The sequence below is a fragment of the Puma concolor genome, chromosome C1 (genome assembly GCF_028749965.1).
Source record: "Puma concolor isolate L17-30 chromosome C1, mPumCon1.1.hap2, whole genome shotgun sequence".
NCBI lineage: Eukaryota > Metazoa > Chordata > Mammalia > Carnivora > Felidae > Puma > Puma concolor.
The window spans coordinates 216,571,697-216,690,636 of record NC_141674.1 but is presented as its reverse complement, the minus strand read 5'-3'; the positions used below and the strand labels follow the sequence as shown (position 1 = coordinate 216,690,636).

General features: G+C 49.7%; 1 protein-coding gene and 2 long non-coding RNA genes across 10 annotated transcripts; 2 read left to right on the top strand and 1 right to left on the bottom strand.

Annotated features, from left to right (window-relative positions):
• Positions 1 to 2,730: 2,730 nt before the first annotated feature.
• On the bottom strand, positions 2,731 to 113,480 carry DGKD (diacylglycerol kinase delta). Of its 8 annotated transcripts, none has more exons than XM_086719965.1 (30): positions 113,295 to 113,480; positions 87,991 to 88,101; positions 86,285 to 86,365; positions 42,026 to 42,130; positions 41,594 to 41,726; positions 40,692 to 40,798; positions 40,240 to 40,365; positions 39,990 to 40,092; positions 39,206 to 39,368; positions 36,466 to 36,574; positions 32,833 to 32,972; positions 31,326 to 31,410; positions 30,090 to 30,184; positions 29,885 to 29,984; positions 29,535 to 29,808; positions 28,185 to 28,331; positions 27,197 to 27,325; positions 25,665 to 25,761; positions 22,616 to 22,726; positions 20,582 to 20,678; positions 20,246 to 20,353; positions 19,034 to 19,147; positions 17,861 to 17,995; positions 17,385 to 17,536; positions 15,800 to 15,911; positions 15,623 to 15,715; positions 14,293 to 14,412; positions 7,763 to 7,874; positions 6,262 to 6,392; positions 2,731 to 4,957 (listed from the first exon to the last, which is right to left on the bottom strand). In XM_086719965.1, exons 1-30 carry the CDS (start codon positions 113,448 to 113,450, stop codon positions 4,868 to 4,870), a joined length of 3,636 nt encoding a protein of 1,211 aa, XP_086576091.1. In that variant the 5' UTR covers positions 113,451 to 113,480; the 3' UTR covers positions 2,731 to 4,867. The 8 variants fall into 8 exon arrangements, with proteins under 8 accessions (XP_086576091.1, XP_086576094.1, XP_086576093.1 ...); XM_086719968.1 differs by lacking the exon at positions 113,295 to 113,480 and adding an exon at positions 108,472 to 109,962; XM_086719967.1 differs by lacking the exon at positions 113,295 to 113,480 and adding an exon at positions 89,470 to 90,471.
• Positions 64,078 to 70,231, top strand: LOC147578750 (uncharacterized). The gene is made up of 3 exons (XR_015255639.1): positions 64,078 to 64,307; positions 67,423 to 67,571; positions 69,266 to 70,231. It is a non-coding gene; the product is annotated as an uncharacterized LOC147578750 (long non-coding RNA).
• LOC147578749 (uncharacterized) lies at positions 70,434 to 83,181 on the top strand. Its single transcript, XR_015255640.1, has 2 exons — positions 70,434 to 71,270; positions 81,622 to 83,181. It is a non-coding gene; the product is annotated as an uncharacterized LOC147578749 (long non-coding RNA).
• Positions 113,481 to 118,940: the final 5,460 nt, after the last annotated feature.

The following is a 118,940-nucleotide window of genomic DNA, read 5'->3' as shown; positions in this document are numbered from 1 at the left end:
AGGCTTTTGCTGGCCAGCGAGGGACTTGGCGACACGATTTCTGAGAGTGCTCGGAAGGCTCGTGGTCGATCCGCTTCCATCAACAGCGTGAGCGACAGAGCCTCTGACTCCCAGCCAGCTGCTTTTCCTCTATGAGTTTTGCAAACCTGGTTCGCTTTTTGGGATGAAAACCGTGAATGGGCTGTGCCTCAGTTCCTGCCTGATACGGACACACCATCCAACACCGCGGCCCGGGCTGGTGGGGTCAGAGCGGCCTCCCCTGGTGTGAGCAGGCCCCCGTCCAGGCCACGCTCTCGGACCCCGGCTGCAGAGAGGCCTCCACGCCCCACAAACACCCGCCCTGCGTGCGCACCAGTCTGCCCCAAAGCTTTCTTCGTACCACTTCACCCATCCCCAGGGGTCCCCCTTCTCTGGCCTCACACCTGTATAATAGGTGTAACTCGTGTCTATATGCTTTCGCTTTGGCCTTCCAAATACAAAATCTTTATGGGAGGAACGCTACAGGAATTAGGTTCAACATAGAGACAAGACACATGCAGTTCTCACTGACATACAAGGAGTGTGGCAGGTACAGGGAGGGGGTTGTCCAGGAGCTTCGTGGAGACCACGGAGATGCGAGGAGTAGGCTTCCAACCTCGTGGCCCAGGCTGGCTGCTAGAGCTCCACCCATCAGGTCCACCCTCCAGGCCAGCAGCAGGAGGAAAAAGACAGGCATCCATGTTTTAAAGGAAACTTTCTGGAAACTTCAGTTAATATTTGTATGTCTTTCGCCCAAGCTTGGTCACATCACTAAGGTCAACTGCAGAGGAGGCTGGAGAATGTGGTCACACTTGCAGGGGCGCATTTGGGCACAACGCGTCACCCAGATGGCGCGGGGATTCTGTTAGTAGGGCAGGAGACAGGAAACTGATGTTTATAAGCATCAAGCAGTGGCTTCTACAAATGCCAAGAGAGTCTGAGGTCTAACGTTCAAGATTAGATTACACGACAGAAGGGTTGGGACTTGGGCAAGTGGAAGCCTCGGGCACAAAACTTGAAGGTGCCCAAAAAACTCAGTAATCAAGACAGAGCGGTACTTAATAACATTTTTAGAAATCAAAATTAATGCAGAAAAATCCATAATGAACAAAGTGTTAAAATTTTAAACCGGGATCAATACAAGTTAAAAGTCCTGCCAGCCTAGGTATTATCTTTAGAACAAACTCCGAGTCCTGCAAGCACATGCCCAACCCGCCGTGCCGGCTGCGTCCCCAGCGCCTTCCCTTAGCGGGGAGGACGAACTCAGTCGGGGTCAGAAGAAACCACAAGAATCCAAGTTCTTCATTCCATAAAGGATTGTCAGACACAGAAGGGGGGGGGGGCACAGAAGGGGGGGCGCAAGGTGCTTAGATGTGCCTCAATTTCCTCTCTAGCCCCCCTGCCCAAAGCTTAATTTCCCCCACGCCACCCTCCGCTATCACGGGGCGTAGACGTGGAGCTGGGAGCCAGCAGCGTGGCCCCGGTGCCTGTGCCAGAGGCCGGAGTTCAGGGGATCGAGGCCACCCGCCAACACAGAGCCACTGGAAACCAACCACCAGAAACAGTCCCTGGGGCCAAGGACAGCCCCCGGGTCACAGATGTCAACCTCCGGTACAAGGTCAGCATCCCGGGCAGCGGGTAAAGGCCACACCGGCCGACAGAACGGAACGCAGCCGACCGGGTGTTGCCAAGGGTCAGCTTGCGGCTGGAGGGCGCCCTTCCTCTCCCCTCAGGGACACGGGCCTCCCTCCTTCCGAACACCTGGAAACCACCTGAGGGAGGAAAGCAGGGCAAGGTACGTGCGTTAACGGAGGGGCCTTCAAGCAGAGCGGACCCAGAGCTGAGTCGGCTGGTGACAGCGGCCCGCGGCCCCTCCCCCCGCACACCTGGCGTGGCTGGGCCCCCAGCTGGGCTGCCGCTTCCAGGTGGGCTCAGGAAGCCTCAGGCGCACTCGTCCGCGCTCCCCCCACCCTGGCAGGAAGGTGACCGGAGCCACCGTGGCCACGTGGGCCAGACCCCCAAGTGACACGTGGAGGGGGCCGCGGCCGGGGTACCCGAGTGCCTGAAGCACAACCCCCCGTGACTGTTCTGGGAACCAGAAATACACTTGGTTTGAGCCACTGCACCCCAAGGCTTACTTGTTTAGGCAGCTCGCCAGCTCACCGGGAGAGATGGCATCAGCCAGACCGCGGAGAGCACGGGGGTCTTGGCGGACGAATTCCGAGCCGGGAGCCGCTCCGGTTTAGAACGACTGCTCTGCCTTCTGCACACACCGCGTCAGCAAAAGTCTTGCGATCGGATTATACTCGAGCCCTCCCCCTCGTTGCCCTCCGGGGAACCGGGAGAGGACAGAGTGATCTTGACCTTGGAGAGGCCACTCCCTTGGCATAAAGGTGCTGGGAGTAAACAGAAGAGCTTGTGGTCTAGTTTTATATGAAAGATTTAGGAGGATGAGACTATTTGCTTCAATGACCCTCCCTCAGTAGGCTGGGCCAGGCTGCCTGTGATGAAGTCTGAACCTCTGCCCTACCCGCGCCCCGCCTCCTGGCTGGGTTCTTCATTCCACAGATCCGAGTGGCCACACCCTAAGAGACACAGTGGCTTTCCATTTTGCTTTTCAGCCACGCCAACTTACTTCCAGAGTAGCTAAGATACAAAATCCTGAATCCAGTTTGGAAAGATCTGGGCGACGAGGAATGACGACAAGAAATCTGACAATGGCAGGTTTTATTTATACACAGAACAACCTATTTACAACCCCAGGTTGGGTCTGTACACAGCAATACAGGAGGCATTTGCTTCCACGGCGGGCACCGTATAAATTAAGATCATAAATATGAGGGGTAAGCCCCGCCCGAGGGCACAAAACCTTTTGTCCAAGACTCCCCAGGACCCTTCCTCCCTCCCTCCACGCTGACGGGACCGGGGTCCCCGCGGGACAGCGCCCAGCCTCGGCAGGGACGTCGGGGGGGCAGGCAGAGGAGCGGCCTCACGGGAACCAACACGGCCACTGCAGCAGATGCGGCACCGGCCGGACGCCAACACGCTTCCATGCAACACTCACGTTTACTCCATTCGCCTCTAACTTACTAGAATCAGAAAAACGGTTTTTTACGTAAACAGTGTTGTTTTAATCACTGACGACATACTAATTCTAAACGCCATGCTTCACCCAGCCCTCGGGCTTTCCCAAGGGAGGGCGCAGAGGGTACGAGACGGCCCCACAGCGTCAGCACCGGCCGCCGCTCCCCTCCTCACCGAGCACATGCCTGTCCCCGGCTCGCCCCGAGGACCTCAGAGCCCAGGGTCCGGCCAGAGGTGACAGAGCAGACGCCGTTCTGGTACCGCGGGCTCAGGACCCCACGGTCTCCTTTGTCAGCCTGCTCTACCTTGAAAGCCGGTGACTTCCAGTGGCCAGATGATCCCTCTCTGCCTTCCCGGGTCCAAAGCAGCCGTCTGATGGCACAGGGGGCATCGGGGTGGGGAAGGCCACGCACAACAGCTGAGCACGCTGCGGAGCACAGGTGTCCCCCCCCCCCCCAGCCCCACCCCGCCCTGTCGCCGCCACCACACCCTCAGGGACAGGAGCAGGCCAGGTGCCCGCCAGGGCCCCAGCAGGAGTGCCCCCAAACCGGCAGCAGAGGCCCGGCCGGGCTCACGGAGGGCGGGGGTGGAGGGGCCACCGTGCACCCCAGTGAGGGGGAGGGGCTTGCAGAGGGAGCAGCAGGCAGATGCTGTTCAGCGCCCCAAAGGTTCCCCCCCTTTGAGGTTCCCCCAAGGGTGACCGGATGACACCTGCAGCCCCCCACCCCGTCCCCTCACGAGGATGAGGGGTGAAGCGAGCTACAGGGTAGGGGCGCGGGGGCCCGGCTCGCAGCTGGGCCAGGTTACAGAGCCCTGCAGGGTGGGCTGTGGGGGCGACGGGGGAGACGGGGAGGGCCGGGGACGTGGGCGAGAGCGGCCCGAGGCAGACGGCCACCCACAGGGCCAGAGACGGGTCGGTGGGGACGGTCCCCCAGGGCGGGGCGAGGCATCGCCCCAGTGCCCGGGACGCACTCGCGCTCGCCAACACCGAGCTCACGCAAACACACCCTCTGTCTGAGGGGAGACGGGAGGCTACGGCATCTCGGGGACAGAGGGACCACGTGCCCACGCCAGCAGCTCAAGAGGAGGGCGCCACGCGGACTAGGCCAAAGGCAACCAGAGAGGGGATCTGTCAGCCCGAGATCGTCACCGTCCGTCCGCTCGGCTCGAGGAGGGCGAGCGCGCTTCGTCCTTCGTCTCCGCGCACCGAGAACACAGGCGGGACGGAGCGCGTCCAGGCCGCTTTCAAAGCAGGAGAGGCGGCGTCTCGGCCAAAGACTCCGCGATACCCGGGGGACATCAGGCGGGGGCCTTGCAAGGCTGCCGCGGAGAACCAGGGTGGCCCGCGGACATGGAACTTGCCGGCGCGGGAGGCTGCCGGCCAGGCCGGGGTCCGCACGCCCGGGGGAGGCCACGCGGCGCGCGGTCACGGGGCTCGCAGCGGGGACCCGCGGGATGAGCTCGCGTGGCCCAGGCGGGCCGCCTCCACGGGACAACCCGGCGCCCGGAGGCCGGGCCCGGCCCGGGTCCCGGGTCGGCAGGAGCGGAGAGGTGGTGGCGGTCCGCCCCACGCGGTGTCGGGGCCGGACGAGGTGTTGTTTCGAAGGTAGCTGTGTTGGTGTGCGCGAGACCCCGGGACGGTCATGGAACGGGCGTCCGCGAGGCTTCCCGTCCGGAGCAGGGGGAGTAGCACCATGAGAAGGGGCAGCGGGTCCCCGGCCTCAGTCGCGGGGCGAGCGGGGGACGCAGGCCGACAGGGCCACGGTTAGGCCTCGGTGGCAGGAGCGCTCCGGCTCAGCTCCTTGATGCCACACAGGATCCGCTTCACGTGGCCCACCTTGGTCACGCCGAGGTCCTGCAACGAGAGGACAGCACCCTGACGCCGGGCAGGGAGCCGGGCCCCCGCGGGCCTTCCCGCCCGACCTTCCGAACACAAACGCGGTGAGGACGAAGACGGTGACGCGAGGTGAAAACGACACACACAGCCGTGCAGACGCCCGCCACACCCCTCCCGCGAGCCACAGAGTCGCCGGCGCCTTCGTGCCAGACAGACACAGACCCCGCCCGGCAGCAGGTGAAGGCAGGTGACTCGAGAGCGCGGCCGTGAGGACGTCCCGGGGAGCCTTTCGCCCTCGCGGCCCTGCCCCCCCCTCCCCCGCTCAGGCGGGCCCCAGGGGACTCCGCCCGCAGTCCTGGCACCTGGTCCCCCCGGGGCTCAGCGGCCACAGGTGTGCGTCTCACTGCCCCCGCCGTGCCGTGCCCTGCACCTCAGGGTTCCTGGCGGCCTGCGTCCAGCAAGTACCCCCGGGGCCGTTTTCCCAACGGCGCGAGTCTCTGTCACGTGTTGGTAATTCTCCCAATACTTCAGACATTTTGGCCGTTAAATTTGTTACGGTCACCCATGACCAGTGATGATGGCTCACCGAAAGCTCAGATGACAGCATTTTGCAGCGAGCAAGTATTTTTAGGCTAACGTGTGCACGCTTTTCAGACCTAATGCCGCTGCACACGTAGGAGCCTACAGCGTGATAGAAACCTGACCCTCACGCGCACCGGGAAACCAAGGAGTTCACGGGACCCGCTTCCTCGCAGTGCTCTGCGGCAGCTCGGAGGTGTGCCCGTGTGTGGGCTCCAAAGGGAGAGGGACGCACGCACTGGGGGCCGTCATCACACACAGCCCTTCGCTGGCCAATTAGCACAGGGCTGTGTCCCACAACAGGCTGTTTTTTTTACTTTTAAGTAGCCCCCGCCCCCGATGTGGGGCTCGAACCCACGACCTTGAGATCAAGAGTCACATGCTCCACCTACCGAGCCAGCCAGCACCGAACCACCGCCACCGCCCCCCCCCCCCCCCCCCCCCCCCCCCCCCCCCCCCCCCGGCAACAGGGTTTTTAACGTTAAAATAGTTCATTGGTCCAAGCAGGTAAAGAAAAGCAAGGTCCCCTCCGTTACTTCTGCTCTGGCTTTGTTTGGCTGTGGCGGGTTGGAGACATCACTGCTAGGGGGCAGAGGTGGCCTCTCGGCCACTTCCATGTGTCACCCCGAGCCATGCATGAGGAGAGTCCGGCGACACCGGAGCATGGCCGGGTCAGAGGGAGGGACAGAGAAGGGAGTGCAGGGAAGCCCGGGACGGGTTCCCAGGAGCCGCTGTGGAAGTACCTTGAGGTCCCTCCGCTCCAGGTGCAGGAGCTCGGAGCCCCGGATGTCGTGCCGCGTGAAGATGTCCTTATACTCACAGAGACTGAGGTGCTCCAGCCAGGCAGCAACCTCCTCTGTCCCCCAGAGGTGAACTGTCGGAGATGGAAAAGCACGAATGCAGTGAGTGCCCAGAGCCCAGTGCGAGGCAGGTGGCAGCCGGCACCCGAGCCACCCCAGTAGCAGGCACCCAGATGCCCCGGCAGCCAGCGCCCAAAATGCCAGCAGCCGGCTGGATGCCCCAAGAGCGGACTCCCCAGACGCCCAGCACCCGGTACCTGAGACGCCCCATCACCCGGCACCCCAGACACCCCGGCAGCAGGCACCCACACGCCCCCAAAGCCGGCACCCAAGATGCGCAGCAGCCGGCTCCCCAGACACCCCGGCACCCGGCTCCCCAGATGCCCTGGCACCTGGCTCCTGAGACGTCCCAGCACCCAGCACGTGAGACACCCCAGCAGCCGGCTTCCAAGATGCCCCAGAACCTGGCTCCCCAGACGCCCCAGCAGCCGGCACCCGCCACTCAGCCACACACACCACCCAGAGCTCTGCAGGAAGAAGCAGGGGAGCCACCCGCATTCAGGGGACATGAGCCACAGCAGGAGCTGCTGTCTGTTCCTGCCAGGTTGGCCATCGGCCTTCTGGACATTTGCCATGTGTCCCAGGGGAGACTGGATGCCACCAAATAAGAGGAAAACGCCAATCTGACTGTGCAGCTGCAGTCAGCTTGCCCTCCTTTCTAGAGGGTTCACTTGGCTTCTGGTCCACAGCAGGAAGGGAAACAGGCAGAGATTTCACGCGGTCAGAGCGACCACTGTTACAGAGCCACTATCGTTAAAAGAAACCCAACTGCTGGGCAAACATTCAAAGAAGAAAAATCAAAGGGAGTGACCACCACCTACAAATCCAAACCTGGGCTGCCGGGCACCGGAGGGCACTGAAAACAGCCATGCTCGGAGCTGACCTTCCAGACAGAGATTTTAAGGCCCAATCTACTGACTCTCCCTCAAAACTGTCCTCGAGTGCCATGTTCTATTGACTTGGCCAACCACAGTCGCTGCTGGCCTGGGCTCCAGCCCGGGGCCCGGATCAATGACTCGTCAGCCGGGGAACGGCAGCCCCTCCCAAGAGGCGGGCCCGGTGGGCCCAGCACAAGACCCGAGCGTGAGCTCCGTGTCTCGGGTGTCCCGTCACCTCTGCTGCCCTCCTCCCACTCTGCAGCCCGATCCAGGGCGGGCGGGCAGCGCGGTGCCAGCCGCCAGAGGGATCTGCACGGGGAGCGGCTCCAGGCAGGAGCGACCGCCTGGCACGGGACTCAAGAAGGCGCAGTTCTCTAGCTACAGACGGGACGCCGCGGCGCAGGCGGGGACCCTGGGGAAGAGCCACAAGGCCACGGACAGAGCGGAGACCGGGAGGGCGCACGCAGCAGGCGCACACGGCCGGAGGACAGCGGGAGGGCAGGTACCCGGGGCTCCCAGGCTGCTGCGGGCTTCTCTGTTCTTGCTGTTTTTCTTAAACTTCGTCACCAGGCGGAATTTGCCACCGCGGCCGCGTTTGGAAAGCTCCAGCATCACATTCTGTGGGGAAAGCGGGAGACACGGAGAGTCAGACCCCGACCTGGTCGGGCCCACTTCTCAGACAGGCGGGGAGCTTGGCAAAGGGGCTGCGGTCCCTGCTTCATTTACTCGGTTTCCCTCAGTTCCTAGTCTTGGCCTTTATTGATCTGTGACGCCTTTTAAAAGCGGTTGCGCAGTGACTGCACAGTGTCTATTTTCACATTCGGCTTTCATTTTATAACGTGTTTCTCATACGATTAAAATGCTTCATAAATATCACCTAAATGTCAGCACGTTGTACAAAGATCATCCAGTAGGCTCCCAGCCGACCTAGTGCTACACTGGCAGGCGGGGACCATCGGTACTGGAGTATCTTTCTAAACAAAGCTTTTCCTGCCCTTGGCGCTCTTTCCTTGGGACCGACTCCCCGAAGCAGCGAGGAGGGAGGGGGCCAGAGGGACAGGGGCACTGGGTCCCCACTTGGCGGCCGCCTCCCCACAGAGCCGCCCAGGACACGGGTGGAGCTAACACTGCCCCTTCGCAGCTGGTCTGCGGACCTTCTCGGAGGATGTTCTCACGCCAGCTAGGAAGGGGGTCTCTGCAGCGAAGGATGTTTGCACACACAATGCACTTAACTGTATTTATAACCTGTGTACTCGTATCACCCCTGTATTCACAAATAAAGCATAATTTCCTCATTTTTCAGGTGTGCCTGTTTCTTCCTGCCCCAGAGCCCCGTCTACCGACGTCCCCACATCAACCCACACAGTCAGCCTTTCGGCTTTATGGCACTTCCAGATCTGAAAGGGATTTCCATTAGACTGACCAAACCTAGACAGGGTAATAATCCACAGCCTCACGTCTGGAAATGTGCTCTGTCGTACCTCCAGTTTTCCTTGTGCCCCTGATGGCCCCCTCATGGATCTCTTAATCAGAAGCATTTCATGTTTCAGGTTCTTAACTAACAAAAGAAACCTCTTACAATTTTCTAACCAATGACTGCAGCACTCAGGAACCATTTTCACAAACATCTTACATTTGGCAAAACTCTCAACTGTCAATTCTAACAGCTCCATTAGAGACCTTCAGCTCCCACGTGACCAGGCTGTTCTGTCCTGAGACTGGCTGGCGCCCACCTCGCTCCCCAACACTTTCCGTGGGGCCCGGCGACCGCAGGGACAGGCGGCTGTCCCGCGGCACGGCCCAAACAAAATCCTACTCCTAACTTCAAAATTTCTTCTTTTTTTTAACGCATACAGGAGTATTACATTTACTTCTAACTTTTAGTAGGAATATTTTCATCCATGCATAAAATGGGGAGACCAGCAGAACAAGCCTCATTATCAACACGTGATCTTACTTCGGCTCCTTTTTAAGACCTCAATGTGCTCCCCTCACAAATACTTCAACATGCCACCCATACAGATGGGAATACTCTCTTCTTAAAGCCTCTAACCACGACACCATCGCCACTCGTGACACCAGCAAGAATTCACTTACGGTTAATAACATCAACTCTCCCCGACCACTGCAAAGGTTTATCCTCATGGCTGGTTTGTCCGAATCAGGACCGTCATGAGAGCCACAAGTGACACTCAGCTGTTGTGGCCCTCCAAACCAGCTGTGTGTCCTGTAAGACAGCTCCTACTGTGACCTCTGACCACCTGCCGGCTCTGGGGAGCGGCCGCGCTGCCCCCTGTCCCTCCCGCCCACACACGGAGCTGCCGATTCCATCCGGCTTCCCACTCTCAGGCACGAGGAGGTCACCGGTGGTGTTGCCACTGCCCTCCTCCCCACAGGGGAGACATGCTGTCCTCTCTCGGCGGGGGGGACACCACAGGTAGAGCTACCCACCGAGGATCCCCTGGAAATCAAGCACTTCCCACTGCGGGCGTGGGGGGGATGGCCTTTCAATCCCTGTGCACGTCCCAGCCGGAAAGCTTTTATAAAGAACTGCTTTCAATTATTTGACTTAAAGAGATTATTCTTCCGAATCTCCTGATAATACTGAATTTTGAAATCAGATGTGCTAAGCTTTTAAAAAAATGAACTGTTTGAAAGTTTCAAAGATTTGCTTCACAACATTGTGAACATACTTAATGCTACTTAAACCATACACTTAAAAACAACAAATATGGAAAATCTTTTTTTTTTTAATTTTTTTTAATGTTTATTTATTCTTGAGGGAGGGAGAGAGAGAGAGAGAGAGAGAGACAGAGTGTGAGTGGAGGAGGGGCTGAGATAGAGGGAGACACAGAATCCGAAGCAGGCTCCAGGCTCTGAGCTGTCAGCACAGAGCCCGATGTGGGGCTTGAACTCATGAGCCGTGAGATCATGACCTGAGCTGAAGTCAGACGCTTAACCGACTCAGCCACCCAGGCACCCCCAGATATGGTAAATCTTACGTGTTTAAGAATTTAAAAAAAGAACTGGAACAATGTCCATCGTTTCCTAGCTTTGACACTCCTCCTTATATATAGAAATCACACATTCCTTGACATTTTTCTTTTGCAGATGATACTTATTTCAAGTTGTCCTGTGGCTATTCTTTTTAAAATGTCTTCAGATTTCAATCTGTATAGTTTAAATTTTTCCTGAAGACTCAACAGTTTTATCAAGATTTTTAAATTAGCATTTCTTTGAAGATAGTATAACTTGATTTATTTTATCTATTCTTACATGACCTTTATCACTTCATTTTTTCAAACTTTCCTTGATTATATTTGCCACAGGCTAATTAATTTCTTGCACTTTACGGGGAACCTCTGAACAACGTAGAAGTTACGGGAGCCAACCCCCACCCACGAAACTGAAACTCCAGTGTAACTTCTGACTCCCCAAAGAGTCTGAATGATCTGATTAACACATATTTTGCATGTATTATATACTGTTTTCTTACTAAAAAGCTACAGAAAAGAGAACGTTAGGAAAATCATAAGAGAAAATACATTTACAGTACTGCACTATGTAGTATGTATGTAAGTGGACCCACGCAGTTCAAACTGTGTTATTCAGGGGTCAGTACTTTCAAAGAACTAGCTCACAGAGTTATCAACTTTTTTTTGCTCTCAAATAAATAATTTTCCTATCTTTATGCCAGTAGAAATGTGGCACCGTGCCCTGCCCCTGCTTCTCTCTGCCCACTGAACGCCACCCCAGAGCCGGAGTCCCACAGGGCGGGAACGCGGAGCCAAACGGCAGCTGGCAAAGAAGGCCGGAGAAGGCAGGAGCCCTGGGAGGCCCAGAAGGCCCCAGGAGCAAGTGTAGTTTTCCTTTCTTTCCCAGGACACCTGGCTGCAGGTTCGGCCTTGGGCTCCACAAAATGAATGCCTGCAGGAACACTACCCCGGCCCTGCCTGCTCTGCCCTGGCCAGCTCCAGAGGGTTTCTGGTTTTGCAGCTAAACCTGCCCCTGGAGTCATCTATACAACTTCCTGCCCGTTACTCTGCACCGTCTCATGAGCTCACAACCAGGAACCCTAGAAACCAGGGCCCCTACAGACATGGCTTGAAGGATTCATTAGGTCAGACCTCTGGGGGGGGGGTGGGGGGGGGACGGGACTCACGCTGCTTTGTTTCTGCAGTGGCTGTACATTTGGTGATAATTTGTTTTGAAACATTTTTATGTTTGAAGCTTTGGAACCGCAGTTCGTGAAATAAGAGCTTTTAGTATTGAGACCCGAAAGTCCCCAAACAAACCAAGCTGACTGGTCACCCTGCAACCAGGCACTAGGCCACGAGCCTCCTGCTGCAGCACGAAGCAAGGAAAATCCTAGCCCTCTGCTGTCTTCCGAGGGAATCTGCACGGAGAGGGGGAGCTGCCCACCACGGGCAGGGTGTGGGAACACAGGGCCCACAGCTGACGGCTATGGTACCTGGGGTTTCCTGTGGCCCAGCACTGGGCTGCTGAAACCACTCTTGGAAAGGAACCAACTTTAACAATTTCCAGGGCACAGTGGACTGGTACTCCCATGAAATGCAATAAAATAAACTACTAAAAAAATGAAACCGAAAAAGGACATATAAAACATAAACCTCAATTTTTTATTATTTTCAACAGAAATATAATTCTGTTAATTGCCTAAAAGTTTCTAAACGCTCCCTCTCAATTTCTAGAATAACAAAGAGATTCCTACTGTCAGTACTTTTTAATGTCCTATGGGCAACAAGAAAAAATATATGCCCTCTTTACAGAGTATAAAGTTCTCTCTCTGTAGATACATGATATATATATGTTCTATACATACATATTTTTCCAAGTTTTTTTTGTTGTTGTTCATATGCTATAATTTATTTCATTAATCACGGACTGGTAGTGATGGTTCACACTACAGTTTGGTTTCTGTCCCTTTCTCTCATTTCAAGAAGTTTTTGCTTTACAGATTTTATATAAATTAAAATTTGGAAGGTAGTCACTAAAAGAATAGACAGTACATATTTCCAAACTACTAGAGGGGACAAAGAGAGTTGTGTAGGAGGAAGGAGAGACTTCTCAATCAAAAAGGAGAAATTAAAAGAAACAAAAAAAGAATACAGAACACAAAATATGGCAAAATACACATATAAATACATTAATAATCACAATAAATATAAATAGACCAAACATTCCAGTTAAAACAGAAAATAACAGATTGGATAAAAATCCAATATTTGACAATACACTAGTCATAAGAGAGGCACTACAAATAAAGCTTGAAAGTAAAAGTATAAAGATGAAAATACCAAACAAGTAAACTTAAAAACAAATACTAAGGGTCTTTACATAATGATAAAATCTATATGCAGCCAATAATATAGCCTCAAAACACAGAAAGCAAAAATAAGACCACAAGGGTAAACTGAGCTATCTACATTCATGGTCAGAGACTTTAGAAATAACTAATAGATCAAGAAGACAAAAATAAATTTTATTATTATAAAAATATATTTTGCCAATATAAAGTGATCGGTTTTTATCATTTATTGCAATTCTATTTTTATATTAATATTGTAACTTCAGATTTTATGTGTTTTCTTGAAATTGTTTTGATCTTTTTGTGTCTGAGTTTTTGCTGGGGGTAGGGAGAGAAAATTAGGCTCTTGTGATTGGTATATGGTTAGATTTCCTTTTTAACACAATCTTATGATAATTTGCTTTTCAGAGGAGAAGCTACACCATTTTTTATCTTTTACACTGTTAGCTACATCTTTATTGGTCTCTTATTTTTTCACAATGTAGATTATATTTTGGTTTTGTTTTTAGAAAACTGATTTGGAAAAACATACACCTTTTCAATTCTGTTAGAAACTACCTTGAAGTTTTTAAAGATATTACTAACTCTGCATTTCCCTAATTATCAAAGTCAAGAACTTTTTTTTAAACCTTCCACCTTAAAGGAATTTAACGGCCTTTATTCCTCTGTCCCTGTCTTCTTCCCAGCCTCCCATCTCACTGTCCACTTCACCGGCTTTGGTAACTTAGTCTGGAACTACAGGCTATGTTATCATTACATCTATTATTTTATATATTATTATTTGAGGAATTTTCTTTTAAATGAAAATTTTGTATTTATAATTCACAATTTAACTAATTTTGATGAGCTTGGCCTATCCCTTTAAACCAAAATGTCCTCTGCATTTGTCAACAAATGCCTGCATGTTCAGAGCAGAGCAGGACAGACTGTTGGAACTTTCCTTTGTACCATCACCTAACTGCTGCCAACAGGTTCTAACAAACAAAACTGGAGATAGGAGTGCCAGACGTGTAACGTCTAACAGTTACTTCTCTGGCAAGACTGCAGAACCCTAGCCTAGGATGAACTTTTCTCCAGGCCCACCTCTGCTCTACCCCTGAGAAGAAAGGCAATCCACGGTTCGTCTTTATCAGGATGCTGCCCACAAAACTGACCCTCCAACAAGCACCTCTCCGGGGCTCTTCCTGCCTATCCTCCTGCTGCAGGAGGCAACGACATCCCAGGCTGCCATATGCCTGGGGTCCTGTCTGTCCTGGCTACAGGACCTATGACAAGCTGGAGTCTCTAAATACGTGCAAAACAAAAACGTGATTGTGAGTGAAACACACCGACTCCATCCCTGACGACGACAAACTTAAGAAGCTGCCATTTATCCAACCGACGTGTCTTCACACCAGGGGCAAACAGTGGGGCCAGGCTCAGCCTTCTAGGGACTTCCTGGCCAGCCCTGCCATTCTGTTTCTGAGGATGACGAGTGCCCCAGTCATCAAGGATTATGCTCAGTACTAACTCCCAACCTTCTCGCTGCCAGTCTTTTTCCACGCCTCCACGGCGTTTTAATAGAGGAGTCTTGAGAAGCCTTATCAGGGGCTGCAAGATGGCCACCAACTTAATCTCAAAGCTGCACGGGTCACGGTGATTACAGGTACTGAAGGGAAAGCCACTGCATCCCGCGGTGCCCAAGCTGAAGCCCCAGGACCCCCTTACCTCCTCATCACCGGGCTCCACGGGCTGGCACAGCCAGGGGGTGTCCGCCAGCTTCCTGAGCTGCTGGTCCATCTCAGCAAGAGCGGCCCCGAGCCGCTCTTTTTGAGGGGGATCCAACTGCTGCTCCGGGCAGAAAAGAAACACAGCTGGTTATCGGCGGTGAGGAGCTGGGGCCACGGCAAAGCCCCCATGCAGGCGTGCAGGCTGCTCCAGCAGAAGTGGTCTGTTTGTCTCAGAGAGTCCTTCCAAGAACTCCTACAGAAAGTCAGTCACACGGCACTGGCTAAGGGGCCAAGCTCAGAAGCTCGCCTTCTAAGTAGGTTGAGATGCAGGAACTAAAACTCTCCTCTCGTAAAGAGCGGAATGAACCAAGCTTGTCTGAAAATTGCAATGGCAGAGCTGACGTCTCGCCTACTTTGGTTGACCTGGGGACCCCTGTGTCAGAAAGAGGACAGGCCCAGCGGGCCCATGTCAGAGTGCAGGGAATGCTAGCAGGCGGCAAAGGGGCGGCTGTCACACACAGAAAAGCAGAGTATTTGGGGATGAAGAGCAGAGGACGGGGTGGTTCTCCAGATGTGTGATCTTCAGCAGGTCGCCCCACCTCCTTGGCCTCCACGTCCTCATCTTTGAAGCAAGAAGGCTGGCCAGACCTTCCCTCAGGCCCTCCCTATTCTGGCTTCTGCGATTCAGTGAGACCCGACCTGCCTGCTCGCCCAGGGCGGACTCCTCGCCAGGTCTGCAGGGCTGAACGAGGAAGGGTGACAGTGCCGCGTGTCTCAGAACAAGGCCCACGTGCCTGGTCGCAGGCAGATGGCTCCACACCTGCAGATTTCTAAGGCAGAATTCTGAGCACAGCGACAAAGGTGGTCCTGTCCACAGAAGTCTAACACACCAGAGATGATGTGGTTGAGATGTGGCCAGAGAGTTTGTTTGAGAACCAACCATATAGCAGTCGGTTAAGCGTCCGACTTCAGCCAGGTCACGATCTCATGGTCCGTGAGTTCGAGCCCCGCGTCAGGCTCTGGGCTGATGGCTCAGAGCCTGGAGCCTGTTTCCGATTCTGTGTCTCCCTCTCTCTCTGCCCCTCCCCCGTTCATGCTCTGTCTCTCTCTGTCCCAAAAATAAATAAACGTTGAAAAAAAAAATTTAAAAAAAAAAAAAAAAAAAAAAAAGAGAACCAACCATATGGCCAGATCGGATGACCTCCAAGGCCCCTTCCTACACTGGGTCTAGAACTCCCCCGGCCAGGAGTTCTAGACTAAAACGTGCTGCCCTGGGTACCACAACGGTCACTGCACGCAAAGCGCGAGGCCAGCCTGCCCCAGCTTACCAGGGCCATCTTCCCAGCCAGCAGCAGTTCGGTCTCACTGCGCAGAGCTTTGATGTTATTCACCATTTCCAGGACAAAGCTGCAGTTCAGGCCCTGAGAGGAACCAGAACGACAACCATGTAGAAGGCCCCAGGGCTACAGGACTCCCAGGGAGCGAGACCTGAAAAGCACAGGCACCTCTGTGGCTCTGGGCTTGCCGTACACCCGGTCCATGGACTTGGAGCTGGCATTGACGGCGTGGGCAAGTTCCTGCTCCATGTCGTGATGGGACTGAGCTATCTCCCGGATACTAGAGAAAGACAGAGACATGGCACTCATCAGAGCAGGCGAAGGGGCAGCCTACGACGTCACCTCACTCGAACACAGACCCAGGTTCAGCCCAGAGGGCCAATGCAGACACAGGAATGCCATGAGAACGAGCACAGGATGACCCCGACCGGCATTCCCTCACCGATGGCAAACAGAGAAGGTCTTAAACGGGAACCATGACATAAAAATCCAAGTTTTTCCAGAAACTTGACCAGGGCGGAAAATCCCCAGAATGAGACTCACACCCTGTAAAATAGCAAGCTGGCAGCTGATCGTCTGTGAGAGGGGACTTGGCCTGCCCCACTCTGTAAATGGGAACGACAGGACCCTCCTCTGTGGGGACCATCCTGCTTCAAACGGCTCAGATCCCAGGAAGTAGCCACAGGCAGCAGCCTGTTGTCCAAGGGACCCAAACGGGCAGGGAGGGGGCGGTGACAGGGTCAGACACAGCCAGAGCACCAGGGACAGAAGGAGCATGAGAGTCAGGGAAGCTGGCCAGGGAACCACTCGTCCTGCCCTGGGGAAAACGAGGAGCAGCTGCCAGACTTCAAACAAGACAGTGAGATGCAGGGCCCTATCTGTGGGACTGCCACAGGCTTTGAGGGGACGAGAACAAAGACAGAAGGAAGCCAGAAGTGGGTGGCACACCAAGGAACCGAGAAAAAGTGTAAGAAGCAAAGCCATCAGGCCCGGATACTGATTGGGTCACGGGAACGGGGGCTGCAAAAGTGGCGCTGGCTGCTCCAGACAGAGAACTCAGCACAGGGCGTGCTCTCGGGGGACCCAGAAGGACCCCGAGAACCAGAAGTGCCCACAGCATTCCTGGGAGAGCTGCGGGTCAAGAGCCTGACGCCTGGGGAAAGGGCAGGGGAATGGCCCCAAAGGGCGCACAGAGCCCAGAGCCCGCAGGGCAGCGATACTCCCGGTGAGGACAGCGGAAGAGGAAGCCACAAATGGCACCACCGAAGATGGCAGGATGTGGCAGCCGAGAGACCCCTCTGGAGTGAGGCACGCCAGCAGCAGGCACACCGGGGAGGTGGGGAGGATGGAGAGGGGCGGAGGGACCTCTGTGCTCCAAGTCTCATGGTCCCAGGAGCCACTTCTCCAAGGCAGAGTAAGAGCAGGAAATGCCTCTGGCTGTTGTCTTTTTTTGTTTTTTAAATACCTACAAGGTGTTTTAATAACAAACCTGCTGTCTGGGATAAAGGAGAAGAGGCAGTAAGTGAGCGATTCTGAAGAATTCGGGATAGGTTTTAAAATCTGTGAGCTGGCTCTGAAAACGCCCGGGGGTTTTAGGCCTCCTCTACATACACCCCGAGCGATCTTGGAAAGTCACGCGAAATAAACCCCATCCGAGGGCCAGCGGAAACCCCAGCCGGGCCCTCGAGGTGGCGGTGGCGGCCCAAGGAAGACCCGGGGGGAGGCCCAGCACGCAGCGAAGGCGAGGGCCCACCTGTGGATGAGGGCTCCCGCCGCCTGCCCGAAGTGGTCCATCTGCGTGGCCTCTTCCTCAGACAGGATCTCCGGGTGCAGAGAGAAAGACGGGGGGCGAGGAAGTTCGCACTTCTGCTTGTCTTCCCAGGACTTGAGGGTGTTCTCAAACGCCTAGGGCACGGAAACCTGGTGTCACACCGTGCGACCCTCTCTCAAGAGGCGAGCACATGTTCAACCGCAAACGCCGCTGGGACACCAGCTGGACGACAGCCAGAAAAGGAGACACAGACTTCTTTTTTACACTGAGGAGGGCGAATCGTCCTGGAAATTACACCCCTGCTCACTTAATCTCTGCGTCTGAAAAAAGCAAATTCCCAGAACAAAACACTGGAAACTCCAGGTCTCCTGACAGGAGGTGCACAGGTGTGCCTGCAGGTGAGCCCCAGGACTCACACAGGTGAGTCCCTCTGGGTCTCCGCACGCAGCCCTTCTTACCCTATCTCTGGTGAGCGTCTGTGCCCGGTTCTTGTGGATGATCCGAATGTATCCTGGAGGCTGGACCCAGGCCTCTCCGTCCACTTGCACAGGTACGCCCTCATCCCCCAGGATGGAAATCTTCACCGTGCGACACTGAGAAAACACCACAGCTGTGACTCGTGCGCCACGCTGAACCAAGGAGCTAAGGTGCTAGATCTCAGCCCTGCAGGAGCCTTCCTGTCCCACACGCCCCTGCACAAGCCAGCTGACATCTGGGGTGACGCCGTGCCCACGGCCAACCACCGCTGCGGCCAGAGCATCCCTGTCCAGGGCACAGCTCATGAAGCCCAAGGATCTGTCCCTCCCCACCATCCCCTCACCCAGCACGGCATCTGTGACCGCAGTGAGACCTCGGTGGTCAGACACGAGCACCAGGCCCAGGGTGGGGACTCACGACCAGCAAGAGCCACGGGGCCCTGCTCAAGTGCAAACACTCCCAGAACAGGGTAAACCAGTCCCAACAAGTGGTTAGCGATGTACTGTTTCTCTTTTCAACAGAGAACACTGCCAAAGAGTTCGATCATAAAATTCAAACACCCTACGCTCCGCAGGGACAGACTGAGGCAGGAAGGGCCGTAACATCACAGCCTGGGACTTGGGTGGGCTAGGGAATCAGCCTCCCTGCTTCCTTGTGCCTAAGAACACTGCCCTCCCCAGCCCATCACCAGTAGCAGGGAAGCCCCTTCCCCTTCTCCCCTCTCCAGGTGGGCCTCAGACCAGCCAGGCGAGGCCACACTTTCTCCACCGCTCCCGTAGGCTCGGCCTCCATTCCCAAACTCAGGATGCAGCTCCTGAAAGCTGCAGCCACAAGCCGAGTTCAGTGGGGCCTGTCTCATCCCATCCCACCTCAACATCCCACCTCAATACGGCTGGCACCCGCAGAGAAAGTCACGGCAGGGGGGCTCAGGCAGGATTCAAGTTGGCCCCCGTTTTGTAAGAGTGTTTGTTAACTGTCAAATACAGCAGGTGGGGCCGTGGGAGGTCCTGGAAAAGCACCCCTTCTCCCGGGCTCTGCGCAGCAGGAGCCTGCTGACAGAGGAGACTGGTTCTGGGCCAGGCCCGGCCTCTCCAAACACGCGTGAGCCACGCTGCCTCCCACGTCCCTCCCACCTGCCAGCCCACGGCCGATACCTGGGCGATTCGGTGATGCTGCAGCCTAATGACGCGAGAGACGGCCATCTGCATACTGCCAAATACAGCGACCACCTCCAGAATCTTATCATCGAATGACGGAGCTGCAAAAGTCTGAAAGGGCCAGTGTTAGGAGCTGACCCCTGCTCCAAACCTCCCTGCACGGCCCTCTGTTGTTCACTCTCGGGGCTGCTGCTCTGGTTACAGATAGGCACACGACTCGGCTGGCGTGTCCTGAGAAGCAGCTGTGGTGTGACTGTGTCATTGAGGGGGTTTCTAGTGAGACCTTGACTAGAACCAGCTGCCTGGGACCAAATCTCTGATCTGCCACTTTCTAGCAGTGCGACCTTGAGCAAGGTACTTAATTTTCTCATCCTCGGTTTTGGGTAAAATTAGCGTGTTCCCCGAGAGGCTCTCAAGAGGACTGAGTTAATGCACGCACAGTGCTTAGAACGGCAACCGAACATCTTTCTCGTTGTTAATTTTCAGTAATCTCTACACCCAATGTAGGGCTCAAACTCACAGCCCCAAGATCAGAAGTTGCACACTCCACTCACTGAGCCAGCCCGGCACCCCGGCAACCAGAACATCCTGAGTGCGCAGTTCACGTTCATTATTTTGTTAGCTATTACGTACAATGGAAGCTGCATCCGTGGTTAAAAGCAAACACTTTCCAAAGTTAAGAGTAATCCCAGACTTCTTCCGTGGATTACACAACCCCACGTGGGCTCGGACTTGTCTGCACTCCGCCCACTACACGCCGTCAGAGAGCTTCCTCCACACCCGTCTCCCCGCTAAGCCTTCACATGTGCTGTTCCAGCAATTACCCGGAACAGCCTCTGCACCCTGCCCTGACCGGACCCGGCCAATCCTGCGTCTCCCTTCAGGTCTCAGTGCAGATGTCCCCTCCTCTGAGAAGTCTGCCCAGACCACCCCAAATCGGAGTCGGGCCTGGCTGCTGGCATCACACCTGAGCCCCTGACCACATCTGTCCTGCCCGGCCTCTCTTCTCACGAGCAGGGGACCATCTCTGTCTCGTTCTCCACTGTCCTCTGACCACCCGCACAAGGGAGGAGTTCTACCCACACCTCCGCACCACCCTCAGAGCCCCAAGAGCCAGAAGGCTCCATCAGGGCCTGAAGTGGTGGACACTCCTTGAAGGGATTACCCACACCCAGCTTGGGCCCGGCCACCCAGAACCCCCATACGTACATCATCTTCCTTGGTGCCCCCCCAGAAGTTGGTCCCTCCGGCATAGCTGGGAATGTTGAGGACAGCAATCCCCTGGAGACTGGGGAGTGGGATGGGTCGCCCATCACACTGTGCGGCAGAAATGCCGGAGAAGGAAACAAGGGAATGACAGCATCAACCTGGTCCTTCTTCACCAGCAACCCGCCCGCCCGCCCGCCCGGGGCGGAGAAGGCCACGACCACAGCTGGGCTCTCACTGAGGGACCTCAGGGCAGTGGGACCCCACACCCAGCGAGAAGAGGGGCTCACAGGAGACCAGGCGGGCCCTGGCCTGCCTGCAGGAGACCCTCTTGCTCACCTCCAGCAGGACCTTCTGCTCCAGGTTCCTGTAGGTTCTGTGCAGCAGCTCTTTGGTTCCAAGAACTCCGTACCACATCATGTTCTTGGTCCGGCTCCTGGAGGTGGAAAGCAAAGAAGTGACAGGACCCCCGCTCTCTTTATACAGCTAACGGCAGCCACTACCGCAGCCGCAGGAAGACGTCCCATCACACAGCAGTCAGACTCGGCAACCACTCACAGCCCCGACATCTCAATAAGGAAGGGCATTTCCTCACTATGTGCCGATGTAAGATGTGCATAAAGAGACACGTTTAGTGATAGAAAATTCTGCTGAAAAGGAACATTCCCAAGAAAGTAATTTTACCTAAAAAGGTAAAAAAGACATTACAGAACCTCACAAAAAACCGATAATGATTTTTTTCCAGCTAGAAAATTATGCTTAGCGTAGAAAATTTGGGAAGTGCAAAAAAGCACAAAGGAGAAAAAAAATCCTCCTAATCCCCACAGCTGTGCGTCCTGATGGTAAAAACTTTGGTGTATTTCTTCAGTCTTTTCTAAGTCTTTGACTCACGGGGGAAACAGCCAGTTTACAGTCTGCTGACCGACTCTGCTCACTTGGCCCTGCACCCTGCGTCCAGACGCTGGACTGATCACAGCGGGGCCTTTCCCTACGGGCCCTTGTCCACTTAATCCCTGTGACTGGACCCAGCCGGTTCCCAGTCCCAGGCTCCGTAAGTCACGTGGCAGTGGCCCCTTTGCACACACCTCTTGGCAAATGTTTTGTTACTTCTTAGGATAGACTCGTAGAAATGGAATTCCTCTTAGACCTTTTCAAAGCTCTTGATACAAACTCAGGGATTATCCTAGCAGGGGCCCACAGTTCTAAAAATGTATTGCACATGGCTTTGTCACTATCTTACTCTGTGAAATTGCATGCATTTTCATGCCTTTTCAGTTATTTTTGAACTAACGGGGGCCTTTTTAAAGGAGTCGGGCTCGCCATCATGTGCTGAACAACAGAGATGTCCCTGGGGGGCTTCTGAGACACTTTCCTCCACTCAAGAACCCCAGCATTCAAAAGTTTCTTGAATTCTTAAGCTTGATTTTGTTTTCTGAGAAATCTGCACCTACAGAGCACCTGGGTGATCACCAGGGCAACTCCTTAGGTGTGTGAGCCCCTCCCACCCAGCTCTCCCAGCGTCCCCTTCCAAATGACAACGGCACCAAGGAAGCAGGGGGCACATGGACGAGATGGGACGACGAACAAGTTTGTGGGCTCTCCAGCAAGGGGCCCCCGCCCCGACTCCTGCATCAGCGGCTGTCTCTGGCCAAACTGCACATCAGCTTCTCCTTTGCCAGTTCTAGAATGTCAAAGCCGAACGGTCTCCTCCTCCAGGTGATTACTGAAGGGTGGGGTGGGAGACGCTAACTCCCTGCTTCACTTCTCGTGTTTTCCCAGGGGAGACGGAATCTCCACCTCAACCCAGGAGAAAGCTGCCCATTTCTCTGCATCCCCTCCCAAGGCGGGGAGGGATGAGTAGACGTCATTTAGGGGGAAAAAAGGAACATCCCCAAGGACACCCCTCGGGCCTCTCACGTGGCTGTCTTCCTACAGAGGGGTGTCTCCTCATGGGCGTGGTGGGGAGGCAGCCGGGCCGCCCCCACTGCCGCCGGGGTCTCACGTACCTGGCACAGTACCCTCCTAGCACACTTTGTCACCTGTCCCTCTACAGCACCACCACGACTTATGACGCAGACCCTTCTGACTGACTGCAGTCACTCATGTTCTCATGTGGAATTTGTCCTGACCACACCAGCCCTGAGGGCTGGAACCCCCCTCCAGGCTGGCCTCCCAGACCCCCAGCCTGGTCCCACCCACATCTCGTGCAAGCACCTCTCTTTCCAACAACGAGGCACCTGGTTTTCACATCTGCCTTCTGCCTCCGCGCTCTGGATACCCACTGCCTCGCTGACTCTAGCGGTTCCCTCGCTACCCGGAAGGGGAAGCGAGGACGAAGAAGCAGTGTGCACACAAGCCCGCCACACCGCCTACCTGCACTTCTCCGGGTGCTCGTCACGCTTGTTGTTGAAGTCCAGGGATATCTTCGCATCCAGGCCGATGCCAAAATAATTGTTCATGACGCACTTCTCCGTGTAATACTCTCTGCAAAGGGGGTTTCGGACCCATGAGAACCGCAGGTGGCTTCACAGCCTCCCCCTCCAAGCATTTCTCCCTGAGGGCAAAACTCATGGCTTTTCCTTCAGGAGCAGCTTTACTGAGGCTCAACCTCACATACTGCCTGAGGCGCCCACTTAAAACTTAAGACTCTGATATTTGGTTGAAATTTTTTTTTTTAATGTTTATTTATTTTTGAGAGAGTGAGACAGAGCATGAACGAGGGAGAAACAGAGAGAGAGGGAGACACAGAATCCGAAGCAGGCTCCAGGCTCCGAGCTGTCGGCACAGAGCCCGACGCGGGGCTCGAACCACAAACCGTGAGAACATGACCTGAGCGGAAGTTGGATGTTAACCGACTGAGCCACCCGGGCGCCCCAGGACTCGGTGATTCTTAACATATTTGGTTGTGCACTACTATGCATTTTAGGGCATCTCATCACCCCAACAGCAAGTCCACAGCCCTTCGCCATCAGCTCCCAAACCCCCCCACCAGCCCTGGCAACTCAGATCTGCTGTCTCCATGGTGCGCCTACTCTGCCAGGTTCATATAAACGGAATCCACGAGCATAATGTTTTCAGAACGCATCCGTGCTCAGGACCTCATCCCTGTTGATGGCCAAACAGCACTCTGCCGTAGACGCGTGAGCACCGACACACACGCTGTCGTGGACATGTTCTCACTCCTCGGCCGTGGCCCCACAGGTGCTCTGAGCCGCGTGGAAACCGTACCGTGAGGAACTACCAGACTGGGTCCCAGAGCAGCCGCGCCATCTCGCGCTCCCACCAGCAGCATGAACCTGACCATATCTATGGCACACGCGCTCTGGCGTCTTCAACCCAAGGCCTCCCAACACGCCTTCCTTCCCGAGATCCGATCAGAGCAGCGCATCCCAGGCCCGGGGCCAGCACCGCACTTTCCCGAGTCCGCTGCCCACGAGACTCATTTCATTCCAGCTTCTCGGCCTCCCCCGCAATCACTGTGGCCACCAGGGCCACACCGGGGCTCCAGGGCCCTCCTTTCCTTCCAGGAGGCTGGCTGAAGGAAGGAGTCCCTGAGCCTCCACCCAGAGGAAGCAGCAAGGAGGAAAGTCCGTGCCTGGCGCTCCTGGGCTCTGCAGGGAACACGTCTGGGGTCAGAACTCGAGGTTTCAGCTTAATTTCAGGTTAACAGGCATGTGCAGCCTGATTTGGGAAGCCATCACCACATGGACGTGTTTTTAGGACACATCTAATCCGAGTGCCTACCAGCTTAGTGAGAACAAAGCTCAGGGAGAAACTGTTTTCTGAAAAGACGACCACGTGCTGACCAGTATCTACAGGTCCTGGGAAAACGGACAGATCCAACTCACAGAACCAGCATGGGGACAGGGGAAGGGGGATGAGGAGACCGGGCGCAGGGGCCTGGGAAGTGGGGGATGGCCAGGCCCCAGGGGCCACCACAGGCAAAGGCAGAATGACCACAAGTCTAGGGGCCCCAAGCTACAGCCCCAGCACACCGCCCGGCGCAGAGGGAGGAGAGCAGCTGGCCTCCCCGGGTTAGGCTCCCGCTTCCTGAAGCGGAGAGGAGGAAAAGACACCGACGCTGCCAGGTGTGGGACTTCTGGTCTCAGGGGAAGGGAACAAACGAAATACTTGGCTCAGGGGGCCCTGTGTGCGCTGCTCACGGAAGGCTGCGGCTCTGGCCTAAGGAACACGGCACCAGGGAGTGTCAGGACCAGAGCCCCGTGGGGCAGGCAGGAGGCAGTGTTGGGCCCGGGACAGGGACACGGAGGTGCCTGGGCAGGCCAGAGGCTGGCAGCAGGTAACTCCACTGAGGCCACCCTGGCAAATCGGGGCGGCAGAAACGGCCACTCTGCACACTTCCAGCTCTGCTCTCAGAACCCACGGAGTCCGTGCAAGCTGCGCATTTGTGTCCCCTCCCCCAGCATACCAGACACACGCGGCTGGGAACATGCAACCCACTGCCACCGGCCACACTGCCCAGAACTTGCCATCAACCAGCAGAAAGGGAAATCTAGAAGACCAGATTTTCAAAATACCGTTTGTCTCCATAACGGCCTCCATACACACAAGAACGAAGTCCACTAAACTGCCTTGTCAAAGTCCCCACCACCTGAGAAACAGGGCAGAGGACACAGCACCAGCCCACAGAGCAGCATCGAACCTTCTTCCCTGTGATGGCAAACCTGGGACGGTATCTCCCAGATTCAGCCCCAGAATCCAGGCCACTGCAGCACTAATAGGGCAGAGCGGGGGAAGGAAGGATGTCGGGACAAGATGCCAACGCAGCACTAGCTGGGTACGGGAGAGCGACAGTGAGAACAAGGACCAAGTCAGCTCCCAGCAGGAGTTTCTGAACCTGCCAAAAACCTCAGACCAGGAGAGATGTTCAGGAGCCATAGACGCGTGACCTCATGGGAAGCTGGGATGAGCCGGGACAGGCTATGCCCGTCACACATTTCCAACCAGACTCTTAGCCGAGGCATTTCTAGGTTTTCCTTATCAGCTAACCAAAGCTAGAAAAGGACAACCTAGTCATCTGTACACGAATTCCTCTGGCCAATGCCAAATCTATTTTCTGGGCTCCAATATTCTTTTTGTTGTTGTTGTTGTTGTTGTCTGTTTTTAACATTTATTTATTTTTGAGAGAGAGAGAGAGAGAGAGAGAGAGAGAGAGAGAGAGAGACGAACAGAGACAGAGGGTGAGGAAAGGAGGGGCAGAGAGCGAGGAAGACACAGAATCCGAAGCAGGCTCCAGGCTCTGATCTGTCAGCACAGAGCACGACGCAGGGCTCGAACTCAGGAACCATGAGATCATGACCTGAGCCAAAGTCGGACACTTAACCGACTGAACCACCCAGGTGCCTCATGGCCTCCAACATTCTTTTAACATCGTGCTCGCCTGGTTTACCCCCATACTCACAGGTTTTCTGATTCCGAGTTAAAGGGATCAGCATTAATTAACAGGCGACTGATGACTGAACCTCCAGGCAAGGAACCAGACATCCCAGCCCGAACGTCTGTAGAGGAGAGAACAGGAAGAGACAGCAGGTTGGGATTCGATGAATTAAGACAAGCTCATGTCTTCAAGGCTAAGGGACACATACTCTAAAACACTATTGTGACTAAATATTTCTAAACAACGTATAAACAGATCCAAATTTTGACATCTAAGTGTTTCAGGTCAAAAATCACCATCATAAAGCCATATTCATGGAGCAAAATCAAACACGGTAGATAGTAGAAACCATCACCTAAAAGTTCAAAAAACAGCTTAAAAAGACGGTTCTCATTACGTGTAAGAAGCTGCACCAAAATGATCTCTCAGTACAAGTAATCTTAGCGTTCAGTCCTACAGCTGCGCGAAACTAAATTCATGAGACAGAAACATCAAGGAACACCCCAACGAACCTGCACCCTTAAGTCACAGGGGTGCCTGAGTGGCTCAGTCGGTTAAGCGTTCGACTTCAGCTCAGGTCATAATCTCGCAGAGTTCATGGGTTTGAGGTCCGTGTCAGGCTCTGTGCTGACAGCTCAGAGCCTGGAGCCCCTGGAGCCTGCTTCGGATTCTGTCTCCCTCTCTCTCTCTCTCTCTCTCTGCCCCTCCCTTGCTCGTGCTCTTTCTCTCTCTCTCTGAAATAAACATTAAAAAAACTGTTTTTAAGTTTTAAAGGCAGAGATAGGACCCTGCTTTTAAACCTTCTGCCAATCCACCCCTTCCAGTAACATCTATGTCTCTGGTTAACCAACTATGTCTCGTTAGCCTCATCGCCCAAGGACTTCTGGAATTTTCTTTCTATTCAATCGAGATTCACCAAGAAACTGCTAAATCACTATGGGAGCAGATGGTATGGCATGGGCCCTGCCAGGCCCAGGAGGCCTCAGGAAGTCACGGGAAGCTGGCGAAGGGGCTCTTACTGGCAAATCTCAACCCCTTGTGCTACCCCTTCCTTCTGCACAAAGTATGGCAGCCTCAACCCTATGCCGGGAATGCTGGGAAAAATGAAGGCAAAGACGGAAAAGTGGACTGTGCCCAACTCCGCTGGTGGCCAGTTGTGCCCTCCCACCATCACGCTAGAAACGATGGGATGACTCGACTGGCTCCCCGTCACAACCCTCCCCTCCCCTTTTTCTCAGGAGAACTCCTACTCATCCTTCAGTACCCAGCTCAGGTACTGCCTCTCAACGACATCTTCCTGGGGCCCCAAGCAGCAATATGGGTGCTTGCTGCCCTTTACACTAAATAAGGGCACTTTTCACACCATGACATAACTTTGGAATCCTGTCTGTTTGCCACAGGCCTGTATGTAAACTCTTAGAGGACAGGGACCCGGTCACATTCATTCTCACAACTCAGTGCCAAAGCAACAGATCCTGGACCTCGCTAGTTGGCAGCTTATCGCCCCACGCGCACGGCCCACAGACACACTCAGCCAACCCACGGGGGACACTCACTCGAGAACAGGATCTTGGTGTTCAGTGCGGGCAGCCCATCCCGGTTTCCTGACTGGGGAGGAAGAGAGGCAGAACTGCCCAGTGTCAAACTTCCTTTGCTTATCAGCTTCTCACATGGGGATCTGGACACTATAAAATTATAAAACAGAACCAAAACCCATAAAACTGTCCAAAACAGAACATTACTCACGTACTGGAAATGGTCATTAGAGAAACGACCGTTCCGAGGGCTGAGGGGACTGGACAACAGCTGCCAGCCACTGGTCAGCCCCCTGCAGAGTGTGCAAGAGGAAAGAGGAGGGGAACGGGAAGGGGGACAGAGAGGCAAGTGGGCCTGGACGCCCTCTGGGGGGAACACAGGTGCAGCCGAGGCTGGGATGGGCGGGAGGGGCTCGCTCCCGGTCACAGGCGGGGCCCAGTGGAGCTCAGAGCAGATCAGAGCAAACCCCCCCTCCGGAAGACGCCTCCCAGCAGTTGGTACAGGCTATGAGGGAGGGGGCTGCACACAGAGGGGAGGCCGTGTCTCTCCACAGCGGCAGTCTGCGCTGGGGGCCGGTCCAGGAGGGATAAGCATCCCCAGGCAGAGCGCCCAAAGGGGTAGGTGGTGCCCCGGCCAAAATGCCTGGCAGCCTGGCCTGGAGCAAACTGCACAGGTGCACAGAGCTCGGAGGCTGCAGCCAGGAACGCCTGCGCCCCAGGTCGGGAGCTGCGGTGCGCAGAAAGGACCACAGGCCTGAGCCCTGCTGGGTCTGGGGTATACAAGCAGGTTCTGAGGAAAGCGCATGCCTTCCTACGGGGGTCCCACTGGGTCTCCCCCAGGCCAGGGAGGTGGTGCACGGAAACAGGCCATGTGTCTGCGACTTTTTATACTGCCCGTGGCCAAAGCAATTATGAGAAGGCACCCTAAAACTTCCGGGGCAGGCTTTCCCACTACTGCAAACCCAAGGGGCTGATTGATGACGGCACTGGGATCAAGACCGGCCGGTACCTTTGCGGAGGCTCCTGGCCTTGGCAACCCCACAGCTCTCCGTGGGACACATTCTGTCATCCTTCGGGTCTTTTCTCTCTTCCGACTCAGAGAGACCTAAGGTGAACCCCTCCTGTTCTTGGGTCTGGGCGTTCTGCTCATCGACAGCTGCAAGGAAAGAACGCCCACAGCTAAGCACGCAGCCACGGAGTGCGCAGACGACGACGTCTAGTGACACGGCGCCTGCTGTGCACAGGCTCCTCTTGGACTCGGTGAGCTTTCTTCCATATCCTCTCAGCGGAAGGCTCACAGCCCGACACTGCCACCCCGTCCCCACTGTTCTCCGAGTGCCCGTATGAGTGCCAGGCACCTGGGCATCCATGCGGACGGGCTGGGGAGAAGGGGGAGAGCCGAGGGCTGGAAGACGTGGAGAAGGGGAGTGGAGTGAGGGCACACAGTGCCCAGAGGGGACGTGACAAGGGGGCCTCCGCCTGAGGGTCACACCGGTGCGGGGTCACAACCCGTCATTCTCACTGGAGGACAAAGATGGAGTGAGTGGGAACGGGGTGGGATTTCCGAGGGTAACGTGAGCATACACAGACGGAGAAGGAGACAGTCCGAGTGCAGCTGGAGGCAAGGAAGCGCCCACGTCACCGTGCGCCTGCAGCGTTCCCTTCAAAGCTCAGAAACCAAGTCTAGGAAAGGAGTGACCAGCCGGCAAGTCTTTAATCTGACCCAGCCGGTCCCCACCCCCCCGCCACCACTCGAGGGCTTGTCGTAGAGTGAGCAGCCTGGCCGCCAGGCCCCGAGTACCATCGGCACCACAGCCTGGCGCCCACCACACATCAGCCCCCACGGTGCCGGTGCTCCCACGGCTCCCCCACTGCTCCCACCACCTCCGGCTAGCCGGCCTCCCACCCCCGCCCTCCACTTCCCAGCCTCTCTCTCCATCTCTCAGCTGACAGCCTCAGCCACGGCCCCGACCCCGCCCTCCTCCCACAGGGCCCGCCCCTCCACAAAGTCGCTGAACCGCTGGGGCCACCGCCTACCCGTTTCTGCCAAGCTGCGCCCAGGGTCGGGGCAATGACAGCAGGGCCAGGCCCCTTCCAGGGAGCGGACCCCCACCCAAGGACCGGTCTGCATCTTCCCCAGTTGGGGACGCTCTCTGCTCCCTCCAGTCCTTCCATCAGAAGCGAGTGCAGTGAAGAGGGAGAATGTTCCCCAGCAGGCTCTCGGATACAAGGTACTGCCAGTGACCCCTGGGCATCTGGTTTCGTCCTACACAGTGGGTTGTCTGTCACCGTGTTTGGGGGGAAAGAGAGTGCCAGTGCTTGCCTAAGAAAGTTACTTCATCATTAAGCGACCTACTACCTTTTTCTGTGTGTTCTATGATCTGCCGGATGGCTTTCTTCAGGCTATTGGCTCTGAGCATGAGCTGTTCCCGTGGACGGAATATCTGCGGCCGAGAGGGGCACGTCGACCCCACCGAGCGCTCCCCAGTGGAGCCGCAGCCGCTGCCCGCTCCGTCTCCATCTTCCACCTCCTCTGCGATGGTGGGGGGCGGGGTGGGCAGGGAGGACGAGGCCTGGGACTCATCGTCCAGGGTCTTGAGGAGAGAGTCCAGCTTCTCTTTCAGGACAGAGCACTGGCGGGAAACAAACGGAATGGGGCGGAGTGCTTCTCTGTCCTACACCCTCCCGCCCAGGAGCCCAGGGACAGACCTTCTTGGCCATGACCTCTGACTCCTCTGAGCTCTCTGTGGTCTTCTCGTAGGCCTTCCCCACCCGAGCCACAAAGTCCTTCACCGTCTCGCAGAGCACTCTGTGGGAGGAAACATGGAAAGACACTTTCAGAGAAAGTTCTGGCCGGGAACCAGGCACCCTGCGAGGTGGACCCCCGGCTCCCCCAAAGCCACCGGGCACTCACTTGGCTGAGGAAATCACCACCGAGTGCTGGTCTGAGGTCAGGATTTTAGAAAGGTGGGCCGCCACTGAGTCTTCATAGAAGAGGATTTGTTGCACCTGCAATTATCCCCAGACAGGGGGTGCGGTGACTGAATGCTCCCAGTGAGTTCCTCGCCCACTCTCCCTGCCAGCCCGGGGCCTCAGTCCACTTCACACGCCAACCTGAGATTCGCCAGTGCCGGCTCAAAGATTTCAAAAGCTTGCCCAAGCTGTGGACAGACAGATCTTAACAAAAAAGGCCACGCCAATAAAAGCCTGCAAACAGCTCGTGCTGCTTTTAGTCTGATTCCACACCACCAGCCTGTGCTGGTCACTGCAGGTTTTCATCGCAGCCCCTTACGGCAGCAAGGTGGACAGGCAAGGCCTCACTTACGGAGGTTCCATTCACAGCGGACAACACGTTTCTCGTTCTGGCTGGGAACTTGGGGCCCTGGCCCCTCTCCTTCTCTCGGTGTAAATTACCCCCTTCGCCACTGAGCACTGCCTGCTGAAGCGGGATTACTGTGCGACAAACAGGCCCTAGCCCGGGGCGAGCCAGACGGTAACTATTTTAGTCTTTGCACGCGCATCCTTCCTCTCTCAAAACCTACAAACCGTTCTCTGCTCATAGACCCTAGCCTAACGTCCCTAACCCTCCCGATGGGGAGACAAATCTTGGCAGAGTGTTCTCTCCGCTCAGCCAGCTCTTCCAGTGGGGAGGAGCACAGCCGAGGGCCCCGCGCTGCACCAGCCTGGGCAAAATCTAGGCCCTGAGGGGACTGTTAAATCCGTAAAATGAAGAGAAGAGTTGAACACTGAACGAGCATAGCCTAACTGCATGGGCTGCAGGAGGGAGGGTGGTCACAGAGGATGTGGGACTAGAGAGAGCGCCTGGGGCCCGCGGGGGACAATGGCAGTGGGGGCGCAGCCTAGGCAGTGTCCAGTGCAAGAGCAGTAAGTCCTAGGAGACTGTCATGAGGGCCCCCAAACCCTGGGGTAGCGCCAGGAAGCCTCCAAGCGACCCCGAAGCCCGCGAGGCAGTCAGGATTCACTCAGGTCCAGCGCACCCCTGGGCTGCCCCTGCCCCCCTGCGGGTCTGACCTAGGGCAGGACGTTTAAGGAGCGGCTCATCACCAAAGGGTGGGGGAGGCGGCGAGAACCGGCGAGCGGGCCGGTGAGATAGTGCCGGGGCGGGGGGTTAGGGCGCGACAGCAAATACCTCAGAGCCCTCGCTGAAGTCCTCAGTGCCGGTGGAAGAGGAGGCCGGCCGGGGCAGCTTGGTCTCGTAGGCCATGACGCTCCACCTGCACACATGAAGGCGGCTCTCAGCAGGTGGCCCGGCCCCCAGGCGAGCCCACGGCTGGAACTTCATCTGTAAGCCCTTCCTCTCAACTCTGCCTCCCTTCCCTTAGCTGACAACAACCTTCACGAACAAGGCCCCGCAGCATCCCTGAAGGAGGGGAAAGGGATCCCACAAACGACCATCTGCCTCTGTGAGGAACGGGCTCCCCTTCTGCAGGGTGTGAACGCCCCTCGGCCAGCGGCCAGCTCGCCGGGGTGTGAGCGCTCCACAGGCACCGAAGGCACACACACCTCCCTAAAGAGAGAGGACGTGGCAGGGGCAGCCAGAGCGTGTGCTCAGACTCACGCTGTGAATCGCAACTACCGGATCCTTCCTGAGACTTCGAAGTGTTTTCAGTGAAACCAATTTGCCACAGGCATGTAGTTAGCAGGCTTCCCCACAGCTAACTCAGAACTAAAAGTAGCTCGCTCAAAAAGGATGCCGGCTATTTTTAAACCCACACAGGACAGTCACCCAGAACTTCAGATTCTTCTGGGAACACAACACAGGAACGTGGGACCACTCAGCCATGCGACAAGGGCGACTCTGCCGACAGGTGTCCGAAGGGGGCAGAGCCGCCTTCTCCAAAGCCCTGAAGGCCTCTCGAGACCAGACCACTCACAAGCGCTCGGTTCCTAATCTGTTCTGTTGGCTTTTCCCTTCTGCTTAATCTGATGAAAAGTTAAAAACTATTAGAAAAAAAGAATTCCTACTCAGGCCCAATTTTTTCTCTTTCCAGCAACAAAAAAAAATATTAGAACTGACCAAATGAACAAACTCTAATCTCTCAACAAGAGCTGGGATTATTTTTCTTTTACTGACAAGAAGAGTAAACTGCTCAAGTTCATGCAACTCCCTGTGACAGGGCAAGGATTTACATCTCAGATCTGTTTGACTTTTTTATGTCTTTTACTGAAGTATAATTAGCATGCACTGTTATGATAGTTTCAGGTGTACAACATACTGATTCAACACTCCTCATTCAGGTCCAATTTCTACAAACAGTTGCACAGGACCCATATTCAAGCATCCGACTGGATGGCTCAGTCGGTTAAGCATCTGACTTTCACTCAGGTCATGATCTCACATTTCGTGAGTTCAAGCACCATGCTGAGTTCGCTGCTATCAGCATAGAGCCTGCTTCGGATCCTCTGTCCGCCCCCCACCCCACCCCCACCTCTGTCCTTTCTTTTTGCATGCGCTCTCTCCCTCTCTCAAAAATGAAAGAAAAGAAAAGAAAAGAAAAGAAAAGAAAAGAAAAGAAAAGACAAGACAAGACAAGACAAGACAAGACAAGACAAGACAAGACAAGACAAGACAAGACAAGACATACACCTGGTCAAGGTGGCCTGCCTTGTTCAGCACAAGTACGCCCTCCACTCACCGGTCCAGCATCTTGGTGCTGGCTCTTTCTAGCTTTTCCAAGATCTGCGGGAGCTGGGTGTCATCATCACAGGCTGAGCCCCAGCCTAGCACACGAGCCAGGTCGTTCCCTGTGCCGAGGGGCAGCACTCCCAGCTGACACTGACAAGACACAGAGGAGAAGACACAGCATTGAACACCCTCCTTCTCTGGTTACCTACAACGGTGGTTAAATCCAGCAAGAGGTCTCGTCTACAGTGGCATGGCGCTCAGGCTCTAGGCAGAGCCCGCTGGACAAGACAGGGGATCTTCTAACCTGAGAGATGATTCCAGAACCATCTGACCCACCCTCTCCCAAATTTCCAAAATCTCCTCCCTTCCCCTTTTCACTGTTCTGGCCACAGTCCTGTCCCTCCCTGTGAGTATCTGAACCCCACAGAGAATCATTCTCTGAGTCAACACCACCTCTCCATCCACTACATCTTACTAATGCCAAGTTCATCTTCCAAAAATATCACTAGTGTCCTTTCACCCCACTAAACACACCTTCAGTGCTTCTAAGTTCTACCAAAAACAAGTGCCAGAGCACCCACAGTCTGGTCGCCAAACCTGAACATGTGCCAGCGCCCTGCCTACAGCCTTCCGCCAGACCCTCCCCCTAGCAATGGTGGGTACTGCTCAGGCCCGACCTCCACCCGGAACTCTCATCAGGCCGGTTTGGTCTCAGGGAGCCCCCCAGACGCTGGATGCCCAGAATCTCCACCTCCAGCCCCACCACGCAGCCTGGAAAGAGCTATCGGTCCTCCCGAAGCACAGCCTGTGGCCACCCACCCTGACCACCCTGCCAGGGCCAGCAAGTCAGACAGAAGGCCCCGCATGCCCGAGAGTGAGAACAAGGAAGCCCAGCAAGCCACGAGGAGGGGACCTGGCACTGGAGCCTTAGAGAAAAGGAGCGGGCAGTGCAGTGAAGGCACAGCGGTGTTCTAGGTGGAGAGGTGACCCGCCTGCCAAGTCAGGAGACAGGAAGTCAGGGAAGTAGAGAAGGAAGAGGGAGCCACACCCAGGGGGCTCTGATAACCATGTTAAAGTCTAGACTTTATCCTCAAGCCAAGGAGGCGTCAAGGAATGCTGGAGGGGGGGTGGGGGTGGTGGTGAGTGGCACTGCCCCTGGGGGAGGTCCCCGTGGAGGAGCAGACGGACAGAGGCCCGGGGTCAGCTGAGGTGTACCCAGCAGCACACAGTGGGTGGCCTAGACACTCTGGGGTAGCAGATGATCCCAGTGATTCACTAGAAATGAGGGAGGGCGAGGGAAGAACCCAGAGCAACTGTCAGATTTCCGGCCTGAGTGCCTGGTGGATGAGATTTTCAGACTCCAAGGAAAGAAATGAGGGGTAGGTGGGGCTGTGTGGTAGGCTCGGTGCTGGAAATGCCAGGCTTGAGGCACTACGAGGCATCTAGGAAGGCAGGAGGGCAGCCAGGAAAAAGACAAGGGTGAGAGTGGGGTCTCAGGGAAGCCAGGAAAGTGAAGGACTGACCAAGTGCCACAGAGAAGCCGAAGGAGCTGAATGCTCACTGAACTCAGCATTCTGAATGGATGAAAACAAATGACTGGTCCCCCCCACCCCACCCCCCCCATCCTCTTGACTAGTGATAATGAACTTACAAATAATCCTAGAAGACACAAAACTTAAAATTGGGCCAAGTGTATTAGTCCAATTTCACCACTAGGGAGCAGTATGTGCTTGAGTTGAGCAATTCACCTGCACAGGCCTGGTTCAGACTGTCCACTTTCCAACATCATCCTGAGCCCAGGGCTAAATACAGACCACAAAAAGTTCAACCAGAGTCAGGAGAGAAAGCTAAGTCTCTGAAAAATATGCTCAAGTCAGGTAGAAGATCTGGGAAAAAATTATGCTGAAAGCAAATGACAAACTAGGAAAAATATGACCAACAAGGAGTTTATTATCTATAATATAACAATCCTTAGAAATCAATTTTTTAGGGCCACCTGGGTGGCTCAGTCATTGTGCGTCTGACTTCGGCTCAGGTCATGATCTAACGTTCAGTGAGTTTGAGCCCTGCATCAGGCTCTGTGTTGACAGCTCAGAGCCTGGAGCGTTCTTCAGATTCTGTGTCTCCCTCTCTCTCTGTCCTTACCCCGCTCACACTCTGTCTCTCTCTCTCAAAATAAATAAACATCTTTAAAAAAATAAATATTTAAAAAAGACAAATACCCAATAGGAAACTAGGCAAAAGGGGCACCTGGGTGGCTCAGTCAGTTAAGTGTCTAACTTCAGCTCAGGTCATGATCTCACAGGTTTGTGAGTTCAAGCCCTGCGTCAGGCTCTGTGTTAATAACTCAGAGCTTGGAGCCTGCTTCCAATTCTGTGTCTCCCTCTCTCTGCCCCTCCCCTACTCTCGTTTTCTCTCTCTCCCTCCCTCCCTCTCTCTCTCTCAAAAATAAATAAAAATTTTCAAAAAAGAAACTAGGCAAAAAACATGAACATGTGATTCATTTAAAAATCCATGTATTGGGGGCATCTGGGTGGCTCAATCGGTTGAGCATCCGACTTCAGCTCAGATCATGATCTCACGGTTCGTGGGTTCGAGCCCCACATTGGGTGGGCTCTGTGCTGACAGCTCAGAGCCTGGAGCCTGCTTGGGATTCTGTGTCTCCCTCTCTCTCTGCCCTTCCCCTGCTTGAAGGTGCACATGCTCGCTCTCTCTCTCTCAAAAATAAACATTTAAAAAAAGTTTTTTTTTAAATCCACATATTGACTTCAACAGTATTAAAGAAATAAAAATAAAACATATCTTTGCTTGTCTACTTAGGCAAAACTAAGAAGGTGAACAACACTGAAAGAGAAAGGCTGGTTTCTGTGGCACCAGGAGCGTGAAGGGGTGAGGCCCCGGTAGGGAGCAGCCTAAGGCACGGAGGAGGAGCCAGAGCCAGTAGGCGAGCTAACCCAGCCGCATGGCTCTGCCTGATGGAAAACCATCGCTGGGCTATTTACAGACGTGGATCACAAGGCAAAACACAGTAACAGAATAGCATGGGTAATGGGAGTGTGTTTACATTAAAACTACATCAACCTTCTACCCTATGTACACACATACATATGTGTATGTGTGTCGACAGGAGGTCTCAAAGACAGTTCTCAAGACGTTAGTGGCAGTGGTTAACTTTGGGGAGCGGGTTGAGGATGACAGAGCAGAGAGTGGAAAATCAATGAACACTTTTCCAATCAGGAAAATCTACTTTTAATTTAATAGCAAAACAACAACAACAACAAAAATCCTAAGTCCCGACTTGATGCCCAAGTCTACCTCCGCCCCCTCCCCCCTGGCAGGAGGCACGAGGCAGCAGATCTATCGCCATCCAACAAAAGCCAGCGGGGGCACCTCGGATGGCAGCCCCAGCCCCACCCAACTTGCTCCTGCCTGGGACCTCCGGGGACAGGAACACTCTCTGGTAGTTCCCTGTACTTCTAGCTGTGAAGTTCCCATCCCCACTTCACAGCTCCTGGGCCCTGCGAGGCCACCAAACTACCTGCCCTTCCCTCGGAGCCCTTGGCTGTGCCCTGCCGAGGGCCATGGGGCATCCTGTCACCGCAGCATCCCTCTCCCCTGGCTGGGCCCCTCCACGTCCATGCACCTGTTTGTGAAGATTGAGGCTGTCAATCTCAGAGAGCACCCAGCCAACGCTGCCATCCCCACCACAAACCAGAATCCGGAATGTGTCAAACTTCTGGAATAAGCGTAAGCTGCAGAGAAAAGAGAAAGTCAAAGAAATGAGGTGCGTTCTAAAGGACAAATGACGGCCAGTCAGTCCTGCCCCGAGAGGCCCCACCTGCACCCCTGCCGTGAATAAGCCTCTTGGAGCCCGTGCCCACATGTGCTGAGGCTCAGCCTGCAGGGCCGCCCACCCACACCTCTGCGCCCACTGCCCCTCACTCACATAGCTCAGGAGCCCCAGGCTGCAGGACTGTATGGGCCCCTCCGTCCTGGGCAGGAGGCCCGTCCCACTCCCCGCAAAGCTCATCTCCGTCTCCCTCCTGTGTTCATCTTGGTCGCCCCCCCCGCCCCGACGTGCATGGCCCTTCAGGACACCCCACAGCCTTCTGCTGACGCCCCACCCTCCTCCTGAGAGACCTTATCCATGTTTCGGCTTTCAGGGGCCACACAGATAGCGATGACCCTGAATGATGACCTCCAGGCTTTCTTGAAGGACAATACCGGCACCTGTGTACCAGAATGCACCAGCCAGTGTCCCATGGGCACCTCCTCATCCTAGGCTTCCTTCCTTGGGGAATGGCAGCACCATCGACCTCGGTTACAGGCCCAGACCCCATCGTCCCTTGGAGTGCAGCGCCTCTCTCATAGTCGCTACAAGAGCCTCCGACCTACCTCGTGTCTCCTTCGGGCACCTTCAATTCGTGCCACCAGCATGACCTTCCCAAAACAAGTCTCATCCAGTGTCTAGCTTTAGAAGTTGCCACTCGCTTCTAGGAAAGGTTCAAACCTCTCAGCCAGTGCCACCTGCCCCCACTCCACCAGCCACCCCACCACGTCCACACCCCCTACACACACAGCACCCTATGTCTAGTAGGTACCCTGCCTCCCTCTCTGCCATTAAAACACTAACTCTCCTCAAATGCCAGCTCAGCAGAGAAACTGAGACTCTCCAGTTTAATTTATATGCTTCTTTCCTGGGTTCTCAAAAAAGGTGCCCATCAGCCTGGCCAGGGACAGATCGCCCGGTCTTGTGACCTTGACTACCTGTATGTGTGCCGTGCACCGTGAAGACAGGGACCCCACCTCACTCAGCCTTGCGTCTGACAGAGAGTCCAAGCCAGAAGTCCCCCAGAAAACAAGCAGGGGTGAGTGACACTGCACAAAACGGGTATACACAACAGAGCTGAGGTTCTGAAGCAACAAGGCTGCATCTGACCTTCAAGCTAAATGGGCAGGGGGCGTTGCCTTGGGAACACTGGCCTCTCTCGGGCCTTCTTTCTCTGGAAAAGACTTGATACGCCCAGGTTGGGAATCAGAAAAATGAAGCCATATCTCCAAGTTTCATGGTGAGGAACAGGAGGTCAAGGCTGCTTCCCAGCAACCGGAACTTACTAAACCAACCCCCGCTGCACCTCTGCGGGGGTTTTCCGAAGCCACCTCGTCTCCAGCTGACTCCTGCGGGAGTTTGGGGGCTCGCCAAGACGAGCACACGGCCGTTCCCTGATTGTGCCGTACGGCTCACCATGTCCCTCGTCACCCCCCAGCACCCACCCAACAACCCTGGGGCCGTGCTGGGTAACAGCTGGCCCGTCTGGGATACAAGGGCTTGTGATCCTGCGCCTGCCCCCTTTTTAACCAAAATGACTTTTTTTTTTTTTTTAATGACTCTTTATCAAGCCAATAGTGAACATGCTCCCGCGTCTCTCAGTCCATCGGTCTATCCGCAGAAACCCACGGAGCACCGCCTCTGGGGCACAGGCTAGCAAGCTGCCCTTTGTGACTGTTCCCCAACAGAGACTTGCTGCCAGGGGGCAAAAGCAACATGCCAGAACCCCATGGGCCAGTGGGCACGTTCCTCTCCTCCGCCAGGCACCCAGGCTCCTGTTCCAGCAACATCTGGCTGCAAAGTAGCACACTCCGAGGAGCCTCAGAGGCAAATGCACACCAGAGAACGCATTCTACTTTCCCCGACAAACTTCCTGGACAATCCCCCTTCCAGGCAAGGCTGCCTCTTAGAGCCGCTACCTTGAACTGATGCCGCCAAGCACAGAAGCTAAGAGTTCATTCAAATGACACCATTTACAGCAGCAAATGTTCTCCACACACTGTACAATGTGCACAAGTAGGAAGAACACCCATCAGACCTCCAGCTGGCAGATAAAAGGCATCAGTAGTTCGCCCCATACACTGGACTTCACATATCTGCATGCGTCACTGCACCTGTAAGGTAACAGACCTCTGGTGCCCTCCCACAATAAAGGATCTCCCTGTGGCCTCACCGGAGAAAACATCCTCCTTAGTACTATGCACCATTAAAAAGAACGAGGCAGATCTGTAACCAGTGACATAAAAACATGTCCATGCCGACACACGCAAGGAGCAGGCGGTACACAGGAGGCAACGGTAGGTAACCCAGCTTAAAAGTGCGTCTGCACAAGTGAAACACGCTTTTGAAAGCTGGAAAGACCCGCAGCTGTACTCGCTGTTAAGCGTGTGTGCCTCCGCTGATGGAATCTAGGGAGGGGATGGTTCAACAAAGACTATTTTCATCTCCTGTTTAAATTTTTCTTACTGTATCTTTGAATGTTTTTTTCATAAGCATGCATTATCTTCAAAATTGTTTTGAACTCCAAGAAAGATCGATTTTGTAAGCTTCCTACCCAAGGTGTGGTCCTCCGTTCATGAGGTCAAACACTTGGGCAGGGTTCAGCAGCTGTTTGAATCTTCTGAGGAACTTCACACCCTGGTTATCCCCACTTTTGGAGTTGACAAAGACCAACAACGGGCTCGTGCAGGACGGAGGGCACGTGGCCTTCCAGAAGCCTGGACATGAGAATGGAAAGGGAGGGGAGAAAAATCAGAGGGCCATCAAAGACTCCGGGAGCACAGTCAATCATATAAAAAGCAGCAGACGCCCCAAAGAGACCTGTGACTTACACATCCACATCCAGTCACCAGCAAGAGAGCAATAAACAGATCTCCACATCGCCATTCCCTACGAAGAAGGACGGGAGTCCCATCCGGTTTGACCTTATGTTTACATGACCGTGCACCTCACCACTGTCCTTCCCTCTTGCTCTCCGTCTGGAGGAGCTAGTTCCCCCAGCTTCCCACCTTTCTACCAACACCTGCTAGCATACATCATCATCTCCCATCTGGACAGTGAGCAGGTACGGAACAGCACGCTGACCACTTCTGCCGCAGGATAAGCCAGCACATGGGACAGCACGAGTGCGCCGGCTCCCGTCCGCGTGTGCCCCGCAGCCATCAGGACCCCGTTTACCACCTCTGCGCGTATCTTCTCCCCATAGCGGCCCGGCCTGACCTCTTCCCGACCACATCCCCACATCACCAGTGTGACCAATGCTGGCATGGCAGAGGGGAGAGGGCATGGAGAAAGAAGGCCAAGGAAACAGGTGAGCCAGGAGAGTGTGAGGCACCCACCGTCAGAATCGATGCTGTTGAGCGCTGTGGGCGGGATGACCGACACCTTACACAGGCCCAGCGGACACTTGGTCTGTAAGGACTCTTTACATGACGTGTGCACCTGAAACAAGAACCCACGCATGACAAGGGTCACCGCATCCCCCGCGACTGTCCCTGCCACCATGGGAGTGGGCACTCCAGGACCGGCTGAGCTGCCGACCCCATCCAGGCGTGTATGGGATCGGGCACGGGGCCTGCACGCACTCACCATGGCCTTGCACCAGAGACAGCGCCAGTCCTGCAGGCGCAGCACGCTGCCGCACGTCTTGTCGCACACCGTGCACTTGGCACTCACGGGCAGGTTCCCTTCCAGCCACTGGTGCGGCATGGCGATCTGTGAACCGCGAAGACGTGGGCGCTCAGACGAGGAAGCCCTCAGGCAAAAATGTCCTCAAATAAACTCAACTGCAGCCTCCTCCACAGCACAAGCGGGGGCGGGGGGGGGGGGGGGGGGCGGGGCGGGGCCTGCAGGGGTCTCCTGCAGGAGCTGGCCAGGAGCAGGGGCGCGCTGGACCATGCCGGGCCCCAAACACGCACGAAAGCCTGCGAGCCAGAGGAACGAGCGCGGGCCTGGGGACGGGGCTCCCTTTGGCCGGCGCCAGCACAAGGCGGGGAGGTCTGTGCAGGGTCGGCAGCCCGGCACAGGGCCCCCATGCGTACCCCGTCCTCATCCTCAAGGATGTCCTTCCCGATGGAGGCCAGCGTGGTCCACTTGCAGTTGTTGGTTGCACGCACAGCACACCGTTTGTGGGCCTTAAATTTGCACACTGTGAGAGAACAGACACGGGACCTTCAAGCCCCATTCGAGACGGTGCTTCCCATGCTGGAGGAGGCGGCTGCCCTGCTCCTCCAGGACTGTTGGGACCGAACACAGAGCGCGCTCCCCATGCTGTAAACTGAACAGCCGGGGCGTGCACAGTCTGATCACAGTGAGACCGGCATCCAGGAAAGGCTCTGACCCAACTCCCCAACTCCTCAACCCCGCCCGGCAGCACGAGGGCCACCGCGGGCCATGCCCCATGTACAGACACCGAAATTTAAATGTGACAAGATCCCTATGTCACAAAACTGTCATCTTTTGATTTTTTCCACTTAACATGTACAAACCATTCTTAACCCCACAGGTGGTACCAGAACAGGCGGCAGGTGGGAACTGGTCCGTGGACCAGAGCTCGACCACCCCTGCTCCTGCCCCCTGCTCCTGCACGACCGTTGTAACCCGCCCTCCGCATCCGGAAGACCAGGTTTCACCGTTTATCCACAACCTGGTTTACCCACGGCGGGTATAACCACCTCAGGGCCGACAGAGACTTTTAACCTCTTTTCCCTCTGTCCCTTTAAATGTTTCTCCTTCGTGTCTCCTTACCACTTCCCTTCTTTCCACTTTGTCTGTTACTACCCAAGATCATTTATCAAACTCCTCAGTAGGTACAATAAGTAAGCACAGAGTCCCAGAAATCACTTTACATGGACTGATTTGTGGTGACCATGCTAAGGTTTCTAAGGCTTCATAAAGGCAAACATCAGGCCACGCTTCCCACGGCACCCCACGCCATTCGCACCTTCACAGGACAGTCCGTGCGACGTGACCCCAGACAGAGCCTCGCGACACACGTTGCAGTAGGTCGGCCGCGCATGGGAACACGCGTACCAGTTGTGCATCCCTGAGAAATGGTCCATGCTGTACTGGGAAGGCTGCAAGAACAAAATAAAGATGGCAAAGGTAAGCTGTCCCTCTGACACTCTTGAATGGGACTCAATGAAGTATCCAGGGGAGGGGAGGGGAGGGGAGGGGAGGGGAGGGGAGGGGAGGGGAGGGGAGGGGAGGGGAGGGGAGGAGGGCAGGCTCAGCCAAAAGGTCGAGCAGCAAGCCTAAATTTTACAAGGAACACACGAGAAAGTGAGTTCCAGGCTGCTCGGTCCACACGTGGAAATACTGGGACGGCAGAGTATTCAGGGGCGGGCCCCAAGGAGGGACATTTGTCTTTCTGAACCTCAAAGTGCTCCCTGTTCTGGACGGTCTTCAGCGCTGCAATCCAGTCTTCCATCTCTTTCCTGTGGTCAGCACATAAGATGAGCTTCCTACATGGAGTGATGACCTGTGGGACGAAACAAGAACCAGGCGGTACAGCGAGAGCAAAGGACAAATGCTAACCGCTGCAAAACTTCTCCACATCTCCTTCTGTTATGTGTGTGTGTGTGTGTACATTTTTATGAAAAATGACCGATTTGTTCAGATTCTCAGTTGAACACAACATAAAAATGATTATCGTGGGTCATTAAAAATCAAGAAAAATCTCAAACCAAAAAGACAATCAAATTCAATGTATACATTCACCAAAAATCAAGTAAGTGGGCATTCACCAACCACCTGCTACTCAGACATGGTAATAAGCCACAAGAAGCGTTTAAAAAGAAAAAAGAAAACACAGTTGCCATCACTCCAAAGAGCTCACAAACTAAGGTCCAGCACATGACCAGTTTGGGGAAATTGGTCCAAGTTACTCTAGGAATGGTGTACTTCAAATGCACCATACATGATGTCCTTGTACAAAACCGTGTGATATGTGACAAGAGAAAAAACAACCAGTTACTACACTGAAGGGCCTCAACAATTTAACTGGAAATGAGGTCAGGAACCTGGTGATAATCAACAAATGTAAACTGTATCTACAACATATAAAGAGTTTTTACAAACCAATAGAAAAGTCTTTCTTACAAAAAGAGGTTATAAACTTGCATTTCAGAGAAGAAGTACAAAAGGGCTAACAAATAAAAGATGCTTAACTGCTCTAGTCATTGGGGAACACGAATGAAAACAGCCAACAGTCTGCCAACAGACTGGCAAAGTTCTGAAAGATGGTAATCCAGTGTTGGCAAAAGTATGGGAGAAAAGAGTTCTCCTCAAGCAATGATAGAAACTCAATAGGATATATATTTTGGGGAAAAAATTTGATAGTGAATACCAAAATTTTAGAAAAATAACCTTTTATGTACTTCCGTTTTACAGTGATGTAAAATATCTGCATGGTTCTAAAGTCAAATCCACAGAACAAGGTATAGTCAGAAGTCCAGCTTTTCCTTCTGTCCCCTCCACCCTGGGTCCCTCCCTTCCCCATGTGCAGCTTTATAAAAGTAAGTAAGAGTATGGTTTATCCCTCCATTTTTAAGATACGTGCAGGGGCGCCTGGGTGGCGCAGTCGGTTAAGCGTCCGACTTCAGCCAGGTCACGATCTCGCGGTCCGTGAGTTCGAGCCCCGCATCGGGCTCTGGGCTGATGGCTCAGAGCCTGGAGCCTGTTTCCGATTCTGTGTCTCCCTCTCTCTCTGCCCCTCCCCCGTTCATGCTCTGTCTCTCTCTGTCCCAAAAATAAATAAAAAAACGTTGAAAAAAAAATTTAATAAAAAAAAAAAAGAATAGGTACCTTTAAAAAAAAAAAAAAATTAAAAAAAAAAAAAAAGATACGTGCAAACACATACATATATTCATATTCCCCTTCTAAAACAGGAGTATATCATACACACTTTTCTCCATCTCTGCTTTTTCACCTAATTATCTATCTTGCCCACCTCTTCTTAGCAACATGGAGCATCTCTTTACTCTTTCTTAGGGCTGCACGGAGCTTTGCTGGACAGGAGCACGAGAGTCCATTCAACCAGGTCTCTATTAATAGAAATCTTTTTTTTTTTTAATGTTTATTTTATTTTTTGAGAGAGACAGAGGGTGAATAGGGGAGGGGCAGAGAGAGAAAGGAAACACAGAATCGGAAGCAGCAGGCTCCAGGCTCCGAGCTGTCAGCACAGAGCCTGACTCTGGGCTCGAACTCACAAGCCATGAGATCACGACCTGAGCCAAAGTTGGACACTTAACCAACTGAGCCACCCAGGCGCCCCTCCATTAATAGAAATCTTCTGTTGTTGAAAATCCTTTCCTATCTCAAACAGTGCCGCAATGAATGGCCTTTGCACAGACCTCATGTGCTTCCCAGTGTATGTGGGGGAGAAGTTCCTAGAAGCAGAACTGCCCTGACAAAGAATAAGCGCATTTGTAATTTTGCAGCTGAAATCCCTCCCCAGGGCTTGTGCTGTCTGCATTCCCACCAGCAGTGTTAGGAAAATGCCTGCTTCCCCAAGGCTGCACCAATAAAACATGTTAACTTCTGGATCTCTGCCCATCTTCTAGCTTTAATTTATATTATTAGATGATCATGTTTCTGGCTCAGAAAACTTAGAAATGGTGTTTTATAGATTATCTCTTTGGTGATTTCTATAACCACCTATAAAGCTTAATCACAGAAGGGGCTAATTAGAGCTGGGTCACAAATGCATGGTTCATTCTCTCACGTCACCAAGGTGACAGGGATAACTACACACAGGGGCCAAACTGGGTGTAGAAAGAAGGGAAGCTAGGAGAGGGGGAGGGGAGACTGGAGGACAGAGAAAACAGAACCAGAGAAGCTGAGTGCCCTCCTGAGGGTGGGGGTGAGGGTGACAGCCACACTCCTTTACACCTGGACAGTGCCACGAAGAGCCCACATCCCAGCATCTGCTGGGCAAGGGCATGATGAGTGTCTGCTCCACACCTGAGATTCTAAGACTATACAGGCAAGGTTCCCACTCACAGAGAACTTATACTGGGGAAAGGCAGAGAAACAAGAAAACAATTTCAGACACTGACACGGGCCCTGAAGACAAAGCGGTAGTGTGAATGGGGCTGGTGGGTGCTTTGCACAGAAGGCCATGGGAGTGCTGGCAACTGCCAATGGCCTGGGGTCAGTGCTTATGGAATTTTCATCAGTAACCGTCTATAAAATCTCAGCAAACATTTCTTTTCATTCATTCTTGGGTGGGTTTTAATATTTAAGCATTTTTATCGGTGTAATAAACATAGTTAGAGAAGAGAATATATTTTTTATAACTCAGGGATTCTATGCAGAGTTATGCAACATGACAGCTACAGAAGAGAACAATGACATTTTTTAGGTCCGTTCTATTTCAGGTTTTGTTTCTGCTAGTCCGGTGACAATCTTTACAAGATGAAGTACCCACATTATTCCAGAATTCAGCTATGTCATCGAATCTTTGGGTCAACCATCTTCCACGTGCCAAAGGAGAGAGGTTTCGTGGAATAGCTTTGTGAGTACTAGGCACCACTGGACAGCAAGTTACAGACAAAACTGTTGTGTTTAAGTTAATGAAACAAAAGACAGATGACCTCACTTCCTCAATCCGTGTGACTGTTTACAGGGAGTAAACACTGATGGATGAATATCCAAGAACCTGGTTTCAGCCTTTTTAAAAAAACTCCTACTTGTGCATGTTTGAAGAAGCCTCAGACAGACTCAGATCTGAACCCCACCCAGCCACTGAGCAGCCAGGAAAAATGGGCAGACTGTCTTCATTTCTATTCTGGAAAAGGGGGATGATAAAGTTACCTGGCCTGGGTTGTTATGGGATCGAATGGAACCAGCATGCACAGGACTCGCACAGGGCCCAACACACAGCTTTTAAGACGCACCTTCAGGTCTGAAGCCCTGACGAGCTGGGTAACTGAAGCAGCTGACTCCCCTCGCCAGGCCTCCACATGCCCCTCTGGACACTGGGGCCGTAATGACGGTGTCACGCCCCAGGGTCATCCGAGCGTGGAAGCGTGTTCTCACGTGCACGCACCTGCCACTCACTCTCGGCATTGCTTCAGACTCTAGGGCCTGACCTTGGGGCATTATCTGTTTGATAGGACCACGTGACACCTCCCTCCATTCAAGTTGACACCATTCAAGTGCCAACAGTCCGCGTCCCAGATCATGAGATTTGTCACAGAAGATTCTCTGCTTCTCCTGCTCCTCTCCCAGCACATTGTGTCACCTTCGAGACAGAGTCCCTATTTCTTAGCCACCCGCAAGACTGGTCAATCTCCTCACAAGGCTCCTCCCCACCCTGGTCCCCTGGCAAGGTCTTCAACGGCCTTCCGGCCACGGGGGAAGCTTCCCGAACACCGGCTAGCAGTATCACACGCCCCGGCAAAGGCTCCCGCCAGTCCCTCTTTGTTCCCTGAACAGCAGCCTGGGACCAATGCACGAGAGAGGTGAGGGTGGAGGGCCTCTTCAGTCGAAAGGAAAACGAGTGACTGTTAATGAGAGCTGTCTTGGATGGGGCTTCTTATTCAATCCCTTGACTTTGGAGATAGAGTGGGCAGGACAGGCCCCAGGAGAGAAGCAGGTGCTGGATGAGACCTCTCCCGGCTGCTCATCCAGCTCAGCAGGGCAGGAAGAAGGCGGGAAGAAACGCTCCTACAAATATTAAAACTGTCCTTCTGTTGGACTGTAGCCAAGACCACCCCTCTTAAAAATCAAGCAACGGTGCAAAAAAAGGTAAAACCGTCCCCAAGGATAAGACTTTACAGACCAAAAAGGCTCTGTGTTTTTCAAGCGAAGAAATGGCTCACGTAACTCAATCAACTGAAATGATAAATGCGAATTAAAAGCAGGGTCATACATGAACTTGATAGGACCAATCAGTGACACCACAGAGATTCGGTGAGCCAGGACCCATGACTGGAATGAGCAGGCTTGGTACCAAGGGACAGGGCAGAGTTAATACCGCAGAGCAAGGTGACAGACCACAACACGCAAACCCACGAGCTGGAGAGTGAAAGCACACGCAGACCTTGACGCTGGAAGGATGAGGGAGGCTGAAAGAGAACACAGGTCACAGAGGAAAGAGTGGAAGCATGTCTCTCCTACTCCTCGGAGACAGGCTAGGAAAGCAATAAACAGGTGTGAGTCCTTAGTCACTCAGCGAAAGTCTCCTAAAGGTGAAAGAATTTAAAAATCAATAAGAAAATAGACCAACTAACAGAAAAATGGACAAAAGCCTTGAACGCTTATTTCACAAATGACCAACAAGGAACACGAAAATGCATTCAACTTTGTCTCGTCTGGGAAGCGGGCATTAAAACCCCAGCACGGAACACCTTTCCCAGTGGCTGGGCTGAAAAGATGGACACAAGTGAGTGTTGGTGAGCATGCGGAGCAACTGAACACTTGCTCGGCACCAGCGGGAGGCAGTCGGGCACAGCTGCTCTCTAAAACAGTAGAGTTGAACTCTCGTACACCCCATGGCTCGGCAATTCCACCCAAGCGCCCATCGGAAACACAAACACGTATCCTCCTCCTCAAGGCACAAAAACATGTATACCATCACTACTGTTAACAGGCCTACAATGGACACAACCCAAACACCCAGCACTGGTAGAGTGTGTAAATGCACTGTAATGTATTAATATAGGGGACGATGACAGAACAACAACAAGGAACCATCTGCTGCTAATCCAATAATACAATGTACTTTACATGCTGAAAGAAAGAAGCCAGGCACAGAAGAACATAAATATTCATATAATTTCATTATGCATATATAAAGTTAAAAAAAAATTAAAAAACAGGGGCGCCTAGGTGGTTCAGTCAGTTAAGCATCTGACTCTTGATCTCGGCTCAGGTCACGATCTCACGGTTCATGAGCTCGAGCCCCACGTTCAGACTCTGTGCAGAGCCTGCTTGGGATATTCATTCGTATCCTCTCTCTCTCTCTTTCCAAATAAATAAACATTTTCTTAAAACCATATAATCATTTCAATAGATGTAGAAAAAGCATTTGACAAAGCACAACATCCATTCATGATTAAAAAAAAACCCTCTGCAAAGCAGGTCTTGAGGGAACATACCCCAACACAGTAAAGTCCATATATGAAAAACCCACAGCCAACACCATACTCAATTGGTGAAAAAAATCAGACAGCTTTCCCCCTTATCAGGAACAAGATAAGGACATCCACTCTCACCACTTTTATCCAACACAGTACTGGAAGTCCTAGCCACAGCAATCAGACAACAAAAAGAAATAAAAGGCATCCAAAGTAGTAGGGAAGTAAAACTCTATTTGCAGATGACATGATACTATATACAGAAAACCCTAGACTCTACAAAAAAAAACTACCAGAACTGATAAATGAATTCAGTAGTCACAGAATACAAAATCAATATACAGAAATCCGTAGCATTTCTATACACTAATAATGAAGCAACAGAGAGTGATACTAAGAAAATAATCCCATTTACAATTGCATCAAAAACAGTAACCTATCCAGGAATAAACTTAACCAAAGAGCTGAAAGACCTGTACTCTGAAAACTATAAAACAATGATGAAAGAAATTCAAGATGCAACAAAGAAATGGAAAGACATTCCACGCTTATGGGTTAGAAGAATATTGTTAAAACATCTATACTACCCAAAGCAATCTACACATTTAATGCAATCCCTATCAAAATACCAACAGCATTTTTCACAGAACTAGAACAAATTAATGCTAAAATCTGAATAGAACCATGAAAGACCTGAAACAGTCAAAGCAATCTTGACAAAGAAAAAGAGAACTGGAGAGACCACAATTCCAGACTTCAAGTCATATTATAAAGCTGCCATGATCAAAACGGTATGGTACTGGCACAAAAACAGACTCATAGATCAATAGAAAAGAACAGAAAACACAGAAATAAATCCAGTGATGTGGTCAATTAATCTTCGACAAAGAAGGAATGAATATCCAATGGGGAAAAGTCTCTTCAACAAAAGATGGGAAAACTGGGCAGCTACATGCAAAAGAATGGAAGTGGACCACTTCCTTTCACCATCTACAAAAACAAACTCAAAATGGATTAGATCCATAAAAATCCTCGAAGAGAGCACAGGCAGTAATTTCTCTGACATCGGCCAGAGCAACATTTTTCTTGATTTGCCTCCTGAGGCAAGGGAAACAAAAGCAAAAATAAACTATTAGAGCTACAGCAACATAAAAAGCTTCTGCACAGTAAAGGAAACAATCAATAAAACTAAAGACAATCAACCTACAGAATGGGAAAAGATATTTGCAAATGACATATTCAATAAAGGGTTAATATCCAAAATATATAAGGAACTGATACAACACCAAACGCAGCCCCAAGCAATCCAATTAAAAATGGTCAGAAGAGGGGCGCCTGGGTGGCTCAGTCGGTTAAGCGTCCGACTTCAGCCAGGTCACGATCTCGCGGTCCGGGAGTTCGAGCCCCGCGTCGGGCTCTGGGCTGATGGCTCAGAGCCTGGAGCCTGTTTCCAATTCTCTGTCTCCCTCTCTCTCTGCCCCTCCCCCGTTCATGCTCTGTCTCTCTCTGTCTCAAAAATGAATAAACGTTAGGAAAAAAAAAATTTTTAAATGGTCAGAAGACAGCAGTCATTTCTCCAAAGAAGACATCCGGATGGACAACAGATCTGGAAACATGAAAAGATGCTCAACATCACTCATCGTCAGGGAAATGCAAATCAAAATCACAATGAGATACCACCTCACATCTGTCAGAATAGCTAAAATCAAAATTATAAGAAACAACAGACGTTGGCGAAGGTGTGGAGAAAAAGGAACCCTCCTGCAATGATGGTGGGCACGCAAACTGGTGCAGCCATTGTGGAAAAGAGTATGGAAGTTCCTCAAAAAGTTAAAAACAGAATTACCCTAAGATGCAATAATCACACTACTGGGTATTTACCCGAAGGAAGAATAAGAAAACACGAATTCGAAGGGATACGTGCACCCCATGATTACTGCAGCCTTATTTACAATAGCAAAGGTATGGAAGCAGCCTGTTTCCATTGACATAGAAATGGATAAAGAAGCTGTGGTATTTACATACAATGGAATATGACTCAGCCACAGGAAAGAATAAAATCTTAACCCTGCCGTTGGCAAGAACAGGGATGGAAGCAGAGTACGTTATGCTAAGCAAAATAAGCCAGTCAGAGAAAGGCAAATACCATATGATTTGGTGGAATACGTGGAATTAAAGAAACAAAACAAGTGAGCAAAGGAAAAAAGAGACACAAGACTCTTCTCTCCCAACTATACAGAATAAACTGATGGTTGCCAGAGGGGAGGGGGGCTAGAAGGATGGGGGAAATAGGCGTTGGGGATAAAAGAGTGGACTTACCATGATGAAAAACAAAATAAAGCCTTAATATATGCTAAAGACTCTAAAATAGAGCCTTAGAAGTTTTACTTGAAACGAGAACTTTTGCTTCCATCCTTTCATACAAATGGTCTTCCAGGAGGTATGCGGAAACACCTAGCTACTCCAAACAAGTCTGAGACGCCCCCGCCTGACAAAACCATCTCCCGGTGTCTGGGGGAGAGTTAGCCAAGGTTCCTAAACTGTGGGCAAATGGTCTTTGAGAAATACAGGTGAAAAGGGTGGCATGCCAGAGAACAAAGAAGTAATGCTCAAATGAAGAAAGCTTAAGTACTCCTGAAGTACACACACACTAGCTCTTATGACAGGGACAACAAAGAGGGTGTCCCATGCCAGTGGCAGGCTCCAACGCCGGGCACTTGGTAGTCTCGGGAAACCTGCTGCGGATTTACAGGTGTTTGCACACTTTGTCTTCTCCACAGCCTGATAAAGCAGGTGTCCAGAGAGGAGACTGAAGCCCCGAGACCCACGGCTAAGGAAGCAGGGGCCCGGACGCCAGGCAGACTGGCTCCTGACCTCTACCCAAGGGCAGTGTCCCTCCTGGATTCCCGGCAAGACTGCAATAGAATAAAGCCAGCACGGAGGGCCTGGGGTGGGGGAGGAGCTGGCACTCACCAACAGTCTTCCCGGGCTCTCAGAACAAGCAGGGTCTGGCACAGTGCATTTCCTTTTTGGCAGGGGCACCGGACTGGGCCACCAGTGCAAGGACGACAGGGACATCTCACTGAGTCATCTGCCCACTGCCCCGCCCACCCCTCTTTGACCAGGTTCCCTAAGAGCTTGAAATGAGAGGGTGGAGAAAGGAGATCTGGAAGATGATGACAAGGGCAGTCCCTGACTCACCAGCCATGTTCTGTCCAGCAATTTCTAATCACAGATTTATCTGGATGTGCCTCTCGTTCATAAAAGTGACCTTAAGTGACAAAAAGATCAAGAGCCTGCAGACTCTGTCGTGCTGGAACCACGGGCCAAACCAAACCACCTGAACACTGATGAACACCAGGCCCTGGGCCTGAGATGGTCCAAAGGCCACGACGTGCAGGCGGGGCAGACATGCAGCCTGGACTGAGGGCCGCTCAGACACGCTTTGTCAAATCTGCGGGTCCAAAAAATAAGAAAAGTAACAAGCAGACTTCTGCTTCCAGGAAGAACCTTAGACATACTTCTTCCCACTCCTCTGGCTAAGTACCACTAAAACCCTGGACATTAGATATTTAAAAAAATACGAAAAGACTCTGAAAGGTGGAGAGAAGCAGGCAGACAGGGGCCCAGGGCCTCAGAATGACACATGGTGCAGCTCTGTGGGTTCTCTGCTGACCCCAGACATCCTAGAGCGGGACTGAGAAAGCCAGCAACCAGAAAGAGCAATGAGCCAGGAAGAGTTAAAAAGCCTATCAAAAGCCTGCTTCTCCCTAGGTGTGGGACCAGGAACGGGCAAACAGGACAGAAATCAATAGCAGTAGAGTTGCCAATGACCACGTTACTCCAGTCAAGCACCACAGAAAACACTGTGGCCCCCACCCCCACAGCACTGGGCAAAAGCGAGGCACTCCAGCACCCCACCAGGTAGTGTCCAGAGAAGGCCAAGTAGAAATGTCCATCCCTGCAGGCCACACCCCGGGCCGTCAGGAGATATGCAGAAGCAAATAAGCACAAAGAAAGGTATCCCACCTCATTAGCCATGAAGGAAATGCTGATTAAGATCACAATGCACTATTACTAAATACCCACTAAATGGCTTAAAATAAGAAAGTGACAACACCAAATGCCAGAGAGGATGTAGGGAAATCAGCTCACACTGTTGGTGGGCATGTAAAATTGTACAGCCACTCTGCAAAACATTGTAGCAATTTCTTAAAAAACCAAACGTGCAGCTACCATACGACCCAGCAATTCCATTCCTGGGCATTTATCCCCAAAAAATGAAGACTTGTGTTCAACACAAAAAACGTGTCCATGAATGTCCACAGCAGCTTTATTTGCAATCACCAAAAACTGGAAACAACCCAGATGCCTTTTAGTGGCAAATGATTAAACACACCACAACACACCCTTTCCATGGAATACTACTCAGTAATAAAAAGGAACAACTATCAAATACACAACAACCTGGGGGAACTCCAGGGAGTTATGCTGAGTGGGAAAAAAGCCAATCCCAAAAGGTTACATACCGTATTCTCCCATGTATAGATCATTTTTGAGAAAACAAAATTGCAGAAACGAAGAACAGACAGGGGTTGCCCCAGGTTAAAGAAGAGGGTGGGTGTGGCTATCAAAGGGCACCAGATGGATCCCTGTGGACATGGAAACATTCTTGACGGTATCTATGTCAACATCCTGCTTGTGATGTTGTACTATAGTTTCACAAGACGTTACCGCTGGGGAACTGGGTAGAGAACACAAAGGATCCCTGTATTCTTTCAATTCCATGTGAATCTACAATGGTCTCAAAATAAAAGGCTTAATTAAAAATAACCGCAGTCAACATTTTCTAATAGCTAATATGTTTAAATTGGGAAAACAGGGAGTAACTCCAGAACAATGTTGCATTTCTTTAAGGACAAGTGCATCTGTGGTCTCACTCGGCATAAATTAAAAGTGTAATCTTATCTTGTTAAAGTCATTTGTAGGTAGTGCAAACTCATGAAACATCTGACTTGCCAAGGAAATATGTGGACACACCTTCAGTGCACATTCTCTAAGAAATCCAAAGCAGGTCCTCTCCGTATACCTGAGTGCAGGGAAGCACATGTGAAGGTCACAGAGCTCACGGTTATCCGGCTGTGACACGTGGCCTGGAACTCAAGCCTCCACAAAAGAGAGCACCGGAAATGGCAGGACTCATTTCGACACACGACAGTGCTTGAAAAATCAATGAAGCTGTGTCTCGTTGCAGCCACGGAAGGAGGATGTCAGAACCACACACAGCACCGCACTTCCTGGACGGGGCGACCCCAGCGCCCCCACCCCAACTGCAGGTGCGCTTGGGGAGCAACCAGAAACCCCGCAAGACAAGCCGCTCCCCCAGCTCCATACCCACAGATCCCACCGCCAACCAGACAGGACCCTCAAGGTCCCCGCTCCCACTTAGACATGTCCTTCTGCTGACAGTCCCCCACAGGCCAGCTTCACCTCCTCTCCCACGCCCCACCCTCCTGTTTGGGCTCCAAGTTCTTCCTTTCTTCTCAGAAATAAATTCAAGCAATCTTTTACTTGAACAGACAGGTGAAACAGATAAGACCCTGCTCTCATGGAGCTTACATTCAAATGCAGACAGGAAATGAATACTAAATACTATAGTAGATTATACAGCATGGGGAGTAGTGGCTGGTGATAAATCTATCGAAAAAAGACCAGACAAAGGAGGTCGGGGTTAACACGGGCCTCACTGGAAAAGACTGGAAGGACATGGAAGGGAAGAGGTGGTCCAGCTGGTGGCTGGAGCAAAGTGAACAGGGGCAGAGGAGCCAGGCATGAACTTGCAGAAGGAACTGGCCATGGAGCATCAGGCAGGCACCACCAAGAGCTTTGGCCTTCATGCCGAGTGAAATGGGAAATGGTGGAGCTTTTGAGCAGAAGACGGACATGTGACTTAGGTTTAAAAAGCAGCATTCTGGTAGCTTTATTGAAAACTGAATGTACAGGGCCAGGCAGAAGTCAGGACCTTTGGGGGAGGGTGCGTGGCACTGCCATCCAGAGAGAAGGGAAGGGGAGTGGCTGCACTCTGGCGTCCTGAAGGCAACAGCGTTTCCGGACACGCTGGACAGGGTACAGGACAAAGAGGGGCCAACAAGCACCCCTTGAATAGCTGGCAAGATCAGCTCCCCTCCTGGGATGGAGGAGGCTGAGAACAGGCCTTGAAGTGGGGGGAGCAGTCTGTGGCTCAATTTCAGACACGCTGAGGTTAAGGTGTCTATCGGTCAAAATCTTGACCGTGACCAATGCCTTACCACATCCATGGGGTCTTCGCCTTGCCGTGAGCCTGGCTACATTAAGAAAAGAAATGAGACCGCTCATAAATTACCACTGCTGGTGGGAGTTTTAAAAGAATTAAGTTTTAAGAGAGCAACCTGACAATATCTCATCAAGCTGAAGATGTTCACACCTGACAGCTCGATCCTTACAGCCACACTCTAGAGACTCGTGCCCGGGCACCTGGGGAGGCAAGCGTACGAATGGCAGTGCTGTTTGTAACGGCCAAAGCTGGGAAGACACAGGTCGAGCGTGGGATGCTCCGCACGCTGGGCCACTACGTAAGCCACACACTCACAACTGAGCACATGATCCTCAGACGACAGCCGTACCCATCCAAAGTTCTGAGGTTCGTGCCCCACTTCCCAGAAACTGACTTAATTCCAGGAATCAGGAATCAGTCATTTTAAACCTGGAGCCGCTTAACTGAAGACAAACGTGTCCACACAGATAAATCTTGGAAACGTAACGCTGGGGAAAAAGGGCACGTTGCAGGAGATACAACACGGCATGATGCCATTTACTCACAACTGTAAACCCGGCCAAATATGACATGCTGTTTATACCTACATATGGGAGTAGAAAAAGGATAAAGAAGCACGTACACGATAAACACCAAACTCAGAACTAGGGTGACCTCTGGGGAGGGAGGGCAAGAGGGATGGGTAGGCAGGATCCGGACTATAAAAGACTTCAAATATATCCGCACGGTTTCGTTCTCGTTCTTGGGCTGGGAAGTATACACAGTTGTCCACCGTGTCACTTTTTGAAAGCCTGAAATATTTAATAATGTTTTAAAGGTTAAACATTTTGGCACAAACCTATGCTAAAACCCCTAAGCCAGAGCTTGAGATTACACAGTATGTCTTACATTTATAGCTTACCGTTTATTGTATGTGTATATATAAAAATACACACGCACGGTGCACACAGTTTAAGTACTTCTAGCGTATGGTCTAGCCTCGGAGAAGGGAATGGCTCAGCCCGAAAGCATGCCTGCGGACAGATTCTGCCCCTGAAGCAGAACCGTCAGCACGCCTGAGCACGCCGTGCTGTTCTCGCACACGATCACGCAGCGACTTAACGCCCTCCTGCAGGCGCTCCTGGGGCACTGCGCACCCGGCTGCCTCCATCTGCTGGCTGCTGTGCCATCCGCGGCAGACACAATTATTCCCGATTTGCCCTCCAGCTTCTCACCCTAGAACAGACTCCTGCATTCTAAAGAACTGGCTCAGTGTGTGAAAAGGCGGCCGACAGTTTATGGAGGGAGAAGGGGAAGGTACCGGTTAGACTGTTGAGAAGGAAGCTTTTAGAGACCAACAAAAACACCTCTCCAACACGCCCCTTTCCGTGAATCTTTAGGATGGCAGCCACCGGAAGCTAATATCAAACCCTAGAAACTTCCTTTTCGAGGATTATCAAAGCACACGGAGATACACGTCCTGCTGCTCGAGGACAAGCCCGCTCAGTAAGCCTGAGTGAGGGTACGGGCACGTGGCAGAGAGGGCGGTACCACACAGCAGACAGACAAATATCACAGTCCCCGGTGCAGACGACCTGTCCCTAAGCCTCAGCTTCTCAACCTGCAAAATGGGCGTCAGCGCCTGTCACTCGGGCTCGTGCTAGGGGGAACGCAGCAGGATGCTCCTGCTGTTGGCAGCTGGAGCCATCACCTGCTGTCCTCCAGCAGGAAGACGCTGGTCGGTCCGCAGGCCAGCACGGGTCAGAGTGGACAAGGCTCCCCAGCTGCCCGTACGGCGAGATGGCAGTCACAGCGGACAGCTGGGCGCGGGGGACACCGAGCAGCCCACGTGGGCATCTGGTCAGCAGCTGCCCGAAGTGCGGTCCAACAGCACTGGGAGAGAATCACTGGAGTCAACGGCACTTCAAACAAGGAGTGAGCACTCCGCCTGGACAGACAATTTTCCAGGCTCCATACTACTTGTCTCAGGGATGGTGGGGTGAAATCTCTCCCGAGACAATGTTCAGACAACGGAAATTCATCAAAGAGAAGTCTACCCGACCTGCAGGCTTTCTGCCTGACCAGGTGGAGACCAAAGAGGTTTCTAGCATGTGGGTGAAGTCACATCACCAAGCCTATGGCTTTAAGAATCCCAGCCTTCCACTTCTAAGAAATATGAGACAAAGATCAACCCTCTAGGGATGCTTACAGTAATCTTCAATTCCTTCCTCTTACTTCGTTTTAAGCCCTTACTTCTCAGCTGCCTTCCCACACAGCATCACCTGGCCCTACTGCCCCCCAACACCTGGGACTCTTACCTGCCCTCTTGGAGAACATTTTCCAACTGCTCAAAACTGGGTCGGAACTGAAGTGGCCCAGCAAGAACAAAACTTGAGCTTTAAAACTGACGGACAGACAAGACCCCGTGGGCCACCGTGGTAGGCCAGAGGCACCAGAGTAACAAATCGGCACCTCAAAGTTCAGCCACTGACCAAAAGAGGAGCAAAGGAACAGTGTCCGGGCAGGATCAGGAACCTGGAAATACTGTACTAAATATAGCGCCCCAGCCTGCGGGACTCGGAAAGGTGGCCAAGAATAAGTATCTGGCGCATTTGGTAATTTCTGTCACTTCCTGTTACTCACATCCTGCTGTTCTGATGCTGCCCAAAACTCTGGATTCGCCACACACAAATCTCTACCTTGAAGCCCCCTGAGACCCGGACTATTCAAAACAGCTGGGATGTGCGTAGACAACGGACTTCCTCACAGAGTGCCATACGCAACACAAAAATAGCACCATGCAAACAAGCTCCTGGAGGTGCCTGGGTGAAAGCAGCCCCAGGATGCAGGTTCAGACCCCCAGGTACCCAACTGCTGTGGCCAGACCCCCAGAGAGGAGCCCAAGCACAAACTGCTCACAGGACACTTGCTCTCTAAAGCTGCACTCCTCTCCAGTCTCAGGACAGCTTTGGGGTCAAAAGGAGGCCCCAACCACAACTATGCCACCTGCCCAAGGGCCCAGAGCACACAGCCTAAGCCAAACACCCCCTGCCCCACCCAAGCCCCCAACCCGTCTCAGGATACCAGTCCCCGGGAACACAGGATGCTCAGGTAGGGAGCAAAGCCAACCGGGCCAGAGGCCAAAAGCACATGTAATCCATCAGACGGTACATTTTTAAAAAGGAACAAAAAGCAAGACGAAGCAAAAAGTAAAAGTTATACCTAAAACAGAAATATGACAAACACTTGGGATTATTTCTTTATTAAGCTTTGAAATGTGCTCCAAGTGTGGAAAACTTTACAGACTGGAGGACACCCTGAGCAGGATGCTGGAGGCAGTGGGCCCTGGCAGGGGAGGGAGGGGGCACTAACAAAGGGCACCCCAGGTGTGCAGGTGGTGCCCACACTGCCTCCCCCGACCCCGACAGTGGGCAGGAAACAAGCAGCTGAGGCACAGAAGGCAAAATACAAACAAACAAAACCTAGCATGCTTCCAGCGGCAAAACACTACAAATAACCTAAATCTCCAAAAACTCATGCCATGATCACACAGGGGAATACCATACAGCCAAGGCTTAAAAGCACAACGTAAGTGTATATTCATGGACACAGATGTTCATAATATAATACATTTCAAACACAGGTTATCAATTAGTATGTGTAACTAATCGTACTGTTTATAAAACTATTTACTAATATTCGTAGGAAAACACCTAAAGAACTATTTGTCTGAACTGGTGCAGCCATGTGGAAAACAGTATGGAGGTTCCTCAAAAAACTAAAAATAGAACCACCCTACGACCCAGCAACTGCACTACTAGGTATTTATCCGAGGGATACAGGTGTGCTGTTTCGAAGGGGCACGTGCACCCCCATATTTAGAGCAGCACTATCAACAATAGCCAAAGTATAGAAGGAACCCAAATGTCCATCGATGGATGAATGGATAAAGAAGGTGTGGTATATATACACAATGGAGTATTATTCGGCAATCAAGAAGAATGAAATCTTGCCATTGGCAACTACGTGGATGGAACCAGAGGGTACTATGCTAAGTGAAATTAGAGAAAGACAAATATATGGCTTCATTCACAGGAGGACTTTAAAAGACAAAACAGATGAACACAAGGGAAGGGAAGCAAAAATAATATAAAAACAGGGAAGGGGACAAAACCCAAGACACTCTTAAATATGGAGAACAAATAGAGGGTTACTGGAGGGGTTGTGGGGGGGGGGGGGGTGGGCTAAATGGGTCAGGGGCATTAACGAATCTACTCCTGAAATCACTGTTACACTACATGAAAACTAACTGAATGTAAATTTTTTAAAAAATAAATTTGAGAAAAGGGGGAAAAAAGAATTAGTAAAATAAAATAATAAAATTAAATTAATTAAATTAAATTAGTAAAGTAAGTTTCGCTGGAACAAAGCCATTACTGTTTATTTACATATCGTCTCCAACTGCTACATATGGCCAGAGAGACCCTACAGCCCACAAAGCCCTGTACAGAAGTTTGCCACTAGCCTTGGACGTATAAACCATTCGTCACGTGTATGTGAGGAAGAGCATAAAGAAAATGTGGTGTGGGGGTGTTAAACGCAATGTGCCACAAAAAAATGGAATTTGCACCTTGTCCCTCTCCCTGCCTCTGGCTCCACAAAGGAAGGGTCTCCATTCTGTCCCCAGAGGAATCCCTGGGTGCCTGGCAGGTAGTACGTGCTCGATGAATACTCACAGAATCAAAACCTCCCCATCTACACGAAGGGTCACTCACTACGCAATTTAGGGTGAAAACCCTCGTGGACGTGGAACATACCACCGTGACGTGTCCTTGAGCACAACTCCCCTAACCCATCCTGTCCCCACCTCATGGGGAACATTTCCAGGTGGTTCACGCTGTGCATGGAGGAGTCCCACGCTCCCCCATTTCCTGTGATTCAGTCTGGGAGCCACGCTGTCTGTGAGAGGCCCACACCCCACACTGAGGCCACAGGGCGACATGCATGGGGACGCGCTCAAGTCTTGCTCCCAGCAAAGCCAGAGGCCAGCAGGAGCAGGAGCGGAGGTGTGGGTCCTGTCCACCCCTTACCACGGCCCTCACGGTCTGCTCCCAGGCAACCCACCTCCTCCCCTCCAGGACTAACCGAGGAACATGGCTTCAGACATGTTACTGACACTACAAAGTGAAGGCTTCAAATCTGATGGTCGTGATGCGAAGCTGGAGGAGGAGGAGACAAAGACGGCTGGATGTGAGCCCTTGCTCTTCACAGCTCACAGCTGTCGAGTGGCCCCGCTGTGGTTCCGCCGGAAGCTGAGGTCACAGACTCACGCACATGCCTATGACTGGGCGACCATCTGTCCTAACCCTGTTTCATGCGCTGGGATGCAGATACCCGGAAAGGACAGATGACTCCCCAAGGCCACATGCTTGTAGGAGGCGGAGTGAGGGCCAGAAGACAGTTGGCCAACCAGTCACATCCAGGGCACAGTGTGGCCCTTGAGGGATGCTTGAGGGATGGAGCGCCTGCTCCGCCCCACGTGGTCTAGGGGAGCAGCAAGAGCCAGCAGGGGCCCGGGAAGGACATGGGACCAGGAGGGGCACAGGTGTTGCTCTCAGCTCCCTCACCCAACCTCTGCAGCTGCTGGAGGTGCACACAGACCCAGCCCCCGAGATGCAAAGGAGAGAGGGGGGCACTGGACCTGAACAGGGTCACGTCCTCACAGAGATGCCCAGTCCAAATCACCCTGTCCTGTCTAACCCCCTGAGTTATCCCTGTCCTCTCTAACCCTGAGTGATTAATATACTCAGTCCGGAGCTGGCATCTGTAAGCAATCCAGGGAAGGACATCTCAGACCATGTTTCCAGTCAGGCAGGTAAATCACACACTACGTCAACCGCCTTTTGGGATCATCTCGCCCCACGTATAACCCCCCTTCCTAACTTTAAACAATTCATCCCTTTCCTCTGACCAAGCTTCCTGCAGTCCTCTGGTATTTCAAGTATATTTCAAAACTGAAAAGAGTAATTCTAACCACAGGATTTAACATTTTAAAAAACCAAAACAGAAAAAAAGTTGAAAATATCCCCCCCCCCCCCCCCCCCCCCCGCAGCAAGTCCTGACTCAGAGGTCTGTCTACCAGGGCTGTGGGACGCATCACTAGGTTATTTGAACAAGCCACCGTGGGAGGGCACGGCATGCGGGTTGGCTGAGGCCAGCTGGCCTGACTCAGGAGCCACCTTCCTTTGTCATGGCACAGCTATGACACAGGCCCATGTGGATGGAGAAGACAGGAAAGCTTCCCAGAGATGCCAAGTGGCAGAGACACAGGAACAACAAACCAGTTGACCCAACGGATATTTACAGAATGCCTACTTTGTGCCAGGCATATGGCTCTGGGTGCTGGAATAAAGAGAGAGTCAACAAGCCCCAGGAAATCCCTTGTCTCACAAAGTTTACAACTCTCCCTCCAACAAACAGAAATCAAGAGTGGGAAAGAAAGGGTGCGTATAATGTTAATGTTGACATAAAAAACAGAAACTCTAAATAGCCTACATCCAATAAAAATTTTAATTCATAATAAAAAATGTCAAAGGTGTTATCAAAAACGTTCCCCAAAAGAAAACCCCACACCCAGTGGCACTGGTAAATTCTAGCAAAGCTTTAAGAAAGAAGTAACACCAAATTCCATCAAAAATGGGGGGGGGGGGGACAGTGATATCGCCCCCTTATATTATGATGCTAGTTTATGTTTTATAAAGCCAGCTTAACCCATGTACCAAAACCTGGCAAAGATAAAAGGAAAGAAAATTCCAAATCAATATCTTTCACGGATATAGATGCAAAAATCCTTAACAAAATAAAAGCAAATTAAATTTAACAATAAATAAAAACGATAATACATCATGAGGAAATAAGGTTTGTTTCAGGAATACAAGGTTGGTTTAACATTTGAATATCAATTTTTTTTTTTAATTTTTTTTTCAACGTTTTTATTTATTTATGGGACAGACAGAGACAGAGCATGAACGGGGGAGGGGCAGAGAGAGAGGGAGACACAGAATCAGAAACAGGCTCCAGGCTCCGAGCCATCAGCCCAGAGCCCGACGCGGGGCTCGAACTCACGGACCGTGAGATCGTGACCTGGCTGAAGTCGGACGCTTAACCGACTGCGCCACCCAGGCGCCCCTTGAATATCAATTTAATTTGCCTTTTAACAAAATTAAGGGGGGAAAAAAACCATGATCACTTCAATAGATGCAGAAAAGCATTTGACAAAATTCAGTACCCATTCATAATAAAAATTCTCAGCAAGTAAGAAAATCCTCAAACTGATAAAGGGTACCAACAAAAGGGCACCTGGATGTCTCAGTTCAGTTGAGCATCCAGCTCTCGGTTTCGGCTCAGGTCATGATCTCACGGTTCATGGGTTTGAGCCCTACACTGGGATCCATGCTGACACTGCAGGGCCTGCTTGGAATTCTCTCTCCCTTGCTCTCTGCCTCTTCCCCACTCATGCACTCTTTCTCTAGCTCTCAAAATAAATTTAAAAAACTTTTTTAAAAAAGGTGCCAACAAAAAGCCTACAGCTAACATCATACTCAAAAGTAAAAAGCTGAATTGTTTCCTTAAGATTAGAAGAAATGAAAAAATTCCTGTTTTCACTACTTCTATTCAACATTGTCCAAGCAGTCCTAGCTTTTGCAATGAGGCAAGAAAAATATAAGGCATTTGGGTAAGAAAGAAGTACAGCTGTCCCCATTTGCATATGATGTAGCTGTTTATATAGAAATTTCTGGGGAATCTACAAAAGAACTACCAGAGTTAATAAGTTGTTTTCCAAGGTCACAAAATCCATTGTATTCTTATATATTTGCAGCAAACAACGAAACATATTTTTACATTTCATTTAATAGGAACAAAAATCAAACTACACAGGCATAAATCTAACAAAAGACATGAAAGACATCTACCCTGAAAACCACAAAACTTTGATGAAAGAAATTAAAATAAGATCTAAATAAATTATACATCACGTTCATGGAAAAATTCAATGTTAAGATATCAATTCTCCCCAAACGGATTTATAGATTCGATGCAATTTCAATCAACAGTCCAGCAGGGGGGGTGCCTGGCCGGCTGAGTGGGTGGAGCACGCGATTCGATGTCAGGATTGTGAAATCCAGCCACACGGTGGGTGAAGAGATTACTTAAAAATAAAAGCTTGAGAAAAAAAAAAAAGATTCCAGCAAACTTATTTTGTAGAAATGGACTAGTTACTCTTAAAATTTACATGAAAATGGAAAGGACCGAGAAATAACCAAAGCAATTTTAAGAAAGAACAAAAGTTAGAGGACTTGCCCTGATTTCAATACTTACCACGAAGCTATGATAATCAACCAAGTATGGTACTGGGGTAAGGTTAGATGTATAGATCAATGGACCAGGAGAAAAAGTCGGGAAACAGATTCACAAATATATGGTCAATTGACTTGTGACAAAGGTGGCAAGGTGATTCAATGAGAAAAGGAAAGTCTCTTCAACAATGCTGCTGGAAAAACTGAACATCCGTAAGGAAAACAATGGGTATCAACTCTTTCCTCAGACTACACACAGAATTAACTGTACATCAATCATAATCCTAACTTTTAGCAAAAAAACCTTTGCGGTGCTGAGGTAGAAAAAGGTCTCTTGGATAGAAAAACAAGAAGCATGAACCATGAAGAAAAAAACTGATGAATTCGACTTCACCAAAAAGAATGACTCTATTCTTCTAAAGATGCCATTAAAAAAAAGACAACTTGGGGCGCCTGGGTGGCGCAGTCGGTTAAGCGTCCGACTTCGGCCAGGTCACGATCTCGCGGTCCGCGAGTTCGAGCCCCGCGTCGGGCTCTGGGCTGATGGCTCGGAGCCTGGAGCCTGTTTCCGATTCTGTGTCTCCCTCTCTCTCTGCCCCTCCCCCGTTCATGCTCTGTCTCTGTCTGTCCCATAAATAAATAAAAACGTTGAAAAAAAAAATTAAAAAAAAAAAAAAAAGACAACCAATTCAATACAAAAATGGACAAATGATTCTACCATGTACTTCACAAAAAATGACAAAATGTCAACAGGCACATGAAAAGACGCAGACGTTATCTGTCATCAGGGAAATGGAAATTAAAAGCACAGTAGGATGCCACACCACTACCCATCTATCGGGACCCGTAACATAAAAGACAAGCGCTAGTGAGGATGTGGAGAAGCTGGAACTCACATGCACTGCTGGCGAGAATGGTAAAGTCCAAGCACTTTGGAAAAGGGTTGAGCGGTTTCTTAAAAAGTTAAACATACACCTACTATATACTAAATACCCAGCAATTCTACTAGGTATTTACACCAAGGTAAAAGAAAACATGTCCACACAAAGACTTGTATACAAATGTTCATGGCAGATTTACGTGCAATAGTTCAGAACTAGAAACTGCTCAAATGCCCACTAACACGTACACGGATCAACAAATTGTGGGAAAAGAACAAACTGTGCTTATACGCAATGTGGAAAATTTCAAAATCATTACACTGAGCCAAAGATGCCATAAAAAGGGGGACATATTTTCAATTTACAGTGAATTATTACTCAATTCAATTTACACGGGATTATTCAATTTATATAGAATTCTTTAAAAAACGCAGAATAATCTTAAAGACAGAAAACAGATCCATGTCTGCCTGGGGAGGGTGCAGAGAAAGGGTGGATCCCAGGAAACCTTCAGGGGGACGGAACCATTCAGGGGATGGAAATGTTTGCTGCCCTGACCGGTGACCGTTTCAACAGGGGTGGGGGCGGGGGTGTGAACACCCAACAAGCCTTACACTTTAAACAGCGCAGTTCCTTGTACCGCAACGACACCTCAACGAAGTTATAAAAAGTACATCTAATGCACTGGAATAGTCTTTAAAGGACAGGGTGAACCTTTCTCCGAATGACTGGGGTGACCATATAGTTTTATCATCCAAGCCAGGAAATTTGTGCAAGTCAAAGTGAGTGCTAAAAATAATTAACGGGTGTTATCTCATCTACAACAGGGTGTAGTGCCCTGCACAAAACAGCGCTTACGGCTTTGGGAACAACAAATACCCAATCTATCCCTCGGTGCGATTAGATACTTGTTACATAAAGCAAACCGCAACGTTCACTCCTCAGAAGACAGCCAGAGCTGGCAACGGCCAGCTGGAAAGCAGTCACGGAAATGGTGCTGGTCTTCAGTGTCACGCAGGACAGATGCCAAGGCTCCCGCCTCAAGGTCAGTGTCCCTCCGGCCCCATCAAGGACGGGGTGGGGCCCAACCCACTCCTAACTACTCCCCAAATGTGTTAATTACTCTGATCTACAATCTCTGGACTTTGGCAGCCCGGGACCATCAGGCAACGGTGGAGAGGACACCTGACATGACCAGGTTGTTGCTGTTGTTGTTGTTTTAAGTATATTTTGAGAAAGAGAGAGAGACAGCACAAGCAAGGAAGGAACAGAGACAGAGGGGGGGAGGGAGGGAGGGAGGGAGTGAGAGAGAGAGAGAGAGAGACAGACAGACAGACAGACAGACAGAGAATCCCAAGCAGGCTCCGTGCTTTTAGCGCAGAGCCTGATGCGGGGCTGGAACTCATGAAACCACAAAATCATGACCTAAGCTGAAGTGGGTCACTCAACTGACTGAGCCACCCAGGCACCCCATGAACCAGTTTTTCCAATGCAAGTCCACCAGGGGACACCTGGCTGGCTGAGTCAGCAGAGCAAAGGACTCTGGATCTCAGGGTCATGAGTTCCAGGTTGGGCATAGAGCCTACTTAAAAACTAAATTAAATGTAACTGTAACTGTAACTATAACTGTAAATATAAAATATAAATATAAATGGTACAGAAGGGACAGCCAGTGAACAGCCCTGTGCAGGGGGAGCTCCCAGACTTATGAGAACACCTCAACACCGGGCTGAAGTCTCAAGGTTTAGCTGAACATCCTGCAGAGAACTGGGACAGCAGTTCCTACAGTCCTCCTCCTGACTAAAAAAAAAAAAAAAAAAAAAGAAAAGCCGGGGGTTGGGGATCATGTGTTTCATTCTTGAGTTTACATTTCAAAGCAGGTGCTTCAACTGTGGAGAGGGAGGGATTATTGAGTCAATAAACCAGAGCCTCCCCACCACAGGGCAGGGAATTATCTTAATTTGATAACAAGTCATTTCAAGGAAATAAAAGGATCCTATTCACTACTCTACCTGCTCTGAAATACCAGGTTATCCTGGGACAGAAAAGTAGGGGTTTTTCTAAGAAAAAATATAATATCCTACAGAATGATTCCATTTTCTTAACTTTCAAGGGGAAAAAAAAAAAAAACAAACAGGACTTGACTCAATCATATTCCTGGCACATGTACCAAAGAATATTGGGTAAAGGATGAGTGAAATTATTACTTTCCTAGACACCCTAAGAAAAAACTCACGCACATCCACATACCTTCTCCAGTGTTTGTGTTCCTGAAAAACTCTAAATGTACTAGAGTCAAACTACAGTCTCTCAACTGTCCATTCTGGTTGTTTCCTCTATCATTTGTAAATAAGAACAATTAGAAGCATCAACAACACTCTCTCTCTCTCTCTCTCTCTCTCTCTCACATACACACACACACACACACACACACACACACTCTCTCACACACACTCACTCTGAAAATGGCTTACATTTCACAAACACAACCTCCTGGACAACACCACACGGCCCAGACCAGTGAGAGTCCTCCTACACCCCCACCTCTAAATACACCTAAGAGACCACCACTGGCCCCAGCACTCACCACAAGGTTGTCAGGAAACAGTGTCCCCTCCCTCTGCCTGCTTGGAACAACTGTAAGACCTGAGTCTGAACCCCTGCCGTGGAGCACCTGGCTCTGAGGCTCCAGAGGCAGGCACTGCCTACAGCAAAACCCCACACTTAGCAAACACACGCTACCAATTTGGCTCAACGCCTGCTTCTTCCTGCTTCTTGAAACTGAGAACACAGAGTGGCTTATGAAGCAGAGGATTTGCTGGATTCACTTCCTCCTGCAGCTGCTCACTCGGTCCCATTCCACCGCCCAAAGGCTGTTTTAACAATCACAGCCTTTAATTCGCTAAGCACCTACTATGTGCCGGGCACTTGCCCCACCAGCATGCGTGAGTACTGTGACAATGGGAGGACAAAGCGACAGGTGTTGAGAAGCGCAGGTCCCACAGCTGACAGCTGGCACAGCCAGGACGTGAGGTCAGCTCTCCTGGAGCCCTGTGCTTGAGCAGGAACCAGGGTGGGCTTGCTCGTGGCAGGGAGCCCAGGTGGCAGGCGCTGCTGTCCTAAATACGTGGGGCTTCCCATCTGGCACGTCTTCTAGCTTAAGAGGACACATGGGACACCCTCAACCCACGAGAACGACCTGCCCCACCCCAGCTCCAGGCCTGCAGTCACAGAAATTGGGAAGAGTTTTTCCATGAAGGAAATTTGCCAACTATATATATAGCTTTTCCTCTCTCCAAGCCAAAGTGACTGGCGTAGGGGTTTTGCCCAGGAAATATCCGAACTCCAAACAAGCTGAGAAGGAAAACTGATGTTGAAATCTGGATAAAGGTCATGGTTCCTCGGCAAAGGAGCAGCCCTGATCACCCCACAGGCTGACGTCGACTGGAAACAGCTGAGAAAGTCAGGTCCAGGGTTCCACCCTGTGCAGTTCTACTAGGGAACGTTCATTCATTCAACAAACATGAATGCCTAACAGACGAGATTTAAAACCACTAAAAATATTACTTAAAATCATTGCATAGCTTCTTTCTTACTTGAAGTTATTAGGCAGTAACTACTGAAAACAGGAACCTTTTATTTCTCCTGTTTTTAGTAGTTATTGCTTGATAATTCGACGGATAATAACTCTCCCAATACCTACTCTTCAGCAGCAGATGCTATTTTTTAACACTCTCTGGACTCCATCTAAAATTCCTGTGTATCAGAATAACTGCTAAGTGTGCAAGTTGAACCCTATTACCTTCTTACTATCACTGATGAGTGCCAGTGGAGATAGAAATCGGGAAACCCTCAGAGGGCACTTTTCGGCCAACCCAGTGACCTAGGAGAGGCTATCCCCATTTCACAGATGAGAAAATGGAGTCACACAGCTAACAAAGAAGACCACCTTTATAATAGACTTCATAAAACCTCTGCATACCATTAAATATTTCAACAATAACAGGGTACCTGTCTGGCTCAGTCAGTAGCACATGTGAGTCTTGACCTCAGGGTCATGAGTTCAAGCCCCACATCGTGCGTAGGGCCTACTCAACAATATTACTTGGGGAAAGGGAGGTCACAAATACAGACATGACAAATTACTCCTCTCTTTGCAGGGCACGGTTATCCTCACACGGTCATTTCAGGGCAATCATTAGGATGACACTAGGAGCAAAGCCTGCTGGATCAATCCCCATCCCAGCAAGCCGTGTGGTGTGGAAACATGACCAGGCAGAGGTGCACCACGATACTTCGGGGAAGCCAGGTGAGATTTCAATATGGCATTCTGCAGAAGCAGTCCTCTAAACACGTACATCCCACATGAGAATACAATTCCCAATTTATAGGAAATTGCACTGAAATATGGCACATCTTTTTTGTGCCATGGACCCCTTGTGACAGTCTGGTGAAGCCTATGGACCCCTTCTCAGAATGTGTCTAAATACAAAAATTGAAACACTTAGGATTGCAATGGAAACCAATTTTAATAAAATATAGTCATGTCCACAGACCCCTTGCAGGAATCCGAACGTAAGTTAAGAGCTGCTACCAGGCAACACACTTTCTTCTCTCTTCCCTCTCTCTTCTCTCTCAAAAGGAGATACAAGGGGTGCCTGGGTAACTCAGTCAGTTAGGCATCTGAGTTCTGCTCAGGTCGTGATCTCACAGGTCGTGACCTCACAGGTCATGGGCTCTAGCCCCGCATCGGGCTGTCGGCAGGGAGCCCACTTGGGATTCTCTAAACACCCCCCACCTTTGCCCCTCCTCCGCTCGTTCTCTCTCTCTCTCTCTCTCTCTCTCTCTCTCTCTCTCTCAAAATAAATAAACTTAAAAAGAGAGAGAGAGAGAGATAAAAGGGGACTGGCACTCTGGCACTGATCTTGAGCTAGGAGAACCAAATTCTGGAAGGACCCAGATGACTCTGTGGAACTGCCATACTGACCAAGGACTGCCTTCTTTTGCATGGAATAAAACTTTACATGTTCACATCATTCTTATTTTGGCATTTTTTCTTATAAGCAGATGAAGAAGGATGAATGATGGCCTCCAAAATGATATGTGCACATTCTATCCCCTGGAACCTGTGAACATCAGCTTATTTAGAATAAGGATCTTTGCAAATGTAATTAAGGATCCAGAGATGAAATCATCCTAGGTTATCTGATTGGGCCCTAAATCAGTGACAAGTGTTCTGAAAACAGACAAGAGAGGAACCAGGAAGCAGGGGACAGCCATGTGGAGACAGGCAGAGACTGGAGGGATGTGGCCACAAGCCCAGAAGAGCCAGGGGCTGGGAGGGGCTGGCGTGGAGTCTCCCCTAGGCCTCGGGAGGAGGCACAGTCCCACCACACCTCCGTCTTGGATTTCTGACTTCTAGAAGGGTGACAGAATAAATCTCTGTCGTTCTAGTCTGTCCTGGCAGCCCCAGGACACTAACAGTGCAGCCAAACCCTCTTCTAAGAAACACATCTCTATGATTTTCTAAACATTAAATACTGGGAATTCAATATAAACTCCCTTTTATGCATGCAGTGTTATATATGGCAGGATGCAGAAGTGGCCCTCTAAGCATGAATATCCTACACTTAATTCTCATCCAGTTCATACTGAAAACCCTCTTTATTGTCCATCCCCATTATTTGCAATCCATTTTCCTGAAATTTAAAAATAAGTTTATTTAATAGGGCCTTCTCCTTCCCTTTACTCTGTTCTCACATGATGCCAACAGACACTGGCGTCTCGCTTCCAGCCCTCTGCCCGTGCCCCCTCTGCTCCCTCTCACACCCCTGCCCCTCCCTCATGCCAGCGTGCACTCACTCATCCTCTGCCCTTCTCCAGCCCACCCTTCTGCTCTCGCTTCTTCCTCGGCCAGCTCAGCTCGGTCACTTCCACCCAGGTCCCCTGATCTGCCCGCTTCCTCATCATCAACCCAGCCTCGCCTCTATTCCTTTATCACAGGCACGTGACACGCTCACCAGAGATTCTGGGGAATCAGGACACAGTACAGCCCCAACCATGATCCATCTGAAATGAGGTAGACAGAAGCCGAGGAAGCTGTGAACCAGAACCAAGCCCGAATCAAATAGATCAGGCAACAAAAAGGACACAAGACAGAGCGAAGGCTGCCCTCTCAAGGAGAACTGCACCCTCTCTCGGGCAGGGGGCTCAGCACAGGGGCTGCTCTGCAAGGGAGACCACACTCATTTTCCCAAACGTCCCTCCTGCAGCCTACGATGCTTGTTCTAGCCAAACCATCTGCATGAACACCTGAACACATTCTGAGCCCCCAGTGCTACAGAGCGAGGAAATAGAGTTTAAATGATCAACTTGGCCACATCTACAGATGAAATGTCTCCACCTACACAAGTGATCGTTATAGACCCATGATGCGGAAGGGCTTACGATGAAAATGTAAAGTTACACACACGCTGCTCTGCGTATAACATGGGAAAAGCAGCATACGCCCCCGGCAAAAGCCTGAAGGGACTCGGAGAAAGAGAAGAGCTGCTGAACTGTGACCTTTCCTCCCCTCACTTTAAATCTCCTCTAGAACCCTTATTATGATGTAAGCACTTGCACAATAAGGGGGTAAGCTGCCTGCACGGGTTCCGGTCCCGGGACGCTCCTGGGGCCCGCCCCCCAGCCCACTCACTCGCCCCTTCTCAGTGGCCAGTCCAGCCCCCGGGCCCACAGAGATCTGCCCCACGCTCGCACTGTGTTCTGCCCCTTCTGCTGTTACACCTGTCACGGGACACTATAATCACTTCTAACGTCTAGACACTTTTCACGTCTAACAGGCTGTGAGAAGTCCTTGAGTGCAGGGGACATGTTTATCCATGTCCGTCTGCCCTCAGGCACTGGGCAGAGAGAGTACCTCCACGCTGGATGCTTGAAAGAAGGAAAAACAAGTCTGTCCAAAACCTGCGTCTTTTCCAATTGGTTTCTGTTTGTTTTCAGAAATCAGAATGCCAAGGTACAGCCGGAGTGTTGTCAAATTGTTGCTGGGCTCTCCAGGGGTAGATAAGAAGTTTTCACACTGTCAAACTTAAGGGAAACACACACACACACACACACACACACACACACACACACACAAATGGACACCACCCAGAGACACACAGACAGACACACACATGGACATACATACATGAGCGTGCGCGCACATACACACACACACACATACACACACACACACAGAAAAAGGAGCCGGGCCCAACCCATAGCTGCTCATCAGAATCCAAAGACGCACAGCTCCCAGCAAGCTCTCGGCCCAGTACGAAGGGCATTTGTAAGAGGGTAACAGCAACCCACAGCATAGTCCACTGCGATGAACGAACCATCCAATATCCTCTCTGAAGAGAAAGAAGCAACAAAGCCTCCTTCCTGGCTCACGCTCGCCGGCACAGAGCCCATGTGCATCCTGCACAGGGAACAGCAAGCTTCAAAGAGAACCCCTGGCCTCAAGTCAAGACCTAAGAAAGTGTGACCAAGTGCACAGATTACTAAGGAGCCTGTGCGCATCTGGCATCACAAGAGTGTGAGTCCCAAACGTGGCTGCACTGCAAAATCATGGAAAGCACCGAAAAGTCACCCACTTACAAATCGGCATCAGAATCTCTGGGGATGGTGCCGATATTTTTTTCCCAAAGGGTGCTCAGGCACAGCCAAGTTTGGGAACCGCTGCCCTGAGTAAGCAGAAAGTGGCAACATGTTACCTTCTGACCACGGCATGAACAGGAAGACCTCCCAGAAGAGGCAGTTGTCACCCTACCTTTGAGGAATGGAGAGGTCTGTAGAGGGAACTTCAGCAAAGGGCCCCCATACTGAGGAGCCCCACCAAGACCAGGGTGACCTGTGCACAGGGTACTGGTTCCCTACAAAAAGCAGGTCGGCTGGAGCAGGTCCGTGGCAAGGCAAGAGGCTGGGACAGCTGGGGAGCGCCACGTCCCATGGACTGGAGGAGGTAAGAACTGAGGTGGCCCTTGATGATTTACACTGCTTTTAGAAATGGGCAGAATGTGACTCTTTTTAATGGTTTTATATTTCAGGCATATTCCAGTCAAACTTGTCTTTCCTCTTCAAGGTCCAACTCAAGTGCGGTTGCTGCCAGGACCCCAGGAATAAGAGTAAAACAGCCCGACTGCTTTTAGGGCCAGTGAAGTCTAGAATAATCCACAGTGATTTTAATTAGAAGTTATTATTCAGCAAACAGAGAAAGTATGAAACATTTCACTTAAGAAATGTAAGTAACTCAAACTAAAAGAAAAAGGTCTAGTTAAGTACCAAAGGATATCATAAATTAATTTGGTCCGCTGCTTTCAATTTACCCACTGAATAGACAGGCAGTGAGTGCCTATAATCATAACGTTAACAACAGCCAACACTTACGTCATGTCTACATTTTATCAGCTCATTTAATCCTCACAGCAACCCCATAAGTAGGTACTATTATTATCCCATGTCTCAGATGAGGAAGCTGAGGCTCAGAGTTGTTCAGTGACTTGCCCAGGGCCACTCAGCTAGTGAGCTGAGATTCATGACCTGGCTTCCCAGTCCTTGTCTCTGAGCCCTGCTGCTTCTGCACAAGGTCCCACGCTGGGTACTTTCAGCAGTGAAAAAAAGAATATAACCTAGTTCTACTGTCTAGGTTCTTACACTTGAGGAAATACAGATCCCAGACATTCAAAGACAGAGTCCCTGATTCCTCTGGGAAAACCAGAACATGGAACACCACATAGCACATCATTTTCCCCAAAAATGAAGTAAAGGGTAACCGAACCTATTACAGCCTGAGTCCCTAACACACAAGCTGCGTTAACTTATAAAGCCCCGTCCTTTCCTTGGGATCCTGTTCCCCCACAGCGCTGGCTTTCTCGGTCCCTGATGACATCAGCTTCCGTCCCCGCCCTCTGGCTGCTCGGGGGGACCCAGAGCCCCACCGAGGGAGGGTGCCGTGGGCACCCCCACCCACCAGCCTGAGGAACAGGACGTGCACCTGGACAAGACCAGAACTGGCTGCTGGTCCCAGGGCCAAGGTACCGTCCAACACCAGCACCAGAGCCCAAGGGGTTCGAGGCGGGGGGGTCAGGCCTCAAGCTCGTGATGCTGGGACAGCAGATGACCTCCCCGACAGAGGTAAAGGGCTCCAGAGTGCGGAATGAACTTCCAGAGAGCCACCGTCCTCTCCCAGGCAATGCGGGTGCAAACGCCTCGCAATCCCCGTGGGCCCCGGGCTCCCTGCCATCCAAGGGACACGGGCCAGTACTCGGCCTGCACCCGCCTGCAGTCAGCCCTCAACCTGCTTCCCGCTGTCCATCAGCAGCACCTGTGTCACCCTCCGATGACGAGTCCCTCGGTCCTACTTAGCTTAGAAAACCTTCACCAAATTCACCTCGGCTCATTCTACCTCCCTCAAAAGGGACAGAGCCTCTGACACCAGCAACCATGAAGTCAGCCTCTGAGGTGAAATTTCCAGAACTGGAGGGGTCAGTGATGCACCCCTGGTAAAGGGAGGGCGTCCACAGCCACCCCTGAGTCTGGCTGGCCCTGCACGCATGTACCGTGGGGCCTCGTGCAGAGCTGCTTTCTGGGAAAGCAGCAATTACCAACTGCTCAAAATCCCATTTTTCCTCACCACCCTACTGAATTCCCAAGTCATGCAAGACAAGGAACAGCACAGTACCAACGAGAAGTGCCTAGCCAAAGCGCCTGCAACCCTGCTCTCCATCCGGCCCCTCCTCTCCACAGTAGCTCCATCGAGGCTTCCACACGTCCCACTGGGCCACAGCAAGGCCACCCGTCCGACCTCCACACATCCATGCTGACCTCCTCTTCCTGCAAGACCTCGTCTTCGGCAGCAGCCAGACTTTAACAAAAACAGTCACCAACCCCGGCTTTGGTGACTTAGAAGAACCTTAACGGCTTCCCGGTACCCATGACAAAAAAGTCCAAACTCCACACGGCGTGGAAAGCACTTCACCTCTGACCTCTGCCCATCTCGCCGCCCTCACACGCTCTGCCCTCTCTGGCAGGAACCACTTCCACCCCCTGGACACTCGCATTGCTGGCCAGGGCTCCCTCTCAACCTCAGGCCTCCAAGACTCTCGCCCCTGACACCTGCCCCCCACCGCAGCCCCGAGCTGGTTCCTCCCCGGCCCGCTGCGCCCACGGAACCACACACCACGTGAGGGCAGACCTGCCCGGCCACCCGGAGTGCGCACTGGAAGCGTTCTGCTGGTGAGATCAGCCAGAGGAACGGGGCGGGGCCCAAGTCATCCTGGAGTCAGTGGCAATCAAGTCACCCTTCGAGCAGTACTGTGTGGGGGCTCTCAGGTACAGCAGTGAGCAAAACTAAACCCTTGCTCTCGCGCAGGAGATGCTACAGCCCGGTGACAAGCAGACCCAAATGGACTCAGAGGAGGGGCTCTCGGGGACGGGGAGGGGGGGGGCAGGGGGAATGGAGCTGTGCCACGCCCCACTATTTGGACTTGTTTTTGCGGCATTTTGACACTTCAGGTAACATTAAAGGAGGTGATGACATTTCATCGAATCTTTATTGAAATAGGACAAAGCTTTAAATGATGAAAACGCTGACTTGGCAAAATAAGTAAGAGCACTAAACTCTGATGGCCCTGCTCCTCCCTGCACACTCTACAGCTCTGTGCCGCTCCGGGAAGGTCATAAAAGAAGCCAGTGCGGGACTGGAAGACAAAATCACCACCGAAAACTCAAAGATAAAGAGATCAGGCAAGGGGGAAATCCAAATCAATGAAAACATTTGGAAGCCCAAGAGAAAATGGAAAATCTTCCCCGAAGCAGAAAATGACATTAAACAGAAAGAATTTTTAGAATCTCTCTCTATCTGGGTGGCTCAGTCTGTTAAGCGTCTTGATTTTAGCTCAGGTCATGATCTCCGGGTTGTGAAATTGAGCCCCGCATCGGGCTCCGTGCGAAGCGTGGAGCCTGCTTAAGATTCTCTCACTCTCCCTCTCCCTCTTCCCCAACTTGTGCTTTCTCTCAAAATAAAGAAATTAATTAAAAAAAAAAAAAAAAAAAAATCTCTCTATCAAATGAGAATTGGCCAGGAGATAAAAACAAGGCAAAAATAACACGAAGGCTATGCTGGATGGGGGTAAAAATCATAAGGAAATGCAATAGGAAATAAAATTAAAACTTTCCTAAATAGAATCTGGGAAAATCAACAAATTTAAATAATGCAGGAGAACTCGACAGACACGGAGATACAGAACCCTCCTGGACAAAACCTGACACCTTCATCCGCCTCCACGGGGCTGTGCCGATGGTACCACCTGTCCAGTGCCCGCCCTCCATCCCCCTCCACTCAGAACCAGCAGCAGGTGGTCTCCCACCGCCTCCTACACACCCTCTGCCCTCTCCCTTCCTCCTCCAGGTCACCCTCCACATTGCAACCAGAGTATAACATTCTCACACTGCAAGTCTGGGAAATTCACCAAACGGAACGATTCAATGGTATTACCTGGTGAAGGATGAAGCCTGGAGCCCTCCCCCTGGTCTCTCTCTCCCCCTCAGGCCTCAGCAGCCACACAGCCCTTCTTCCGCTTCTTCACACAGGCTGTGCCGTGTCCTCCATCACGAGGCCTTTGCACACACTGGGCCCCTGACCTGCCCCATTCTAGGGTGCCTGCAGGCACACACACCTGCACACACTTCCTTCAGCTGATTTACCACTAACCGGTCTTCATATCTCAAGGAAAATATCACCTCTTCAGGGGCAGTCCTCCCAACTCCACCCCAGTACCAGTTGGGGGGGGGGGTCCTCACTATGCAGCCTTCCTTCCCTACCACCTGTTTCAGCTGTCACCTCTTCCTGCATGCTGCCCTGAGGCCCCAGGAGGACACGAGCTTGACGAAGAGCCCCTCTTTTCTGCTCACCAATGAAACTCCACCACTGAGAATGGTGCTCCGCCCTGGGCAGGCCCTCAATAGACATATTCTGAACCAATAAATGAGCAAACAACAAAGTTCCCAAAGAACAAGACAAAGCACATGAACCAGAACTATACAGAAAATAAAAGGAAAAAAAGATCTTTGTAAAAGTTGGAAAACCAAAAGCAAGTCTGGAAGACAGAAGATTTAGTATATACCAGACAAACTAGTAAGCAAAATCCAACAGCACAGAAGAGAAAAAGAATCCCACAAGATTTCAAGCAGAAATGTACAGATATCCTCGACGATAACGACAACAGCAAGGCTAGCTTCAGATGCCTCCCCTCCAACACCAGGATCAGAAAACATGATGTCGTTGGAATTATCTAATAAAAAAAAACAAAAAAAAACCACCATATTTTGTTTCCTTTGTGGAAAGCAAAACATTCTACATTATTTTTCTTTGTTCCTCGGTGCCTTCTCATTTTCATTAGTGTAATACAAACAACAGTTGGTGAAAGAAAGCACTGAGAAGTGTGTTCTATGTGACTAAACACCCTGTCAGTTACAAAGGTTGACCAGAAAAGGACATCACCAATTGGGCTGGCTATAAGCAGATACAGCATAAGAAAATCTGTGAATTATAAATGTATTTTTTAAAGGAATTTTAAACTCAAATCATTAACAAATATCAACAGTGCACAGCACTCACAAAAATGCCAAACAGAAGAGAGGTACCAAGGAAGCATCCAATCAAGAAAGCACAGCAGTCAGCCACCAAACACAGGAGTCCGAAGTGCACAAACCCGGACAAGTAGAAAATGTCTACAGTCCACTATTACCGGCAAAGAGCTCCAGACTGAAGTAAAACAACTTCTAACCACATACTGCTTACAAGAATTACAATCTAAAATAGCAAGGAAAAACTGAAGCTAGAAGTGAGGGTGGGAGAGGGAAGTACACATTCTTAAATTCTGAACAAAAAAAGATGGCAATATTAGTATCACAGTTAGTGGTAAGAACTATTCAGTGTAAAAAAGATCGTACCTTATTGACAAATGGTTACTCAGGAATGGTGGTATTAACATCCACGCGCTTTTTTTTCAAAAGAGCTTCAAAAATGATGAAGGTGAAACATGTTGCAAATATAAGAATAAAATGACAAATATAACTGTCCTGAAATAGAGTAATTCTTCATCAGTCTATGGAAGATCAGGTAAATTAAAAACAGGATCATAAGAAGACCTAAACAACAAATTTCATAAATGACAAAGGCCAAACATTATTCCCTTTGGTAAATACATCATCCTTCAAGTAAATGGTATCTCACGTTTTATAATCGGTGATCTTAATGTCAGACACCTATAAATATCACTGAGTGACAAGATGCAGAGAAAATTAAACTAGTGACAACTGCAGATTCACTCATAAGTGGATTCACTCATAAGTGGAAGAGGCTGAGACGCTAAACAGAGCTTCTGGTAATACCACAGGACTGGTGGGAAAAACACAAATTCAGAGCCCAATAGAGAACGAATACCTCAAATTTATAGATGAGACTTCTGAAGGAGTATCCCATAAGGAGTGCAAAGAGACCGGCCAATGGAAAAAGTAAAGCCCACATTCAAATTAGCTCTATCACAAACTGGATTTAAGATAATCTGCTGCTACCCTGCTTACCTAACTAGAAGCAAAAGTAAATGCTCTCTAAGGGAAGACACCATCACCTGAGCATAAAATTATCTTGACAGTTTTCCAACAATATTTGTCAACCAAAATTAACAGGCATGCAAGAAAAAAAGACTAAAGGAACAAAAGCCAACAGAAAGGCCAGACAATAGAAGAAGACCCATAAAAGAACCAGATATTTGAGTTTTCAGACATAGACTTTAACATAAATATGCTTAATATAGGGACTTTGGCAGGCAACTAGAAATCTTTTTTAAAAAATCAAATGAAAATTCTCAAGCTGAAAGACAAAAGAACTGAAATGGATTTTTTTAAGTTCGTTTATTTATTTTTGAGAGAGAGACAGAGAAAGCAAGGGAGGGGCAGAGGGAGAGAGAGAGAGGGAGGAATCCCAAGCAGACTCTGTCCGGACAGCACAGAGCCCAGTGTGGGGCTCAAACCCACGAAATGTGAGATCATGACCTGAGCCAAAACCAAGAGTTGGACTCTTAACCAACTGAGCCACGCAGGTGCCCCCTGAAATGGATTTAATAACAAACAAGAAAGACCTGAAGAACATCAAAAGATAATAATAATAAAACACCCCGAGAGAAAAGAATAGAAAATACTCTTTTTAAAGAATATAAAAAACAAATGGAAGAGAGTGAAAAGATCTAACACACAAGCCCCAGAATAAGAGGAAAAAATGAATGGGTAGAAGCAACGCTTGAAGAAATAATAACCAAGACTTTGCCCAAACTGACAATAAAAGGAATCTAAATCCATAGATTTCAGAAGTGCTAGGAATACTAAGCAAGATAAATACAAAGAGCTGTGCCTGGAAAAATCGTAAAAAAACATAATGAAAATTTTTAAAGTAGTAGGAAGAATATACTACTCCATCCAAGGAGCAACAATGAGTTGCTAATGAGTTTCTAACAGAAATAATGGAAGCTAAAATACAAGGACTTTTTTTTTTAATGTAAGCTATCTGTGCAACGTGGGGCTAAAACTCATGACCCTGAGACCAAGAGTCGCATGCTCCACCAACTGAGCCAGCCAGGCACCCCTACAATAACATTTCTAGACTGCTCTAAGAAAATAACTGCCACGCTAGAATTGTGTAACAAGCAAAAACATCCTTCAAAAAGGTGAAATAAAGGTATTTCAAACAAAAAGAGAAACCTATACTAAAGAAATACTGAAGGGAGTTTTTCCACACAGAAGGAATATTACCACAAATGGATCACAGAAATACAAAAAGAAATGAAAAGCAACAGAAAGGTTAAATATCCATTATAAATCTAAATGAAGGTCCTATGAGGCTTCAAATATTTATAAAATTTAAGAAACCAGCAGAAAGGCTACAGGAGAGTACAGAGATGGTTGTTTTTTATTTAAGTACCACAACTTAATTGTAATTTCAATTATGACTTCAGTAGCAATGAAGAGTACAGAGAGTGTAAAGGCTCTAGGGTCCTTGCGTTATCTGGGAAGCACTAAAAGTACTTCTTTATTACTTTAGTACTTTAGTACTAAATTTAATTAAATTTAATTTAATTTAAATTTAATTAAAGCCAAGGATGTATTTTGTAATCTGTAAAATATACACTAAAATAATGTATACACTTGTTTTTAATGTTTGTTTATTTTTGAGAAAGAGAGACAGAGCATGAGCAGGGGAGGGGCAGAGAGAGGGGGAGATACAGGATCTGAAGCAGGCTCCAGGCTCCAAGCTGTTAGTGCAAAGCCCAATGAGGGGCTCAAACCCACGAACCGTGAGATCATGACCTGAGCCAAAGTCAGACGCTCAACTAACTGAGCCACCCAAATACCCCTAAAATAATGCATACAAAACAAGCCATAACAGGGGCACCTGGATGGCCCAGTCAGTTAAGTGTCCAACTTCGGCTCAGGTCATGATCTCACGGTTTGTGTGTTTGAGCCCCACATCCGCTGGCTCTGTGCTGACAGCTTAGAGCCTGGAGCCTGCTTTGGATTCTGTGTCTCCCTCCTTCTCTGCCCCTCCCCTGCTTACACTCTGTCTCTCTCTCCTTCAAAAATAAATAAACATTAAAAAAAAAAAAAAAATTAAGGGGCGCCTGGGTGGCGCAGTCGGTTAAGCGTCCGACTTCAGCCAGGTCACGATCTCGCGGTCCGTGAGTTCGAGCCCCGCGTCGGGCTCTGGGCTGATGGCTCAGAGCGTGGAGCCTGTTTCCGATTCTGTGTCTCCCTCTCTCTCTGCCCCTCCCCCGTTCATGCTCTGTCTCTCTCTGTCCCAAAAATAAATAAACGTTGAAAAAAAAAAAATTAAAAAAAATTAAAGAACTGAATCTTAAAAAAAAAAAAAAAACAAGCTATAACAGAAGGTAAAAAGAAATAATTAATCCATTTAAGAAAGGAAGAAATGTGTGAAAAAATATAAAAAGACAAAAAGAATATGTTAGATTTATACCCAAATACGAGAGTATCTAAACTAATCACAGATTAAAAATAATCCAACCCAACTGAATATATAATCCAATTAAATAATACAATGGTTAATTTTAAAAACCACAAAACCATATGTTGCTTACAAGAGATACACCCTATATATAAACAAAAAGGCTTGAAAGCAAAAGAATCGAAAATTATGTACCATTACTTACAAAATAATTACCAACCACAAAAAAGCTATTGCAGCTATAGTAACATCAAAGTAAACTTTAAGGCAAAAAAATATGAAGAGAACAGAAGGTTATTTCATAAAAGGCTCAATCTAGTAAGAATATAAAATAACCCTAAATCTATATGCACTTAAAAATAACCCTCTACATATATAAAGCAGGACTAGCAGAATGAAAACAAAAACCAGGTAAGTCCAAAATCACAGGAGATTTTAATCAATCTTAATAACTAATAGGAAAAGTGGAAAAACAAATCAGTAGGTTATAAAATATTTGAGAAAAATAACTAAACCTTTGTCCTAATCAACTGCATACAGGAACTACTGAATCTGAGTTACAGTCAAATGCACATGGAACATTTATGAAAACTTGTAGGTGATAAAAAGTCTCATCAATTTCAAAGGTTTAAACTCACAAAGTATATTCTCTGATCATAGTAAAATTAAGCTAGAAATCAATAACAATACAACAAGAAAAATCCCCCAAGTGCCATGATATTAGGAAATGTACAGATCACAAAAGATACAAAATAATATACATTAGGAGTCCCATTTATATCAAATACCTAAAACCATCAAAACTAATCTACAGTATTGGATGGTCAGGATAGTGTTTACATTTGGAGAGGGGAGGGTAACCATGACTGTGAGAGATCACGAGCGGAGCCTCTCTGGGCCTGGATATGTTCTATCACTCAATCTGAGTGGTCATTACACATCAAGCTTGCACTTATATTCATGTATTTTTTGGTAGGCAAGTCATTTTTCCATTTAAAAACTTATCTGAAATATATAGTTTCAGTAAAGTGGAAATTCTGCATTGATAAACTCCTTTGGAAAGTTATAGTAGTAAAAATACACCTTCAGTATAAATCTGTAATTTTATGATCATAAAGCTGAAAATAATTTTAAAACATGTTAGAAAATGCGAAGGAAAGAAGCATGAAGGTAAATGAGAATTTTTACCTGGTAACTTCAGCCCCACCATTACTAGATGAAATCTACTTTAAAAGAAAAAAAAAAAAAAAAAAAAGACAGGGGTACCTGGGTGGCTCAGTCAGTTAAGCATCCAACTTCAGCTCAGGTGGTGATCTCATGGTTCGTAAGTTCGAGCCCTGTGTCGGGCTCTGTGCTGACAGCTCAGAGCCTGGAGCCTGCTTCCAATACTGTGTCTCCCTCTCTCTCTGCCCTTCCCCCATGCTCGCTTGCTCGCTCTCAAAAATAAAAAAGACAAAGCACTAAAACTATCACAACCAGTGAGGGCAAATTTAGATAGAGAAAGCCAATGAGTAAGGTAATTTGAACCCTAAAAATACAGTGTCTAACTATCTGAAAGCCCATGAAAAAAAATAATTCATAAAGAGAGAAATTCAAATAGCCAATGTTCAACCTCACTTTGATAGTTGAAGAAACAAATCAAAACAAATTACCCTTTTTATTTGAGAGAAAGAGAGAACGTGAGCAGGGTAGAGGGGCAGGGGGAGAGAGAGAATCTCAAGCAGGCTCCACATTCCGCGTGGAGCCAGATGCAAGGCTCAATCCCACAACCCTGGGACCATGACCTGAGCTGAAATCAACAGTTGGACGCTCAACCGACTTGAGTCACCCAGGCACCCCAACAAATTACCATTTTTTAAACTATCAAAATGGCAAAGATATCCTAAAATGTTAAAACATGGTGTCTGTAAAAGGATTTAAAAAAAGAACTTTTAGGGCGCCTGGGTGGCTTAGTCAGTTAAGCATCCCACTTAAGCTCAGGTCATGATCTCACAGTTTGTGGGTTCAAGCCCCACATCGGGCTCTGTGGTGACAATGCAGAGCCTGCTCAGGATTCTCTCTCTCCTCTCTCTCTGCCCCTCCCCTGCTAGAGTATGTGCACATGTTCTCACTCTCTCTCTCTCTCACTCTCTCTCTCTCTAAAAATAAATAAACTTAAGAAAAAAAGAACTTTCATGAAGTCCCATTGATATAAGTTCTAAGGGCAAGTTGGCAATGAGATATGAAAAGCCTCTAAGTTTTCAGAGATTAGTATTAACATGCTTAATCATCAGAAACATATAATTTCACATTACAGAGGCTGGAACCTAAAGCTGGCAAATTCCCTTCTCCTATTCACGCCACTTTTTTGGCCTTGTGAGGGGGCGGCCCCACCTGAAGGTGAGAAGGCAGAAGACACCGTGAGCTCTACTCCCCATCGTCTGGAAGCTCCCGCTGCCGCCACGCCACCAAGGAAGAATCTGAAGGCAATCTCTACGTCTCCAGCCTCACCCCAGCCTCACACTGTTCTTAAAGAACAGGACGACAAGCAGACCCCCTCTAGTTACATGAGCCTCGTTTGTGACACCTCCTCCATCCAGCCTGTCTAAAATCTCTCCCCTCCCCACATACCCTCCCCCATCTCCCTTGGCAGTCTCTTGTCCTATGGGCCCTCATTTCTTAACGTTATAGCTCTCTGGCCATCCGGGGGAGAAATAAAAATGGAGCCTTTTGTACTGTGGAGTAAATGTACTCATGCTTCTCAGCTACAAAAGGTTTCCAACTGCAGCAGCTTTCACGGACTGATTGTAGCAGGCAGGCAATTTAGTAGACATTGTGCAATTGGGGAATTACTCCAGGAATAGCTGGAAAACCAAATGAGATGTCCCAGGAAACGTAGCAGCTTCTGGACAAATGCATTCGTCCTGCACTTGCTCCTGGCGCACGTGTGCCAAGCACTGGCCAAGTCCACGGCCGGGCCCTGCCTTTCGGGAGGGCCGACTTCAGACCGACCCACACAGGGACTCGGGCAGTTGGCTGTATGGTAAGCACCAGGTTCGGGGTGCGGACGAGAAATACTGCAGGGGTGACTGAGGGGGAAGATCATCAAGTATGAATTTTAAGCCAAGAAAATACTTCTATTGCTCACAGCTCTGGAACTGCCGGACTCTCTACGGAATCATGACTGGTGGGAAGCGGGCCGTGAACTCGCCCCGTGTATCTCCATGTTCCATACGCCATCATGGATCACTCATGGGATGAGCTTGCCTATCTACACATGTTTCTGGGTAACCTCAGTATTAATCTTTCTCTTGTCCCCTCTCAGTACATCCTCAGGTGAAAAGGCAGTTTTTAAAGCACTAACGAAATCAAAAATAAATGTGAGAGAATCGGTGCCTCGTCCCTGAAGGCTGGGAATCGTCCATGACTACCTGACAGAGATGTGGTTCCAGAGGTTTCTCCAACACAGACTGCCTCCACACCTGCAAGTCCAGTGTGGGCACTCTGAACACATTTCCCATAGAGACAACATACAAATCAGGGTTCACTGTTGGAGCAGGCTGACAGAGCTCCGTATTAACTCACGTGGTACCAAAAGCATAGTGCCATCCTATTGTTTCCATATTTTTACCGAGATATAATTCCCACACAGTTCACCCTTTTAAAGTGTACAACTTACTGGCTTTTAGCATACTCCCAAAGTTGGGCAACTATCACCTGTATCTAATTTTAGAACATTTTGTCACCCCCTGAAAAAAGCCTGTACCTCCAGCAACCATTCCTCCCTCCTCCACAGGCCCCTGCCCCCACCAATCAGCTACTTTCTGTCTCTACAGATTTGCCTACTGTGGCATTTCATATAAATGGAATCATCAAATATGTGGCCTTTTGTGTCTGGCTTCTTCCATTTAGCTAACGTTTCCAAGGCTCATATAAGTAGTGACATGTATCACCCATTTTTCAGAGGCCTTTTAACAGCTCCTACTTTGTACCTCAAATGGAATTCCATGTCCAAGAATTTAAAGAAATAATCAGAAATGCACCAAAGGATCTGTGTACAAGTGCATATCACAATATTACTTACAATAGGAAAATACATTCAATGTAGGGACTGGTTAAATTTAACACACATATACGCTGAAATACTATGCAACATTAATACACAAGATTTTAGAGGATATTACAAATGAAAAGGCTCACTGTTAACTAAAGAAAGAAGGTTAAAAAACCGTATTTTATAAAATGTATTTGGTGGGAATGACATTGGCCGAAATTATTACCAGTTATCTTTGGGTAATAGGAATATGGATTGTTTTAAATTTCCTATTTACATTTACATACTTGAAAATTTTCTTCAATAACTGGATCAGAAAAGTGTTTTGTCTTTTTATTTTAAATTTTTTTTAATGTTTATTTTTGAGAGAGAGAGAGACAGAGCATGAGCAGGGGAGGGGCAGAGAAGGAGGGAGACACAGAATCCAAAGCAGGCTCCAGGCTCTGAACTATCAGCACGGAGCCTGACACAGGGCTCAAACCCACGAACCAGGAGATCATGATCTGAGTCGAAGCTGGATGCTTAACCGACTGAGCCACCCAGGCACCCCTGAAAAGTATTTTGTCTTTAATCACACTCTTCTACTGGGAGAAAAAACAACTTTCAGAATGTGAACAGAAAGGCACTCAGAGTTCAATTAAGAGTCCCTCGTGTTTTCATCACATAGACAATTTCATTGTGTATATAATTATATACATACACACACACATAATGAAAATGAGAATAAGCTAATCAGTAGGTTGTTTTTAAAAGTTGTGAAAAGCAGAAAAGAGACAATGAATATAAATAAATGCAGAAACTCAATTAGGTGCCAGAAAAAATGGAACTGATCAATAATCCAAGAACCGGTTCTCATATAAAACAACAAAAACGATGGAGTTTAAGAAATCTGACAAGAAAAACAAAAGCTAAACAAAGGAAATTAGAAATACAAAAGGGATAAAACCAGACACACTGATGTTTCAAGTGCAAATAATATACGCCACTGAATTTGAAGGTGCAGGATAAGGGGGAAAGTAAAATACAAAAATGGAGTCAAGCAGTAAAAAAGCTCCAATCATCAGAAAGCAAAAACAAACCTTTTCATAGCCTTACCTCCCTGAAGAGTCCTTATGACCGAGAATTTAAAGTAATTTCTCTCAGCTTTTCAAGAAACCATCAATTCTAAAGCCATATAAAGTGTTCCAGAACACACAAAGTTATGGAAAGTTACTAAATGAATTTTATGGGGCTAGTCCAACTCTGAGATCAAAACAGCAAAGGCTACTTACCTCCTACTCCAGAGGAAATGTCCATCCATGCACATTAGATAGGAAAAGCCTAAACAAAACGAGGTTGTAAAATCTAACGTGACCAAGACCAACTTATTATTAGGAAGTGTGTAAATACCTAAAACCAACATGATCAACTAAATTAATGCTCCAAACACCCCAATAAAAGTCAACACCTCTTCCTATTAACACTCTAAAAGCCACAAATCACAGAATAATCCACTTACATAGTTTTCAAAGTATCTCCCCAGCTAGTAAGTAGACAATAAAATTGATGGTGAAAAAGTAAAAACATTCCAAGTAAAACGAAGAATCAAGTAAGAGAGACCACCAGGGAAGTCTGACTAATTCGATAAGCCATGAACCAGAACCAAGAGCAGTTAGATATATCAAAACAAAATAAATAAAAGTTTAAATGGAGGAAGAAAAATCCCATTTGCAACAGCAACATCAATAATCAGCCCATAAATAAATAAAACAAAACCTGAAACTATCCGAAACTAACATGCAAAATGTCAGATCCTAAATGTAAAGAAAATTACGCACTTTGATGGAGTTACAAAAGAATTGAAAAAAAAAAAAAAATCAGGTAGCATACTTTACTTCTAGATGGACTAGCTTAATCATAGAAACATACTTTTAAATACTCCACTCCTGCCCTTAGAATCACACTTTATACAGAACGATTTTAAAGTCAGCCCCTGAAACCAAAATTACAGTCACACCAGAAATGCTATCTATATAGTGATTAAAAAATATGAGGAACATTTAGATCAACTGACATGGAAAAATGTCCACCATAAATTCTCAAGAGGGGGGAGGGAAAAAAAAAAAAAGCAAGTGTAAAACAAAAGGATCATAAAAATCTCATGGTGTATGTGGGTGAAGGCACACATATTTAGAAATAAAGATAGGGGCGCCTGGGTGGCTCAAGTTGGTTAAGCATCCGACTTCGGCTCAGGTCATGATCTCACACTCCGCAGGTTCGAGCCCCGCGTCGGGCTCTGTGCTGACAGCTCAGAGCCTGGAGCCTGCTTTGGATTCTCCGTCTCCCTCTCTCTGACCCTCCCCCGTTCACACTCTTTCTCTGTCTCAAAAATAAATAAACATTAAAAAAAAAAATTTTTTTTTTTTTAAAGAAATAAAGACAAACACTCTAGAGTGAGCATCTGGCTACCTCTGGACAGTGAGGTCACATGAATTTATGCCCTTAGAACTTTTGCAAAAAGTACAACATAACTGCTAGAAATTGGGCAGGTGGCAGGAGGTGAGAGGACAGTCTAAAAGTAAAGAAGAAATACACCAAAAACAGTATATGTCTTGAGGTAGCTGAATTATGGTTACGTGCTTCAACATATTTTCCCGTGTTTTCCAAATATTCTACAATAATCATAAGAAACAAAGCTCTGTGCAAAACCTAGAGAAATGTAACAACACGTTAAAAACAGTTCACTTGGACCCTCTTGTTCTTTCGAGCTTACATGTGCCAAATTCCCAGTTTTTCTCCAACCACAGTATGATTTTCAACATTAAATTCAAAATTTACCAGGAAGCATTCCAATCAGAGAAAAGAACCGCTCACACGCACGTGTTCAAATTAAAAAGGAAAGCTACACATGGTGAAGAATCGAGAAAGGTGTGGTCCGGAGTCTTACCGTGAAACTGTTGTTGACGTTCTTGGTGCTGGATTCAGCCACGCTGGCATCTGTCAGGTCCACCTCATCAAATATGATGGACTGCAGAGAGGCACAGGCACCACGGTCAGTGCGCGGCCAAGGCACCCAGCCCAGCATTGCCCCCCCACTCTCCTCAACCCTAGTCAAACACCCACAGATGCCCACGTGCCTGGAACCCTGAACCTTGGAACCTTGAGCACCTGACACTTGAGGACTAAAGGTGCAGTGACTACACACGGAGCCCACAGGTAGAGCTCCGGGTGTTAATCCAGGAGTTCATTAGTGATTGCATTCGTGGAAACAAAACAAAACACTGTGATTTCTGTATTTAACTTTTGTACTCCTCAGCATTTTTTTATATGTGAAATATGCCTTCCCACAGAGTCCACCTGAGGGAACAGGGGTCCAGACTGAGGATCTCCTTTCCTTCCGGTTTTGGTTTGTCCAGCCAATGCACTTAGCGGGAAAGGTCCTGGCTGAAATAAATGATTCTAGGAAGAGAGACCAACCCAAATAGAAGGGATGTGGCCATGAACAACAACAACAACAAAAAACCAAGGGAGCAGAGCAGAAGGAATTCAGTCCTGAACAGAGAGACCACCAGACTCCAGGAGGAGGATGGGAGAATGAGTCCTGGGACCTTCTCCCCAGCCCATTTCCACCCTCACTCTCCCCCTCCAAATCCCCTCATCAGTCCACACCTCCCACTTACCTTACTGTCCCCTCTAAGAGGAGTCCACTGGGAACCCTGGAGGAAATGCTAATGACTTAGAAAGACTCAGCCTTTTAAGTAACCTCCTCCCCCCACTCCATACACACAAAGAACTAAAATAACTATGAGTGTTTTGTTTTGTTTTTTTAAATGAGGGATGTGGTCAGAACCCTATCTAAACAAGTTGTTCTGTTCAATTTCACATTTGAATGCACTCTCTAGGGATACATCTCCAACACAAATCTGGAATCTGAATCATTTACATTTTAATACCAAAATATAAGTATTGACAACAATACTAATACTGGTATTCAGAATACCAAAAACTAGCTTTGCATTTACTGCATTTATGTAAACACAGCAGTAATTTAGTAGGTTTGACTGGCTCCTTGTCTTCCACTAAGCTGCCTGGTGGCTCTCACGGTTAAGCTCACATACAAGATTGCACATGGAAAGAAGGACCACGGCTAGAAGCCTAGAGACAGAATCTCAGTTCTGCTCACACACCAAGAAGCCCAACATACTTCAGAAACACTTTCAATCAGTTTCACAGATATTTACTACCTGTCTCCAAACTAAGCTGTACACGTTAAAGTTGTACAGATTTTGCTTGCCAATTATACCTCAATAAAGCACTTTTTTTAAAAAGACGTTTTAATTTTAGTCCGTAATAAAAGAGTTCTAAGGCTGTGACCCCCCAATCCTTCCGAAAGAAGGATCTCTAACTGTAATTTGATTATTTCTGTGACATTTCCCCTTTTCTTCATTGGTGACATATGACATTAAGGAAAGAGAAAAATGAGTAAAAGTCAGTGTCTGTAAGAAATAGAACATGGCTTGAGACAAATTAAAGCTAGCACCCTAGAGTATTGCCAAACTCACTGGAAGTAACAGATCCAAGAAGCGAAGGTTTCTCCCAAGACGCGGACCCCGTAGGAACCCTCTCCCCGGCGGCCCCTCCACCGCATCTCACCTTGGCCGTTTTTGCATAGTACAGCGTCCGCCCCCGCAGCTTGAAGTATCTCCTTTTTGATCGCTGGAATGAATTGTTCTGTTTGGTCAGCATCCCCTCTTTGATGACAGTCTGAAAACACAGAAATGATTCATGAGCAAGCGTTTGCATGGTGCCCTCGGGCCCGTCCGGCAGAACTGCACACAGACGGGCCAGTGCGTGCATGTCCCTAACGGGCCAGTGGCCTAACTGAAGGAGGGATTCCCCCACTCTCCCCAGACCCTGACTACTTATGGACCGGCCGAGCGCGCTTCTTTGGGGGGGGGGGGGGGGCTACACAATTCTCTGAGGGACACCAGCGTGCCTGAGTGGTGAGGTTGTCTGGGGCCCAAGGTGTGCCTGGCTATGCCCTGGGGATCAGCAGCAGGGGACATGAAGGCTTGCAGGCCAACAGTAGGCAGCAAGGGGCCAGAGCATTTTCCAACTTCAGCGTTTGGTATTTTTCAGCTATTCTTGGCCCCATCTCCGTGTTCTCTGGCTTCCTGCCATTTCTCAGGATCCTGTTGCCAAAACTGTCGACGTAGGTTGCTGTGGGGTTCAGCGTAGCTCCAGGCCTGCACCCCACTCAACCGTCACCCCATTCACAAGCTAGGCATGTGCCTCCGCCCACGCTGCAGAGAGAAGTTCCATGACCAAAGTCACGAAAACTCCTCTCATCCCATAAATCTGATGCATCCGCCACAAACTGGAGTTCCCTTAACAATCTAGGTGGACAGCACTCCACTCACCTTGGCTCAATTAAAGCCAAGAATGGGACATGCCTTCTCCTGGACCTGCTTCCCTCTTGTGCTGTCCCCTGTGCTGGTCTGACAGGACAAAAGGAGCCCTGCAGAGCACTCAGAAGTTAAAATGCTCAAGGAACCACTTGATCATTACACATCTGAACCGCTGGGAGCCACTAAGAGTCAAAACGAATAAACAACGTGCATGAAACAAGAGCCTGGCTCTCGGCATGTGCACCCCGTTTTCCCCAGCTGACAGAAACGGCCATTCTCCACAGAGTCCCACCATGGAGTCAGGCAGAATGCACAAAACTCGGCTCAAGTACACAAATATGGTTCAGAGGAGTTTGGGTTGAATTACCCAATCCCACATTGCTTTGCACTCTACGTAACTTCTTTAAGAAAGTATCTGTCGGAAGCACTTGGGTGCCTGTGGCCACTGAAGACGACGTAAGACAAAACCAGACACAGAAACTTCACGTAACCCAAACACATCACAAGGCGAGAGTGGAACACCGGCGCTGCCCAGTCCCAACATTAGACAACTCCAGACAGAGAAGTGGGGAGCTTGGGACGCAGTCACCCCCCCACCCCAAGAAGCATGACAAAGAAAGCCTCCCGTCCCACACACACCACTAACACCGGGTCAGGCACCAGAACCCCAACCTGAGCAGCCCAGGGGGGGGCCTGGGACTGCGGGCCGTTGCTCTCTCCTTACCCTGCCACAGGGCATCCTCTCCATGGGCCTCCCGGGCAGGGGAGCCGCACGTGCTGGCTCCCGACCACGTGCCAGGCACCGTGGGGTCTGTGCGGGCAGGGCTGGCCTAGCAGGACAAACAGCAACCTTCTCCGACTCCCAGGAGAAAAATCACTGAGGAACCTCCTTCCTCAGGTAATTAAAGAGTGCCGGCAGGAGAGAGAGGAACACAGCATCACCCAGTGATCAAAGAACAGACCACTGACGACAGTCACAGAATGCAAACTGCCATCCTTAGCTACAGGACGGCGCTGGCTTTTCTGAAGTGCGGGAGCATGTGCTGAACCAGAGGCTGATCCCAGGCGGAGAGAAAGCCCCACCTCTGAACCCAGGAGCTGCAGGTAGAAACCAGTCCTCGGTACGGAAGGACTACCAGGTTGTCTCCTCACATTGTTTTCAGACCCAAGTACACATGGGACACTCATGTCAACGTGCTCTTCAGACACCTGATGCAGACCCACGGGCGCCAGCACTGCGCTCCGGGCCAGCCTCTCCTCCTTGGCCTCAGAGGCCTCGCTCACAGACGAAGCACCTCTCCTCACCCCCACGCCTCTTGCTTACCTCTGCAGGGGGGGTCACCACTTCCATCTCTTCCCTAAATGCAAAGTTAAAAAAAAAAAAAAAAAAAAGACGACGACAACAAAACCAACAAGCTCCGACCCAGAAAAGTTATAATAAGTTATCTTTAAAAGATAAACGCTGCAGTATTTTTTCTTGCATCTCCCGCCACACATCTCACACATAAAAGAAAAGAAAAATTAAAACACAATCCAGTCCACCACACACACACACATCTTTCAGAAAGCGGATGAGAGCTGCGCTCTCGGGCTACCCGAGGAGGGCCGCTGTTCTATTTATAGAACAAGAGCACTCAGAAAAAGACTCTGGTGGGTTTCAGCGGAAAAGGCTGGGGAAAAGATAAAGACCAGTATTTCTTTGAAGCTTTCTCAGAAACTGCGTCTCTTCTCCTGATTCGCTGCTCGAGAATACTACAGATATGCTGCAGAATATTTTTAAACACTCAGTCAAAAGCAATGAACTAAAAGTGGTCAAGAAAATAACACCCCTGAATAATCTGCTATGTTTTGCATTTGGCAGCTTGTAACTGGCACCCACAGGAAACACTGCTCAGCTGGCAGGGCTCCTCCTCATGCCCAACAGAGCGGAGAACCAGCAGTCAAAACCCCAGACTCCAGCACAGCTCGCTCAGGGCGTGCTGGGCGGCCAGGCTCCCAGAACCGTTTGGTCAAGTTCCGTGCACAAACAAAAGGGCCCACTCTGTCCTTCCAGCCATCCAGGGCACCTTCATTACCATCAGGAACAAGAAGGGACAGATTTGAAACACACTCAGGCACTGAGAATCAGGTAGAGTGCAAAAGCGAGCCCCATGCCCACCTCCAAACAGGGAGGAAGGAAATCCCCAGGCTGGACTCCAGGGATGAAACCAGCAGTCTTCGGCCTGGGCGCCACGGCCACCCGCAGTGAGCAGACAGACCGCTCCTGGCCCATGGGCGAGACTACCCGGGCACCTGCTGTTGGGGAAGTTCAAGTCTCCAGTCATCCTGCCCGGGAACAAAGGGCTGAGGGACGCAGCTCTGGAAATGCCCTTAAAGAGGCTTCAAACCAGTGGGCAGGGAAAGGCGAGAGCAGGCCCCACAAGCCCTACTCAAACCTGCTCTCAGATCACTGATTGTCAGGCCTGTCGGTCTCCGGCGCTCATGTACACTTTGGAAAGATGGTTCTGGCCGCAGTGTGGAGGAAAGGGGGAGGGAAATCTGGAGGCATGCAGAACACTCCAGAAACTCTTATAAGAGGGCAACCGGCAACACTGAGCATCTGGGAGGGAGACAGGAAGAAGACGGCCACAGACAGGGGCAAGGAGGACTCAGGTCTCATGGGTGGGGGGATGGGGGCCTTGTCTGGGGCATGCCACAAGGGCCTCGATGCTGCCAGGGCCAGCTGAGCGGAGAGATGGCTGCGGATAAGAGGTCAGGGCGTGAGAGAAGGTTTAACAGGGAGGTGCTTCAATGAGGCCCGTATGGAGGAGCAGAAGGAGAGCAGGCGCGGGGAACAGGGAATCCCAGGACACCGGCTCGGGTGCAGAAAGGAGGCGGGAACCCAAACGGAGGATAGAAGAAAGTGGGCACAAGGCCAGGGGCGAGGAGAAAAAACCCAAGAGGACACACTGATGATGCCAACTGGGAGGAGCCGGAGGAGGACCTGCCAGGGCGAAGCCAGAGTACAGCACCCCAAATGTGACCAGGATGGGAGGAAGCAAAAATGGGAGGTGGGTTTTTTTTTTTAACCTGCACGTTTCTTAACTTTTTATAAACGTGAAATCATAGTGCACATACCGTACTTTAACTTACTATTTTTGATGTCGAGATATATTGTCAACACCCGTCCGTATTAGTGAATCTATCTCTGTCAGCTGCAGAGTGTCTCCCTGTACTGATGTGCTTTATCACTCAGCTCACGCCCTGCTGCTAGAACAGGTGGAATGCTTCCCCCCCTCTCAATACTACCAACAAGGCTATTGCTACAACAAAACACCTGCACGTGTCCTGGGCTATTCCTTAAAGCAAACGAGAAGCAGCAGCATTTGGGGCTCAGGACAGCCCAGAAATAGATGCTCACAGATTGGAAAGTGTGACATGTGACAACAGCAGCTTCTCCAGCTGGGGGGTGAGGAGGGACCAGTCAGTGGCCGGCCTAAGACAGCAGGTCACCCAAAGGGAAGGACGCTCGCAGTCCTCTACCGCACACGCCACAGACACAAGTCAGCCCCGGGGGGGCTACAGATGCGACGCAAAAGGCAGAACTTGAAGTTTCAGCAGACAATACAGGAGAACTGCCTTATGACCTTGGGACTGGGTGGCAGTGGAAGAGGGGATGGATTTCTTAAATAGGATTGAAGAAACACTAAACACAAACTGTAAGACTGCTAAAGCCAACTACATTCCAACTGAGAACTTCTGTTCATCAAAGACACCTTACAAAGAAAGGGAAGGGTGAAGTCACACGCTGGGAGAAGATACGCGCGACACTGCCAACAGCCAGAATATTCTAAGAACCCCTGCAAAATGGTAACGAAGAAAAAGAAGCTGCCAAATGGTAAACTGACAGAAGGCATGAACCAGGGTTAAGTCCAATGGTGACTGAGAGATGCTGAAGGGCAGCGGGCTGGACAGAAAGGAGCCCTGAGGGTGACATCCCAATACCCTGCTGAAAGCCTGGGTTCACACGTGCAGTTTTGCCACGTGCGTTTATGCTGCACTGACGTTTACATACATGTTCTTTAGTATGTAGAAAGAAAGGGGAAAACAAAGTCAATAAAAGGACAGAGGTAAAACCTCAGGCAGAGCTCTGCTGGTGCCATCAGCGTCTCGTGCACTGTAAGCATAAGAACTTCCACACGTTCCTTGCTGGCCAGCCTGCCTGAGAGGACAGGGCTAGGGGCTGCAGGCAGGCCAGGAAATAAGGAGGGTGGGGAACGAGGCGGGGGAGGATAAAGAAAAGAAGAGTGACTGGGGCGCCTGGGTGGCTCAGTCGGTTAAGCGGCCGACTTCGGCTCAGGTCACGATCTTGCGGTCCATGAGTTCGAGCCCCGCGTCGGGCTCTGTGCTGACAGCTCAGAGCCTGTTTCAGATTCTGTGTCTCCCTCTCTCTGACCCTCCCCCGTTCATGCTCTGTCTCCCTCTGTCTCAAAAATAAATAAACATTAAAAAAGATTAAAAAAAAGAAAAGAAGAGTGAAAAATCTAGCCAAATGTTTCACATCAGCCATCGATTTGTCCTTAAGCCTTTTGGGTCCTTCAGCAAAAACCTACATAAACCTGATTACACTAAGTCCACGCCATCCAAATTCACAAAGTTAAAAAAAAAAAAAAGTGGGGCTATTACCACATAAAGTTAACAAACAAAAGAACTATTAAAATGTTTCTGTGAGGGGCACCTGGGTGGCTTAGCCGGTTAAGCGTCTGACTTGACTTCGGCTCAGGTCATGATCTCAAGGTTCGTGTGTTTGAGCCCTGTGTCAGGCTTTGTGCTAACAGTAAGGAGCCTACTTGGGATTCTCACTCCCCTTCTCTCTCTGCCTCGCTCTAAATAAATAAATAAACTTAAATTTTTTTAAATAAATAAAATGTTTGTAAAAAAAAAGGTTAGTAAAAGTTATTACCGTAAATTTGCATATCACTTGAAATTCTCTGGAGCACTTTTGTATCTATTAGCTTTCTTAACAGAACAAATACATGCTAACATCCCAACTGACAAGACAACTGGCCACTGACAGACTGAGGAACTTCTCCACAATTAAATAGCTAATAACAGACCACAAAGAAACAATCAGGCCTCCTTACTCTTACATTGAACCTTCTATGGTTTATAGTATCTGAATACCATAAACAGTATGGTTTGTTCACAAACCCAAAGACCTAGAGGTTATTTTAAATGCTTACTGAGTACCCACCATACCTACTACGTTCATGCAAGACATTTTTACCTTTTAACCTTCACATCAGCTTCAGAGGTATGTAATAATACTCCCATTTTACAGATTAGGGGACTGAGGGTCTGAAGAATTAAGTAGGTCATTCAAGGCCACATAACTAGTAGACAGAAGACCTGTAATTCAAATCTAGGGCCTAGATAGTAGGCAGAAAATATTTGTTGGCAGAATGAAACATAAAAGTCTACTGATAGCTCTGATTTAAAACAAAGTAAGCAAAGGTAAATTCCTTCATCAATTCAAGACACCACCCACAAATCCATCCCAGTTCATCCGGATTTGGAACTACCTGCAACTTACCTGCAACTCCCCTCCCTACTCACTACCACCCGGTCTTATCACATCCTATCAGAAACTGAGGAAGTGTGCACACCTCAGGCCACAACTGATTATACACATTAAGTGTCTCCACGGCACCAGCAACCAGCAGGAGAGAGAGGGTACCTGCTGGGTACACATGGGTACCTGCTGTGCTGGAGAATTCCTCCCAACTCTGCACAGCCAGAACCCATATCTGAAGCCAACAATCTGACACAAAGGTGCCCCACATGAGTTTTCTAAAGACCCCAAAACCGCTGACTCGTGAAAAAAGGACAGCCTTGTTTTCTACCAATCAAGAGAACCCAACTTCCTCTTTGCCACTAACTACCCTGGTTTTCCTCCTTCGATGCACTGCCTGCAAGATGAAAAGCAACCATGTCCCCAAGCCCCCGTCACTGGAGAGTTAGGGAGATGTCCCATTCCTGTCCCACTAATATGAGGAAGGGCCAAAGCAGAAAAGCCAAAAAGTGGCCGGCCCCAAAGCATAATGCCCAAATCCCCCCAAAGAGCCGCTCCTCAATCTGCCCTTCCCTTGGTGTCACCCACACCCACACCCCCTGAATCTGAGGGCTCTTCGATCACTGCGGGATGGCCCCCCCAACTCCCTGCCCTCTCAGCTAATGCAGTCTCAGTTCTGAGCGGGCTAGTTGTACCGAGTGTGACCAACATCACAACGCTGAGCACACTTCCCCAGCCCCAGCCACAGGATTCAGTCTTGGTCAGACAGACCTACATGAACATCCTGCGGGGGCTGCGAACTGCTTCACTGATGTGTGAGAACACGTGTGGCTTCAGCTCCCCCCTTCCCCCTCCCTCTTGTCTTGAATGCGGACACCGCGTGTAGAGCTGTGGCAGCGATGCTGAGACCCCGAGGTGGGAGCCAGCTGGTGAGGCAGAAAAGCACAAACGACGTAGGTCTTAAGGCGTCATCGATCTGCCAGATGCACTCCTGTCTAGTCAGGTGGGTTGGCTGAGTTAGCTCCTGCTCCGTCACCATCGGTGGCTGTTCTACTACCAAACACTGGTGTCCCTAGGTTTCCGAGGCCCCGCACCCTAAATGCGATTCACATCCAACCAGCCCCTTCATCAGCCCCTCGCTTTCTAGCTTGCTCCCGCCCCTCGGTATTTCCTCTTAACAGCATCATCAAAGCTGACAGAAGCGTGAGGCATATGCCACTCGTTCCACCTCCACTCCCTGCCCCTAACTGGTTACCCAGTACTGACTCCACTTGTCAAAGTCACTCAGCACTCCACTCTACCTTCAGGCCCTCTGCCATAGCTTAGTTTGGACCCCCACCTCGGGCTTCAATTACGGTCTGTCTCTGTGTCTCTCAGGGATGACCCAGGCCACCAGGGTCAGAACCCCCGGAACACTCACGAAACCCACCGTTCCTAAATCCCCGGAATGTGAAGACAAGAGCCCCGGGCGGTGCCTGAGCACACCGCAGTGAGGGGAGTCCCTGCCTTCCGCTCTCTACCACCGTGCACCCTCCAGCCTGCTGCCAGCCCTCTGCTGCCTCTCAGGTCCACCACCAGCAGCATCACCTAGCAAGTTCTGAAACGCTGCCGGCCGCTCCCCAGCAGGGGACCAGGTAGCCACAGAGTGCAAAAGCTCCCCTGAGGATTCGGATAAGCACCCTGCCCTAACCAAAGCGTCCCTGGCCCACTCGCAAACATGCCCTTGTTTTCCTGTGTCTTGAGGGAAGCCAACTGTGGCCCTTCAAGGCTCTTTTCAATCCCTCCCACCCACCCCAGAGCCTACTGCCTCAGCCCCAGAACCATCCGACCCAAACACACTGGCTCCTTTGTAGCCACCTACTTTTGGATAGATCCTTCCTCTGCTTGGAATCTTCCTGCGGATAGAAAACTCCTGCACCTGAGACCCAGGTCAAATGCCACCACCCCAGGAGCCTTTCCAACCCCCAGGCAGAGCCGGCTGTCGTGTGTCTTGCGAGTCTATGACCCTCCATCATGTGGCTGACACCCTGACCAGACCAAGGGTGTCCCAAGCGCTGAGGCTGTATTAGCGATCTGAATCATCCCCGTGTCCAAGCACAGCACAGTCTGAGGAAACTTTCTGTAAAATATCATAAAGGGCTAAATCCCCAATCTACAACAGCTTCTAAAATTTGTGAATAAACTAACAATCTGATAGAAAAATGGGCAAAAAAACATGAACAGCCGTTTCATTCATTCATAAATAAATAAATAAATAGATAGATGAAAGAAAGGAAAGAAAAGAAGAAAGAAAGAAAGAAAGAAAGAAAGAAAGAAAGAAAGAAAGAAAGGGGTGCCCAGGTGCCTCAGTCGACTTTGGCTCAGGTCATGATCTCGCGGTCTGTGAGTTCAAGCCCCATGTAGGTCTCTGTGCCGACAGCTCAGAGCCCGGAGCCTGCTTCGGATTCTGTGTCTCCCTCTCTCTCTGCCCCTCCCCCGTTCAAACTCTCTCTCTCTCTCAAAAATAAACATTAAAAAAATTTTTTAATAAAACAAATAAGTAAAAATGGCCCTTAAAACACATGAAAATTTGCTCAATCTACCTTTAAAAAAAAAAAAAAGAAAGAAAGAAAACTAGGGGCACCTGGGTGGCTCAGTCAGTTGAGCATCTGGCTCTTGATTTTGGCTCTGGTCGTGATCCCAGGGTCATGGGATTAAGCCCCAAGTCAGGCTCTGTGCTGAGTTTCTCGCTCTCTCTCTCTCTCTGCCCCTGTCCCCCCTCACTCTCTCTCTCTAAAATAAAATTAAAAAAAAAAGAAAACTAAACTAAAATACATTCTCACCGTCAGACTGACAGAAAAAACAAACAGGCACTGTGGGCGAGGCTATGGGGAAACCAGTACTCTCAGCACCGCTGATCCAACTGGGCATGAGGTGAGCCCTGAGCACAGAGACCTGCCAAAACCTAGCAAACCCACACCACCACCCTTTTACCCTGCACGCCCACTCCAGGAAACCTAGCCCACAGATACTATGGCAAAGAGCATAAAATGAAGTTCGTACAGGGCTATTTGCTGCAAAATATCATAGCAAAAGACTGAAAATAATGCAAGTCCTTGAATAAGCTATGGTACACTAAAAAAAAAAATACTATACAATTGTAGAAGGAATGAGGGAGAGCTGTATACAGCTATGGATTCCATGAAGTAAAAAAAAGAAAGGTGTAGAACATATAGGGGGCATGCTACCTTTGTGTAAAAAGGATGTGTGTGTGTGTGTGTGTGTGTGTGTGCGCGCGCGCGCGCAGAGATAAAACTTAAAGGTAAGTATGTGCATACAGTATCTTTAAATTTTCAAACAACAGTGGAAGAATTAACCAAAATAATAAAACAATAAAAATGGTTAGGTGGTTACCTCTGGGTGGGGGAGGGACAGAGCAGACAAGACGGGGAAGGAAGTGAGCCAGCCCTCTGGAAGGTACGTGATTGTATAAGGACACAGAAGGGGCAGCCGCCACCGGACGCAGCACCCCGGACAGCTCTCATGGCCCCCGTCTAAGAGCTTCCACAGATGACCCCACTTTGTCTACACAACCCGTCCAAGAGAGACACTGCACCCACTCCCATTTGCCACAAACCAGGCAAGAAGAGAAAGATAGGGTTGGTATCTGTGCAGGGCCTACTCCATACCAGGACAGGAACTTAGTTATCAGAACCTCATTCAATCCTCACCGCACTGAACACTTACTACCCCATCTCACTTATGAAGACACTGAGGTCCATCCAGAGAGGACCTATGTCCACAGAGAAGGGACAGACATGGGGTTCAAACCCATGTCTGTCTGATTTCAGCTCTCCACATTTCAATATCAAGTGAAAAGATTAAAAAGCATGCCTGAGGTAAGGTTTTCTTTTGTTCGTTTGCCTTTTCAAGTAAGACTAAAACTACAGCCATAAACTGCTCCTCCCACTTCTTGGGGTGAGCGCGTGGACAAACGTGCATGTCGAGGCACAACCACCCCCCTGCACACCACGTGGGCAACCCCAACCACCAACAGCAGGAGCGACTTCCAAATACACACACGCTGTGGTTCAGTCAAGGCACCAAAGGCTCGCCTGGCTTCTGTGAGCCTCCAGAGGAAAACCCGTCTCCCCACGGACCTGTGGAATGAACGCACTCTGTGTTTCAACAAATATTTATTGAACACTTAAGTGCGAGTACGGCTGGGAATATGATGATGAAAGAGACAAGACCCTTGACCTTTAAGGAAACTGTGCAGTGAGAGAGGGATACTTTTACAAAGTAAAAAGTACGAGAAGAATTTGCTTTAAATACTCAGAAGAAAGTGGGGCTCGGGGGTGGGGACAGACGAAATATGAAAGACACAACACTGACGACTGTTTACACCCAGTGACTGATTAAAACCCCTCTCCTTACTTTTGTGTATGTTTGGAAATTTCCATTAGAGTACAGACAGGGTGCTTTGGAAACTCAGACGTGAATGAAACACACCAGAGGCTTGAATGCAAGGCCTGGAGCCGCTACCACCGGGGCTAAAGGCAGCCACCCCCCACACCCCAGTTCCTGACCTGCCGATCCCACCTCAGGGGTGCTGCACAGAGCAGGAAATCCCTGAGAGAAAGGCTCACACACGCTGCAAAGCGCCACACAAACATAAAGCAGTGTCATAACTATCACTACTCGAATGCCCCTTCCCTGGGTTCCACAGCCCCTCTGTCTCATTTTCAGACATAAGGTAGAAGTAAAGTCTCGTGTTAAGCAGCCAACTCGGTCGACGTGCTTACGGGAAGTGCTTTTTCTTCACTTGAGAACATTCAGCCCAGCCATGCTAACACCTGCCACTGACATCCTGCGATAACATCCTTCGTGTTTTCAGTGCATGAATAAAACAGAAAAGTGGGGTTATGTAATACACAAATTATTTAGTGACCTGCTTTTCCAAATATATTGTGACCAGATCTGTTTTTGTGTTTGTTGCTCTGTATCCTATTTCTGGTTCATCTTTTCAAATGGTTAAGGATACTGAAATAACTAGGAACAAATCTAAGAAACTGACAGCATTTCATACATGAAATAATTTCAATGTCAGGCTAAAATATATCTTCTTTAAAAACATATCTTGGGGTGCCTGGGTGGCTCAGTCGGTTGTGCATCCGACTTCGGCTCAGGTCATAATCTCACAGTTCGTGAGTGTGAACCCTACGTTGGGCTCTGTGCTGTCAGCACAGAGCCTGCTTTGGATCCTCTGTCTCCCTCTCTCCCTGCCCCTCCCCTGCACACACATGTGCACGCACACGTGCACTCACTCGTGCTCTCTCAAATATTCTTAAAAATATAATAAACAAATAAATAAAATATATCTTATTTAGGGGCATCTGCGTGGCTTAGTCAGTTGAACATCTGACTCTTCATTTTGGCTTGGGTCGTGATCCCAGGGTCGTGGGATTGAGCCCCATGTCAGGCTCTGCATTGAGCATGGAGACTGCTTGGGACCCTCTCTTTCTCTCCCCCTGCCCTTCTACCTTACTCTCACTCTCTCTAAAATAAAAAATTTTTAGAAAAGCTTGGGTGGCTCAGTCTTAAGCATCCAACTTCGGCTCAGATCTCACAGTTCTTGAGTCCAAACCCCACATCAGGCTCTGCGCTGACAGTGCAGAGCCTGCTTGGGATTCTCTTTCCCTGCTCCTCTCTGACTCACTCTTTCTTTCTCTCTCAAAATAAATAAGTAAACTTTACAAAAATTTAAAAATTAAAAATTAAATTTTTTTAATCTTATTTATATCAAGACCTTTAGTTCTCTGTTTAGGTAAGTTTAGCATTATTTTCAACACAGGAGTTAAAAGTTTAAACAAAGGGGAGGTGCCTGGGTGGCTCAGTCGGTTAAGCATCTGACTCCTGATTTTGGCTCAGGTCATGATCCTTGAGTTGTGGGATTGAGCCCCATCAAGTTGTACACTGAGCATGGAGCCTGCTTAAAATTCTCTCTCATTCTCTCTCTCTCTCTCTCTCTCTCTCTCTCTCTGTCTCTCTCTCTCTATCTCTCTCTCTCTCTCTCTCCACCTCTCCCCCACTCGTGTGCTCTCTCTAAAATAAAAAAAAAAATGTAAGTTTAAACAAAGGGGGACATCACTAAGATACTGCATATAATGTACACATTTATTAGGATACTCTGGAGTTTAAATCCTATGTTTTTGCAAGTCATGCCCTTCTGTATTATCTGGCTCCTTAAACTTCATCTGTTTTGATCCTAAGAGTTGGAACTGTTTCAGCTGTGTTTCAGGACATTCCAGAGAAGAGACTAAGGACAGACTCTTCTCCATCTTCTGCTACCAGCACACAGCATCCTACACCATCCGTGTCAGGAATTCTCAATTGAAGGACAGCCCTGTTTCTGTTTCCTTTAGTATAAAATAATGCTCATTTTAGGAAATTCAGAAAAGTAGAAATAGAAATAATCCAAATTGCACCACCCCTGGTATCAGGGCATAACCCATGGCATTAGTTTGGAAACTTTCTTCATCTTACTTCCCATGCACGGTGTTTTGCACAAAGTTGAATGGCCTTCTGTACACAATGCCTCTCTGTTTCCCCAGCATCACAAAGTACTGTCCACATTACTGCCTTCCTCAATCACCTGAATGGCTACTGTACGCACGAGAGCAGCAACTCGCTCTGCCACTTCCCAGTTCTGTGTCCTGGGCACTCGGCCACCTCATGGCAACCTTCTCACACTCCCGAAGATGAAGTAAGACCACCTATGCATGGTGCGGGGTGCCAGCACACAACAGCTGTCAGCCGTGGTCATTAACTCAGTGAGTTGTTAAACTGGAGTGTCTTCTGGGCTTACAATTTTTATGTTTAATGCTGCAATAAACACAACATCCTCTGTGCTTTTTCGTATTTAAGATTATCTCCTTGGGACAGGATCTTACCATGGAAATTACGGAGTCAAGAGTAGGGACTTTCTTGGAGTTTTTCAAACATGTCACCAATTGCTTCCCCAAATGGTTGCACCACATGTGCTGCTGGAGGGTGAAGAAGCTACAGGGTTTCTATAAACAGCAAAATTCCAGCTCATACACAACACTGGCTGGATATAAAAATACACTTAGACAATTATGACTAGTCGACAGTAAAAAAATACACTTAGATAATTAGACTCATAACTCAGTATTGACAAACCTGGGTTTTTTACTTGCCCTCTTAAACTAAATGAAAACACAGAGAAAAGAGATAACAATTTCTGACTTCCTTTTCGCTCAGCTTCTGAGTACTAGTCCCTCTTTATCAAAGAGTTTAAATACAAAGGCTACCAAGTGCAATTAGACTTAACGAGATGAGTATTTCAAATTTTCCCAAACCATATAAAGAATGAGTCTGCACTCCCAAACTTGAAATATAGAAGAGTTCTAGGATAATAAAAAGTCAGAAATACAGATATTTCCTTTCAAACCCTTCAAATACGTAAATGTCTCATAACCATCCATAAGACTGATTCTATCACGCATCCCTCTATGAACTCCACTGAGACCAACCCAAAATGTCCAAGAATACCAACCAATTCTGAGAAGTTCATAGCTGATTTTAAGTATTACAGCGTATGTAGCTTGAGAGGCCAAATCCAGATGGAAAAAAGTGGTCCTCTTCAACAAACAGTGCTGGAATATCTGCATGGGAAAGGGTGAAACTGGACCTTTTCCTTCCACCACATACAAAAATTAACTCAAAATGGATCAAAGACTAAATAAAAAGATAAAACACTCTTAGAAGAAAACACTAAAGTACATCTTCGTGACCCTGGATTTCTCAAATATGACACCAAAAGCACAAACAAGAGACGGAAAGCATAAGGCAGACTTCGTCAAAATTTGTAATCCTTTTGTGCTTCAAAGGACACTATCAAGACAGTGAAAAGAGAACCCACAGAAGGGGAGAAAATATTTGCAAATCACTGATTTGATAAGGGTCCAATATTTAGAATATATAAAGATTTACAACTCAACAGAAAGATAGCCCAACTTAAAAACGGGCAAAGGACTGAAAGAGACATTTCTCCAAAGATATACAAATGGCCAAGAAGCACATGAAAAAACACTCAACAACAAAAAGAAAGACAGACAGACAGACAGACATGCCCAACATCGTTAGTCACTAAGGAAATGCAAATCAATACCAGGAGATACCATTTTGCATGCATCAGGATGGCCCCATTATTTAAAAAAAAAAAAAAAAAAAGTGCTGGCAAATGTGGAGAAACTGGAATCCTTCTCTATTGCTGTTGTGTTGTTGGAAATGTAAGATGAACAGTTTAGATGTTCTTCAATAAGGTAAACACAGAATTACCCAGCAATTCTACTCCCTGGATAAACACTCAAAAGAACTGAAAACAGGTATTCAAACAATAACTTGTCCACAGCAGCTCTATTCATAACAGCCAAACAGAAGTGATTCAAACATACATCAACATATGAATGGATAAACAAAATGTGGCATATCCATACAATGACATACTATTAGGCCATAAAAAGGAACGAAGTCCTGATACATGCTACAACATGGATGAACCTTGAAAACACTATGCTAATGGAAAGATGCCAGACACAAAAGGCCACATGTTATATGATTCCATTTATAAATGATTCCATTTATACAAAATATCCAGAACAGGCAAACCCGTGGAGACAGAAAGTGGACGAGTGCCTGGGGAAGAGGAGGGAATGGGGAGTGACTGCTCAATGGGGAAGGGGTTTCCTTGGAGGGGAAAAAGTTCTGGAACTAAATAGTGGTGCTGGCTGCACAACACTGCTAATGTACCTAATGCCACTGAATTGTATACATTTAAAACGGTCAAACGGTAAATAAAAAGAATCAGAGTATCCCTCTTCCATCTTGGCGCAAGGGACAAAGCACTGCTCATCTTGGAGCATGGGGTGTACCTCACCACGGTGGGGCCAGAGAAGCCGGCTCAGGAAAACCACCACTGCCCAGACACCATCACCTTCAGATGAGGAAGAGCAGAGGCAGCCAGAAGTGGGTGACAGGTGACCCAAGGCACCTCACTGCTCAGACCGAGGCTGCAGGGATGGCCCGGCCAGAGCAGCAGGCACAGCGCTGGACCTGTGGCCAATATCAGGCGGGACTCACATTCCCTCTGGCAGCCAAGCACACAGCTAATGGCAGTTCAAACCCGTAGACTGGCAAACACATTCTAGGACTGATAAATCAAAACAAAAAAGCGGAGGTAAGAGGCTGAAGCTACACTATAATGCACATGAATAAATCTAAATGAATTTATTACAGAAACCGGAAGACCATTTTAGAAACTATGCGCTTCTTGTTGTAAGATTACAGGAAGACACTGACTCTACTAAAAAAATTAAAGTTTTTTCAAGGACAGGGTGCACCAGAATGAGAACATGATGAAATTAAAGTACAACAAGCTGCGATACAGGCCATGATTAGAAAAGGAAGCAAAAACAATCACTCCAGCAGAATTAAAACCCACATGTGAAGGGCTAAAGGGAAAAATATACACTGCAGAAAATATCACTGGTCATGAACAAGACAAAATTGAGACACAGAATGCTGTAGCCTACAGTGGAGAGAAGAAAAGACAGGGGAAAGCTCTCCAACAGATTGATAAAGGGACAGATCAGCCTACAATAAGAACCATCCAAAAGAACACAAAATAAGCAGAGATGCAAAAATCTGAAGTACAAACCCAAAAAAGAAAAGCAAAGACCTGCCAGGCTGATGTGCCGAAATTCCAGGCACAGGAGGGAGGAGCTCAGCCCAGACTGGACGCAGTGCCCCACAACCCCACCTCGGGGCTCCGGCCCAAAGATGAAACAACAGATTGCAACACAGCAAGCAAATGTTCAAAGGCCAAAGAGCCAGCTTGAAGGGGCTCTCCCGGGGAAATGTAGACAATTTGAGCATCAAAAGGAATGACTGTGACTGATTGTAAAACACTGAACAAAAATAGTGAATCCATAGGGAGAGAGAGAGAGAGAAAAGAAAACATCTGCCTTCTGTTGGGAATGACTCTTCTACTGAATCCTTACTTTGAAAATTGGTAATTAAACAGAATCTAGCAATTACCCTGCCTTTTTTTTTTTTTTTTTTTCGGAGAAACTGTAGTCCTTCCCCAGTTGAAGTGGGTAAATTTTACAGAATACCAACAGATACATATGGAAGAAATGACAGAAAGGGACAGGCGGGGCGGCGGGGTGGGGAACTCTCCATTTTGCAAACTCTTAATGTAGCTGATTCAGGCAAGTATTATGTATGAATGCTCAAGAAAGCAGCCGAGCAGGTTGTTAAAGAAAAGGATATTTGCACGGTGCCCAGGAAGCACCACACAGGTTACCTCCTAACTGCCAAGAGGGAAATCTACATTTTCAGCAGGAAGATCTAGCATCTCCACATAAAGCAAATGATGACACAGCAGAGGGGACAGCCTAACAGGACACTGAGAATCCCAGATTTAGGAGATTTGCCCAAAACATCAACCTGAACGTATTCGAGTCTTCAAACCTCTCACTTCCACTTTACAGCAAATAAAAGGATCAAAGAAACCACAAGGAAACAATCAGACAAATCCAGACACAGATTTAACAAGACCGCTTCCCTGGTCTCTTCACAGAGTCAGTGTCATAATGGGGAGGAGAGGGAGAAGGTGGCTATGGGGAGCTGTTCTAAGCTGAGAGTCTGAAGAGGTACAACAACCAAACACAATGCATGTGGGGCGCCTGGGTGGTTCAGTTGGTTAAGCATCCAAGTCTTGATTTCAGCTCAAGTCATGATCTCACAGTTCATGAGTCTGAGCCCCAAGTCAGGCTCTGTCTCTCTTCTATCTTCATAGAATATATGGTACAACCATCACAAGGGATAAGAATAAAGAGATTTTATTTTTTTAATGTTTATTTGTTTTTGAGAGACAAAGAGAGCAAGTGGAGGAGGGACAGAGAGAGAGAATCCCAAGCAAGCTTTGAGTTGTCAGCACAGAGTCCAACTTGCGGCTCAAAACTCATGAACCACAACATCATGACCTGAGCTAAGTCAAGAGTCTGACGCTTAACCGACTGAGCCACCCAGGTGCCCCAAGAATAAAGAGACTTTAATAACACGAGAAATACCTGTAACATGAAAGTGGAAACTTACATATACGTTCATTCCAACTCAATTAAACACACCCAGAAACACAGTCTGGAAGGAAATACAAAAGTAACAATAATGATAGTGCAGATGGACCTCTGGGTGCTGAATTCAGGAATTTACCTTCTTCCCCTCCCCTCCCTTCCATCTTCTTCCTCACCAGCTTCTCACTTCCTTCTCAGATTGGTTCTCCTGCTCCCCCCCACCTCTGAAAGCCAGTGGCCAGAGCTAAGTGGGCCCTCCCACTGTGCCACTGTTCCCTCTCTCAGCCTCCAGGAACCACCCCCACTGTCAAGGGGCTGGGTAGGACCCAGTAGGAAGAGGTGTGGTATGGAATCTACAAGGCTTGGGTGGCACACTGGCGAGCCACCTAACTGCTCTGAGCCTACATCCCTCCGCTGTAAAGTTGGGATAGTTGAGAATAAAGAATCCAGGGTACCACTGCAGCAGGGCACAGTGAGGGCAAAATCCCAAAGCTGGTCCCCACCAGTCCTCAAGCAGACCTCCTTATGTCAGAGAAGAGCTCCAGTTATCCCACAAGCCTCCTCTTCCCCAACACCCACACCAAACCATCACCAAGTTCTCACAATGTCAAATCCAACTAAGTCTCCCTATTACCACCACCACAACCTCGGCCCAGGCTACCAGCACTCACTTGGCCAACGACAACACAGCCAGAGCAACCTTTTCAACATAGATCAGATTATGTCTCGCTCCTTCCTGAAATCTTTTATTTATTTTTTTAAATGTTTATTTATTTATTTTTGAGAGAGAGCAAGCAGGGGAGGGGCAGAGAGAGAGAATCCCAAGCAGGCTCTGCACTGTCAGCACAAAGCCCAACACGGGGCTCGAACCCATGAACTGTGAGATCATGACCTGAGCCAAAATCAAGAGTCAGACGCTTAACCAACTGAGCCACCCAGGCGCCCCTAAATCTTTTTTTTTTTAATGTTCATTTATTTACTTTTGAGGGGGGAGGAGAGGCAGAGAGAGAAAGAGAGAATCTCAAGCAGGCTTTGCACCATCAGCACAGAACCCAGTATAGGGCTCGAACTCACAAACTGTGAGACCATGACCTGAGTCAAAACCAAGAGTCAGATGCCAACTTTTAGCTGACTGAGCCACCCAGGCACCCGTTTTTTGTTTTTGTTTTTGTTTTTGTTTTGAGAGAGAGAGCACAAGTGAGTGAGGCACAGAGAGAGAATCTCAGGAGGAGCAGAGGGAGGAGGGGAGACAGAGACAGAAGCAGGGCTCACCGGAAGAAGGGCTCATGGGGCGCAAGCTCACACCGGGTGGGGCTGGAGCTTACTAACCATGAAATAACGACCTGAGCCAAAGTCAGATGTTTAACGACTGAGCCAGCCAGGTGCCCCTGTCTTTTTTTTAAAGTAGGCTTCACACCCAGCATGGAGCCCAAAAGGGGGCCTGAACTCAGGACCCTGAGCTCAAGACCTGAGCTGAGATCAAGAGTCAGACGCTGGGGCACCTGGGTGGCTCAGTCGGTTAAGCCTCCAACTGTGGCTCAGGTCATGATCTCACAGTCCATGAGTTCGAGCCCCATGTCAGCCTCTGGGCTGACAGCTCAGAGCCTGCAGCCCATTTCAGATTCTGTGTCTCCCTTTCTCTCTGCTCCTCCCCCACTCACCTTCTGTCTCTCTCAAAAATAAACATTAAAAAAAAGAAAAGAAAAGAAAGAAATAGAACACTACCAGCGCTCCAGAAGCTCCCTCTCTCATGGGCCATCCAATCACTACCCATATCACACAGGCAGGCAAGACTAAACACCTTAGTATCCTATCCATTCTGAATTTGATCTAAATGGAATCACACATAACATTCTTTAATGTCTGGCTTTTTTGGCCAGACTACATTAATGCTGTAATTAATCCTTAACTCAGCAGGTAGCAGTTCATTTTCATTGATGCATAGTATTCTCTTGAAAGAACATACCATGATTTATTCATCCATTCTACTGTTGACTGACATTTGGCTTCTTTCCACTTTTGAGCTACTACCAAAAGTACACTAGTAATATTCTTGTACGTGGTGCCTCTTGAAGTACATTAGCTTGTATAAGCTATTAGATACACACACCTACAAGTGGAATTGCTGAAATACAGGATACACATTTCTTTAAGAGACTTTAAGAGACACTGACAAAATGTCTTCTAACATGGTGTCACCAACTTAATATTCCCACCAACGGCAGGTCAGTTTCCCCTTGCTCCACATTCCTACGAACACCTGGAAAGAGACACCACATGGAAGAGATGTGCAGGGTAAGTATAGGAGTGGGGAGGAGCAGAGCTTCCATGCCCTCTCTGGGCATGCCAGCCCCCGCCCCTGCCCCACATCCACACCCACGCACACACACTAGTATGTTCACCAGCCCAGCAACTCCTCGAATCCCCTTGTTAAAGAGTTGTTATAACTCAATCTCCAAACCCCCTCTGCTCCTAGAAGTTGGGAGTAAGGCTGAAAGTTCACATCTTGAATCACTTGTTTGGTCTTTCTGGTGACCAGCTCCCATCCTGAAGCTATCTTGGATGACTTCAGCCCCGCCCTGAGGCACCTCGTTAGCACAAGTTCAGGTAAAGCCAAATGGGGCTCGTTATGAATAACAAAAGACACTCCTATCACTCCTGTTCCAAGTGAACATGAATTTTAAGGGGAGGCTCTTCCCACTACAGACCCCATTACTGAACTCAGGGGAAAAAGCAGGCAGCCCCAAATGCCAGCTCACTTCCACAGACCTTCATCCTCCCTGGTTCGCAGCCCTGTGCTACTGCACTGTCTCATCAGCTGCCTCCTGTTAGCAGAAGCTGCAGACAGCTGCTCAGTTACCTGGCCCACCATCACCAGAAGCAGAAGTCACTTTTTTCCCACTCATCTCTCCCTACCACCACCCTCCCGTATCAGGTCAAATCGCCCTATTGTCTCCTCCCAAAGCACTCTGGCTGTCACCTGCTTAACGCTCATCTGTGTCATAATGCCACACTAACTGTGCGATTATCTTACCCACGTCTGTCCTGTCTTCAGACTATTAGCTCCAGGAATGTTTTTTGTTGTTGTTCAGTAAGGCACCCCAAGTGCCTAGCACACTTAACAATATTTGCTGAGTTAAAAATGAATCTGTGAAACAAGAAAAATAATGACTAGCTATGATATTCCCACTAGGATTCCATAAATTAATTTTTTAAGAAAGATTTGCATAGCTAATTGTCTGCCAGATTCACTCTTACTTGCTCTCCTGGCCACTGGAGACGAAGAATCACCCAGCTTGAGCTGAGGGAGGAGGGGTTTGGGGAGAATGACCAAAAAGGCAGAAATAATCCTAAAAGAAACCGTTTACTGAATGCTGACGATACACCAGGCACTATGCTAGCTAAGTGGACACAGACTGTCCCATTTACTTCTATGACTTATCATCATCACCTCTGTTTTAGGGTTCTGAGAACTACTATTATCGTTTCTATTTTGCAATTTTGCAGATATGGAAACTGAGGCTCAAGAACACACATCTCACATTTACTGGTATTTTCCCTGTTTCAGATCCGGAAACCAAGTCTTAGGAGAGGAGGTTTGGAAACCTGTGATCATGTGTCTCATAAGTGGGAGAGCCAGGTGTGAATCAACTTCACTCGACACCAAAGTTTAGGCTCTTAAAGTTTAGGCTCACACTTGAGCTTTAAAAACCTTTCATACCACCATATACCCACTAGGATGGCTACAGTCAAAAGACGTAATAACTGAAAACGGAACCCTCACACACTGCTGGTGGGAATGTAAAATGGCACGGCCACTTTGGAAAACAGTCTGGCAATTTCTCAAAGGTTAAGCACAGAGTTACCTTGTGACCCAGCAAATGTAGTGGTAAGTAGATACCCAAGAGAAATGAAACATACGTCCACAAAGAAACATGTACATAAATGTTCACAGCAGCCTCATTCAGATTAGCCAAAAAGTGGAAATAACCCAAATGCACACGCTCTAACATAGACGAGTTTTGGACACTTACGCTAAGCGAAAGAAGCCAGACACAAAAGGCACATACTGCATGCTTCTATGGATGTGAAATGTCCAGAATCGGCAAATCCTTACGACAGAAAGGAGATTAGCAGCTAAGGTTGACAGAGTTGAGAAGGAATAAGGAACAGATGCTAAAGGTTATGGTGTTTCTTTTGGGGGTGATAGAAACGTTCTAAAATTGACTGTGGTAATGGTTACACAACACGCATATACTAAAAACCACTGAGCTGTATACAGTTTAAGTGAGTAAACTGTATGGTATGTGAATCATATCTTTATAAAGCTATGTTTTTAAGTCTTTTACATTTTGCCTAATTTCTACTAGTTTTCATTTCACAATGGGAAAAACGCTTTGTTTAAATTTGAAATCAGGGATGTAAGCACTTTCATGCACAAAGCCAAAATGTTAACGTTTTTAAAACCTAGAAATAGATTAAACTCAGTCTTAACTGATATACTTCACAGAATCACACTGTTCTTTACTCAAATTTCAAAATAACCTATAATGAGCTGGTGAATTAATTTACCAGTGTTATTTCGTCCATTTTCTTTTTCCCACTCTTAACTATGTGGTCCTATGGAGTCGTTATTGTGCACTAGTTAGGAAATACAAACGAAGTGATGTGTTTGCTAGGGACAGTTGGAACTTTTAAAAATATTAGACATGCATGAAATGCTAAATAAATGACCATCTCAAATCTCCCCTCATCAAGTTTTCAGTATGCTAAAGACTCGGGGAAAAGTTTTAAAAGAACCTCATTAACTAAAGACTGACTTGGAGTTTTGGTAAGGCTTCTCTTTTTTTTTTTTTTTAATTTTTTTTCAACGTTTATTTATTTTTGAGAGACAGAGAGAGAGAAACAAAGCATGAGGAGGGAAGGGGCAGAGAGAGAGGGAGACACAGAATCCCAAGCAGGCTCCAGGCTCTGAGCTGTCAGCACAGAGCCCGACGCGGGGCTTGAACCCACAAACCGTGAGATCATGATCCGGGCTGAAGCAGCTACAGCATCTCCTGAGAGTTGACTAGAAATGACTCTCAGGCCCCACCCTAGACCTAATCGACCAGAATCTGCATTTTAACAAGATCCCCAGGGGATGTGCCTGCACATTAAAATCTGAGAAGCACTGGACTGCTATTTCAAAAACTTGAAATACATACAGCTCTGGTCCTGGGCCAGCTTGTCCTCAGTTCCATTCCTTGACCTTATGCTCTGCACCGAATTGCAGGGGGGCTGATCCCGAACGCGCTGGGGTTCCCAAGCAAGAGGCGGGTGGGGTTAGACAGCAGCTGCAGCAGTGCCATCCAAAGGCTCCAGGGCCAGATGACCTAGGGCAGTTCAGCCTCTGGCAGGTGGGAGTTGCTCCTGGGGAGTCTGAAATGCCATGCCCTCCCCTGTCCTCCAGCTTAGGGGTGACAATGGTTTCCTGTTTGTTGCCTCATCTCAGGGTTGCTTCACTGCCCACTGTTTGCATCCCCAGTCCTTCACCGCCTGGGAGACCACCCCCCTACATTGAATTCCCTCTGTTTTAAATGAAGTGGTTTCAGCTTTCCCGTCTAGACCTAGAACGATACCCCATACCATTTTGGATCTCTCTCTTATGCACCACATAATCCCAGTGCAATTTTCTGAATGGCTTATCTGCTTAAAAAACGGGGCGGGGAGGGGGGGGCGGATAGCTAGTGCACACAGAAAACCTCACACTTCCCACATTCAGGCAATCTCTAACAACCCGAAAGAAAAATTAGCCTGAAGCTATTTGTACAGCAGATGTGACTGTATTCAGCAACTCAAGTCATCAGGGTGTATTTTTAACACTCTACCCATCACTCCTCGTCAACCACAACAGCTGGTAGGTACAGCAACTATTGTGTTGGGGAATGGCGGGGGGGGGGGGGGGGGGGGGGGGGGGGGGGGGAGGGAATGCCTCCTAAAGAACAGAATTCTGGACAAACACTGGAATCTCTGAGAGATCTAATCTTAATCACACTTGTAAATCATATGATCTACCCCACACTGGGCACATACCATGCTCCAGGACCAAACAACAGGGGAGAGCAACTCTTATCAGTACCATTTAGGGCTACTTGGAGATCTTCCTAAAAGCACATCTGACTGGTCACTCCCGTGCTCTGAATAACCCTCAGTGGCTCCCTCTTGCCCAAGGCCAAAAACCCAACTCCAGGGTTGGCCCTTTAAAATCCAGCCCAATCTACCTTTCCAGCCTTTTCTTAATCCCCCTCAAGTTGACCCACTCACCTTCTGACCATTCCCAGCTGTGCCTACACCTTCAGCTACAATGTGTGTCAGTATCTGTCAACTATGTGGAAAGCGCTTCCTTCCCCAATTAGCTTGGCAAACTTTTTCTCTCAAGATCATAGTAGCTGCATTCTCTGTCTCCTGAGCTTCCACAGGACTTACTATGTCATACTGTCACGTGCACAGGTTCCATCTTCTACACGGTAGGATCCAGACTCCTACTGTCCATCTTGGGATCCTGACCATGGTTCCGATCCAGATCCACATTTATTACCTGTGACACCCTGGGCCAATGCCATTGGATGGGGATGATAGGTAACACCCAACTCAATGGGTTCTCCCTAGTACTAAATGAGTTAACCCACATAGAGTGCTGTAAAATTAACCCAAGAAAAATGCCTGGCACCTTGCCTGGTAAGCACTGAAGAATTGCTACCTTACAATTAATTGCCATTACTGCTATATCTGGAACAAAGGAGGGGTTCAATCACCTATTTGCCGAATACCTGAAACACTATACAATAAACCTGTTTGTAACATGCTAAGCCCAAAGACTACCCCACCACAAGTATCAAAGGCTGACAAAAGGTAAAGCAAGAAATGGCTCCCACGGTGAAAGTACCAGCTGAACCTAACTGGCCCCGGAGGAAAAGCGCACTGCAGCAGGGTGAGAGTCTGTGCCAGCTGGATCCGCCAGGGCTGCCCACAGACCCGGCATGCCCTCAGCCACCTGTCCAGCCACCTGCCTCAGGCAGCCGTGTTCTAATAGCGAGGGCTCACCTGTAGCAAAAACCATAAGCAGTTTTCAACGGGAACCGCAATGGGAAAACAAAGGGCGCAACTTTCCTCCCGCAGAAAGGAAATGCGTCTTTCTGCAAGCGAGTATTTGGCGTCTGGAGTTCTCCACCGAGTTAGGTGCCCAGCGGGTGCGCCGCCATGGAAAGCCCCCCTCTCCCAGCTTTCCCGAGGGAGGGTGAGCTGGTCACAGAACGCGCATCCCTTCCCCTAGGGCACGAAGACACAAGCAAGTCAAGTCACAACCGGGTCCTGTTGAATTTCCCGGGGGACCACAGGTGAGTCCACAGAGCACCCGGCGGGAAATGACCTGGCCAGTCCTCAGAAACGCGGGGCTCGGGGAGCGTACGCTTGCGGGGCGCAGCCAGCAGCCCCCATTTCTGAGGCGCTCGCCCCCCGCCTCTAGGCCTCAGTTTCCTCCGGGTCCTCGCGGCGCGGGGCTTCCTCGCGGCCCACTGCGGCTGGCGCCCCTGGCCCCGGCGCCCCGCCCCACTCGCCCGGCCCCGCGCGGCTCCCACCTGCGCCCCCGGCCCGGGGTCCCCGCCGCCGCCTCGCCGGGAGGGCGCGCTCAGCCCCGGCGCGGGGCGGGGCGCCCGGCCCGTTACCCCGTGGGGCGCGCTCCGCCCGGACAGCGGCGCCCGGCGGGACCCCGGGCCGGGCTGGGCCGGGCCTGGGCGGCTCTCGGGCCCGGCCGCGGGCCTCACGGGGCTGCCGCGGCGTGAGGGGCGCGCGCCCGGGCCGCCGCCGCCGCGGGCTCACCTTCTGACGGATCTGGCCCGACGTGGACACCTTGCGGATGAGTTTCTGCGGGGAGCCGGGCTCCGCCTCGGGTTCGCTGTCGGACGACTCCTCGGGCGGCGGCGGCGGAGGAGGTTGCGGCGGACCCGGCGGAGGGGCGCCCGCCGCCGCCGCCATGCTGCCGGGCCAGCGCGCGCACAGCGGGCGGGGGCGGGGCCGGGGGCGGGGTCTGGAGGGCGGGGCCTGTTCGGGCGGGGGCGGGGCCGAGACTGGGTGGTTCCCCCCCGCCCCCCGCCGCGCCCCCTGCCGGTCACGCGCGCAGCCGCAGATGGAGTCGCGCTCTGGCCCGTGCGCCTCCACCCGCGGTGTCCCCTGGCCCCTGGTCTCAGCATCTGTTTATTTTCTGTCTAGGGCACGATTTGCGTCATTTTGTTCCTGTGGTCACTTTTTTTTAAATCTTCAGCCTTTTCGTTCAAGAATGTAAGTGATCTCCAGGAGGCCCGAGACTCTGTCTTGCCCTGCATTTTGTCGCCAGCGTCAGAAGCAGCGTCTGGCATTTAGTCGTTAGTTGCACCATAAACAATTCGGAGTGGAGGGATGCATGCATGAATGCAAGAAAGAAAGAAGAAAGTACTTGGACGGACTTCTGGGATGCCAGAAGAGGGGTACACAATTCCATCTGGTAAGGGTTCCTGGAGAAAAGATGCCCAGGAGAAGGAAAAGGCTAGCAGGAGTTATCCCTGACAGGGGGGAATTGTGTTCTAAGAGGAGGGACCAGATTGTGCAAAGGCCTGGAGGCAAGAAAACAAGTGTCCAGGAAAAAAGGAAGTTGTAGCCTAAAGGGAGGAAAATAACACAAAGAGATGAGCCTGGGGGTGGGCAGGTCAGATAGAGCTTTGTAAACCCGATAAAGAGGTTAGTCCTGAGGGCAACAGGAAGCCCTTAAGGGATTTTAACCCTGGGTGGGGCTGGGTCACAAAGCTGGAGCCTGTGATCCAGGCTTTGAAGTAATCAGGGCAGGTGGTTGCCTGGGTCATTGGGAGGGGCTGCAGAGATAAAGTAGACACAGAAGTAGGTGGAGGCAGGAGGCACAGGTGACTAAGAGGCCCTGGGTGCTAACCAGGGCTGCCGGATGGTAGATGAGGTAGGTGGAGCCCTTCCCTGGGGGGAGCAGGAGAATGCACTTGTTTTCGCTGCCCTTTGAGACGTACAGGTGTACAGGTGTTTGAAAAGAGCTTGGTGCTACCTGAGAGGGGCAAGTCCTTAGGGGACTGCGTGACTGTCCCCTTGCTTTCAGAGGGCTGCTGCTAGAGACTCAGTGGCCTCTGGCCTGCCTGCTGCTCAGCATGCTCTGGCCCCTGCTCCTCTGGGTGATACTTTTCAGAAGCAAAACAAGTGAAACCCCCTCCCCCCCACCGGGGAACACAGAATAGCATCTAGCATGGGGAGGGACATGGCCAGGGGAATGGACGCAGAGCCAGGACAGAGCATGTCAGGGCCTAATGCAGGAACACTCTGGGACAGGCCCCGAGCCCCTGGCTGCGCTGCCCAGTGCCATAGCCACTGGCCACATGTGGCTACTTCAATTTCAATTTCAGTTAATTATAATTAAATTTTCGGTTCCTCAGTCACACTAGCCACATTTCAGGTACACGATAGCCGTGTGTGGCTTAGCAGCTTCCACACAAGACAGCGCAAATATACATTTCCATCCTCACCGTGAGTTCTGATGTGCACAAAGATAGCGATGGCCCTCGTACGCTGCCCGCCCAGCACACACCAGACACTTGAGCAGTGATTTTAGTCTCACACACCAGCCCCACAAAGCAAGCTCGCTGGGCTTGTTCTGGCGATGGAGACAGTGGCCTGGGGTTCAGATATGTCTTCCAAGGAGTGGAAAAGAGACCGGGTTTGGACATGGACCGTGTGTCTTCCAGGCCAGCTCTCCCACAAAGCTGGGCCCAAAGGAGCTCGTAGCAAGCAAGAGGGGAGAAGGGCCTGTTCTGGGCCGAACCGTGTCCCCCACCCCCCGCCAGCGTCCCCCTCAAACGTTCATAGGTTGAAGTCCTAACCCTCAGTACATCAGAATGTGACTGTGTTTGGAGATAGAGCCTTTAAAGAAATAATCAAGTTAAAACGAGGCCATTAGGATGGGCCTTAATCTAGTGTGACTGGTGTCCTTCTAAGAAGAAGAAGTTTGGACACAGACAGGCTCAGAGGGAAGACCATGTGAAGACACACAGAGATGCCATCAACAAGCCGAGGAGAGAGGGAGGCCTCAGAAGAAACTAGCTCTGCCACACTTGACTTCAGGCTTCTGGCCTCCAGATCTGTGAGAAAAATATCTATTGAAGTCCCCCCAGTACTTTGTTATGACAGCCCAAGCAGACTAAGACCAATACAGGCACAGAGGAGAGGGTGTCCCGCATCCCCATGGAGGTTGGTCATTTTGTATCAATTAATTACAAATAGTGTGATACGTAAGTGCAAAACCTAGGGGAACTAATGATTAACGCCATCAAGGGTGTTGGAAGGCTCTCCGGAGGAGGGGTGACCCCAGCTGGGTTTGGACATTTGAGAACAAAGGTAAGGGGGTGCAGGGACTCTCCCGGGGAAAACACAAGGCAGAAGACTCCCGGGCAAGTTGAGAGAATGACAAGGGTAGCCAGCCGTTGGTGAGGAGAAGAGGAGGCCACGAGGGTGTGGACCTGTGGCTGGCCTCGGAGCACCCTCTGTGCTGGCCAGGAGCAAGGACTCTGTCCCTCGGGCACTGGAGCCACTGAAGGGTGTTTAAAATATATCTGGACAGAGAGCGATCCAGAGGAGAAAAGACTAGAAACAGAGAGGGCATTAAAAAGCGATTCGCCAATCCAGGCAATCTTGATTTGAAGCAGAATCAAGGCCGTGGTCACAGTGGTGGAGAGAGGAAGTGACACGCAGGAGACACAGCAGAGATGGAAAGGGAGCAGGTGCCCTAGTCGGGAGATTAGGGATGCCTCCCGGGGACACGGATTTCAAGGAGGATGCTGTCCCCAGTGACCAAAGTAGACCTAGTGGAGGTGAAGATCAACTCGGTTTTGAACAAACGGAGTTTGAGGTGCCTGGGTGAGCTGTTGCCTACACCCGAGAGAAGCTCAGGGGACATGTGGGCTCCAGAATCCATCATCTTAGAGGCAGGAAGCCACAGACATGAACGTGAGTTGGGAGGTAGCAGCTGAGGCTGGATGGGAGTGTATCTACAATCATGAGAAAATACTACAGATTGTCTCAGCAAAGAGGAGCCTTTAAGAAGACAGAATGTCATGTGGGATCCTGAAACATGAAAGGGACATTAGGCAAAAGCTCCAGACGTCTGAATAAAGAACGGGCTTGAGTTTAATAATAACATGTCAATATGGGCTCATTAAGTGTGGTCAACGTGCCATCCTAGTGGAAGATGTTCGTAATAAGGGAGATGGGTGTGGGGGAATTCACTGTCCTATCTGTGCAAACCTTCTGTAAATCTAAACCTCCAGGACTTGAAAATAAAAGGTGTATTTTTAAAAAAGAGCATTTGGCTCGTTAAGAATCGTATTATGTTCCTCAACCAGCGAAACATAACTCTGGCATATTTTTCTCTGATGAGTGAAGAAGGTTTTCTGTTCTCGGGTGACTGCAGAGCACAGTTCCCTCCGAGAGCCCCCCACCCCCCCGAAGTGCTGTGCCTGTAAGAGCACACTCCCTCCGGTGCCTCTTTACGGCATGAGTCACGCTGTGAATCATCTCTAACAATGTGCAGCTCCCTGAGTTTACCCCACCTTAAGGGCATATCAAGGTGGCAGTAATAACACACTTCACATCCAACCTAATCTTTCTTGACCTGTCAACGTAGAAGTGCACGCACCTCCTGTCAGGAAAACCCGCTCCATGTTAGAATAAATGATGCGGTTCAAAACATGGTAATTTTTTCTTTTTTCTTGGAGAGAGTGGGGCGGAGGGAGAAAGAGAGAGAGAATCTTAAGCAGGCTCCATGCTGAGTGTGGAGCCCGACTCGGGGCTCAATCCCATGACCCTAGGAGCATGACCTGAGCCAAAATCAAGAGTCAGATGCTCAACCGACTAAGCCACCCAGGAACCCAAATGTGAGAATAATCTGATTTTACCTTGAACTAGGGTTATGATTGACATTTGGAGCAGGACATCGCTTCTCTCTGTGAGACATATAATTTTCCTGGCCCCCAAGCATTGTGACAACCAAAAACCACCCCCATACATTTCTAAACAAGCCAACAGGGGCCCCCCCCACCTACCCCAGCTCCCCAAGGATTAGTGAGGTAACCGGTATGGGCTGTGGCCTTGGACTAGGATGGGAGCACCGGGTAGAGTTACCGGCATAGGCAAACAGACTCTCTATTTAACTAGCTACACGCATGATAAAATTGTAGCGCACCAAATACGCTCACCTCACGAGGACAAGTAACACTGGGGAAATCTGAAGCCGATGGGTGGGGTGTACCAGTGTCGAGGTCCTGGTCGTCATAGCATACACCATAGTTTTGCAAGACGTTACCCTTGCGGAAAATGCAGGATCTCTCTGTATTATTTCTTACAATTGTATGTGAATCTACAGTTCTCTCCATAACATGTCAATTAAAATAAAAAAAGAACTTACAGGCAGCCAGTGCTGAACCATAAGCGCTAATCTCCCCCTCTGGCTCTCCAAGGTCTCATATACTTATTCAGCATCAGAATGTGAGCAAAGGTTGGGGTATAGACTCAGGGAAACCAGAGTTCAACTCTCGACTCTGACCTCTCTGAACTGCAGTTTCCCCACCTAACGACTGGGTATGACGGGACCCCCTCACAAGCACAGAGGGAATGATGAGACATTAAGGTATTCAGTGCCCCGCGCAAGGCAGGCGCCCAGTAAGTAGCAGGGATTCTGCTTCTCCAGGCTTCTGCGTGCCGGTTGCAGAACTTTCTCCCAGGTTCCCAGCCCCCACTTTCCTCATGTGGCACGCTCAGTTCCTTGGTACCCTGTTTCTTCCAAATGCAGCTACCTGGAAAAAGCCCCGGGCCACACAGCCAACCTGCGCAGGCACATCCTCCCTCCCGACATGCCAGCAGACCCTCGCGTGCAGGCCCAGCCCAGGCAGGGTCCCCATCCCATTCACAGCAGCCGGCTGCTCTCTTCCTGCTCGTACCCCCAACCCCCTCCCCAGGGTGGCCAGCTGCAGGCTGTATTCCTGCCAGCACCTGGAAGTCTCGGAGTTGGGCATTTGGGGACTAAAATAACCTGGAGGGCAAGAGCTGTTCTGACCTCTGGTGTGCAGGGACTGGCCTTCCAGCTCTGGTCTCCAGCTCTAACCCACACAGTTCCAAAGGTCAGGCCCACTAACGTCCACCCTGACTGAGGATGTCCCGGGATCAAGCGATGCAGGACCCAACAGGCTGGTCCTCTGGCCAGGCACCGCGGGGCTGACTCCCAGGTGCCGGCTCGCCTAGGATCTCTAGTGGGAGCCGAGCATAGCTGGCCTGTGGGCTTGGGTGGAAACAGAAGAGGGGCTCGGATCCCCAGAGTGGCCTGCTGCCCTGATCCTTCCTGAGTATCCTGAGAGGGGGTGTAGGCTGGCATGGGAACGTGCTCTTCTCTTCAAATTGGAGAAACGCTACGGAGAAATTGTGTCT

Excerpts from the sequence above, each read along its gene's own strand:
- DGKD (XM_086719965.1), bottom strand. The coding sequence starts at position 113,450 with ATGGCGGCGGCGGCGGGCGCCCCTCCGCCGGGTCCGCCGCAACCTCCT. Across the intron at positions 40,093-40,239 it reads GTCTCTGGTGCAAGGCCATG|GTGCACACGTCATGTAAAGA; the intron begins GTGAGTGCGTGC and ends TTCTTGTTTCAG. Across the intron at positions 7,875-14,292 it reads TGGAGCCCGGTGATGAGGAG|AATGTGATGCTGGAGCTTTC; the intron begins GTAAGGGGGTCC and ends CTTTCCCCACAG.